Source organism: Scyliorhinus canicula, chromosome 5 (assembly GCF_902713615.1).
Source record: "Scyliorhinus canicula chromosome 5, sScyCan1.1, whole genome shotgun sequence".
Classification (NCBI taxonomy): Eukaryota; Metazoa; Chordata; class Chondrichthyes; order Carcharhiniformes; family Scyliorhinidae; genus Scyliorhinus; species Scyliorhinus canicula.
In genome coordinates, this window is record NC_052150.1 from 217,930,642 (window position 1) to 218,060,481 (window position 129,840).

The following is a 129,840-nucleotide window of genomic DNA, read 5'->3' on the forward strand; positions in this document are numbered from 1 at the left end:
CTGTGGAGTCCTTCAGTGCTCTCTCTGTGGACTATTTCAGTGCTCTCTCTCTGTGGAGCATTTCAGTGCTCTCTCTGTGTGGAGTATTTCAGTGCTCTCTCTGTGGAGTATTTCAGTGCTCTCTCTCTGTGGAGTCCTTCAGTGCTCTCTCTGTGGAGTATTTTATCGCTCTCTCTGTGTGGAGGATTTCTGTGCTCTCTCTGTGGAGTCCTTCAGTGCTCGCTCTGTGTGGAGTCTTTCAGTGCTCGCTCTGTGTGGAGTATTTCAGTGCTCTCTCTGTGTGGAGTATTTCAGTGCTCTCTCTGTGGAGTATTTTATCGCTCTCTCTGTGGACTATTTCAGTGCTCTCTCTCTGTGGAGTCCTTCAGTGCTCTCTCTGTGGAGTCCTTCAGTGCTCTCTCTGTGGAGTCGTTCGGTGCTCTCTCTGTGGAGTATTTTATCGCTCTCTCTGTGGACTATTTCAGTGCTCTCTCTGTGGAGTCCTTCAGTGCTCTCTCTGTGGAGTCGTTCGGTGCTCTCTCTGTGGAGTATTTTATCGCTCTCACTGTGGAGTATTTCAGTGCTCTCTCTGTGTGGAGTATTTTATCGCTCTCTCTGTGGAGTATTTCAGTGCTCTCTCTGTGGAGTCCTTCAGTGCTCTCTCTCTGTGGAGTATTTTATCACTCTCTCTGTGGAGTATTTTATCGCTCTCTCTGTGGGGTATTTCAGTGCTCTCTCTGTGGAGTCCTTCAGTGCTCTCTCTCTGTGGAGTATTTCAGTGCTCTCTCTGTGGAGTATTTTATCGCTCTCTCTGTGGAGTATTTCAGTGCTCTCTCTGTGGAGTATTTTATCACTCTCTCTGTGTGGAGGATTTCCGTGCTCTCTCTGTGGAGTCCTTTAGTGCTCTCTCTGTGTGGAGTATTTCAGTGCTCTCTCTGTGGAGTCTCTTGTGAGGGCCACGAAGAATCCAGCACGAGTTGAAGGATAGAAGAAATAACATTTATTTACAATAACATATATGTGGTGAATGTATTTGCCATAATGCATGCGTGATACCATAACCTGTGACCTATGACCTGGAAGTGGTGATATGAACTGCTTCCAGGTACTGTACTGTAGCCCTGGTATGGCTTCACCTCTGGCTCCGCCCACACCAGGGCCATATGTAGGCCAGCCTCTTGTGGGCAGCATTCATCTGTCCTACTGACTCTGGTTAGACAAGTTCATGACTAATAAAGCCTACTGTTCACTCGCTCTCTCTGCCTCACTGTGAATTGAATGTATATCAATATATATAAAATAGCAGCAGCAACTCCCTTACTGCTCACTCCTGTCTAGCTCGTTCCATACTGGCCAGCTTTAATTATGCAGGGAATCTGCTAATGATTTCTCTGCCCCCCCCCCCCTTCATTGGGGAAGCTCATACTCCCAAAGGATTGTGGGATTGCCATTAGTCCCCAGCCAGTGGTAAGCAGGCAGGTTCTAACATCCATCCCCCCCCTGAAGTCCAAGGAATCCACCGAAGACCCTGGCGAAGGAGGGCGTCGGACTCGTTTTGCCGCAGGCCGGACACCATTTGCACGAGCCGTTGGATCGGCGGCATGTAACGAGACAGAAAACGGCGCTTCCGTGATGAATGGCGTAACAGTTGTACATCCACGGCCCGTGGACCCGAGGATTCCACCTCTGAGGCGTCCTGTGTCTCCATCTCGGAGTCGGAGTCCGCTGCCTCCATCATCTCGGCGTCTCTATTTCCATGTGGTTCTGCAATGACCTGCACAGGCTTTGAGTGCGGCACCAGAGGAAGATTGTGAGGAATACTCTCCACTGTGTCTGTGTGGTGATCTACCACTGTTTATATATGTGCGTGCTTGCATTAGGGGATGTATGGCAGTACCTGTATTACAGGTTTTCCGGTAAGCCCCTGCCGGCTAGCTCCGCCCACAGGGAGCAGTATAAATATTCATAAGTTTCCCTGAGATGCTATTCTACAGCTGCAGCCGAAGGAATAGCATCTCACTGTAATACAGCCTCTCTTGTACCGAATCGAGTCTTTGTGTGCAATAGTTAGCGCCACAGTCTGGTCTCTGTGGCTGTAGAAATGAACTCCGCAGGCGGGGAATCTTTGGAAGGGATGTTCTTCTGGACCGAACGTGGTCTACATGCCTGCGCTGGAGACGACCCTGGGCTTGCATCTGGTAAGAGATAGGGCCCGTTTGGTGAACGATAATGCCAGGGACCCACTGGGCACCACCAGCAAAATTTCGAACAAACACTGGGTCACCGGGCGCAAACTGTCGAATCGGCCGATGTCGAGAAAAACCAGGTCCCTGCCGTTCTTCTGTGTGGCGTACTTTTGCGCCAATGTCTTGGAAAACCATGCTAAGACGGGTGCGAAGTCTCTGGGCGATTAGGAGTTCTGCGGGAGCTACCCCAGTAACTGCATGTGGAGTGGTCCTGTATGAAAACAGAAAACAAGCCAGTCTCGTGTCCATCGACCCGGAAGACTGCTTCTTGAGGCCTCGTTTGAATGTCTGCACTGCGCGCTCTGCCAACCCACTGGAAGCCGGGTGGTAAGGGGCAGTGTGGATGTGGCGTATGCCGTTCATCTTTATGAACCTCGCAAACTCCTCACTTGTGAACGGAGTGCTGTTGTCCGTGACCAACACCTCGGGGAGGCCATGCGTACTGAAAGACAAACGCATTTTCTCGATTGTTGCGCAGGACATTGTGCCTACCATCTTATGCACCTCTAACCATTTAGACTGGACGTCGATTAATAGAAGGAACATGGATCCTTGAAAAGGGCCGGCGAAATCCGCATGCAAGCACGCCCAAGGCTGCCCTGGCCATTCCCAGTGATGTAGGGGCACGGCCAGCGGAAGCTTCTGATGCTCCTGGCAAATGGAGCAGTTTTGGGCCACCTTCTCAATGTCGGTGTCGAGGCCTGGCCACCAGACATAACTCTGGGCCAACATTTTCATTTTGGTCACACCTGGATGCCCATTGTGCAAGTCTCTCAGTATCAGGTCCTGTCCTTTTTCCAGGTCAATCACACGCATCCCCCACAAGAGGATACCGTCTTCCACGCTGAATTCGTACAGCTTGGAGGAAAATGCCCGCAACTCGCCCGGGAGCTGTCTCTGCCCACCATACAGGACTATGTGCCGAACCTTTGACAGGACTGGCTCCGTCTGGGTCCACTCACGGATCTGTGATGCCGAGACAGGCAAGTTTACCATAAAATTTAGGGTTGCAACCACCTCACCGGTCATGGGGGTCGACATGGGACCGGTCGATAAAGGCAATCGGCTCAGTGCATCGGCATTCCCTATCTGGGTTCCTGGTTTATGCTCTAGAGAATACTCATAGGCAGCGAGCAACAAAGCCCAGGGCTGGATCCGTGCGGATGCAATGGGCGGTATTGGCTTGTCCTCTCTGAAAATTCCCAGCAGAGGCCTATGATCAGTCACGATAGTGAAGTGGCGGCCATATACATACCGGTGAAAGCGTTTGACCGCAAAGACCACTGCCAGGCCCTCCTTCTTGATCTGCGCGTACTTCTTTTCCGCTGCAGTCAATGTGCGGCAGGCGAAAGCTATCAGCCGCTCGGCCCCGTTCTCCATCTTGTGGGACAGGACAGCCCCAATACCATACGGGGGTGCATCACACGTGATGAGCAAAGGCTTTCCAGGATCATAGTGGGTTAGTAACCCAGTGTGGTTAATGTAATATATGTTAATATATATGTTAATTCACACCGCTGTTGTAAGCGCTGTAGCGCTGTCCTACCACTAGGGGGAGTAGCGCTGGGAGCACTTAGGAACTTGTACTGGGCTCCACCCTTGGTTCCACCCACGACTCCTCCACCTAGTGCAGCTGTATAAGTACCCGTGTCCAGAGTCAGCCTGGGTCACTACGAGTTCATCGACAGGTAACAGGCTGGCTCTGAAGTAAGTTGATTAAAGCCTAGATTCACATCGGAAACACGTGTCTGGTGAATTGATGGTTCCATCACTCAGACGACGACAATTGCTGTTTTACCCGCCGGAAAGTGGTTTCTTGCGGCTGACCCCAAACCCAGGTGTGATTCTTCTTTAGCAGAAGGTGCAACGGGGCCAGATTGGGGAGGAACTTCCCGTAATAGTTTACGAGGCCGAGAAAAGAACGAAGATGCGAAGTGTCAGTCGGGGCGGGGGCCTGTTGAATTGCGCGCACCTTCTCTGCGACGGGGTGCAAACTTTCGGGGTGCTCCTGATAACCCAGGTAGACTACTTCCTTCGCCTGAAACGGACTCCAGCCTCTGAAAAGCGTCTAAGGACAGCCTCCAAATTTTCCAAATGTTCCTGCTCCGACGTCCCTGTAATCAAAACGTCGTCTAAGTAGACAGTGGCAGGCGGTAAACCTCTCAACATGCCCTCCATGACGCGTTGAAAAATAGCGCAGGCAGAGGATACTCCAAAGGGCAACCGTGTATATTCATACAGGCCCCGGTGTGTATTAATCGTTACATATGGCTGGGAGGCAGGGTCCAGCTCCAACTGCAGGTAGGCGTGACTCATATCTAATTTTGTGAATGAGAGTCCGCCTGCAAGCTTCGTGTAGAGATCCTTTATGCGAGGCATTGGATATCGGTCGAGTCGGGAAGCCGTATTCACTATAAGTTTATAGTCGCCGCACAAGCGAATTGTGGCATCTGGCTTCATTACAGGTACAATTGGTGCTGCCCAGTCAGTGAAACGGACGTGCCTGATAATACCCAAGGTCTCCAAACAAGTGAGCTCCCCTTCTACCTTCTCGAGCAAGGTGTAAGGCACCGGGCGCGCCCGGAAATAGCGCGGCGTGGTTCCTGGTTCGACTTGGATACGGGCTACAGCCCCTTTTATTTTCCCCAAACCGGGCTGGAATACATTTGGGTACCATCCCAGCACCTCAGCCAACCCTCCAGAAACTGTTTGGAGGCTGTGCTGCCACTGTAACCACAAATGGCGCAACCAGTCCCGACCCAACAGGCTGGGCCCATGGCCGCGCACCACGATAAGTGGGACACGCCCCTCCTGGCATCCATAAACAACAGGGGTCATCATAGTTCCTGCAATGTCCAATGGTTCTCCCGTGTAGGTGGCCAACCTGGCCTGTGTGTCGGTTAACGTAAGGGTCTGTATACCCTTACAATGTGGCTAGTGTTACGACCCTAGTTGTTGTTATGACTGGAAAGGAAGATTTCAGAATGAACCCTGGCTCAAAAGACCGAAACACTTTTTGTTTTTGGAAAACATGAAGGAACAGTCACTGGGCCGCTAAATAGCTGTTAACAAGAAAAAAAACATCCATTAAACATGAAAAGTTTAAGTATAATACAATACATAATAATCTTTATTATTGTCACAAGTAGGCGTACATTAACACTGCAATTATCTGATCCTTTGGGAAGTCTGCCCTTTTGCAACCCCTTGTCCTGCACAGCGTTTCTTCTGGCAGAGCTGACAGATGTTCACTCTCTAGCTTGCTATCTTCAACTGCAATATATCCAGCCAAGAAATTATACTCAAAAAGCTTTCCTACCTTAATGGTGCCCCAGTTGCTAAGCAATGTCTTTATACTTCTGCAAGCGTGTTTACTTTTCATGCTGTGACCCTCTCTAAGCACAATAGAAGCACAGGTTGAACTGGGCAAACCCCCACACATACAAAACCTTTCATTGACATAAATCTAACTGTAGGTTTGCCCTTCCTTACACAAAACTAAACCCACTTAGAACTGTACCTATTTCTAATATTTAACAACACAAATGTAAATCTCTTAAAACTACTTTTGTTTCCCCGACAGTAGTCCAGTTGAGTTTCTCGTCAATGGCAACCCCCAGGATGTCGATATTCAGGCAGATTCAGTGATGGTTATACCATTGAACATCAAGAGACAATGGTTGGATTCTTTCTTGTAGGAGATGGTCATTGTTTGGCACATGTGCACCACAAATGCAATGTGTCATCCCAAGCCTGGATATTGTCCTGATCTTGCTGCATTTGGTCATGGACTGCTTCATTATTTGAGGAGTCACGAATAGTGCTGAACATTGTGTAATCATCAACGAATATCTCCACTTCTGGCCTTATGATGGATGGGAGGTTATTGGTGAAGCAGCTGAAGATGGTTGGGCTCAGGACTCTACCGTGAGGAACTAATGGCCGATCTTCAACTGCAACTCCTTTTTCCTTCCTACTCCCCATATCCCCTGATTTCCTGTCTTTGGGGCTTGTCAACCTTTAATGACATTGTGTTTTCTAATGGTGTTTCCTTGCTTACATTAACGTCAGTGTTTGTGCCCTTGAATCATTATTAGATTCCGAGTGGCAAAGCACTGGATTTATTTTGACATGGGTTTGCTGTGTATGAGAACTGTGAGCTGGTGAAACAACGTTGCTAACAGATTCATATCGGAAGGATATCGGTGTCAGATTAACCATTGCGCTTAATTGTGGTTACAGAAAACAAGAAACAGGAACTATAATTAGAGAAAGAACGCAGATGTGACAACATTTGATAAATTGCTTGAGTTCCAGGTAATGTCTCCTTTCCTGGAAACCTCCTGCAAATCAACACCAGAAATTCAGAAGCTATTCCAATTGACTGTTGCCAGCGATTACTCTCTCACTAGCCTGTGAACCTCCCCCTCCATCTACACCTCCCGCCACTCCACTTCACATAGCCACCTGTCCCTTGTTCAGTTTTACAGTGTCAGAGGTGGGCTCGTTCGCAGAGAGGTTAGCATTGTCACTTCACAGATCCAGGGTCCCAGGTTCGATTCCTGGCTTGGGTTACTGTCTGTGTGGAGTCTGCCCGTGTCTGCGTGGGTTTCCTCCGGGTGCTCCGGTTTCCTCCCACAGTCCAAAGATGTGCAGGTTAGGTGGATTGGCCATGCTAAATTGTCCTTAGTATCCAAAAAGGTGAGGTGGGGTTACTGGGTTACAGGGATAGGGCTTAAGTGTGGTGCTCTTTCAAAGGGCCAGTGCAGACTCGATGGGCCAAATGGCCTCCTTCTGCACTGTAAATTCTATGATTTACTCCCATTGAGCACTGACCTTTGATCTCCTATTTACACATTCTGCTCTCTTACTCTTATGCCACTATTAGCTGGATGGGTCCTTTCTGTTTATTCCTGTTTATTGCCTTATGTGCCCTTTCTTTTATATTTGCCGTTATATGTTTGACTCATGGATGATTAATGGACATGTGACTTTAAGGCAAGCGGTCTGGGCCTTTAATTCAAGCAGCAGAAAGCAGAAGCCTGTGCTGGTTTAAGCTGGAGTTGTGTACTGGCCGGCACCAATGCCAGAGATTGGCTGGGTCTGTGCTTGATTTCCTCTGGGTGCTCCGGTTTTCTCCCACAAGTCCCAAAAGACGTGCTGTTAGGTGAATTGGACATTCTGAATTCTCCCTCTGTGTACCTGTGGTGAATTCATAATGTATTGTAATTGACACTATATTGTATTGCATAGTATTATGTCCTTGTGGGCTCTGTCTGTGAGCCGTTGTGCGGCTCTGCCCATAGGGGGAGATGAGGAGCTTGTACAGGGCTACACCCTTGGCTCCGCCCATGGCCCCTCCCACTAACCAGAAGTATAAAGTGCTGCAGCCGTGAGCCTGCTCTCAGTTCTTCTGGTCGGAGTCAGGCTCAGTTGTAAGACTATTAAAACCACAGTTTACTTCCAGTCGTGTTCCGAGTGAATTGTTGGTCACATCAATTTAATAGTCTTAGAAAACTTGAAGACAACTACTATGGAATCAGCCCTCAAACCTGATCGACTAGAACTCGACCCGCAGGCTGCAGAGGCGAAGGAAATCTTCCTACACTGGCTTCGATGTTTCAAGGCCTACCTGGCTGAATCAAGCACATCCGAGACTACAGAGGAGCAGAAACTCAGCCTACTGCACGCACGGGTGAGCCATCGCATCTCTACGCAACTCAATTGTACCACCTCATATACTGAGGCCCTTGCTATGCTCGACCGATTGTATGTGCAGCCGATAAACGAGTTCTACGCGCGGCACATTTTTACTACCCGCTGCAGCGCCCCACAGAGTCACTAGAGGACTTCCTGCACGACTTAAAAGCCCTTGCTCGGGACTGCAACTTTCAGGCTGTAACGGCCACCCAGCATATGGAACTCGCTGTCCGTGATGTATACGTTGCGGGGCTCAGGTCTAACTATGTGCGCCAGCGACTACTTGAGAAAGGGGCCCAGAACTTGGAGGACACGGTAGAACTAGCGACTACTATGGAGGTCGCGTTCCGCAGTCTAAACGCATTCCCCGCGGACCAAGCGACCCCATTGTGGACCCCCGACCAGCGACTGCCCCAGGCCTGCACCGTGCGGCCACCCACTCACTACGGAGCGCCAGTGTGCCATTTTTGTGGGCAGCCCCAATACCCATGGCAGCACTGCCCGGCCCGCAACCCGAACTGCAGCAGCTGCGGTCGCAAAGGACACTATGCCAGAGTATGCCTGGTGAAATCGAAACTCTCTAACTCTAACTCCCCCGCAGTCCAGACCACTTGCCCCCCCAACTCGCAGGCCCGCAGACCCCGTAATGCAGCGTGTCTGCCGACTCCGCCTCCGCCCGACATGTGCGACTCATGGGGGCCGCCATCTTGGCAATCCTCCTCCACGCGGCCGGCCACGTGCGAGTCAGGGGGCCGCCATCTTGGACGCCATCTTCCTCGTCGCCTGCCACGTGCGATCCATGGGGGCGGCCATCTTGGACGTCATCTTCTTCATCACCCACCACGTGCGATCAACGGGGGCCGCCATCCTGGCCATCACCCGATGTTCACCACGACGACTACGACCTCAGCGGACAGTCATCACGGGGCCACTCCAGCACTGCTGATCGAGCCGCCGACTACCCGCAACTCAACGCAGTCACGTTGGACCAGTCGCGTCCGAAGCACTTCCAGAGCTCGATGATGACCGTTAAAATCAACAGATACAGGACACCGTGCCTCTTCGACTCCGGGAGCACCGAGAGCTTCGTACATCCTGACCTGGTAAGACGCTGTTCGCTCCCTATGTTCCCTGCACGGCAAACTATCTCCCTCACCTCGGGCTCGCACTCAGTCCACATACAAGGGCGCACCGTCGCGACCCTAACGATTCAGGGCGCCAGCTACTCTAATTTCCATCTGTACGTACTCCCTGAACTCTGCGCCCCACTCTTACTCGGGCTCGATTTCCAATGTAATCTCAAGAGCCTCACACTCAGCGGACCCTTACCTCCACTCACTATCTGCAGTTTAGCGACTCTAAAAATCGACCCCCCCTCCACTCTTCGCTAACCTAACAGCTAACTGTAAACCAGTAGCCACTCGCACCAGGCGGTACAGCCTGCAGGATAGAGTATTCATCAGAGCCGAAGTCCAGCGGCTCCTACGTGAGGGAGTCATAGAGGCCAGTAACAGCCCCTGGAGAGCTCAGGTGGTGGTCGTCAAGACCGGGGAAAAGTTCCGGATGGTGGTTAATTACAGCCAAACCATTAACCGGTTCACACACCTCGATGTGTACCCCCTCCCCAGAATTGCAGACATGGTCAACCAGATCGCCCAGTACTGCATATTCTCCACGGTGGATCTGAAGCCTGCATACCACCAGCTCCCAATCCGCCCGGAGGACCGCCACTACACGGCGTTCGAGGCAGACGGCCGCCTCTTCCATTTCCTCCGGGTCCCTTTCGGCGTCACTAATGGGGTCTAGGTGTTCCAACGAGCAATGGACCGAATGGTGGACCAGTACGGGCCGCAGGCCACGCTTCCGTATTAGGACAATGTCACCATCTGCGGCCATGATCAGCAGGACCACGACGCCAACCTCCACCGATTTCTCCAAACCGCCCAGAAATTCAATCTCACCTACAATACGGAGAAATGCGTTTTCCGCACTACCAGACTAGCCATCCTCGGCTATGTCGTGGAAAACGGAGTCCTGGGCCCCGATCCGGACCGTATACGCCCCTTCTCACAACTCCCTCTCCCTCATTGTTCCAGGGCCCTCAAGAGGTGCCTGGGATTCTTCTCTTATTACGCCCAGTGGGTCCCCAGTATGCGGACAAAGCCCGCCCACTGTTTAAGACCACACTCTTCCCACTGTCAGCTGAGGCCAGCCAGGCCTTCAACTGCATCAAGGAGGACATCGCCAAAGCCGCCATGCGGGCGGTGGATGAATCCGTCCCCTTTCAGGTGGAGAGCGACGCCTCAGAGATCGCTCTCGCTGCCACTCTGAACCAGGCAAGGAGACCAGTAGCTTTCTTCTCCTGAACCCTCTCCACTTCGGAACTTTGGCACTCCTCAGTCGAAAAGGAAGCTCAAGCCATAGTGGAAGCCATACGGCACTGGAGGCACTACCTCGCAGGTAGGAGGTTTACCCTCATCACCGACCAGAGATAGGTTGCCTTCATGTTCGACAACTCGCAAAGGGGCAAAATAAAAAATGATAAAATCTTGCGGTGGAGGATCGAACTCTCCACCTATAATTACGATATCATATATCGACCGGGGAAGCTCAACGAGCCCCCAGATGCCCTGTCCCGCGGCACATGCGCCAGCGCGCAAGACGACAGCCTGAAGGCTATCCACAATGACCTCTGCCACCCGGGGGTCACCCGGCTCGCCCACTATGTCAAAGCCTGGAATCTGCCTTTCTCCACTGAGGAGGTGAAAGCCATCACCAGGGATTGCCCGATCTGTGTGGAGTGCAAACCACACTTCTATAGACCAGAAAAGGCCCACTTGGTAAAGGCTTCCCGGCCCTTTGAACGCCTGAGCGTCGATTTCAAAGGGCCACTCCCCTCGACCAATCGAAATGTGTACTTTCTTAACGTCATCGATGAATTCTCCCGCTTCCCCTTTGCTATCCCATGCCCCGATATGACCTCCCACAGTCATCAGAGCCCTGCACAGTGTCTTCACCCTGTTTGGTTTCCCCAGCTACGTACACAGCGACCGGGGTTCGTCCTTCATGAGCGACGAGCTGTGTCAGTAGCTGCTCGACAAGGGCATTGCCTCGAGCAGGACTACCAGCTACAACCCCAGGGGGAACGGGCAGGTGGAGAGGGAGCACGCGATGGTCTGGAAGACCGTCCTACTGACCCTCCAGTCCAGGAATCTCCCGACTTCCACTGGCAGGAGGTCCTCCCCGACGCGCTCCATGCAATTAGGTCCCTCCTATGCACCGCCACCAACCAGACCCCTCACGAACGATTATTTGTTTCCCCTAGGGGCACTACCACAAGGGCTTCGCTCCCATCCTGGTTGAGGACACCGGGCCCGGTTCTCCTCCGGAAGCACATCTGGACACACAAAACAGACCCTCTAGTAGAGAGAGTGTTACTGCTTCACTCAAACCCCCACTACGCCTTCATTGAATACCCCGACGGCCGTCAGGACACCGTTTCCCTCCGGGACCTGGCGCCTGCAGGATCCACCACCACCACCACCGCCGCCGAGGTACCCCTCACACTACACCCCACCCGACCCCCCACACCCTGCGACCCCGCGCCTATAGGTTCCCTGCCCACGCTTTGTGCCCCCCGCGCCTATAGGTTTCCTGTGCCCCCCTTCGCCCGTCGCACCGGTCAGGAATGAAGCTCGGACCGAAACACCCCCGGAGTCCACCCTCATACCCACACCGACCGCCACCACCCAGCCACCCGAAGAGGCTGCAACCCTGGTGTTCCACCGATCCCAAAGGACGACTCGGATCCGGACCGGCCTTAATTTGTCAACCCCGCCGGACTTAATTTTTTTACAGGGGGTGAATGTGGTGAATTCATACTGTATTGTAATTGTATTGCATAGTATTATGTCCTTGTGGGCTCTGTCTGTGAACCGTTGCGCGACTCTGCCCATAGGGGGAGATGAGGAGCTTGTACAGGGCTCCACCCTTGGCTCCGCCCATGGCTCTGACCATGGCCCCTCCCATTACCGGAAGTATAAAGTCCTGCAGCCGTGAGCCTGCTCTCAGTTCTTCTGGTCACAGGCAGGCTCAGTTGTAAGACTATTAAAACCACAGTTTACTTCCAATCGTGTTCCGAGTGAATTGATGGTCACATCAGTGCCCGAACAGGCGCCGGGATGTGGTGACTCGGGGCTTTTCACAGTAACTTCATTGCAATGTTAATGTAAGCCTACTTGTGACAATAAAGATTATATTATTACACTGGGGAGTACAGCTGAGGCAGAGCGGCCAAATGGTGAGACAAGTACGTGTAAATATATATTGTAATCTTTGTTTGTTTCTGCTTTCCTTTTCGCTCCTTGGGTTTTTTATTTTTACTTGGTTGTTTTCCCTCCGTTTTGCAATTTAACCTATGAACTGAAATGTGTAACATAAAAGGTGAAAACCAATAAAAACATTTTTGAAAAAGGTATATCTTTTAAATGTGTTAAATTTCTCTCCAAAGTTGGGCGCAGCCACTTCCCGAAAGCTCCCTGTCAATGTTGAGCAACAGGGGTGTGTGAGTGAGTGTGTGGCAATGGATTTCCCAATTGTAAAAATCCCCATTCATTCACACTTCCTTCCCGGCCCAGTCACGGACCGCCCCCCGCGTCACAGACACGCCCCCGCGTCACCGCCAGTCCCGCCTGCCCATTGGCTCGTCCTCCGCGTCAATCACACCAAAGTTCCGTGACGTTGCGTTCCGTCCACTCTATGAATGAAAACCCTCAATTTCCTCGGGTGAGGGTGCCGTTATTATTATTTTTAAAATTTCCCGCTCTCTAATTGCGCCATCGACTGAAATATTCTGACGCTCGTTTATTTGATTGTTTGGTTTTCAAAAACGGTGAAAACTGCCTGCGGCGGAGGGTGGGGAGGGGGCGGGGCTTCCTTTACCATAGCAACAGGCAAGAGTCACTCCGCAATGGTTCAGAATAATCTTAGCAGTGAACTGAATATAAAGCCCGATTAGAGGATCCCTGAATCTGTGATTTAGGATTTATAAATATGTGTAAATTACAGATTTATTTGGGAATATATTAATGAAGGGAGTCACGTGCTGCGAAGTGAATGACGTCACGTCCCACGCCCTCTGACGCACGGTCCGCTGACGTTAGTTTCCTGCCGCACCCCCGCACGGTGGTGTCAGTTCCGGCCCCGCCCCCCGCGGTTGACATTTACCGGCGAGCGAGGGGTTGGGGCCACTCAGTCGGTGCTGGAGTGCAGCGGGGTTTACGGTTTGTCTCTGTCCGGTCAACACTCAGCAATCAGGTGAGGCGGGGTGTTGCTGTCAGCGGTCTTGTTAACATTGACTCCGCTTTATTCCACCCAGCCCCGGGGAGCAGCCCCGGCAGAGTAAATGAAGGGGCACTCTGGAATGGGGGGAGTGGATGAGCGGGGGGGAGGGTGTGGAGGGGATGTCAGGGCTGTGGGGAAGTGGGATGGGAGGGTTGGGTTGGGGGGGGCAGTGGGTTGGGGGGGGCAGTGGGTTGGGGGGGGCAGTGGGTTGGGGGGGGCAGTGGGTTGGGGGGGGCAGTGGGTTTGGGGGGGCAGTGGGATGGGAGGGTTGGGGGGCAGTGGGATGGGAGGGTTGGGGGGGCAGTGGGATGGGAGGGTTGGGGGGGCAGTGGGGTTGGGGGGTGGGCAGTGGGTTGGGGGGGCAGTGGGATGGGGGGGCAGTGGGATGGGAGGGTTGGGGGGGGCAGTGGGATGGGAGTTTTGGGGGGGGCAGTGGGATGGGAGGGTTGGGGGGGCAGTGGGATGGGAGGGTTGGGGGGGCAGTGGGGTTGGGGGGTGGGCAGTGGGGTTGGGGGGTGGGCAGTGGGGTGGGGGGGGCAGTGGGATGGGTTGGGGGGGGCAGTGGGATGGGTTGGGGGGCAGTGGGATGGGAGGGCTGTGGGGGAGGTGGGCAGTGGGATGGGAGGGCTGTGGGGGAGGGGAGCAAGTGGATGGCAGGGCTGTGGGGGAGACGGGGCCTGTGGGGGAGACGGGGCCTGTGGGGGAGACGGGGCCTGTGGGGGAGACGGGGCCTGTGGGGGAGACGGGGCCTGTGGGGGAGACGGGGCCTGTGGGGGAGACGGGGGCTGTGGGGGAGACGGGGGCTGTGGGGGAGACGGGGGCTGTGGGGGAGACGGGGGCTGTGGGGGAGAGGGGGGCTGTGGGGGAGACGGGGGCTGTGGGGGAGACGGGGGCTGTGGGGGAGACGGGGGCTGTGGGGGAGACGGGGGCTGTGGGGGAGACGGGGGCTGTGGGGGAGACGGGGGCTGTGGGGGAGACGGGGGCTGTGGAGGAGACGGGGGCTGTGGGGGAGACGGGGGCTGTGGGGGAGACGGGGGCTGTGGGGGAGACGGGGGCTGTGGGGGAGACGGGGGCTGTGGGGGAGACGGGGGCAGTGGGATGACGGGGCAGTGGGATGACGGGGCAGTGGGGGAGGGGGGCAGTGGGATGACGGGGCTTGGGGGGGGGGGGCAGTGGGATGACGGGGCCTGTGGGGGAGGGGGCGGTGGGATGACGGGGCTGTGGGGGAGGGGGGCAGTGGGATGACGGGGCTGTGGGGGGGGGGGGCAGGGTGGATGACGGGGCTGTGGGGGAGGGGGGCCGTGGGATGACGGGGCTGTGGATGACGGGGCTGTTGGGGGAGGGGGGCAGTGGGATGACGGGGCTGTGGGGGAGGGGGGCAGTGGGATGACGGGGCTGTGGGGGAGGGGGGCAGTGGGATGACGGGGCTGTGGGGGGGGGGGCAGTGGGATGACGGGGCTGTGGGGGAGGGGGGCAGTGGGATGACGGGCTGTGGGGGGGGGGGGGCAGTGGGATGGCGGGGCTGTGGGGGAGGGGGGCAGTGGGATGACGGGGCTGTGGGGAGGGGGGCAGTGGGATGGCGGGGCTGTGGGGAGGGGGGGCAGTGGGATGACGGGGCTGTGGGGGAGGGGGGCAGTGGGATGACGGGGCTTTGGGGAGGGGGGCAGTGGGATGACGGGGCTGTGGGGGAGGGGGGCAGTGGGATGACGGGGCTGTGGGGGAGGGGGGCAGTGGGAGGACGGGCTGTGGGGAGGGGGGCTGTGGGGGAGGGGGGCAGTGGGATGACGGGGCTGTGGGGGAGGGGGGCAGTGGGATGACGGGGCTGTGGGGGAGGGGGGCAGTGGGATGACGGGGCTGTGGGGGAGGGGGGCAGTGGGATGACGGGGCTGTGGGGGAGGGGGGCAGTGGGATGACGGGGCTGTGGGGAGGGGGGCAGTGGGATGACGGGGCTGTGGGGGAGGGGGGCAGTGGGATGACGGGGCTGTGGGGGGAGGGGGGGCAGTGGGATGACGGGGCTGTGGGGGAGGGGGGCAGTGGGATGACGGGGCTGTGGGGGAGGGGGCAGTGGGATGACGGGGCTGTGGGGGAGGGGGGCAGTGGGATGACGGGACTGTGGGGGAGGGGGGCAGTGGGATGACGGGACTGTGGGGGAGGGGGGCAGTGGGATGGCAGGGCTGTGGGGGAGGGTGGGTGAGGGGGTGCAGATGGATGGCAGGGCTGTGGGGGAGGGTGGGTGAGGTGGATGGCAGGACTGTGGGGAGGGGGCAGTGTGATGGGAAGGCTGTGGGGGAGGATGGGTGAGGGGATGGCAGGGCTGTGGGGGAGGGTGGGTAAAGGGGTGCAGGTGGATGGCAGGGCTGTGGGGCAGGTGGCAGTGAGATGGCACGGCTGTGAAAGCTACCTTATTTAGGCTTTTGGTACGCTGCTGTTTTTGATTGGTTGGTAGTCTGGTTGTGTGAGAGCCTGGTTGTGTGTGAGCCGTCGTTCTGTGGATTTGCTTTGAGTCATTCCACTTGAGATTTGGATACTTTGTCTGGGCTGGAACAAGAAGAACTGGATTGTCAATGGTGCCAAAGTAACTGGATTGTCAATGGTGCCAAAGTAACTGGATTGTCAATGGTGCCAAAGTAACTGGATTGTCAATGGTGCCAAAGTTTAAGATGAGATGCACCTTGGGTGATGTAACAGAAACAGTGGCACTATTTCATGGAAGAACAGGGAACTGTGCTCCCACCTTCACCCCCTGCCAGTGCATGCCAGTATATATCTTTCTTTGTAGTATTTTATGTCCTTTAGCTTTGAAAGCCTTTGCTTGCCGGTTTTCTGGCTTATTAGAAAAAAGATTTTGTTTGCATCGTGTGTTTTCTGATTTGTAACCTCTTGTGCTTTCCTGCCAATGTTGTTCTTTTCTGAAGTGTGGTCACTATTTTGTAGAAAGCATGGCAGCTAATCTGTGCACAGCAAGCTCCCATTGACAGCGATGTGACAACGACCAGATAATCTGTTTTTTTTTGTAACGTTGATTGAGTGACAAATATTGGCCAGCACACCAGGGAGAAAATCATGCCCTTGAAATCTTTTATACCTACCCAGGGAGGCAAATTGGGCCTTGATTTGGCTGCTTTTCCGAAAGATGGCACTTTGGATAATGCAGCACTCTCTCTCAGTACTGCACTGAAATGTCACCCTTCATTTTTTTTTTCCTTTGCCTGTGTACTCAAATCGTGGAGTGGGATTTGAACCTGCAACTGAGCCACGACTGACACAATTGCTGTGTTCAGATACAGAGCCTGAACTGCCTGTATTAGAGTGGTCAGAATTGAGATTGTAAACTTCAAACCAAAGGCACTTTGACCTATCCACAAGCAGAACATTCTGCCTGTTCTGCCAACCACTCAATCTTTTCCCCCCAGTACCATTCTTCCTGCACAAGCACATCAGCGTCTTGTTTATCGGCTAGAGATGTGGTTTGAGATGGTGACTGCCACCAATAAAATGGCAAATGATTAAAGTATAGTCCCTGAATGAGGTTGAAGTTTTAATTTAAGCCGTCTGTGATATTTTGGGACTTTTAATGGCTCTCTTAAAAGATTTGGAAAGAAATGATGCTCTAAGAAGCTGCCGGGTTTTGTAGATGTCTTTGAAAAGCGAGAGGATCTACGAGTGACTCGCGGCCAGTTTCAAACAGAATAAGAATAGGTCACTGGGGCTGATTTAGCTCACCAGGCTAAATCGCTGGCTTTTAAAGCAAGCCAGCAGCACGGTTCGATTCCCGTACCAGCCTCCCCAGACAGGCGCTGGAATGTGGCGACTAGGGGCTTTTCACAGTAACTTCATTGAAGCCTACTCGTGGCAATAAGCGATTTTCATTTCATTCAGCCCCAGTGGTTCCTGATTCATTTTGGAATTTGCAATTGAAAAAGTAGAGCAGATGCTGCGTGTTTCACTGATGGGTATTCTAGTAAATCCAGAGAATCACAGACTTTACAGTGCAGAAGGAGGCCATTCAGCCCATCGAGTCTGTACCTGTTCTTGGAAAGAGCACCCCACTTAAGCCCACACCTCCACCCTATCCCTGTAACCCCACCTAACCTTTTGGACACAGCATGGCCAATCCACCTGACCTGCACATCTTTGGACTGTGGGAGGAAACCGGAGCACCTGGAGGAAACCCACGCAGACATGGGGAGGATGTGAAGACTCTGCACAGACAGTCACCCAAGCCGGGAATCGAACCTGGAGCTGTGAAGCAACTGTGCTAACCACTGTGCTACCGTGCTGCACCACGGGAGGACAGGAACAAGCATGATGTTGCTGGAAACATGGCAAAAAGGACAGGGCATATGGGGCCTGTCAGACAGCCAGGTGTGGGGGAGGAAACCTGGCCTTGAGGGATACGCTGTTCATTTTGAGTTGAGAGCCAGTCAGAATCAGCAGGCAGCCTCGGAAAGGTTAAATGCGACTATTGGGGATATTGAAATGAAATGAAAATCGCTTATTGTCACAAGTAGGCTTCAAATGAAGTTACTGTCAAAAGCCCCTAGTCGCCACATTCCGGCGCCTATTCGGGGAGGCTTTTACGGGAATTGAACGGTGCTGCTGGCCTGCCTTGGTCTGCTTTCAAAGCCAGTGATTTAGCCCAGTGTGCTAAACAGCGTTTCTTTTTATTCTCTTCAAGAAAGATTGGGCCATGGTGAAATTCTCTACCTCTATATGGTCACTTACTGTCAATAAAGCAGTCAGTTATTCAAATCTCTTGAGTGTCGGTCCAACTTTGGGGAAGGACATGTGCTGTTAAACCGTAGGATACTGGACAGAGTAGATGGGGAGAAGCCATTCCCACTCGTGAAAGGATCGTGACCGATGGGGCACAGATTTAAAATGCAAAGAAGCAAATAAGGGGCTGGCGGGATGCTCTGTTTTGCCGGCAGCCCAGGAGTTTCCCGATGGCGTGGGGCTGCCCCACAATGGGAAACCCCATTGATTAGCCGGCGTAATGGAGCATCCCGCCGGTGGGGTGAAGCAAAAATGTGGCGGGGTGAAGAATCCAATGTGGAAAAAACACAGCCAAGTGGTTGGGGTCTGGAATGCACTGCCTGGAAATGTGGTGGAGGCAGGTTTAATTAAGGCATTCAAAAGGACATTAGATTGTTTGTTTGTTCAATGTGCAAGGGTACAGGAAAAAGGCAAGGGAATGGCACAATGTCATGATGCTGGTTTGAAGAGCAGGTGTAGGCACAAAGCCATTATGATTCTGTGATGTTGCTGTATGATTAGATGGTGGTTAGTGCAATGTTTTTCAAACTTTGTATCCCAGATCCCACTTTTGCCGACCTTTGTGACCAACGCCAGCCGACCTTCATGACCCACACAATGTTCACTTACCTTTAATGCAAATAGGGAGCCTGCTTGGTCCTCGCATTCTCACTTCACGAGGAAAGGGCAATTCGCAAATCAGGTGCAGACTTCAGACAGTTCCTTTGTGCTGTCTTCATCTTTATGAGAACCTTGTGTATATAGGTTATCGTGAAGGGCAATAGCAACAAAATACTTGTTTTACTCAGCACTGGATTCTCCTGGCAGATGCTACTCCAGAATGCTGACAGTCTCATGGGCTTTTGGTGTGCTTTTAATGTGGTATCATAGGTTAGATACAACAGGTTTAGTCATTTAATTTGGAATTAAGTTTCTTCTTTTGTAAGCTGTTAACCAGAGACCCTGGAGCTCTGTTCAGAGCTAACACGAGCACTGCTCTGTCCTGCCTTGGACTCTTGGTTTAGAGGAGATGTACAAGGTAAGGTTTTTTAAAATTTTACACAGGGTAGTGGGTGCCTGGAACTTGCTGCCAGAGGAGGTGGTGGAAGCAGGGACGATAGTGGCATTTAAGGAGCATCTTGACAAATACATGAATAGTAATCCAGAGACTCCGGTTAATGTCCTGCGGTCCCAGGTTCGAATCCCACCATGGCAGATGGTCAAATTTGAATTCAATAGAAGTCTGGAATAAAAGGTTGATGAACATTGTCGATTGTTGTAAAAACCCATCTGGTTCACTAATGTTATTTAGTAAAGGAAATCTGCCGTCCTTGCCTGGTCTGGCCTACATGTGACTCAATATGCACTACATGGTTAACTCTTAAATATCCTCTGAAATGGCCTAACAAGCCACCACTAAGAAAACAAAAGGGGAACCAGACGAACCACCGAGGCACCGGGAACCACAACAGTAAACCCACTGCTGATGACCCTGCAAAGTCTTCCTTCCTGATGCAAAAGTTGGGAGTGGCTAGCTTCACATTGAGGATACCCTCCCATATTGGGAGGCACTACCACCATGTTAAATGGGATAGATTTCGAACAGATCTCGCATCTCAAGACTGGCTATGGGCCATCAGCAGAATTGTATTCAACCTCATGGCCTGGCAAATCCCCTGCTCTACCATTACCATAAAGCCAGGGGATCAACCGTGGTTCAATGAAGAGTGCAGGAGAGCATGCCAGTAGCAACAAAATGCTTACCTAAAAATGAGGTATCAACTTGTGAAGCTGCAACACAGGACTACTTGTGCCAAATCGGAAAAGCAGCATGTGATAGAACTAGCACAATGGTTAGCTCTGTTGCTTCACAGCGCCAGGATCCCAGTTTGATTCCCGGCTTGGGTCACTGCCCGTGTGGAGTCTGCATGTTCTCCCCGTGTCTGTGTGGGTTTTCTCCGGTGTTAGGTGAATTGGACATTCAGAATTCTCCCTCTGTGTACCCGAACAGGTGCCGGAATGGGGCGACTAGGGGATTTTCACAGTAACTTCATTGCAGTGTTAATGTAAGTCTACTTGTGACAAAGATTAAGCGATCCCATTCATGAATCCTTTGATATTGAAACAGTCCATGTCCAAACTCCCAAATCCTGGACAGTATCCAAGCTTTGGCTGATGTGTGGCACAAATGTTACTTGCCAATTAAGTGCCAGGCAAGGACCATCTCCAACAAGAGGCTCTAACTATCGTCCCATGACATTCAATAGCATTATCATCGCTGAATCCCCCACAACCAACATCCTGAGAGTTACCATTGACTAGAAAACGGAACTGGACTAGCCATATGAAATGAAATGAAAATCGCTTATTGTCACGAGTAGGCTTCAAATGAAGTTACTGTGAAAAGCCCCTAGTCGCCACATTCCGGCGCCTATTCGGGGAGGCTGTTACGGGAATCGAACCGTGCTGCTGGTCTGCTTTCAAAGCCAGCGATTTGAGCCCTGTGCTAAACAGCCCCTTGGTTACCGTGGTTATGAGAACAAGTCGGAGGTTAGGAATCCTGTGACGAGTAACTGGCCTCCTGACTCACCAAAGCCTATCCACCATCTACAAGGCACAAGTCAGGCGTGTAATGGAATATTTCCCTGGATGAGTGCAGCTCCAACAACATGAGAAGCTCAACACTATCCAGGACAAAGCTGGCCGCTTGATTGATAGCCTTTCCACAAACATACCCTCCCTCCATCGCCGGCTCTCAGTGGTGGCCGTGTGTGCCATCTACAAGATGCACTGCAGGAACTCACCAAATTTCTTCAGACAGCACCCTCTAAAAACCCACGATCACTGCCATCTGGAAGGACAAGGGAACACACACCACCACCTGGAAGCTCCCCCCCCCCCCCCCCCCCCCCCCCCCCCTCACTATCCAGACTTGGGTCAAACTCTTGGAAGTCTGCACTAATAGCTCAGTGGATGTACCTGCACCACCACCTTAAGGGCAACTAGGTTTGGGCAATAAATGGTGGCCTAGCCAGCAATGCCCACATCCCTTAAATGAATAAAAATATTTTGTACTAGCGCACTAATATTTGGTAATCTGTGCACTTGGAAACTATCACAGCTCTCCCCTAGCTCCTAATCTCTCTGACTCAGTTCACCTTTAATCAACACTGGCCAACCCCACATTGAACAATCAAACCTTTGCCACCCTTTTGGAACTTGCTGCCCCTCCCACCCCTAACATGGTGTCACCTAGAAACTTGCATCTCTAGCTCTTTATCCCTTCATCTAAGTTATCAGTGTGTATAACCCCCTAATGCTCCGCCAGGAAGTCTAGAAACGGCTGCCACCGCCGGAAGAACCCTTGCACCGACCCCCTTAGTGCAAACTTGACCCTCTTCAGTTTAATGAACCCAGCCATTTCGTTGATCCAGGATTCCGCGCTCGGGGGATTCGCATCCCTCCACTGGAAAAGGATCCTGCGCCGGGCTACCAGGGACGCAAAGGCCAGAATACCGGCCTCTTTCGCCTCTTGCACTCCCGGCTCCGATGCTACCCTGAATATTGCGATCCCCCAGCCCGGCTCCACCCTGGAGGCAACCACCCTTGACAAGGTCCCAGCAACACCCTGCCAATGCAGGACACGCCCAGAACGTCTGTGTGTGGTTTGCTGGGCTCCCCGAACACCTGCCACACCTCTCCTCTTCCCCCAAAGAACCGGCTCAGCCTTGTCCCAGTCATATGTGCCCTGTGCAGCACCTTTTAGTTGGATTAAACTAAGCCATGCGCAAGAGGAGGAGGAATTCACCCTCCCCAAAGCATCCGCCCATGTCCCCTCATCGATCTCCTCTCCCAGCTCCTCCTTCCACTTCGCTTTCAGCTCTTCCACTGAGGCCTCCTCGCCCTCCTGCATCACTTAGTAGATTGCCGAGATCCTCCCCTCACTGACCCATGTTCCCAAGAGCATCCTGTCCTGAACCCCCCTTGGCAGCAACAGTGGAAGCTCCACCACCTACCGCCTAACAAACTCCCTAATCTGCATATACCTGAAGGTATTCCCTGGGGGGAGACCCCACCTCCCCTCCAACTCCTCTAAGGTCACAAACTTCCCATTGAGAAAGAGGTCCCCCATCCGCCTGATACCTGCCCTGTGCCAGCTCAAAAACCCTCCGTCCATCCTCCCTGGTACAAAACCGGTGGTTCCCCCCGTATCGGGGACCAAACTGAAGCCTTCACCTCCCCCTATAACAGCCTCCACTGCCCCCAGATTTTGAGGGTAGCCACCCACTATCGGACCTTAGAATACTAGCTGGGGGGAGCGGTGCCGTCACCAGCGCCGCTATAGCTCGTGCCCACACAGGACGCTGCCTCCAACCTCTTCCATGCCGCCCCCTCCATCACCACCTACGTATCATTGCCACGTTCGCAGCCCAGTAGTACCCACAGGTTGGGCAGCGCCAACCCGCCCATTTCCCTGCCCCGCTCCAAGTAATACCCTCCTCACCCTCGGGGTCTTCTGTGCCCACATAAACCCCGTAAATACTCCTACTGACCCCCATGAAAAAGCCTTCGGGATCATGATGGGTAGACACTGGAAGAGGAACAGAAACCTCAGGAGCACCGTCATTTTGACCGACTGGACCCTGCCCACTAGGGAGAGTGGCAACACATCCCACCTCCTAAACTCCTGCTCCACCAGCTTCGTAAAGTTCAGCCAATGCAGGGCCCCCCAGCTCCTGGCTATCTGGACCCCCAGGTATCTGAAGCTCCTCTCTGCCCTTTTTAGTGGAAGCTCCCCTATCTCTCTCTCCTTGTCCCCCAAATGCACCACGAACAGCTCACTCTTCCCCACGTTGAGCTTATACCCAGAGAAGTCCCCGAACTCCCCAAGAATCCTCATCACCTCCGGCACCCCCCTCGCCGGATCTGCAACGTACAACAATAGATCGTCCACATACAGCGGCAACCGATGCGCCCCCCCCCCCCCCCCCCCCCCCCCCCCCGCACTATCCCCCTCCAGTTCCTCAATTCCCTCAGCGCCATGGCCAGGGGTTCGATCGCCAACGCAAACAGCAGGGGAGACGGGGGCACCCCTGCCTCGTTCCCCCAGTACAACCGAAAGTTCTCCGACCTCCCATTCATCACCACACTTGCCACCGGGGCATCATACAACAGCCTCACCCACCTAATAAATCCCTCACCAAACCTGAACCTCTTCAAAACCTCCCAAACGTATCTCCACTCCACCCTGTCAAAGGCCTCCGCATCCATCGACGCCACTATCTCCGCCTCCCCGTCCACCGCCGGCATCATTATGACATTGAGAAGCCGCCGCACATTAACGTTCAACTGCCTCCCCTTCACAAAACCTGTTTGATCCTCGTGAATAACCTGTGGCACCACATCCTCCACCCTCCTGGCCAATATCTTGGCCAGTAGTTTCGCATCCACATTGAGGAGCAAAATTGGCCTATATGATCCACACTGAAGGGGGTCCTTATCTCGCTTCAGAATCAATTAAATTAACGTCCTGGACATCGTCTGGGGCAAAAGCCCCCCCCCCCCCCCTCCCTTGTCTCATTCGAGGTCCTCAGTAGCAGCAGGCCCAGCAGGTCTGAAAACTACTTATAAAATTCCACCGGGAACCCATTGGGCCCCGGTGCCTTCCCTGACTGCATGCTCCCGATCGCATTGACCAGCTCAACTGGCGCCCCCCAGACCCTCCACCTGCTCCTCCCCGACTCTTGGGAACTCCAGCTTGCCCAAAAAGCGGTCAATTCCTCCCCCCTCTCCAGGGGGCACTGACCGATATAACACCTCATAGAAGGTCCTAAACACTCCGTTAATGCCCCTTGCACTCCGCACCAGACTCCCTCCTCCATCCCTAACTCCCCCTATCTCCCTAGCCACCTCCCGCTTCCGGAGCTGGTGCGCCAGCATCCGACTCGCCTTCGCCCCGTATTCGTATACCGCCCCTTGCGCCCTCCTCCACTGCGCCTCCGCTTTCCTGGTGGTCAATATATCAAACTCCGCCTGGAGACTATGACGCTCCCTCAATAGCCCTTCTTCCGGGACCTCCGTGTACCTCCTGTCCACCCTCACCATCTCTTCCACCAACCTCTCCCCCTCCCTTTTCTCGCCCCTCTCCCTATGTGCCCCAATGGAAATCAGCTCCCCTCTAATCACCGCCTTCAGCGCCTCCCAGACCACCCCCACCTGCACCGCCCCATTATCATTAGTTTCCAAATACCCCTCTATGCACCTCCGGACCTGCCCGCATACCTCCTCATCCGACAGCAGCCCAACCTCCACATCGGGCATTGGTCCCTCCCCTCCCCCAGCTCCAGATCCACCCAATGCGGGGCGTGATCTGAGATGGCTATCGCCGAATATTCTGCGCCTACCACCCTCTGAATCAACGCCCTGCTGAAGACAAAAAAGTCAATCCGGGAGTAAGCCTTGTGGGTGTGGGAGAAGAACGAAAACTTCCTGGCCCCCGGCCTCATAAACCTCCAAGGATCCACCCCTCCCACCTGGACCTCTGCATCATCCCACCTGCTGCTCCTCTCCTTCTTGGCCCACCTCAGCACACATTCTCGGTCGACGAACTGGTGAAACCGCACCAGCACCGCCCTTGGCGGCTCGTTCGGCTTGGGCTTTCTCAGCAACACTTGATGGGCCCCCTCCAGCTCCAAGGGCCCTTGGAAGGACCCCGCTCCCAATAGCGAGTTCAGCATCATGACCACGTAGGCCCCCAAGTCCAATCCCTCCAGCCCCTCCGGGAGGCCCAGGATCCGCAAATTCTTCCGCCGCGAGTGGTTCTCCATTTCCTCCAGCCTCGCCTGCCATTTCTTGTGGAGCGCCTCGTGCGACTCCACCTTCCCTGCCAGGCCTAGGATTTCGTCCTCATTCTCTGAGGCGTTTTGCCGGACCTCGCGGATCTGTTTAGCACAGGGCTAAATCGCTGGCTTTGAAAGCAGACCAAGCCGGCCAGCAGCACGGTTCGATTCCCATAGCAGCCTCCCCGAACAGGTGCCGGAATGTGGCGACTAGGGGCTTTTCACAGTAACTTCACTTGAAGCCTACTCGTGACAAGCGATTTTCATTTCATTTCATCTCTGCCCCTTGGGCCATCTGAGTCGCTGTGAGCTTGTCAAGTGAGGCCTTTAGCGGTTCCAGCAGCAATGGAGCAGGTCCTGCTGCTGCCACGCTGCCGGTTCCCCGCCCGCCGCCATCTTGGTCTTCCTCCCTCGCACCTTTCTCTGCTCCAGAGCCGATTTTTTGACCGCCCCGTTCCTGGTCCAGTCCATCCACCGGCAGAGGGGCACAGCTGATGTCTTCCCACACCGGGAAAAGTCTGACCAACGCCGTTACAGGCCCTCAAAAGAGCCCAAAAGTCCAAAAATAGCGGGAGCCTCCGAACGTGCGGCTTAGCTCCGCATCACCGCAACCGGAAGTCTATCTCTTGCATCTTAACCATGAGATCGTTTTGAGACTTGGGCGGAGAGATGGCAGATGGAGTTTAATCCGGACAAATGCAGGTAGGGAATATACAGTGAATGGTAGAACCCTCGAAGAGCATTGTAAGTCAGAGAGATCTAGGTGTACAGGTCCACAGGTCACTGAAAGGAGCAACACAGGTGGAGAAGGTAGTCAAGAAGGCATATGGCATGCCTGCCTTCATTGGCCGGGGCATTGAGTATAAAAATTGGCAAATCATGTTGCAGCTGTATAGAACCTTAGTTAGGCCACACTTGGAGTATAGTGTTCAATTCTGGTCACCACACTCCCAGAAGGATGTGGAGGCTTTTGAGAGGGTGCAGAAGAGATTTACCAGGATGTTGCCTGGTATGGAGGGCATTAGCTATGAGGAGCGGTTGAATAAACTCTGTTTGTTCTCACTGGAACGACGGAGGTTGAGGGCCGACCTGATAGAGGTCTACAGAATTATGAGGAGCATAGACAGAGTGGATAGTCCGAAGCTTTTCCCCAGGGTACAGGGGTCAATTACTAAGGGGCATAGGTTTAAGGTGCGAGGGGCAAGGTATATGAGTAGATGTACGAGGCAAGTTTTTTTACACCGAGGGTAGTGGGTGCCTGGAACTTGCTACGGAGGAGGTGGTGGAAGCAGGGACGATAGTGACATTTAAGGGGCATCTTGCCAAATACATGAATAGGATGGGAATAGAGGGATACGGACCCAGGAAGTGTAGAAGATTGTAGTTTAGTCGGGCAGCATTGTCGGCACAGGCTTGGAGGGCCGAAGGGCCTGTTCCTGTGCTGTACTTTTCTTTGTTCTTTTTTCATGCATGTGCTACCTGACACTACAGGTTACCAAATCACCAGACCCTTATCAAAATTCTTTGATTGAGACTGAGACTTTATCCACTATGCAAATAAATTTGACTGGATTAGTGAGATGTGGCTTGCCCATAACAATCCTTTTTGTTTACACTTTGACCAGTTGATTCCTGTCCAATTGCTTAGTCACTCTCTGATTCCAGTAACTTCCCCAGCACTGTTGTTAAACTGACAGCGCTGCGGTTATTGAGTTCTTTCCTTCTCAAATAATGGAGAGCGTTTTTGCAATTTTTAATCCAATGGTGTAAATCCTTTTATATTTTGTGGGTATGGGCGTTGTTGCCTCGGCCAGCATTTACTGCTCATTCCTGGTCGAGCCAGTGACGTCCACACCCTGTGAACAAATGTTTTAAAATTGTGTCATAAGACTTAGAAATGTTGCAATTATTCAACGCCAGCAGCATTCAAAGGCAGACTTTGTTGGTGGTAATACACCCCACACGAAATCCACTTCGCCCTATGACTCTAGCCCTCGGGTTACTGTCTCCTGGGATCACTAAAAACTGCATACCATACATTTAATTTCGAAAGTGTCAGGGGTGGGGCAATGGTTAGCACTGCTGCCTCACGGCGCTGAGGATCCGGGTTCGATACCGGTCAGGGAAAAAGAGCTTCCAATTACTTGTAGCGATTTCATGAACAATTCTATAGCCGTATTTATCCCTCCACCAACATCACTAAAACGGAGTTTGTGGGATCTTGCTCTGCACAAATTGACAGTTCCATATCCTCTGTTACAGCCAATAAACAATCACTGCTGTAAAATGCTTTGGGATATCATAATAACAAAGCATTCAAGAAAAAATGATTTTAAACACAAGTTTGTTGTTATCAGCTTTGTTATGCTGATTTTTAGATCCTCCTTTCATTCTCTATTCGGAGAATCCGATTAATTTCTTCTTTCAGAGTAAGAATCTAACTTGACTCGTTTCTGCTTTTGGGTTTAGTGATCGCCTTGGTTCTTATTTTGTCAAATTTAACTGTTAACTCTCCACTTTCTAACTTGCTTTGTCCACAAACAGCTGGAAATTTTGTCATGTCATTGTGACTTGACAATGAATAATTCAGGAATCTCTTCCTTGTAAAGAATAAGGGACGTTTTCCTGTAAATCGAACGCAAGAGCATGAGGCAATCTCCAACCAGTTGCAACGAGCCGGAAATCATGTGGTTTGTGGGAATAGTGTGCGAGTGCTTTTAGCATGCATCAAATTGAAACCAGACTCATTACGATTATCGCACTTGGCTGAAAGGGAGGAGAGTCTTGTCGGGGCTTTGGGTGTAAGATTCAGTGGTACGGTGATTGACTGTAAAGGTGATGCATCTCCTTTCCTGTGATCATTCTATTTGCTAGCTTGAGGGTAAACTTTGTGTGTTGTAGCTATTACTTTGCTGTTGGTAGCATCTCTCTCAGAACTGACTTTGATTAGGTTCGATTGACTCTAACAATTATTTTTCAGCCATCATGACTTCTAGCGATGTGAACCTGTTTCCTGCGCTTGTCCCAGAAGATGACCAATCCTCCAAGCTGCTTAGAAAATCCAAAGAGTCTCCATTTGTCCCTATTGGTAAGTTGCTTTCCATAACCCCTCTTCTAAACCCCATTCTCTCAATTGCTGTCCATCGACCCTTCTGTAGCATGTGACTGACCAAATGTAAGTTTTAAAAATCAGGATGTTTCCCCTTGTGGGAGAGATCAGAACAGTTGAACAATACGGGTTCTCCCATTTAAGAGAGAGTTAAGGAGAAATAGGTGGAGGTGTGAATGGGCTGGACAGGGTAGATATGGAGAAACCGTTCCCACTCGTAAAACAATGTAGAACGAGGGGGCATGGGTTAAAAGTGATGCGCAAAAGAAGCAAATGTGCTTGGGTCATGTTCTCTGCGTGGGTTTCCTCCGGGTGCTCCGGTTTCCTCCCACAGTCCAAAGATGTGCAGGCTAGGTGGATTGGCTGTGTTAAATTGCCCTTGTAGTCCAAAAATGGTTAGGAGGGGTTACGGGGATAGCGTGGAGGTGTGGGAATAGGCTGGATGTGTGGGCTTAGGTAGGGTGCTCTTTCCAAGGGCCGGTGCAGACTTGATGGGCTGAATGGCCTCCTCTGCACTGTAAATTCTATGATGTGATAAAAGTCTTTTTCATATATCGAGTAATTAGGGTCTGGAATGCACTGCCTGGAAGTGCGTTGGAGGTAGGTTCAATCGAGCCATTCGAGAGGGCAATGGATATTGAATTGTGCAGGGGTACAGGAGAGTGGCACTAAGCCGTCTTGATGCTCCTTTAGACATCTGGTGCAGACAGATGGGCCAAATGGCCACCTTTGTACCATAACAATTCTGTGAAGGTCGTGAGTCTGAGGAACCCCCTTCCCCAAAGAGCGGTAGAGGCAAGGCACTTAGATATTTTAAAGTGGAGGTAGATAGACTCTTGATTAATAAGGGAGTCAAATGATTTTGGGAGTAGGCAGGATAGCTAGGAGGGCAGTGGGGGAACACCATGACATAGTGATATTATCACTGGACTAATAATCCAGGATAGTGCTCGGGGCTGTGGGTTCCAATCCCATCACGGCAGGTGGTGAAATTTGAATTCAACGAAGAAAATATGAAATTAAATGTCTCCAATGATGACCTTGAAACCAGCCAGTGACACCCACATCTCATAAATGAATTTTTAAAGTCAGCCACGATATTATTGAATGGTGGAGCAGGCTCAAGGGTCCAATGTTTGTATAGAAACATAGAAAAATAGGAACAGGAGGAGGCCATTCGGCCCTTCAAGCCCGCTCTGCCACTCATTATGATCATCCAACTCGTGCCTAATCCCGCTTTCCCCATATCCTTTGATCAGCTTCACCCTAAGTGTTATATCTAACTGCTTCTTGGAAAACATGCAATATTGTGGCCTCAACTACTTCCTGTAGTAACAGACCGCCTGCTCTCTGGGTGAAGAAATGTCTCTGTGCTAAATGATCTACCAGATATCCTCAGACTGTGACCCCCTGGTTCTGGACACACCCACCATTGGGAACATCCTTCCTGCATCTGCCTTGTCCAGTCCTGTTAGAATTTTATAGGTTCCTATGTGATTTTCCCCCTCATTCTTCTGAACTCCAGCAAATTTAATCCTAACCGATTCAATCTCTCTTCATACTTCAGTCCTGCCATCCCAGAAATCAGTCCGGTAAACCTTCACTGCACTCCCTCTTTAGCTAGAACAGCCTTCCTCAGATAAGGAGGCCAAAACTACACGCAATATTGCAGGTGTGGCCTCACCAAGGCCGTGTATAATTGCAGCAAGACATCCCTGCTCCTGTACTCTAATCCACTCGCTATGAAGACCAACATACCATTTGCCTTCTTTATCGTCTGCTGCACCTGCATGCTTGCCCTCAGTGACTGGTGTACGAGGACACCCAAGTCTCGTTGCACAAAGTGCTCTCCTAATTTGTGGCCATTCAGATAATAGTCTGCCTTCTTGTATTTGCTACCAAAGTGGATCACCTCACATTTCTCCAAATTATTCTGCATCTGCCATTCATTTGCCCACTCATTCAACCGAAGGATCTCTGCATCCTCCGCACAGCTCACCCTCCCATCCAGCTTGGTGTCACCTGCAAAATTTGGAGATGTGTGTAAATGCTGTGAACAGAGGCCAAGTAAATAAATATTTTTCTTCAGCTACTAAAATTCTGTGGCCACTCAGTTAGGCACCAATGTCTTGAAAGGGAACTGCTTTACAGAATGGAACTTTAATCAGGCTGGACCGACACAACAGAATTGTAAGCTGTATCAAAGTGTAAAGTGTTGTGTTATGTACTGTGGGATAACACAGGCTGCAACTCGATGCAGCTTTGACCAAAGATACTCCAGACTTGAAAATGAAAATAGCATATTGTCACCAGTAGGCTTCAATGAAGTTACTGTGAAAAGCCCCTAGTCGCCACATTCCGGCGCCTGTCCGGGGCGTGAAGTAAGTTCAATGTGATTTATTGAACCATTAGCACAGTTCTCTCTGAGGTCGACTCTTGAATTTTGCTATAGTAACTCAGTCTAACTAACCAGTCTGCTCTAAGCCACGTGGTGGGTGTGATGCTTCTGATCTGCCCCTGTCCTACTCTCTAAGTGTCGCCTGTGGAAAGAGATAGCATGTGTGCCCTGTCCTTGTATATGGGTTGTGTAATGCCCCCTTGTGGTAGTGTCACCTCTGGGTGTTTTGACTGCCCATTGGTCGTATCCTATTCTGTGTTCATTAACTGTATGTCTGTGTGTCATGACGTCTCTGGTGCTCCCTCTAGTGTTTACTTAGTTGTAGTGTATTTACATTAACCCCTTGTGTATTTACAGTGATGCATATCACCACATAAAGCATCACCAAAACTAGCGTGATTATTTTTAAAGTAAGGATTTGGCCATTTCATCAGTCTCCAGCAAAACATTTCATTTCACTTTTGTGTTCCAGGGATTGCAGGGTTTGCATCTGTAGTGGCCTATGGACTCTACAGACTGAAGACGAGAGGGAACAGTAAAATGTCTGTGCATCTTATCCACATGCGTGTGGCAGCCCAGAGTTGTGTGGTGGGAGCCATGACTATCGGTAATCTATGACTTCCAATATTTGTGTGATCGCTAGCAATGTTAATGTAAATCTATTTGTGACAAATATTAATATTATGAGCAATGTCATAAGTTCAAGCTCTTTGGCGATATCATGACTCTTTTACTGCATGCACATCCAACACCCAAGTGTGGGAAAATGTAACCCTCCCTCAACCTTTCCAATTTCTGATTGTCCTGCAGATGTAGGGGCAGCACGGTAGCACAAGTGGATAGCACTGTGACTTCACAGTGTCAGGGTCCCAGGTTCGATTTCCCCGCTGGGTCACTGTCAGTGCGGAGTTTGCACGTTCACCCCATGACTGTGTGGGTTTCCTCCGGGTGCTCCAGTTTCCTCCCACAGTCCAAAGACATGCAGGTTAGGTGGATTGGCCATGCTAAATTGCCCTTGGTGTCCAAAAAGGTTAGATGTGGTTATTAGGTTACGGGGATAGGGTGCATGTGAGGGATTAAGTGGGTCGGTGCAGACTCGTAGGGCTGAATGGCCTCCTCCTGCACTGTATGTTCTATGCAGAAATCAGCATAATGACAAAGCTAGGGTTTGGTTCTATTAGCACTGAAGCACGGTAACCGTGGTTAGCACTGTTGCTTCACAGCTCCGGGTCCCAGGTTTGATTCCCGGTTGGGTCACTGTCTGTGCGGAGTCTGCACATTCTCCCAGTGTCTGCATAGCTTTCCTCTGGATGCTCCAGTTTCCTTCTGCAGGACCCGAAAGACATATTGTTAGCTAATTTGGACATTCTGAATTCTCCCTCTGTACCCAAACAGGCGCTGGAATGTGGTGAGTTTTCACAGTAACTTCATTGCAGTGTTAATATATGACAAAGATTATTATTATTATTCCTCTGTGTCGGAGTCTAGACTGTTAAGATTATGCGAGTTAGGGGGGGAAAGTCAGTATTCATGCATGTTCCAACTAGCTCACCCCATATCCATGTCTAGCACCACTCCATCTTGGCTCTGCTAACTCAGTTGCTTTTAAATACAGTTGAGGATCCACATGCTGACTTTATTTCAGCATATTTCTATATTTTCCAATGGGTCTGTGCTGTGACTTAAATTGGGACTGTAGTTGTCATTTAATGTTTGGTGTTATGGTTTTTTGAGTTCCAAATTTTAAAAATTAATTCTACAATTTTTAAAAATTCTATATTGTGTAGAAACTGCAGCACTAGAAACAGGCTGTTAAACCCCATGTCAGCAGTAATCCTAATCCTTTATGTATTGTGGATTAAGGCATTATTTTATGAGGTCATGTTGGGCCTGTACCCATTGGAGTTTAGAGGAATGAGGGATGATCTTATTGAAGCCTACAAGACTCTGAGGAGACTTGGCAGGGTGATTGCTCAAAGGATATTTCTCCCTTATGAGAGAGAATAGAACCAGGTGATACATCTTTAAAAATAAGGGATCTTCCATTTAAGGTAGATCATAGAATCATAGAAAAGTTACAGCACAAAGGAGGCCATTTGGCCCGTCTTATCCATGCCAATCCGAGGTGCGCTTTCTAATCCCAACATCCTGCATGGCCCGTAGCTTGGAGTACTTGAGGTACAGATCCAAGTATTTTTTAAGAGTTTAGGGTCTCTGCCTCCACCACCAACTCGGGCAACAAATTCCAGACTCCCACTACCCTCTGCATTTGTTTTTTTTTAAAGCTGCTCCTCATGTCCCCTCTCCACCTTCTGCCTCTTGCCTTGCATCTGTGTCCCTGGTTCTAGAATTCTCCACCTAGAATTCTCCACCAAGAGAAACAATTTTATCCTGTCTCTTCCCCCTCATAATTTTGTATACCTCAAGTCACCCGTCAGCCTTCTTTGTTCCAAGGAAAATAACCCCAACCTATCCAATCTCTCCTTGTAGCTACACTTTTTCAGCCCTGGCAACATTCTTGTAAACCTCCTCTGCACTTTCTCCAGAGCAATGTCCTCCCTGTAATTACCAGAACTGCACACAATACTCCAGTTGTGGCCTCACCAATGTTTATACAATTCCAAACATTATATCCTTACTTTTATATTCTATACCTCTGCCAATGAAGGAGGGCATTCCATATGCTTTCTTAACAACTTTGTCTACTTGAACTGCTGCCTCTAGGCACCTGTGAACTTGTACGGCGAGATCTCTTGCTTAATCTACTCCGCTTAGTATGGTCCCATTTATTGCGTCCTCCCAATAGCTGTTTGACCTCCCGAAATGCATGATCTCGCACTTGTGTTAAATTCCATCTACCACTTTATCGTCCAATCCATCTATATTGTTCTGGAGATTATAGCTATCCTCGACACTGTCCACCATTCAACTAAACTTTGCGTGATCTGTAAATTTCCCAATCATGCTCCCCACGTTCACCTCCAAATCATTAATATATAAACACAAACAGTAAGGGTCCCAACACTGAGCCCTATGGAACACCACTTAAAACAACTTTCCAATTGCAAGGGCAGCCATCGACCATTACCCTTTGTTTCATGTTACTAAACCAATATTTTATCTATTTTGCCACAATGCCCTATATCCCATGGGCTTTCATTTTCTTGATCAATCTGTCATGTGGGACTTTGTCAAACGCCCGGGTAAAATCCATGTACACCACATCCACTGCACCCCTTCATCAACCCTTCTTTTCACTTCCTCAAAGAAGTCACTGAAATTTTGTGAGGCAAGACCTTCCTTTAACAAATCCATGCTGACTATCCCTGACTAGTCCATGCCTTTCTGTGTGACAATTAATCCTATCTCTCAGGATTGAATCTACTAATTTGCCCACTGACCTATAATTGTTTGGCATTTCCTTCGATCCCTTTTTAAACAATGGTACCACATTTGCATTTCTCCAGTCCTCCGGTACCTCCCCTAGTGAGGATTGGAAAATCATCCTCTGAGCACCTGCTATCTCCTCTCTGACCTCCTTCAGCAGCCTCGGAAACAATCCATCTGGCCCAGGCGACTTATCAGCTTTCAAGGATTTCAATCTTTTGAATATTTCCTCTCTCTTTATCCAATATCTCGGTGTTCCTCCTGGACTACTATATCTGCATCATCCATTTCCTTTGTAAACACGGCGACAAAATATTCATTGAAAACCCTTCTCCCAGCCTCTGCACCTGCACACAAGTTCCCTTCTTCAGCTCTGATAGGCCTCATTATTTCCTTAACTAACCTTGTTAATTTAAAGTACCCAATTCTTTTTTTTTTAATTAAGGGGCAATTTAACATGGCCAGTTCACCTACCCTGCACATCATTTTGGGTTGTGGGGGTGAGACCCTCAGACACTAGGAGGATGTGCAAACTCCACATGGACATGGGGTCAGACCGGGATCGAACCTGGCTCCTCAACGCTGTGAGGCAGCAGTGCTAACAACTGCGCCACCCTGCATCAATCTTAATATTCTCACTCTCACTCTAGCACGTGGAACTGGGAGTAATCCTGAGATTACTACATTTGTGGTCCTGCATTTTAGTTTGTCTCCTAACTTCCTCTACTTGGCTTGCAGGTCCTCATCCCTTAGTTCACCTGTGTCATTGGTACCAATGTGTATCTACTGGCTGTTCACCTTTCCTCTCTAGAATGCCCTGCAGCCGCTCGGTGACATCCCAGACCATGGCACCAGGGGAGCAACATACCATTCTGGATTCATGTTTGTGACCACAGAAGTGTCTGTCTGTGAGCCCCTAACTATTGAATCCCCTCTCACTACAGCCCTAACACTCGTTTTTCCCCACTCAACTGAGCAGCAGAGCCACTCATTTGGCTGCTACTGCTTCCCTTGTTTTTATCTCGAGGGTTGTTAGTCTGTGGAATTTTGTTCCCCGGAGCAGTGGAGGCAGGGTCACTGAATATTTTTAAGGCCGAGTTAGATTCTTGACTGACCAGGGAATCAAAAGGTATAAGGCATAGACAGGGCAATCGGACCAGCCAAGATCTTATCAAATGGCGGTGTAGCCCTGAGGGGCCAAATGGCCTACTCTTGCTCCTAATTCATAAATTTGTGTATTCCATTAGTCCCTCCAATCCTGCCCCTTTTCCATCAAACATGTATCTAATATAATCTTAAATGTTGACATGTTCTTTGCTTCAATTGCTAATCTTGGCTATCTTGTGTTTTACTATTCCAGGAGTTCTCTATTCGATGTATAAAGAGTATATCGTGAAGCCCAGGCAACTTAAGAATGCTGTACTTCACAAATGAATCTGGATCTGTCCAAGGAATTTAAGATTTTAGGTTTTCAATGTACCTCATATATTGAGGTGATCGGGATTTTTCCTTTCACCTTGTACAAGTACTGTTCAAATATTTAAAACATAGGCTTGAATAGTGTTCAGACAGAACTTAATCTTTTACTTCCTACGAATGGTGGTAATATTGCCTCAAAAGGACTTGATTAGTGTTGGACAGTGCAGAATCACATTTTAAATCAAATTTGCCCATTTTTAGAAGTGAAACTTGAATTTATAATGTGATATCTATCATAATTTGCACATTATATTCCTTTTGGTATATTCCTTTTTGTAGCGAAGAATCGCGTTGTTCCAGATTGGGGAGATGTAGAGTGCTTCAAACCTGTTTGTCAGCTTGATGTATTTGGAGGATATTGGCTGCATAGATTTGACTTATTAACATCACCCAACTGACTGGTCGTAATTACATTTCCCTTTTTTTTTCGTTTGTTGCATTTCCCGCTTGTAAAATATAAGCTCCTGCCACAATTCAGATTGTCTTGTGACAAACACACTTTTTACCGGGTGCAAATCACTGAAGGTGCCCAATGCTCAGTTCAGCATTGTCATTTCCAACTAATTTACACGCCAAATTTTTTTTAAAGGTGCTGTTTGCTTCCTGTATTTCTGCTCTCTGTATTTCTGCTCCAATTCCCAGTCGGTTGAGGAGCCATCATCTTTCCACCGTGTATAATTGTTATTCGCTTATTGGAAAGAAATGGTCATTGGATAGGCATATAGACGATAAGGGAATAGTGTAGAGGGACCGTAGAGTGGTTTCACAACATGAAGGGCCTGTACTGCGCTGTAATGTTCTAGTGTTAGTCTCCAGCACATTGGGGATTCTGCTATTTAATAATAATTTTGATTCTAATGTCAAGTTCACTTTAAATTGCACAAATTGGGGTAGTGTTTTGAATTGGCAATGGTACGGCTGGACTTGTTTTTCTCCATTGAAGCAGGGCTTTGATGGGCTTACGGTTGTAACTTTGGTCCTAGTAACTGGTGATGCATTTTAAGTGCAATATAGATAAAAATTGGTGTTCCAAATTGAAAACTGTTAACCTGTGTGAAATTGAGGTATATTGCAGACTAATTTAAATATAGGATGTTTTTCCTGTAAAACACAGTGATTATTCTCACCCTACATGAGAAGCTTGATGAATCAACATGTGATTGTAGTTGCAATCTACTCCCCTTAACAGGTTCCAATGGGACTTGACTGCATCTTTTAACAATGTCATTTAGAGTGTAAAACCCTTTATGGTTGCAATGAACACCACTATTCATTTTTTGAAAGTGCCTGAATTGAAGCTGTATTTTTTAGATGTATTTATTGTCTTGATAACACCCAGTTTCACTGGTGATGTTACTGTATCATGAAATAAAAGTGGCTTTTGCTGTTCTAATTGATTGTTTTTTTTGTTTGAATAAAAAAGACATCAATGCAATGGGAATTGGGAGTGCTGGGGGTGTGCATGAGACTAGGTTTGTATTGGAAAATATAGATGGGGCACCAGTTTGGCACCGGGAGAGGTGGATGAAGTACAAGGTATGAACTGAGGTGAATGTCAGCCATGATGTGGAGATGCTGGCATTGGACTGGGGTGAGCACAGTGAGAAGTCTTACACACCAGGTTAAAGTCCAACAGGTTTGTTTCAAATGAGCTTTCGGAGCACTGCTCCAAAAGCTCGTGTTTTAACTTTTTTAAAGTTAAACTTACTTTTTAAACTAAGTTGCTGCAAACACAGGGAAATGGGTGAATGTCTAGGTGTGGAAAGAAGTGGAGTGCTGGAGCAGGGCTGGAGGAGGAGCTGGAGCTGCAACAGGGCTGGAGCTGGGGAGTGTGGTGATATGCATCACTGTAAATACACATGGGGTTAATGCAAATACAATAAGACTAAGTAAACACTAGAGGGAGCACCAGAGACATCATGACACACAGACATTCAACCAATAGGTCAGTAAGATAGGACACGGCCAATGGGCAGTCAAGACACATCCAGAGGTGACACTACCACAAGGAAGCTACCCATATAAAAGGACAGGGCACACATGCTCTTTCTCTTTCCACAGGTGACACTCAGAGAGACAGGGGCAGATCAGGAAGCATCACACCCACTGCATGGATTAGAGCAGACTGGTTAGTTAGATTGAGTTACTATAGCAAGATCAGCAGGAGAGTCGAACTCAAGTAGGAGAATTGTTAACTGTTCAATAAATGTGTTAAAGCTATCTCCAAATCTGAATCTTCCTTTCTCAGAGTATACATCAAGGAAGCAGCTTATGCTACACGAAGAAGCATAACACATGGTACCAGGGGGAGGGGTAATTGAGCACAACAAACCCTTTGAATACAACAACAGAGGCAACAACAAGAAGTGTACCAAAGGCACCAATGTCAACAACAAGCATAACAAGAACAACGACATGGCACAACTCTGCAAATGCAGGACAAGGACAATGTAACGGCTCAGCTCCTAACACTGGCAAGAGTACAGCCATACCATGGCATAACAGCAAATCTCACCGATTCAAGTTTGCTCCACTACAAACAAGCAGACCAGTTTTCAAGGCAGATGAGTTTGCTCCATTACGAATAAGCAAACACAGCTTTCAAGACAGCTGACATACTGCATCGATATCACAATCACAAGAAACAGTCCAGGCCAGACGACACAGATTACATACTGCATCGCTACCACAAGCATCGAAAAAAGTGATTTGACCACTTCTTGGTTCCTTAAGCACAGGGAAACTGGCGGTGTTCACAAGGACATGCCACCATCAACGTCACCACTTCACCAACAAAACAAGAAAGCCCTCTACTGTATTGATTCATGAACTTTGGACTCAGACATATGATTTGGACTTATTGTGTAATCATCACTCATCATGATTTGTACATGTCATTACTTGTCTACCTATTTTGTTCAATTTTCTTTAATCATGTACAGAAAATATGTAACACGAAAAAGGGGGGATGTGATGATATGCATCACTAAATACACAAGGGGTTAATACAAATACAATAAGACTAAGTAAACACTAGAGGGAGCACCAGAGACATCATGACACACTAACATTCAACCAATAGGTCAGTAAGATAGGACACAACCAATGGGCTACCACAAGGGGGCTAACCATATAAAAGGACATGCTCTTTCTCTTTCCACAGGCGACACTCAGAGAGACAGGGGCAGATCAGGAAGCATCACACCCACCGCATGGATTAGAGAAGACTATTTAGTTAGATTGAGTTACTACAGCAAGATCAGCAGGAGAGTCGAACTCAAGTAGAATTGTTAGCTGTTCAATAAATGTGTAAAACCTATCTCCAAGTCTGAACCTTCCTTTGTCAGAGTATACATCAAGGAAGCAGTTTATGCTACATGAAGAAGCATAACACAACAGGGAGGAGCTGCTGGAGCAGGGGACAAGCTGCTGAGGCAGGAGTGGAGGAGGTGCTGGGGAGCTGTAGCAGCTGCTGGAGGAGAGGAGCTGCTGGAGCAGGGGAAGAGCTGCTGGGGGAGCTGTTGGAGCTGGGGAGGGGGAGCTGGGGAGCAGGGTGGGATGGGGAGCAGGGTGGAAGGGGGAGCAGGGGGGAAGGGGGAGCATTGCTGGAGGAGGAGCATTGCTGGAGGAGGGTTGGAGTGGCTCGAAGAGGAGGAGCTGTAGCAGGGGTTGGAGGAGGAGTGGCTGGAGGAGGAGTGGCTGGAGTAGGGAGGGTTGGAGGAGTGGCTGGAAGAGGGAGGGTTGGTGGAGTGGGTGGAGGAGGGAGGGTTGATGGGGTGGAGGAGGGAGGGTTGATGGGGTGGAGGAGGGAGGGTTGATGGGGTGGCTGGAGGAGGAGTGGCTGGAGGAGGAGTGGCTGGAGGAGGAGTGGCTGGAGGAGGAGTGGCTGGAGGAGGAGTGTTAGAGTGGCTGGAAGAGGAGGGGCTGGAAGAGGACGGGCTGTAGCAGGGGTTGGAGGAGTGGCAGGAGGAGGGTTGGAGTGGCTGGAGGGCTGGAAGAGGAGGGTTAGGAGGTGGATTGGAGGAGGGGGAGTGGCTGGAGGAGGGAGGGTTGGGGGAGTGGTTGGAGGAGTGGCTGGAGGAGGGAGAGTTGGAGGAGTGGCTGGAGGAGGGAGGAGTGGCTGGAGGAGGGAGGGTTGGAGGAGTGGCTGGAGGAGGGAGGGTTGGAGGAGTGGCTGGAGGAGGGAGGGTTGGAGGAGTGGCTGGAGGAGGGAGGGTTGGAGGAGTGGCTGGAGGAGGGAGGGTTGGAGGAGGGAGGGTTGGAGGAGGGAGGGTTGGAGGAGTGGCTGGAGTAGGGAGGGTTGGAGGAGTGGCTGGAAGAGGGAGGGTTGGTGGAGTGGGTGGAGGAGGGAGGGTTGATGGGGTGGAGGAGGGAGGGTTGATGGGGTGGGTGGAGGAGGGAGGGTCGGAGGAGGAGTGGCTGGAGGAGGGAAGGTTGGAGGAGTGGCTGGAGGAGGGAGGGTTGATGGGGTGATGGAGGAGGGAGGGTCGATGGGGTGATGGAGGAGGGAGGGGTGGTCGGAGGAGGGGTGGCTGGAGGGGTGGCTGGAGGAGGGTGGGTCGGAGGAGGACTGGTTGGAGGAGGAGTGGCTGGAGGAGGGAGGGTTGGAGGAGTGGCTGGAGGAGGGAGGGTCGATGGGGTGATGGAGGATGGAGGAGGGAGGGTCGATGGGGTGATGGAGGAGGGAGGGTCGTGGGGTGATGGAGGAGGGAGGGTCGTGGGGTGATGGAGGAGGGAGGGCCGGAGGAGGAGTGGCTGGAGGAGGGAGGGTTGGAGGAGTGGCTGGAGGAGGGAGGGTTGGAGGAGTGGCTGGAGGAGGGAGGGTTGGAGGGGTAGGAGGGAGGGTTGGAGGGGTAGGAGGGAGGGTGGGAGGGGTGGGAGGAGGGAGGGTTGGAGGGGTGGGAGGAGGGAGGGTTGGAGGGGTGGCTGGAGGAGGGAGGGTTGGAGGAGGAGTGGCTGGAGGAGGGAGGGTTGGAGGAGGAGGGAGGGTTGGAGGAGGAGTGGCTGGAGGAGGGAGGGTTGGTGGAGTGGCTGGAGGAGGGAGGCCTGGAGGAGGAGTGGCTGGAGGAGGGAGGGTTAGTGGAGTGGCTGGAGGAGGGAGGGTTGGAGGAGGGAGGGTTGGAGGAGGAGTGGCTGGAGGAGGGAGGGGTGGAGGATGAGTGGCTGGAGGAGGCAGGGGTGGAGGAGGAGTGGCTGGAGGAGGGAGTGGTGGAGGAGGAGGGAGAGGTGGAGGAGGAGGAGTGGCTGGAGGAGGGAGGTGTGGAGAGGAGTGGCTGGAGGAGGGAGGGTTGGAGGAGGAGTGGCTGGAGGAGGGAGGGGTGGGAGGAGGAGTGGCTGGAGGAAGAGTGGCTGGAGGAGGGAGGGGTGGAGGAGGAGGGAGGAGGGGTGGAGGAGGAGGGAGGAGTGGCTGGAGGAGGGAGGGCTGGAGGAGGAGTGGCTGGAGGAGGGAGGGCTGGAGGAGGAGTGGCTGGAGGAGGGAGGGCTGGAGGAGGAGTGGCTGGAGGAGGGAGGGTTGGTGGAGTGGCTGGAGGAGGGAGGGTTGGTGGAGTGGCTGGAGGAGGGAGGGTTGGTGGAGTGGCTGGAGGAGGGAGGGTTGGTGGAGTGGCTGGATGAGGGAGGGGTGGGAGGAGGAGTGGCTGGAGGAGGAGTGGCTGGAGGAGGGAGGAGTGGCTGGAGGAGGGAGGGGTGGAGGAGGAGGGAGGGGTGGAGGAGGAGGGAGGAGTGGCTGGAGGAGGGAGGAGTGGCTGGAGGAGGGAGGGTTGGAGGAGTGGCTGGAGGAATGAGGGTTGGAGGAGTGGCTGGAGGAGGGAGGGTTGGAGGAGTGGCTGGAGGAGGGAGGGTTGGAGGAGTGGCTGGAGGAGGGAGGGTTGGAGGAGTGGCTGGAGGAGGGAGGGTTGGAGGAGGGAGGGTTGGAGGAGGGAGGGTTGGAGGAGTGGCTGGAGTAGGGAGGGTTGGAGGAGTGGCTGGAAGAGGGAGGGTTGGTGGAGTGGGCGGAGGAGGGAGGGTTGATGGGGTGGAGGAGGGAGGGTTGATGGGGTGGAGGAGGGAAGGTTGGAGGAGTGGCTGGAGGAGGGAGGGTTGATGGGGTGATGGAGGAGGGAGGGTCGATGGGGTGATGGAGGAGGGAGGGGTGGTCGGAGGAGGGGTGGCTGGAGGGGTGGCTGGAGGAGGGTGGGTCGGAGGAGGACTGGTTGGAGGAGGAGTGGCTGGAGGAGGGAGGGTTGGAGGAGTGGCTGGAGGAGGGAGGGTCGATGGGGTGATGGAGGAGGGAGGGTCGATGGGGTGATGGAGGAGGGAGGGTCGATGGGGTGATGGAGGAGGGAGGGTCGATGGGGTGATGGAGGAGGGAGGGTCGTGGGGTGATGGAGGAGGGAGGGCCGGAGTGGCTGGAGGAGGGAGGGTTGGAGTGGCTGGAGGAGGGAGGGTTGGAGTGGCTGGAGGAGGGAGGGTTGGAGGGGTGGGAGGAGGGAGGGTTGGAGGGGTGGGAGGAGGGAGGGTTGGAGGGGTGGCTGGAGGAGGGAGGGTTGGAGGGGTGGCTGGAGGAGGGAGGGGTGGCTGGAGGAGGGAGGGTTGGAGGAGGAGTGGCTGGAGGAGGGAGGGCTGGAGGAGGAGTGGCTGGAGGAGGGAGGATTGGTGGAGTGGCTGGAGGAGGGAGGGTTGGAGGAGGAGTGGCTGGAGGAGGGAGGGTTGGTGGAGTGGCTGGAGGAGGGAGGGTTGGTGGAGTGGCTGGATGAGGGAGGGGTGGGAGGAGGAGTGGCTGGAGGAGGAGTGGCTGGAGGAGGGAGGAGTGGCTGGAGGAGGGAGGGGTGGAGGAGGAGGGAGGGGTGGAGGAGGAGGGAGGAGTGGCTGGAGGAGGGAGGAGTGGCTGGAGGAGGGAGGGTTGGAGGAGTGGCTGGAGGAGGGAGGTTTGGAGGAGTGGCTGGAGGAGGGAGGGTTGGAGGAGTGGCTGGAGGAGGGAGGGTTGGAGGAGTGGCTGGAGGAGGGAGGGTTGGAGGAGTGGCTGGAGGAGGGAGGGTTTGGAGGAGGGAGAGTTGGAGGAGGGAGGGTTGGAGGAGTGGCTGGAGTAGGGAGGGTTGGAGGAGTGGCTGGAAGAGGGAGGGTTGGTGGAGTGGGTGGAGGAGGGAGGGTTGATGGGGTGGAGGAGGGAGGGTTGATGGGGTGGAGGAGGGAGGGTTGATGGGGTGGGTGGAGGAGGGAGGGTCGGAGGAGGAGTGGGTGGAGGAGGGAAGGTTGGAGGAGTGGCTGGAGGAGGGAGGGTTGATGGGGGTGATGGAGGAGGGAGGGTCGATGGGGGTGATGGAGGAGGGAGGGGTGGTCGGAGGAGGGGTGGCTGGAGGGGTGGCTGGAGGAGGGTGGGTCGGAGGAGGACTGGTTGGAGGAGGAGTGGCTGGAGGAGGGAGGGTTGGAGGAGTGGCTGGAGGAGGGAGGGTCGATGGGGTGATGGAGGAGGGAGGGTCGATGGGGTGATGGAGGAGGGAGGGTCGATGGGGGTGATGGAGGAGGGAGGGTCGATGGGGTGATGGAGGAGGGAGGGTCGTGGGGTGATGGAGGAGGGAGGGCCGGAGTGGCTGGAGGAGGGAGGGTTGGAGTGGCTGGAGGAGGGAGGGTTGGAGTGGCTGGAGGAGGGAGGGTTGGAGGAGGGAGGGTTGGAGGGGTGGGAGGAGGGAGGGTTGGAGGGGTGGCTGGAGGAGGGAGGGTTGGAGGGGTGGCTGGAGGAGGGAGGGGTGGCTGGAGGAGGGAGGGTTGGAGGAGGAGTGGCTGGAGGAGGGAGGGCTGGAGGAGGAGTGGCTGGAGGAGGGAGGGTGGTGGAGTGGCTGGAGGAGGGAGGGTTGGAGGAGGAGTGGCTGGAGGAGGGAGGGGTGGAGGATGAGTGGCTGGAGGAGGGAGGGGTGGAGGAGGAGTGGCTGGAGGAGGGAGGGGTGGAGGAGGAGTGGCTGGAGGAGGGAGGGTTGGAGGAGGGAGGGTTGGAGGAGGAGTGGCTGGAGGAGGGGAGGGTTGGTGGAGTGGCTGGAGGAGGGAAGGGTGGCTGGAGGAGGGAAGGGTGGCTGGAGGAGGGAAGGGTGGCTGGAGGAGGGAGGGTTGGAGGAGGAGTGGCGGGAGGAGGGAGGGGTGGAGGAGGAGGGAGAGGTGGAGGAGGAGGAGTGGCTGGAGGAGGGAGGTGTGGAGAGGAGTGGCTGGAGGAGGGAGGGTTGGAGGAGGAGTGGCTGGAGGAGGGAGGGTTGGTGGAGTGGCTGGAGGAGGGAGGGGTGGGAGGAGGAGTGGCTGGAGGAAGAGTGGCAGGAGGAGGGAGGAGTGGCTGGAGGAGTGAGGGCTGGAGGAGGAGTGGCTGGAGGAGGGAGGGCTGGAGGAGGAGTGGCTGGAGGAGGGAGGGTTGGTGGAGTGGCTGGAGGAGGGAGGGTTGGTGGAGTGGCTGGAGGAGGGAGGGGTGGGAGGAGGAGTGGCTGGAGGAGGGAGGGGTGGAGGATGAGTGGCTGGAGGAGGGAGGGGTGGAGGAGGTGGCTGGAGGAGGGAGGGTTGGAGGAGGGAGGGTTGGAGGAGGGAGGGTTGGAGGAGGGAGGGTTGGAGGAGGAGTGGCTGGAGGAGGGAGGGTTGGTGGAGTGGCTGGAGGAGGGAAGGGTGGCTGGAGGAGGGAAGGGTGGCTGGAGGAGGGAAGGGTGGCTGGAGGAGGGAGGGTTGGAGGAGGAGTGGCTGGAGGAGGGAGGGGTGGAGGAGGAGGGAGAGGTGGAGGAGGAGGAGTGGCTGGAGGAGGGAGGTGTGGAGAGGAGGGCTGGAGGAGGGAGGGTTGGAGGAGGAGTGGCTGGAGGAGGGAGGGTTGGTGGAGTGGCTGGAGGAGGGAGGGGTGGGAGGAGGAGTGGCTGGAGGAAGAGTGGCAGGAGGAGGGAGGAGTGGCTGGAGGAGTGAGGGCTGGAGGAGGAGTGGCTGGAGGAGTGGCTGGAGGAGGGAGGGTTGGTGGAGTGGCTGGAGGAGGGAGGGTTGGTGGAGTGGGAGGAGGGAGTGGCTGGAGGAGGGAGGGTTGATGGGGTGGAGGAGGGAGGGTTGATGGGGTGGAGGAGGGAAGGTTGGAGGAGTGGCTGGAGGAGGGAGGGTGATGGGGTGATGGAGGAGGGAGGGTCGATGGGGTGATGGAGGAGGGAGGGGTGGTCGGAGGAGGGGTGGCTGGAGGGGTGGCTGGAGGAGGGTGGGTCGGAGGAGGACTGGTTGGAGGAGGAGTGGCTGGAGGAGGGAGGGTTGGAGGAGTGGCTGGAGGAGGGAGGGTCGATGGGGTGATGGAGGAGGGAGGGTCGATGGGGTGATGGAGGAGGGAGGGTCGATGGGGTGATGGAGGAGGGAGGGTCGATGGGGTGATGGAGGAGGGAGGGTCGTGGGGTGATGGAGGAGGGAGGGCCGGAGTGGCTGGAGGAGGGAGGGTTGGAGTTGCTGGAGGAGGGAGGGTTGGAGTGGCTGGAGGAGGGAGGGTTGGAGGGGTGGGAGGAGGGAGGGTTGGAGGGGTGGGAGGAGGGAGGGTTGGAGGGGTGGCTGGAGGAGGGAGGGTTGGAGGGGTGGCTGGAGGAGGGAGGGGTGGCTGGAGGAGGGAGGGTTGGAGGAGGAGTGGCTGGAGGAGGGAGGGCTGGAGGAGGAGTGGCTGGAGGAGGGAGGATTGGTGGAGTGGCTGGAGGAGGGAGGGTTGGAGGAGGAGTGGCTGGAGGAGGGAGGGTTGGTGGAGTGGCTGGAGGAGGGAGGGTTGGTGGAGTGGGAGGAGGGAGTGGCTGGAGGAGGGAGGGTTGATGGGGTGGAGGAGGGAGGGTTGATGGGGTGGAGGAGGGAAGGTTGGAGGAGTGGCTGGAGGAGGGAGGGTTGATGGGGTGATGGAGGAGGGAGGGTCGATGGGGTGATGGAGGAGGGAGGGGTGGTCGGAGGAGGGGTGGCTGGAGGGGTGGCTGGAGGAGGGTGGGTCGGAGGAGGACTGGTTGGAGGAGGAGTGGCTGGAGGAGGGAGGGTTGGAGGAGTGGCTGGAGGAGGGAGGGTCGATGGGGTGATGGAGGAGGGAGGGTCGATGGGGTGATGGAGGAGGGAGGGTCGATGGGGTGATGGAGGAGGGAGGGTCGATGGGGTGATGGAGGAGGGAGGGTCGTGGGGTGATGGAGGAGGGAGGGCCGGAGTGGCTGGAGGAGGGAGGGTTGGAGTGGCTGGAGGAGGGAGGGTTGGAGTGGCTGGAGGAGGGAGGGTTGGAGGAGGGAGGGTTGGAGGGGTGGGAGGAGGGAGGGTTGGAGGGGTGGCTGGAGGAGGGAGGGTTGGAGGGGTGGCTGGAGGAGGGAGGGGTGGCTGGAGGAGGGAGGGTTGGAGGAGGAGTGGCTGGAGGAGGGAGGGCTGGAGGAGGAGTGGCTGGAGGAGGGAGGGTTGGTGGAGTGGCTGGAGGAGGGAGGGTTGGAGGAGGAGTGGCTGGAGGAGGGAGGGGTGGAGGATGAGTGGCTGGAGGAGGGAGGGGTGGAGGAGGAGTGGCTGGAGGAGGGAGGGTTGGAGGAGGGAGGGTTGGAGGAGGAGTGGCTGGAGGAGGGAGGGTTGGTGGAGTGGCTGGAGGAGGGAAGGGTGGCTGGAGGAGGGAAGGGTGGCTGGAGGAGGGAAGGGTGGCTGGAGGAGGGAAGGGTGGCTGGAGGAGGGAGGGTTGGAGGAGGAGTGGCGGAGGAGGGAGGGGTGGAGGAGGAGGGAGAGGTGGAGGAGGAGGAGTGGCTGGAGGAGGGAGGTGTGGAGAGGAGTGGCTGGAGGAGGGAGGGTTGGAGGAGGAGTGGCTGGAGGAGGGAGGGTTGGTGGAGTGGCTGGAGGAGGGAGGGGTGGGAGGAGGAGTGGCTGGAGGAAGAGTGGCAGGAGGAGGGAGGAGTGGCTGGAGGAGTGAGGGCTGGAGGAGGAGTGGCTGGAGGAGGGAGGGCTGGAGGAGGAGTGGCTGGAGGAGGGAGGGTTGGTGGAGTGGCTGGAGGAGGGAGGGTTGGTGGAGTGGCTGGAGGAGGGAGGGGTGGGAGGAGGAGTGGCTGGAGGAGGGAGGGGTGGAGGATGAGTGGCTGGAGGAGGGAGGGGTGGAGGAGGTGGCTGGAGAAGGGAGGGTTGGAGGAGGGAGGGTTGGAGGAGGGAGGGTTGGAGGAGGGAGGGTTGGAGGAGGAGTGGCTGGAGGAGGGAGGGTTGGTGGAGTGGCTGGAGGAGGGAAGGGTGGCTGGAGGAGGGAAGGGTGGCTGGAGGAGGGAAGGGTGGCTGGAGGAGGGAAGGGTGGCTGGAGGAGGGAGGGTTGGAGGAGGAGTGGCTGGAGGAGGGAGGGGTGGAGGAGGAGGGAGAGGTGGAGGAGGAGGAGTGGCTGGAGGAGGGAGGTGTGGAGAGGAGTGGCTGGAGGAGGGAGGGTTGGAGGAGGAGTGGCTGGAGGAGGGAGGGTTGGTGGAGTGGCTGGAGGAGGGAGGGGTGGGAGGAGGAGTGGCTGGAGGAAGAGTGGCAGGAGGAGGGAGGAGTGGCTGGAGGAGTGAGGGCTGGAGGAGGAGTGGCTGGAGGAGTGGCTGGAGGAGGGAGGGTTGGTGGAGTGGCTGGAGGAGGGAGGGTTGGTGGAGTGGGAGGAGGGAGTGGCTGGAGGAGGGAGTGGCTGGAGGAGGGAGTGGCTGGAGGAGGGAGTGGCTGGAGGAGGGAGGGGTGGCTGGAGGAGGGAGGGGTGGCTGGAGGAGGGAGGGAGTGGCTGGAGGAGGGAGTGGCTGGAGGAGGGAGGGGTGGCTGGAGGAGGGAGGGTTGGAGGAGGGAGGGCTGGAGGAGGGAGGGGTGGCTGGAGGAGGGAGGGGTGGCTGGAGGAGGGAGTGGCTGGAGGAGGGAGGGGTGGCTGGAGGAGGGAGGGGTGGCTGGAGGAGTGGAGACGCATCCGCCATGGTTACCGTTGCTACGCGACGCCAGCGGCCTGCGGACAGCGGCCGCCCTCAGAAGCCTGGAGGTAGCAACGCCGAGCAGCCCCGCAGCTGGGAGCGACGCCCTGGGGGGAGGGAGAGTTTCAGTACTGGGCAGCTGTTGGCTGGGCCCAGCCAATGGAGGAGACGGACGAGCTGGTGACCCGCGGCCTGAGGCAGCAGTTCCAGGCCCTGCAGGAGCAGCAGGAGCAGAGGCGGAGGGAGAGGATGGCGCTGGGCGGCTGCAGGAGGGAGCTGGACACCGACACCCCCGGGCAGCTGGAGGAGGACCTCCAGCTGCAGCTGGTGGCTGCCCAGACCAACAGCAGCACCGACATCAGCAAGAGGTAAATACCGGGTGGGGGCTGAGCCTTACCTCAGGGGGGAACACTGCTCACATTTGGGTTTATTGTCACTGGTACCCAGGTGCAGTGGAAAGTATTGTTCTGTGTACAGTCCAGGCAGATCATTCCAGACATTAAAAACAGAGGAGATACCATAAATACAGCACGGTAACATAGTGCTTAGCACTGTTGCTTCACAGCACCAAGGTCCCAGGTTCAATTCCTGGCTTGGGTCATTGTGCGGAGTCTGCACGTTCTCACCGTGTCTTTGTGGGTTTCCTCCGGGTGCTCCGGTTTCCTCCCACAAGTCCCGAAAGACGTGCTGTTAAGTAATTGGGACATTCTGAATTCTCCCTCCGTGTACCCGAACAGGGGCTGGAGTGTGGCGGTTCGGGGTTTTTCACAGTAAGTTCCTTACAGTGTTAATTGTGACATTAATAAAGTTTATTATTATTAATACACAATGTAAATACATGGACACAGACACAGAGCGTAGTGCCACTCAGTAGAGAAGATGTGAGAAGAGATCAGACCAGTTCACAGTGCGTAAGCTGGGTGGGAGGGGTATTTGATTCTGCTGCTTGCTTCCCCAAGGCAGCGGAAGACATAGAGTCAATGGATGGGAGGTGGGTTCGCCTGGTGGACTGGGCTGTCTTCACGACTTTCTAGTTTATTACAAAGCCGGGCAGGCGGCGGTGTCCTGCTATTCTCACTGGACCGGTGATCCATAAACCCAGGATCATGCCTGGGGCAGGTGGTGAGATTTGAATTCTTCCATAGAAACTACAGAGCAGAAGGAGGCTATTTGGCCCATCAGGTCTGCATGACGCTCTACGTAGGCGTACTCTCCTGCCTTATCCCTGTAACCACACCCAACCTGCACATCCCTTGCAACTATGGTGCAATGTAGCATGTCCAATGTAGCATGCTAACCTGTACTACTTTGGACTTTGGGAGGAAACAAGAGCACCCGGACGAAACCCACGCAGAGAAGCGGAGAACTTGCAAACTCCACACTGTCACCCAAGGCTGGAATTAAACTTGGGTCCCTGGCGCTGTGAGGCAGTAGTGCTAGCTACCGTGCTGCCCCTTCAATAAAAATCAAGGATTAAAAATCTAATGATGACATTCACAAATGTCCTTTAGGGAAAATCATCTTGCCATCTTTACCAGGTCAGGTCTACATGTGATTTCGCATCCACGGCCCTCTGAAATGGCCTGGCAAGCCACGCAGTTCAAGGGCAATTAGGGATGGGTAGTAAATGTGGGCCGAGCCCGCGCTACCCACATCCCATGAATGAATTTAGAATAATAAGGTTCTGGGTTGAGTCACAGTCCAGGGATTGAGCACAAAAACCCAACTCCAGTAGAGTGCTGCACTGTCAGAGGAGCTGTCTTTTGGATGAAGTGTTAAACCAAGAGTATGAAACACTGGTCTGGCTTATTGCATCCAAATCTGAGTGCCACACTTAGTAAAGATGTGAAATCACTAAAGAGGGTGCAGGGAAGATTTGTGAGAATGGTTCCAGGGATGAGGGTTTCATAGATTGGAGAAGTTGAGACTGTTTTCCTTGGAGAAGAGAGGGCTGATAGGAGATTGGATGGAGATATTGTCACAAGTAGACTTACATTAACACTGCAATGAAGTTACTGTGAAAAGCCCCTAGTCGCCCACACTCCGGCGCCTGTTCGGGTACACAGCGGGAGAGTTCAGAATGTCCAAATGACCTAACAGCACGTCTTTCGGGACTTGTGGGAGGAAACCAGGGCACCTGGAGGAAACCCACGCAGACACGGGGAGAACGTACAGACTCCACAGACAGTGACACAAGCCGAGAATCGAACCTGGGTCTCAAAGCTGTGAAGCAATAGTGCTACCCACTGTGCTACCGTGCTCAAAATCGTGAGTGCTCTGGACTGAGTAGATCGGAAAACTGTTCCATTTGGTGGAAGGAGCAAGAACCGGAGGGCTCCGATTCAAGGCAGTTGGCAAAAAAAGTGTTGGGGACAAGAGGAAAAACATTTTCACGCAGCAAATGGCTAGGATCTGAAACGCATTGGCTGATATTGTGGTGGAGCAGGATCAGTTGAGACTGTTAAAAAAGGAATTGGATCATTACCTGAAAAGGGAAAATGTGCATGGAAAGGAGAAAATGGCATGGCAGTGGCATTGGGTAAGTTGTTCCTTCATCGGGCCAGCACAGCCACAATGGGCCAAATGGCCACCTTTCTATGATTCTCTGACCTGTCAGTTTGCTCATGTGGATGTCAAAGATCCTATACGATAATTTTGAAGAAGAGTTAAGGGAGTTCACGTGGCCTGGGCAATATTTAGTTCTCAATAACTAAACAGATCATTTGTTGTTTATGGGAGATGGTTGTGTGAAAACCAGCTGCCCCATTTCTTACAATACAATAGTGGCGACACTTCAAAAAGTACTTCATTGGCTGTAAATGGTTCTGAAAGTGTGATATAAATCCAAGTCTTTTGTTCTGCTCCTCTTACTAAAAATGTGCGAGAGGAGCCATATGCCCTCTACTGGCGCTTCATCGGCACTTTGTCAGTTGTTTTTGTCTCTGGGAATTTCACCTGACAAGGCCCCACTTTGAGCTCGTCAACAGGAACAGCTCTTTGCATTTTGAACGGCAACCCCGATCTCTACACGGACCCCGTTTCAGCCCCATCACTTTCTGGACCCCACTTTACCCCCCCCCCAACCTTGCCGAGGCCCCTGGGAACCCTCTACTCCAATGGGCAGGGCAGTTCTGGGCCTGAACCCTGGCAGTGCCAATCTGGATGTCGGCACTGCCAGTATGCCAGGCAGACAGTGCCAAGGTGTCCAGGTGCCATGGGGAGTGCCAGAGTAATACCTTGCCCTATCCTCAACCACCCGGGGTCTCTAATGTTCTGCAAGACTCCCCGAGTTGCCGGCATGCCTGGGCCACGTTTTTGGGGACCCCTATTAAATGGCACGTTGGCGAGGTCTCGCAGACGTGAGCGTTGACTTCCAGGTGCCGATTGGCTCATTTGAATATGCAGACCTGGATCATGTCCAGCCAGGGCGTGATCCAGAGCGCGCCAGGCGGAGCGAATTGGGTGACTCACGTTCAGTCCCGATTTGGGCTCTCACACGACTCGCCCATTGCAGCCAGATCCGGACACAGCGCAGTCGCTCTTGCTCTTTGTTCCAAGGGGCGGGACACTTTCACCAGGCGCGTGCGGTTGGTAGAAGCGCGGCTTGCACTCCGCACAGACCTGGCAGTCTCTGGTGACTGTCCGTACTTCCTCGACGGAGTAGGGCAGGTAGCGGGCTTTGACGAGGTGGTACAACCGAGTGACCCCCGGATGGCAAAGGCTGTCGTGCAGGGCACGGAACTGGTTCACTTGTGCGCTGGCACATGTACCTCGGGAGAGGGCGTCTGGGGGCTCGTTGAGCTTGCCGGGGCGATATAAGATCTCGTAATTATAGGTGGAGAGCTCGATTCTCCACCGCAAGATTTTGTCGTTTTTGATCTTGCCCCGCTGCGTGTTGTTAAACATGAAGGCTACCGACTGTTGGTCAGTGAGGAGAGTGAACCTCCTGCCGGCCAGGTAATGCCTCCAGTGCCGCACCGCCTCAACGAAAGCCTGGGCATCCTTTTCAACAGACGAATGTCGAATTTCGGAGGCATGGAGGGTGCGGGAAAAGAATGCCACGGGTCTGCCTGCCTGGTTTAGAGTGGTGGCAAGGGCGACATCTGAAGCGTCGCTCTCTACTTGGAAGGGCACTGTCTCGTCTACTGCGTGCATCCCGGCCTTGGCTATGTCTGAGCGAATACGGGCGAAGGACTGTTGTGCCTCGGCCGTGAGGGGAAATTGCGTGGACTGGATCAGTGGGCGGGCCTTGTCCGCGTATTGTGAGACCCACTGGGCGTAGTAAGAAAAGAATCCGAGGCATCTTTTGAGAGCCTTGGGGCAGTGGGGGAAGGGAAGCTCCATGAGGGGGCGCATGCGGTCGGGATCGGGCCCCAGTAGTCCGTTTTGGACTACGTAGCCGAGGATGGCTAAGCGGTCTGTGCTGAATACGCACTTCTCCTTGTTATAAGTGAGGTTGAGGAGAGATGCGGTGTGGAGAAATTTGGCAAGGTTGGCGTCATGGTCCTGCTGGTCGTGGCCGCAGATGGTGACATTGTCTAAGTACGGAAACGTGGCCCGCAGTCCGTACCAGTCAACCATTCGGTCCATTTCTCGTTGAAATACCGAGACCCCGTTAGTGACGCCAAAGGGATCCCTAAGAAATTGATAGAGTCGACCGTCCGCCTCGAAGGCAGTGTAGGGACGGTCCGATTTACGGATGGGGAGCTGGTGGTAGGCGGATTTCAGGTCAATTGTTGAGAAGACCCGGCACTGCGCAATCTGGTTGACCATATCAGATATGCGAGGGAGGGGGTACGCGTCAAGCTGCGTGTACCGGTTGATGGTCTGGCTGTAGTCCACGACCATCCTGTGTTTCTCCCCAGTTTTAACCACCACCATTTGGGCTCTCCAGGGGCTATTGCTGGCCTCGATAATACGCTCCCGAAGCAGCCGCTGGACCTCGGACCTGATGAAGGTCTTGTCCTGGGTGCTGTACCGTCTGCTCCTGGTGGCGACGGGCTTGCAATCTGCAGTCAGATTGGCAAAGAGAGAGGGAGGGTCAACCTTGAGGGTCGTGAGGCCTCAAACGGTGAGTGGAGGTAGGGGTCCGCCGAATTTGAGGGTGAGGCTCTGGAGGTTACATTGGAAGTCCAGGCCCAGTAAAAGTGTCGCACAGAGGTTGGGGAGGACGTACAGGCGGAAACGGCTGAATTCAACGCCTTGTATGGTGAGTTTGACCAGACAGAAACCCCGGATCGGGACAGAGTGGGATCCGGAGGCCAGGGAGATCCGCTGTCTGGCGGGATGGACCGCGAGGGAGCAGCGCCTTACCATGTCCGGATGGATGAAGCTATCAGTGCTCCCGGTGTCAAGTAGGCAGTAGGTCGCGTGGCCGTTGATGAGCACCGCCGTTGAAGCGGCAGCCAGGTTGCGAGGACGGGATTGGTCGAGCGTCATGGAGGCGAGTAGCGGGCGATCGTCTGAAGAGCCCGATGAGTAGCGGCAGCGACCCGGGTCCCGTGGTCCAGTCCCGAGGGGAGGACAAAATGGCGGCATCCGAAGTACCTGCGGGGAAGAAGATGGCGGCGCCCATGCAGCGCACGTTGTGGGGGCGGGGCAAGATGGCGGCGACCATGGAGCGTACGTTGCGGGGGCGGCGAAAGATGGCGGCGCCCACTGATCGCATTTGGACCTGGGGGAGGAAGATGGCGGCGCCCATGGTGCGCATATTGCGGAGGCGGCGAAAAATGGCGGCGCCCACGGATCACACGTGGACCTGGGGGGAGAAGATGGCGGCACCCACTGGTCGCACGTGGCCCCGGGAGCAGCGGACGGCGGGGCCCATTGCGCGATCGGCTGAGGAAAGGGGGAGAAGTCGGGCGCGATAGCGGCAACTGCGCGGGCCTGACACACCGCTGCAAAGTGGCCTTTCTTGCCACAGGATTTACCGGTCGCGGCGCGGGCCGGGCAGCGCTGGCGGGGGTGCTTCTGCTGGCCGCAGAAGTTGCAGCGGGAACCCCCAGGGTGCGAGGTGTGGCGAGCAGCGCAGGCATATTGCGCGGAAGCGGCCCCAGTCGGGGGGGGTCGGTTGCGGGGTCCACGAGGGGTAGGATGGGTGGGCCGCGCGGCGGGCGGGGTAGGATTGTACGTTATGTGAAGCGACCGTCATGGAGAGCGCTAAAGTCTTTGTTGCCGCTCGATCGAGCGCGGCCCCTTCCAGCAGTCGTTGCCGGATGGGGTCTGATGCAATCCCCGTCACAAAGGCATCTCGCATGAGGAGATTGGAATGTTCCGTGGCCGTGATGACCTGCCACTCGCAATCCCGTACTAGAGGGATAAGGGCCCGCCAGAAGTCCTCAATCGACTCACCCGGTTGCTGGACGCGAGTGGCGAGTACATGCCTCGCAAACAGAGTGTTCGTCGACTGGACGTAATTTTCTTTGAGAAGTTCCATGGCGCATGCGTAGTTCGGCGCGTCCTGTATCAGCGGGAACATGCTGGAGCTCAACCTTCAGTAGAGTAGCTGAATTTTCTGAGCTTCCGATGGTGTATGGTCCGCTGAGGTGATGTAGGCCTCGAAGCAAGCCAGCCAGTGGTTAAAGTCTTTTCTGGCGTTCGGCGATTGCGGATCCAGCTGCAAGCAGTCGGGTTTACTTCTGATGTCCATGATGCGGAAAATCTCATGGTAATAAATTGATGCGCTAACAATTGCACACAAAGACTCGAATCGGTACAAGAGAGGCTTTATTACCGTGAGATGTTATTCCTTCGACTGCAGCTGTAGAATGGCAGCTCAGGAGAACTCATGAATATTTATGCTGCTCCCTGTGGGCGGAGCTAGCCGGCAGGGGCTTACCGGCAAACCTGTAATAGCAGGTACTGCTGTACATCCCCTAATAGAGGACACACATATATATACAGCGGTGGATCACCACACAGCTCCATCAGTACATGTAGTTCAAATTACTTCTAGTCTCTGTGAACAATGGATAAGAGTAATTCTAGTGATGATTAAATGTGCTGATGGTATTAAGCTGTGAAGTTACTGGAAAGGGACATTTTGAAGCACTGCTAGGTAAACAGATTTTTAACCCAGTGTATTTGGGCAAGTGACCAAAAATTTGGTCAGTGAGATAGATTGTAAGGAGTGGAGTGTAAGGAGAGAGAGAAAGGCAGCAAAGTTCATGGAGGCAATTCCAGAGCTTATGGCCTCAGCAGCTTAATAACATGGCTGTCAGCAGTGGGTGGGGAGGCAATTGGAGATGCTCAAGAGACCATAATTGGAGGAGCACAGAGACCTTGGCGGGTTGGGGGGCTGGAGTAGGAGTAAAACCATGGAGAGAATTGACTACCGTGATCAGAGATTTAAATCCTAGAGCTGCCCTCAAAGCAGGGGCGAAAATCGTTCCTTCTTACGAAAGCGGTACTGAAGATGCTGCAAATCTGAAAGAGAAAATGGTGGAATTACTCAGCAGGTCAGGCAGCAAATGGGGAGAGAGCGAGAGAAACGGGTAATGTTTCAGATGCGGACCCTCGGTCAGAACAAGAGAAAGTATTCATTATGAGGTCATGAGGAAAGGTTCACGTGTGCTTTCCCCACAGCTGCTGCTGGGTGCTTCCAGTACTTTCTGGGGGTTTTCATATACCCAAACGTCTGCGTGTCATTTGTTTTTGTTTCATCTGAATATTCTGACCCCCTTTTGAGTAGAACTAACTGATCAAATAGCTATTTTGAGAAATTGTAATGCTTCAATTTGTCCAGCAGGTGACGCTCCGGGTACATTGTACAGGGCAGCATGCCCAAACCAGCTAGGTCTCTGTGACATCCCTGACAGCACCGTGCAATGTTGTTAACTGGCCGTCAGAGTAAGAGGTTCCCGCAAAGCTGAACATAGAAATGTCTTTATGGAAAGCAGCTTGGTTGTTAACACTGTCCGTTTAAGATTCTGGGATATGGGTGACCCTGCTTTTGTTGTCGGGGTGAATTTTATCAGATTCTCCTAAATAAGCTAATTGGAAAGTTTGTACATAGCGAACGATTTGGGGTATTCGTGTATGAATGGCAGACATGACCATTGTAATTCTCTCTTGGCAGGCCTTCTAACCTGTGTAAACCTGAGTGCATCCTGAGTCCTGCTGCCCCTCTACTAACTCACTGCTTAAAACGTGTGTGTCCAGCCAAGTATTTGGTCACCTGTCCTGATATCTCCCGGGTTTAACTCAGTGTCGGTTTTTGTCTGATAACATTCCTGTGACATGCCTTGGGACACTTTGTTATGCTAAAGTCATAATATAAAGCTAGCTTGGTCAAAGAGGCATCTAAGGGTGGGGGACATCTTCAAGTAGGAGCGTGAGGTAGGGAGAGGAAAAGGTTTAGGGAGGGAATGTTGCTGCTTTGCTAAATTTCATTCAGCGCTATTTTTAACTCGGGCGTTGGTTACTGCATTGAGTAGTGCAGAAGGGGATTTAGTATAAATTCAGTATAAGCAATTGCGCAGGAAAAGCACCGATTGGAAGTTATACCCCTTGGTCTTTGTTCGATACTGATGCACTATCAATTATGAGAAGACGAGAGTAGAATTTAATCGAGGCTTTATTACACTGAGATGTGTGGCCTCCTACAGCAGCTGACGAAATGGCTGCTGTACGGGGAGCACACATATTTATACTACGCCTACTGGGCGGAGCCAGCAGGCAGGGATCTACCCCCGTACCTGTAGTACAGGGGCCTTACCGTAAAACACATATATATATATACAGTATATACATCAGTGGTGACTACCACATTCACCCCCTGTTAAAAATGAGTCCAGCTGGGGTGGTGAACTATATACAGAAAGTTATGTTTAAAATCACAGTGAATATTACAAATTCAGGCAGTCTGGTGCCTTGATCTGTCGTTCAGAGGTGCCGACTCCGGCGGCAGCTTGGTCTTTGGTGACTCCGGGAGCGTGTCGAAATCCTCTTCATGCCCAGGTGGGAGAAAGGGGAGGACAGACTGTCCCAGAGCGGGGGCTGCGGTGGGGTACGCCGGGGAAAGAGAGGGTGGCGCCAGGGCAGAGGGGCGGTGTGTGTGGAACCAGCTGGTGCCAGGTCCCTGAGGGAGACTGTGTCTTGGCGGCCGTCGGGGTACCCTACGTAAGTGTACTGTGGGTTGGCGTGGAGTAGCTGTACCCTCTCAACCAACAGGTCCGCCTTGTGGAGTCGCACATGTCTACGGAGAACGGGTCCTGGAGCTGCCAGCCACGTTGGGAATGGAGTGGAGTGCGTCGGGGAGGACCTCCTGCCAGCGGGAGGCCGGGAGATTTCTGGACCGTAGGGCCAGGTGGACGGCCCTCCAGACCGTCCCATTCTCCCGCTCCACCTGCCTGTTTCCCCTGGGGTTGTAGCTGGTCGTCCTGCTCGATGCAGTGCCCCTGTTGAGCAGGAACTGGCGCAGCTCATTGCTCATGAATGAGGATACCCGGTCGCTGTGGATGTAGGCGGGGAAGCCGAACAGAGCAAAGATGGTGTTGAGGGCTTTGATGATGGTGGCAGACGTCATATCGGGGCATGGGACGGCAAAGGTGAATCGGGAATATTCATCAACCACACTGAGGAAGTACGTGTTTTGGTCGGTGGAGAGGAGGGGCCCTTTGAAGTACATGCTGAGGCGTTCAACGGTGCAGGAGTCCTTCACCAGGCACGCACGGTCTGGCCGGTAGAAGTGCGGTTCACACTCCACGCAGACTTGCCAGTCTCTGGTGATCGCCCTGACTTCCTCGATGGAGTAGGGCAGATTGCGGGCCTTGATGAAATGGTAAAAACGGGTCACCCCTGGATGACAGATTGTCGTGCAGGGTACCGAGTCAGTCCACTTTGCACATGTATCTTGGGATAGGGCATCGGGGGCTCGGTGAGCTTACCGGGGCGATACAATATCGCGTAGTTGTAGGTGGAGAGCTCGATCCTCCACCTCAAGATTTTATCGTTTTTGATCTTACCCCGCTGTGTGTTATTAAACATGAAGGCAACCGACCGTTGGTCAGTGAGGAGAGTGAATCTCCTACCGGCTAGGTAATGCCTCCAATGCCACACAGCTTCAACGATGGCTTGGGCCTCCTTTTCGATAGAGGAGTGCCGAATTTCGGAGGCATGGAGGGTGTGGGAAAAGAATGCCACGGGTCTGCCTGCCTAATTGAGGGTGGCAGCCAGATCGACGTCTGATGCATCGCTCTCGACCTCGAAGCCGAGCGTCTCGTCGACTGCGTGCATCACGGCCTTGGCGATGTCGGCCTTGATACGGTTGAAGGCCTGGTGAGCCTCGGACGTCAGAGGAAAAACTGGATTGAATGAATGGGCGGGCCTTGTCCGCGTAGTTTGGGACCCACTGGGCGTAATACGAAAAGAACCCCAGGCATCGTTTTGAGGGCCTTGGGGCAGTGGGGAGGGGGAGTTCCATGAGGGGGCGCATACGATCGGGGTCGGGCCCCAGAACTCTGTTCTGGACCACAAGCTGAGGATGGCTAAGCGGTTCGTGCTGAACACGCACTTCTCCTTGTTATACGTGAGGTTGAGGAGAGTGGCGGTGTGGAGGAATTTGGAAAGGTTAGCTTTGTGGTCCTGCTGGTCGTGGCCGCAGATGGTGACATTGTCCAGGTACGGGAAAGTGGCCCGTAGTCCGTACCGGTCAACCATTCGGTCCATCTCCCGTTGGAAGACCGAGACCCCGTTGGTGACACTGAAGGGAACCCTAAGAAAGTGGTAAAGGTGGCCGTCTGCTTCGAACGCCGTGTATGGGCGGTCCGCCTTACGGATGGGGAGCTGGTGGTAGGCAGATTTGAAATGAAATGAAAATCGCTTATTGTCACGAGTAGGCTTCAATGAAGTTACTGTGAAAAGCCCCTCGTCGCCACATGCCGGCGCCTGTCCGGGGAGGCTGGTACGGGGATCGAACCGTGCTGCTGGCCTGCCTTGGTCTGCTTTAAAAGCCAGCGATTTAGCTCAGTGAGCTAAACCAGCCCCTAGTGAGCGAAACCAGCCCCTAGCTTCAATGAAGTTACTGTGAAAAGCCCCTAGTCGCCACATTCCGGCGCCTGTCCGAGAAGACCCAGTACTGTGCAATCTGATTGACCATATCAGATATGCATGGGAGGGGTTACGCGTTGAGCTGCGTGTACTGATTGATGGTCTGACTGTAGTCAACGACCATCCAGTTTTTCTCCCCAGTTTTGACCACTACCACTTGGGCTCTCCAGGGGCTGTTGCTGGCCTCGATGATACCTTCCCGGAGCAGCCGCTGGACTTCAGACCTGATGAAGGTCCTGTCCTGGGCGCTGTACCGTCTGCTCCTGGTGGCAACTAGTTTGCAATCCGGGGTTAGGTGTGCAAAAACGGAAGGCGGGTCGACCTTAAGGGTCGCGAGGCTGCAAACGGTAAGGGGTGGTAGGGGCTTGCCAAATTTCAGGGTTCGGCACTGGAGGTTGCACTGCAAGTCCAGCCCGAGTAGCAAGGTAGCGCAGAGGTTGGGGAGGATGTAGAGGCGGAAGCCGCTGAACTCCAAGCCCTGGATGGTGATGCAGTACCCCCAGACCGCCACGGAGTGGGATCCGGAGACCAGGGTGATTCTCTGGTTAGCGTGGTGTGCCTCGAGGGAGCGGCACCTTACCGTATCGGGGTGAATGAAGCTCTCAGTGCTCCCGGAGTCCAGCAGGCAGGAGATCTTGTGCCCGTTGACCTTCACTTTGTTGAAGCGGTCGCGAGGTTGTGTGGTCGAGACTGGTCAATCATGACCAAGGCAAGACGCGGCTGGTCATCGGCGGTTGCAGGTGATGAGCAGCCTGATGAGGTGCCCGACGGGCAGGGGTCCTGAGGCGGGTAAGATGGCGGCACCCACGGGCCGCACGTGTCCTGGGGCAGGCAAGATGGCGGCGCCCATTGGTTCTGAGAGGCAAGATGGCGGCGCCCACGGGCCGCATGTGGTCCGAGGAAGGGACGATGGCGGCGCCCACTAGCCGCACGTGGGGGATGCTGGGACAATAGCGGCGATTGAGCAGGCCTGGCACACTGCAGTGAAATGTCCCTTCTTGCCACAGGCCTTGCAGAGGGCGCTCCGCGCCGGGCAGCGCTGTCGGGGGTGTTTTGACTGCCCACAGAAGTAGCATTTAGACCCCCCTGGGTTGATTGGCTGCTGCGCAGCACAGGCGTGGGGTTGGCTGGGGACAGTCGCTGATGGGGGTCCATGATGGGGTGACCGTTGGAGGGATCCACGATGCACAGGGGGGGTGGGCCACGCGGTCCGGTGCATAGGCCTGAACGTTGCGGGAGGTGACCGTAAGTGAGAGCGCTAGTTTTTTGGTCGCCGCGAGGTCAAGCGTGGCCCTTTCCAGGAGGTGCTGGTGGATGTGGTCAGACCCTAGGCCCATAACGAACGCGTCTCTCATCAGGTTCGAGTGTTCAGTGGCTGAAACGGCCTGGCAGTCACAGTCTCTAACTAAGGCGAGCAGAGCACGACAGAAATCTTCCAAAGACTCACCGGGAAGTTGGCACCGCGTGAAGAGGAGATACCTGGCGTAGATTTTGTTAGTCCGCTGAGCGTAGTTTTCCTTCAGTAGCGCCATGGCTCTGCGTAGGTCGGCATGTCCTGGACGAGGGGAAAGGCGTAGGAGCTCAGCCGCGTGTACAGAATCTGGAGCTTCTGTGCTTCTGGGATTGCATCTGGCGCAGACCCAATGTACACTTCAAAACAGGCTAGCCAAAGGTCTAAGTCCTTTTTGGCGTTGTCTGCTTGAGGATGCAGCTGCAGGCAATCCGACTTGATGCGGAAGTCCACCTCTGAAAAATCTCAGTGTAATAAATTGATAATTATGAGAAGACGAGAGTAGAATGTAATCGAGGCTTTATTACACTGAGATGTTGGCCTCCTACAGCAGCTGGCGAAATGGCTGCTGTACGGGGAGCACACATATTCATACTCTGCCTACTGGGTGGAGCCAGCAGGCAGGGATCTACCCCCGTACCTGTAGTACAGGGGCCTTACCGTAAAACCCATATATACACAGTATAATACATCAGTGGTGACTACCACAGATACTTTACCCAATGTCTAAGTCTATGCATTTGCATTTTGTACTTATCGTATGTCCTATGATTTTCATCTATGGAACGATCTGTCTGGACTGTATGCAGAACAATACTTTCCACTGTACCTGGGTACATGTGACAAATCTAAATCTAATAAATGGGCCTGATAGGCCAAATAGCAGTCTTTTTCCATTATCTGCTTCCCTATGAACTTCAGGTGGCTGCTGTAGGTGCTCAACTCCTGAGAAGCTTGATGTCTTAATAACTGGATAGACCTGCTGGCCCCACTTTCTGTGTTCAGTGAATACAGGAGAGCTACTAGATTAATTTCCAATTTGAAGAACAAGATCAGCTGATAAAGTTGGGACTTCACCGAAATATAGGAATGATATGATTGAGATTTATGAAATGGAGAAGGCTTTAGATGTTTTTGAGTTGACAGGCAATTCCAGTTTAATAGCTTGGGGAGAGCCACAACACAATTTCAAGTTGTTTAATGCCAAAGGTAGGTTAGATGTGAGCTCTGGAACAGGCTGCCAATTCATACAGTGGCTCCCGGATTCCTTCAGGCGCGAGCTGGACCTGTTTCTGGCAGGAGTGAAGATCACCTTGTACAAAGGTAGGGATTGCAACGATCTGTCGGGGCCAGAGTGAGCTGCTGGACTAGTTACAATTCCCTAAGGAGGGTCCGAGAGGAATTTCTCAGATGTTTCTTCCCAAATCAACCTGGGTTTTTAATCTAGTTTTTTTTGCCTGTCCCTGTCGATCTCATGGCTTTGGCTGAGGTGTTATGACGCACAACACCTCCGGGAGGGACAGGCTAGATGGGGCAAAAAGGGTCTTCCCCTGCCCGTCATTGATTATATGTTTATAAGTAAGCCTTCTGTTTGAAACCTTGAACTTTCCAGCCTTCTGGAGAATGAGAACGAGCTGCTACAGGAGCAGATCCAGGAGCTGAGGGATGAGAATGGACGGCTTTACAAACTCCTCAATGAAAGGAATTTCGAAATCAAACACCTGAGGAAGAAAAGGGAAGAAGATCAACTTGCTCTCGCAGGTAAACGGCCACGGGAGGGGTGAGGGACGCGTGTGGTGATGTATTGATACATGTGAGGCTGTTTGAATGACCTTCAAAGGGAATGAAACCCCCAACATGGTGTGTAAGTTGAGATTCTTTTATATTAGCAGTTATCAGTAAAGATAGATTGCTAGAACTAGACAGATGGCATGCATTTCAACCTTGTTAAATTCACAAAATAGACAGAAAGTAACAGATGCCTGGGAGCAATTACAAGACAGCAATCTCAACATGTTCAGCAATCCATACATTTACAAGATAGAAAAAAGGAACTACACTCAAAGATAGACATTAACTATAAATGCAACTTTAATCATATTCCAGAAGCTAAAATGAGAATACGTTTAATTTCTTTTATCTTTATTATTGCTTTGTAAGAATATTTATTCCTGAATTGAAAGGGCAGGTTAGGCTACTTTTTTCTCCATTCTGTATTTTTGAATGATTTAAGGTTATGGGTTTGAAGAATAGTACAGCATGCATGGAAACCATTCAGCAGATTGAAACTGTGCTGACTATTTGGATGAGTAATCCAGCTAGTCTCTACTCCCCCTCCCATTCCACATTATCCCTGCAATATTGTTTCTCCTTCAAGCATTTATCCAAATTATTGTTGAAAACTATGATTGAATGTGTATCCGACACTCTATTCCTCTTTCCCTATCTCAATTTGAATCTGGCGCCAAGTGAAGGACAAAACCACACATCTCGAACAGCAATAATGTCAACAAGATTAAGCAACCACTCACATCAAATCATTATCACAGACAGCAAATCAGGAAGTAAAAGACACTGATTATCCTTCACATTTTAGTTAAACGATATATCTGGCAATAATGTAGAAGCTAAAATATAAACAAAACGTTGTTTAAAAAAATACTATTTTAAAAATGTATGGACGTATTTTGATCATAATGGAGAATTTGACATTCTGTAAATGACCAGAGAGATTTTTCAACAATGTGCCATTGAAAATTCCGGTATTCCTCGCCTAACAAGTTTTAATTTTTAAAGGTTTTTATGCAAAGATGACTAGCGTTAAAGGACACACTCTGGTCAGTTCAGTGATTTCTACTTGATTGCAAACTGTGTGAACTGTTGCGATCTGCTTGACACTCGTTCCTGTCTCCTTTCAAAGTTAGGAATGTTCTTCCTACAATTAAAGGCAACAATGATTGTGTACTAGCTTAGTGGAGCTTGTGTAATTTATGAGAGTGATATGTTCGGTAAATATTTACCCCTAAGCCAGCAGCTAAAAGCAGATGATGTGGTCGTTCCCAAGTTGCTGCCTGTAGGATGTTTCTGTGCACAAATTGGCTGCTCCACTTCCTACAACGCTAATTTGAAAGTGCGTCAGCGACCCTACGCTCTGGAATTCCCTCCCATGACCGCTGGAGCTCTCAACTTCTCTTTCCACTTTAAAGGTGCTCCTTAAAACCTCCCTCTTTGGCGCAGTGGTTAGCACTGCTGCCTCACGGCGCCGAGGTCCCAGGTTCGATCCCAGCTCTGGGTCACTGTCCGTGTGGAGTTTGCACATTTTCCCCGTGTTTGCGTGGGTTCTGCCCCCACAACCCAAAGATGTGCAGGTTAGGTGGATTGGCCACGCTAAATCAATTGGAAAAATGAATTGGGTACTCTAAATTTAAAACATAACCTCTCTCTTTGATCATGCTTTTGATCATCCATCCTGATGTATCCTCTCATGGCTCTATGTTTTTGTTGATAGTGCTCTCGTTGAGCACCTTGGGATGTTTTACAATGTCAAATATGCTAAGTAAATGTAAATTGTTGTAAAACATTTCAGGATATCCTAGTTATTTTTACTGTGGGGTTTTATATTGAAAGCATACAAATAGGAGTAGGCTTTTCAGCCCCGATGAGCCCGTTCTGCCATTCACCGAGGTCATTGGCACTCTATATCTTGACTTCATCCACCCCTTTTAGTTGCGAAACCATTTGCCTAAGAAAAATGTACCCAGGATCTCTTGAAAGCCAAAGTGAAGGGAACAATGCATAGACCGGGGAGGGTTAGTAAACGTGGCCTTCTACCTCCTGTTAATGAAATAGAAACACTCTTTGTCGGCTGTTCTACTGGCTAAAGTGTGTGAATGTGTTGCAGGAACAGCTGGCATAGCAGGCGATGTGGCTGCAACCAAAATCGTGGAGCTGTCAAAGAGAAACCGTGAGCTGAATGTGGAGAATGAGAGCCTGAAATCCAAAGTCAAGCAACTGGGTAACACGTTACAGGAGCTGAAAAAGGAGGTGTGGTTTCAGCCCAGTCGTAGACTCTCAGAGGCACAATGAGGAGTTGGCAACGGTCATATTCAATCTTTCACCCTCGTATCAACGTAGGGGTCTATAAAATAATGAGGAGCATAGATAAGATAGATAGTTGACATCTTTTCCCAAAGGTAGAGGAGTCTAGAACTGGAGGGCATTGGTTTAAGGTGAGAGGGGAGAGATACAAAAGAGACCAGAGGGGAAATTTCTTCACACAGAGGGTGGGGAGCATATGGAATGAGCTGCCAGGGGCAGTGGTAGAGGCGGGTACGATTTCGCCTTTAAAAAAAGTAGTTAGACAGTTACATGGGCAGGGTGGGTACAGAGGGATATGGGCCAAATGCGGGCATGTGGGACTAACTTAGTGATAGAAACTGGGCGGCATGGACAAGTTGGGCTGAAGGGCCTGTTCAATGCTGTAAACATCTATGACTCTACAGGGAGAAAGTGAACCTCTGACCTGACTGAGGTGGCAGATTGGCTGAGAAGTTTTTAGCCATCGTAAATATGTTTTACCTACATAAACAAGTCATTCTACCTCGAGAAGCAATTCTTTATATGTGAATTGACTCTGGCCTGACAAGCAAAAGAGAGCATTGTAAGAATTGTGTGTTATCAGTTTGTGAGCCAGGCAGGTCTATGATACTCCAGGATAGACCTGCCATCCCTAATACGAAAATGTGAGGTCTTGCACTTTGGGAAAAAAGAATCCAAGCATAGACTACTTTCTAAACGGTGAGAAAATTCATAATGCCAAAGTACAAAGGGATCTGGGAGTGCTAGTCGAGGATTCCCTAAAGGTAAACATGCAGGTTGAATCTGTGATTAAGAAAGCGAATGCAATGTTGTCATTTATCTCAAGAGGGTTGGAATATAAAAGCAGCGATGTGCTACTGAGCCTTTATAAGGCTCTGGTTAGGCCCCATTTGGAGTACTGTGTCCAGTTTTGGGCCCCACATCTCAGGAAGGACATACTGGCACTGGAGCGTGTCCAGCGGAGATTCACACGGATGATCCCTGGAATGGCGGGTCTAACATATGATGAACGGCTGAGGATCCTGGGATTGTATTCATTGGAGTTTAGAAGGTTAAGGGGAGATCTAATAGAAACTTACAAGATAATACATGGCTTAGAAAGGGTGGACGCAAAGAAACTGTTTCCGTTAGGCGAGGAGACGAGGACCCGTGGGCACAGCCTTAGAATTAGAGGGGGTAAATTCAGAACAGAAATGCGGAGACATTTCTTCAGCCAGAGAGTGGTGGGCCTGTGGAATTCATTGCCGCGGAGTGCAGTGGAGGCGGGGACGCTAAATGGCTTCAAGGCAGAGATAGATAAATTCTTGATGTCGCGAGGAATTAAGGGCTACGGGGAGAATGCTGGTAGGTGGAGTTGAAATGCCCATCAGCCATGATTGAATGGCGGAGTGGACTCGATGGGCCGAATGGCCTTACTTCCACTCCTATGTCTTATGGTCTTATGGAATGTAGAGGGATTGACCTGTCACTGTGGGTTAGCAATCTATGACTCACCACTGCAAACGCCAAAGCCCTATAGATTTCTCAGTTACTTGAATTTAAAAAATAATTATCAAAGATTATCTGCTGAGTTTCTACTCCTATCGGGCACCCAATTGACCAAGAAAAGAACATTTCTTGCACCCTCGGTAGACCCGGTCATAAACTATGATGTTCAAAGTGCACCAGAAGTATTTCAACCTAAGTCAAATCATTAAATCTCCTGTGGCATTTGGATTTTATTAGTGCAAAGCGTCAGAAAGGGAGTGAGTTCTGTGATATCTCGGAGTCCAAGGCTATTTGGGGTTGGTTTAGCACAGTGGGCTAAATAGCTGGCCTGTAATGCAGAACAAGGCCAGCAGCGTGGGTTCATTCCCGTGCCCCGTTCCAGCCTCCCCGAACAGGCGCCGGAATGTGGCGGCTAGGGGCTTTTCACAGTAACTTCATTGAAGCCTACTCGTGACAATAAGCGATTATTATTATGTGGAATTTATACATTTATATAGTGGGGGTGCATTACAGTACCAAATTTATATTTGCAGTGGCTCTAACCTGAACAGTTGCTTGAAAGGCGCAATTTGAAACTTGGGATTCTGCTGGCCCGGCCTTTGCCAAAGGGCAATGGTGGAGCCATTACACGGTTGCCTATAGAAGCAGACTCACTGTCCGTAGCCACTATAAACACTGCACTCCTGATGCTGAAAATCATGCTGCTTTTGACAAGTGCTGTCAGCAAAATTTGTTACATAAGTGAAAAAATGAGAGCATAATGGCCTACTGTTTCTGTCATCATTTTGATATTTTGATTAATGGTTGTACCGTTTTGATGCTCTCAATAATGTAATGTTTGCTTTTTTAACCTCAGGCTACCCCATCGGGCAACCAACCAGTAAGCGCCAAAGAGGCATCTGGACAAACCAACAAAGAGTTATCACCTGGGATGCAAAACAGCTCACTGGTCAGTGGAAAATAATGAAAGAGTCGTCGTCCCCCCCCCCCCCCCCCCCTTCCACCGCCGCCGCCCTTTCTCTTTCTCACTCTTATCTTTCTCTGTCTGTCACTATCTCTCCTCTATCTTCAGTCATTTCTCTCGAGTTGCGCTTTCTGTTTCCTTCACTGTGCTGTCATCGTCTGTCTCTAGGGGCTGGTTTAGCTCACTGAGCTAAATCGCTGGCTTTTAAAGCAGACCAAGCAGGCCAGCAGCACGGTTCGATTCCCGTACCAGCCTCCCCAGACAGGCGCCGGAATGTGGCGACTAGGGGCTTTTCACAGTAACTTAATTGAAGCCTACTCGTGACAATAAGCGATTTTCATTTCATTTTCATTCCTCTTTCCTGCCTGCCTCAATCTTTCTTGTCAGTTATCTCTTTCTCTTCTGTTTCTTTTTTAAAAAATAATTTTTATTGGAATTTTTTACAGAAAATATAAAACATAACAACAAACAATGAACTGCAACAAAATAACCCATAATAACTGTAACACCCCCCAGACCGTATCGACGCATGTATCACATCCCCAAACCCCCCCCCCAACCCCAATGAACAACAAAAGAACTTAAAAATAAATTAAAATTAAATAAACAAACATAGTCATCGTCTCCCCCCACCTTTTTCCCTCCCCCCCGGGTTGCTGCTGCTACTGTCCCGTACCCTATCGTTGAGCCAGAAAGTCGAGGAAAGGTTGCCACCACCTAAAGAACCCTTGTACCGACCCTCTCAGGGCGAATTTGACCTCCTCTAGCTTAATGAAACCCGCCATGTCATTGATCCAGGTCTCCACGCTTGGGGGCCTCAGATCCTTCCATTGTAGCAAGATCCTTCGCCGGGCTACTAGGGACGCAAAGGCCAGCACACCGGCCTCTTTCGCCTCCTGCACTCCCGGCTCCACCCCAACCCCAAAAATCACGAGTCCCCATACTGGCTTGACCCTGGATCCCACCATCCTCGACACCGTCCTCGCCACCCCCTTCCAGAACTCCTCCAGTGCCGGGCATACCCAGAACATATGGGCATGGTTCGCTGGACTCCCCGAGCACCTGACACACCTGTCTTCAGCCCCAAAGAACCTACTCATCCTCGTCCCAGTCATGTGGGCCCGGTGCAGCACCTTGAATTGGATGAGGCTAAGCCGCGCACAAGAGGAGGAAGAATTAACCCTCTCCAGGGCATCAGCCCATGTCCCGTCTTCGATCTGTTCCCCCAGTTCCCCCTCCCACTTAGCTTTCAGCTCCTCTACTGACGCCTCCTCCGCCTCCTGCATAACCTTATAGATATCAGATATCAGATATCTTCCCCTCTCCGACCCAGACCCCCGAAAGCACCCTGTCACTCAACCCCCTCGCGGGAAGCGAAGGGAATCCCTCCACCTGCCGTGTAGCAAATGCCTTTGCCTGCAGATACCTGAACATGTTTCCCGGGGGGAGCCCAAATTTCTCCTCCAACTCCCCCAGGCTCGCAAACCTCCCATCAATAAACAGGTCCCTCAGCTGTCTGATGCCCGCTCTGTGCCAACCCTGAAATCCCCCATCAATGTTCCCCGGGACGAACCTATGGTTCCCCCTTAACGGAGCCTCCATCGAGCCCCCCACTTCTCCCCTATGTCTATGTCGCCTCCACTGCCCCCAAATCTTGAGGGTAGCCGCCACCACCGGACTCGTGGTATACCTCGTAGGAGGGAGCGGCCACGGCGCCGTTACCAGGGCCCCCAAGCTTGTATCTCCACAGGACGCCCTCTCCATCCGTTTCCATGCTGCCCCCTCCCCCTCCATTACCCACTTGCGCACCATCGACACATTGGCCGCCCAATAATGCCCCGAGAGATTGGGTAACGCCAGCCCCCCCCCCATCTCTACCCCGCTCCTCGGTGAAACAAAGCTCATGATGCTGCTAGTCACCCTTCTAAAAAAGGCCCTAGGGATAAAGATGGGCAAACACTGAAAAAGGAACAAGAACCTTGGGAGAACCGTCATTTTGACGGACTGCACTCTACCCGCCAACGATAGCGGCACCATGTCCCACCTTTTAAATTCCTCCTCCATCTGCTCCACCAGCCTGGTAAAATTAAGCTTATGGAGAGTCCCCCAACTCCTGGCCACCTGCACCCCCAGGTATCTGAAACTCTTCACTGCCCTCTTAAATGGGAGTCTCCCAATTCCCTCCTCCTGATTACCCGGGTGTACTACAAATACCTCGCTCTTGCCTAAATTTAACTTATAGCCCGAGAAGCCCCCAAATTCCGCTAACAGCTCCATCACCCCCGGCATTCCCCCTTCTGGATCCGCCACATACAATAGCAGGTCGTCCACATACAGCGATACCCGATGTTCCTCCCCACCCCGCACCAGACCCCTCCATCTCCCTGACTCCCTCAACGCCATAGCCAAAGGGACAGGGGGCACCCCTGCCTGGTCCCACGGTAGAGTCTAAAGTACTCCGATCTCCTTCCATTGGTAACTTTTCTCTTCTGTTTCATTCCCCTCTGTATCGGCAGCTGCCTTTTTGCTCTATTTCCCCAAGTTATTCCCCTGCCTTCCTCACTTAGTTATCGTGCCCAAGTTATATTTTTTTCTGTGTCCACATTCCCTTTGTCCGTCCTTAAATCTCAAGCTGTATGTCTTTCCCTCTCCACTGCCAGTTGTCTTTCTCTTTGTCAATTTCCACAGTGATACTCTCGCTCTGTTGCTCTACCATCAGCGGAAGCCTCACTCATATTACGTCTAGTGGTCAAGCTGGGAAAACCTCAGTGAAATTCACCCTCCTCCAGCCTATGTTCTCATTTCTCTCACCTTTTTTTGCTCTTCCCGTATAAATTTTCCCAACTGCTTGTCTTAATTTGAACAGCCTTTGGCGTTCACAGAATAATTTTTTAAAACTGCTGTTGCCCACAGTTTGTATTCTGGTACCGTGTAAAACATCACACAGATTTTGATTAGTTTTTTTAAAAATTCTGGTCATTGTTTTCAACAGTCTGACAGCTTTGATGCAAAAGTCCTTCAGGAAAAGCTTTCAGCTGCCAACCTAAAACTGGTTGAGTCTCGAAACCAAATACTGAGTGTCAAGCAAGAGTTGAAAATGGCACACAAGGTACACCATCTAAATAATAGTAAAATTAGTCAAATTTGATTTAAACTGGTTATAATAGAAGCTCACTGGTTGTGCACACTCCATAGGAATTAGCAGACTTGTTGTTTTATGCTAATCTGCCATATGGGAAACACACAGGATCAGGTGGAATTCCAGTTTTACATTCTGCCCAACATTGCTCTCTGTTGTCTTCAACTGAGGGTAAAATGAGGTGGTGTGTAGAACCAGGTTTGCACTTGATCCAATGAGATTTCTGAAGGGAACAGGGGAGCAGTTAGGTTAAAGTTTCTCCCGTTTATAATTTTTCATCTCCAATGTTAATGTTTCCAGTCATAGAATCCCTATAGTGCAGAAGGAGGCCATTCGGCCCATCGTCTTTGCGCGCCCCCCACCCATCCCGCTCTGTCCCCATAACCTAATCTGTACACTGAGGGGAAATTTATCATGGCCAATTCACCCAAGCTGCACATCTTTGGACTGTGGGACGAAACTGGAGCACCCGGAGGAAACCTGCACAGACACTGGGAGAAAGTGCAAACTCCACGTAGTCAGAATTGAACCCGGGTCCCTGGCGCTGTGAGGCAGCAGTGCTAACCACTGTGCCACCGTGTCACCCAGTCGATGACCTTTCATCAGAACAAGAAACGTTTAAATATATACAGGTCTCAAGCAAGTGTACAGAGGGAAAGGATGGGAGGAGAGGAAAGAATAGAAGGGAAGGTCTGTGATAGGGTAAAAGGCACAATAGATTAAATGGCAAAAAAGGATAATTGTGCAAGGCAAAGAGGATGATGATGTGAATAGTAGAGAAACAAAATATGGGTCTAGAGGAGTTGTAAATGGGGATATCAGAATTATAAGCAACAGCTGCTGACTGGAAAAAAATCGGGCCAGATATTATGATATGTGTTAAATCTCGAAGTCTGTTTAAAGAATTGAAAGGTGAGGTGCTGTCCACTAGCTTCAGTGAAACTGTGTAGGAGGCAGAGGACAGAGAAGTGGGAGTGGGGCGGAGAATTAAAATGTCAGGCGACCAGAAACCTGGGGTCACACTGGCAAACTGTACGTAGGGGTTCTGTAGAGTGGCCACCCAGCAAGCTGTAAAGATTTTTCTGTCTTTTCCAGGTATTGGTTAATGAAGTGGGAGAGGATGTGAACGTGCAACATTTGCTGAATAACAAGGGGTCATGGCGTGGCCGATCCCAGCAGATCCTCATCTTGCAGAAGAAGGTAAGGAATCCCGTATGGAAATAGTGGCTCATTTAAATATGCTGATCTGGATCACACCAAGTGAGGGCACGATCCAGATCGCAATGCCTCGCGAGATTTCGATTAATCTCGCGAGATGTTTCATGTATTGCAAATCTCGCGAGAGGCCTCACGAGATTCAACGGCTTCGTCCTGACACCATGTCGTGCCCTTAATTCCAGATTTTATTGGTTTTAATTTCACTACCTGCCATGGTGGGATTTGCATCCGGGCCCCTCGGAATTACTCGTCCAGTGACAATAAGGATAGGCAACAATCAGTAAGGATTGTTTGAATCCTTCAGTAAGGAAAGGCAATAACACCCCCTCCACGATCATCCTCAACACCGGTGCCCCACAAGGCTGTGTCCACAGCTCCCTACTATACTCCTTATACACCTTTGACTGTGTGGCCAAATTCTCCTCCAATTCGATTCTCAAATTTGTTGATGACACCACAGTAGTGGGTCGGATTTCAAGCAATGACGAGACAGTATAGGAATGAAATAGAGAATCTGGTGAACTGGTGCAATGACAATAATCTCTCCCTCAATGTCAACAAAACGAAGGAGATTATCATCGACTTCAGGAAGCGTAGTGGAGAACATGCCCCTGTCTACATCAATGGGAATGAAGTAGAAAGGGTCGAGAGCTTCATGTTTTTAGGTGTCCAGATCACCAACAGCCTGTCCTGGTCCCCCCATGCCGACACTATAGTTAAAAAAAGCCCACCAACGACTCTATTTTCTCAGAAGACTAAGGAAATTTGGCATGTCACCTATGATTCTCACCAACGTCTACAGATGCACCATAGAAAGCATTATTTCTGGTTGTATCACAGCTTGGTATGGATCCTGCTCTGCCCAAGACCGCAGGAAACTACAAAAGGTTGTGAATGTAGCCCAGTCCATCACACAAACCAGCCACTCATCCATTGACTCTGTCTACAATTCCCACTGACTCGAAAAGGCCTCCACACACCCCGGACATACTTTCTTCCACCTCTTTTCGTCAGGAAAAAGATACCAAAGTTTGAGGTCACGTACCAACTGACTCAAGAACAGCTTCATCCCTACTGCCATTAGACTTTTGAATGGACCTTCCTCGTATTAAGTTGATCTTTTCTCTGCACCTTGGTATAACTGTAACATTATGTTCTGCAGTCTCTCCTTCCTTCCCGATGTACGATATGCATTGTTTGTACAGCATGTAAGAAACAATATAGAACATAGAATATAGAACGATACAGCGCAGTACAGGCCCTTCGGCCCTCGATGTTGCACCGACATGGAAAAAAAACTAAAGGCCATCTAACCTACACTATGCCCTTATCATCCATATGCTTATCCAATAAACTTTTAAATGCCCTCAATGTTGGCGAGTTCACTACTGTTGCAGGTAGGGCATTCCACAGCCTCACCACTCTTTGCATAAAAAACCCACCTCTGACCTCTGTCCTATATCTATTACCCCTCAATTTAAGGCTATGTCCCCTCGTGCTAGCCACCTCCATCCGCGGGAGAAGGCTCTCGCTGTCCACCCTATCTAACCCTCTGATCATTTTGTATGCCTCTACAGTAGTCCCCCTTTATAACGCGGGTGTTGGGGTCCAAGACAGCCACCCGCGTTGCATCCGAGCCGCGGATATCCACAATGGGGGTTTTAAAAATCTATGCTAGCGCTTCCCATTGTGAGTCTACGGGGGGACGGGGGGAGAGGTCAGACCCCCATAGACTCACAATGGGAAGCGCTAGCATAGATTTTTAAATAAATTTAAAACCCCCATCGTGGATCTAATTAAAACAGTGTCAATTTCAGCAGCCAGCTCACTTTGATGCGGAGAGGGAAGCTGCTCTCTCACTGAAACAATCAGCCGGCCGCTGAAATTGACACTGCCCGCTGCTCTCTCCCTCCAATCCAACTTTTAAGTTTTAATGTTTCTGATTGGAGGGAGAGAGCGGCCGGCTCACTTTGATGCGGAGAGGGAAGCTGCTCTCTCACTGAAACAATCAGCCGGCCGCTGAAATTGACACTGCCGGCTGCTCTCTCCCTCCAATCAGAAACATTAAAACTTAAAAGTTGGATTGGAGGGAGAGAGCAGCCGGCAGTGTCAATTTCAGCGGCCAGCTGATTGTTTCAGTGAGAGAGCAGCTTCCCTCTCCGGATCAAAGTGAGCCGGCCGCTGAAATTGACACAACTGACAGTTGGGGTCCATAAGCACCCCCGCGGTATATCGCGAACCGCGGTATTGCGGAGCGCGGTATAACGGGGGACTACTGTATTAAGTCACCTCTTAACCTCCTTCTCTCTAACGAAAACAACCTCAAGTCCATCAGCCTTTCCTCATAAGATTTTCCCTCCATACCAGGCAACATCCTGGTAAATCTCCTCTGCACCCGTTCCAAAGCTTCCACGTCCTTCCTATAATGAGGCGACCAGAACTGTACGCAATACTCCAAATGCGGCCGTACTAGAGTTTTGTACAACTGCAACATGACCTCATGGCTCCGGAACTCAATCCCTCTACCAATAAAGGCCAAGACACCATAGGCCTTCTTCACAACCCTATCAACCTGGGTGGCAACTTTCAGGGATCTATGTACATGGACACTGAGATCCCTCTGCTCATCCACACTACCAAGAATTTTACCATTAGCCAAATATTCTGCATTCCTGTTATTCTTTCCAAAGTGAATCACCTCACACTTCTCCACATTAAACTCCATTTGCCACCTCTCAGCCCAGCTCTGCAGCTTATCTATGTCCCTCTGTAACCTGCAACATCCTTCCGCACTGTCTACAACTCCACCAACTTTAGTGTCGTCTTCAAATTTACTCACCCATCCTTCTGCGCCCTCCTCTAGGTCATTTATAAAAATGACAAACAGCAACGGCCCCAGAACAGATCCTTGTGGTACGCCACTCGTAACTGAACCCCATTCTGAACATTTCCCATCAACTACCACTCTCTGTCTTCTTTCAACTAGCCAATTTCTGATCCACATCTCTAAATCACCCTCAATCCCCAGCCTCCGTATTTTCTGCAATAGCCGACCGTGGGGAACCTTATCAAACGCTTTACTGAAATCCATATACACCACATCAACTGCTCTACCCTCGTCTACCTGTTCAGTCACCTTCTCAAAGAACTCGATAAGGTTTGTGAGGCATGACCTACCCTTCACAAAACCATGCTGACTATCCCTAATCATATTATTCCTTTTCACTGCGTACTTTTCACTTTTCACTGCGTACTAATACATGTGACAACAATAAATCAAATCAAATCAAAATACTACTCCGCCACTGCCTCCCCAACTATGTGGACTACCAAACCCAATACTATGAACTAGTCTACTTTGTAGATTGGACAACTGAATAAAACCACACATGTTAGATTTAAAAAGCCGATAATATAATCTGTAAGCAAGTAAAGGTTCCTACACTGCATGAACTCACAAAGGCTCCTGAGGCAGTACCTCCTATAGCCACGACCACTACCATCCAGAAGGACAAGGATAGCAGACACCTAGGAACACCACCACCTGAGCGTTCCCATCCAAGCCACAATTTGGAAATATATCGGCATTCCTTTATTGTCATGGGTCAGAATCCTAGACGGCACTGTGGATGTACCTACACCACATGGACTGCAGCGGTTCAAGAAGGTAGCTCAGCGCCACGTTCTCGAGAGTAATAAGGGGTGGGCACTGAGTGCTGGCCTAGCCAGCGAAGCCCACTTCCCATGGATGAACCAGAAAAGGGTGAGTCCACTATTTCAGACAAGGCTGCAATTTTTAATTCTTTCAGAACAGCTTCTCTTTCTCGATGCAGATTTTCTCACAGTATACCTTGATCACCTCCGCAGCCTCAGTGCTGACAGCCTCCAGTCCTCTCGCTGTGCTCAGTCAGTAGACCTTGATCACCTCCACAGCCTTCACTGGGGGTGTGAAATTCTTGTTCTCTCACCCAGTGTCTTCATGTGTCAGACAAGACAAATTAACAACCTCCAGTACTTAGCTTTGATGGATCATTGCCAATCTGCCTGCATGCTTGGATTCTCTGGGCTAAGTTTCCTGACAATACTGATGCTAAACCATTCATTTTAAATAAGTTACTGCAGGTACTATGGTCAGAGGTTTTGGGCCACCAGTTCTTCTGACCTGTGGGCACAGCTCTTTCCTCACTCCTGAATGGAATATGAGAAAAAGCTTGCCATCTGACAGTGAATCTTCCTCTCGTTCCTGGCCTCCAATCTCTGTCATTTTAATTAGTTTCTTTAAAACTGTAGCGCTTTCTGTCTTTCCTGCAATCTTCACCTTATCAAAGCAGGAGCGTTGTGCTATTTATCTATGTTTCTACACCTATGTGTCAACTGGGATTCAGTGGTAGTAATCTTCCTTCTGATATAAAATGTTATGGAATGGGACCTAAACGTATATTGGAGGCTGGTGCTCCCAATGCAGGACTGAGGGAGATCAGCACTGTTGGAGGTGCTGTTTTTCAGATGAAGCATTGATACCCATCTGCCTTCTCAGGCGGATGTAAAAGAACCCATGACACTACTTTAAAAAAGGATGGGGAAATTCTTCTCTGGTGACCTTGCTAATATTTATTCTTTAATATTATCACATTGCAGTTTGCTGTGCACAAATTGATTGCCACAACCCCTACATTACAACGGTGATCACGCTTTGAAAGTGCAGGTATTCCCTGGTTGAAATTACATTTGAATAGAAGTATTTTGGTTTTAGCATGGTTGGTAGTTTGGGGTCTTCCCTGAATGGTGCTGTCATTTCTGTTTACCTTGGTTGCTGAGCATGCTCAGTCTTCTTCACAAACAAAATGCTGCTCCATCACTTTGGGCGGCACGGTGGCCCAGTGGTTAGCACTGCTGCCTCACAGTACCAAAGGACCCGGGTTCAATTCCGGCCTTGATTAACTGTCTGTGTGGCTATGTGTGCTCTATCGCTACCGACCTATATCGTTTCTAGCCATTCATTTAAGTTCTTACTGACAATGCCCCCTCGGCCCCTCTGCCTGTCCTTTCGATAGGACACATATCCTTGGATATTTCGATCCCAGCCCTGATCCCCTTGTGATGCCCACAACATCGTACCGGCCAATTTCAATGCTTGCTACAAGCTCAGTTGCCTTGTTTCGTATATTGCACGCACGTAGGCACAACATGAAATGAAATGAAAATCGCTTATTGTCACGAGTAGGCTTCAATGAAGTTACTGTGAAAAGCCCCTAGTCGCCACATTCCGGCGCCTGTCCGGGGAGGCTGGTACGGGAATCGAACCGTGCTGCTGGCCTGCTTGGTCTGCTTTAAAAGTCAGCTATTTAGCCTGGTGAGCTAAACCAACCCCTCAGTCCTCAGACCAACATCCTCAGTCCTGTGTTGACTGCCTCCCTTCTCAGAGTTCCCATTATCTGCTGCGCCTGAAGTTAGACTCCTGCCACTTTCTATACTCTCTGTTCTATTACTTTTTCTGGAAACTTTACTAACCTCCTGAGCCCTCGACACCTTTAACTAGTTTTAAATCCTCATCATTATCCTGCACTTCTACCTTCTCCTTTAACTTTGATGTTCTAATTTTCCATACAGCGGAACTATTTAGTATAAAGCCTTTCCTACAGCCCTAGTTATGCAATTCGCTAGGTCTCTGATCTCAGCTTGATTCAGGTGAAGACGATCCCATCGGAACAGCTTCCTCCTTCCCAGCACTGGTGCCAATGTCCCATGAATTCAAACCCATATTTAATATGAAAAAACCATTGTGGAATAGTCTATTCATATCTATCTCAAAATTTTTCATGCTTAAGTAGATCCGTGAGTTGGAAAGCCAAGTGGGACTAAAGAACCAGAAGGGACGATCATCCGAACTCGGTGTGGAAGAGGAGATGCTCGGTAGTTCAGGGTTGCGACGTTTGGCAAATCAGGACAAAAATGTAGCATACATTCGTACATTGGAGAAAGAAAGAAAGGAGACGTTGGATGTAAGTACTTTATAGCCTCTGATAATACAGCATCCCACCTATGAGAAATTTGCCATCAATTTCCATTTGCAAAGCTCACATGATTAAATTCTGGTCATCAAAGTCAGGGCTGTGTTCCCCTCGGCATTACGAGGGGGAGGTATGTGCCTTTGACGCAGAGTTGTTCAGTTCTGATGGTGTTCCACAGGGATCAGTGCAGGGACCACTGTTTGTAATATATATATAAATGATCTGAAAAAGTGAAAGTGAAAATCGCTTATTGTCATAAGTCGGCTTCAAATGAAGTTACTGTGAAAAGCCCCTAGTTGCCATATTCCGGCGCCTGTTCGGGGAGGCTGGTACGGGAATTGAACCGTGCTGCTGGCCTGCCTTGGTCTGCTTTCAAAGCCAGCAATTTAGCCCAGCGTGCTTAACCAGCCCCTAGGTAGATCTGGAGGAAAATGTAGCTGGTCTGATTAGCAAGTTTGCAGATGACACTAAGATAGGTGGAGTTGCAGATAGTGAAGGTGACTGTCAGAGAATACAGCAGAAGATAGATAGATTGGAGAGTTGGGCAGAGAAATGCCAGATGGAGTTCAATCCCGACAAATGTAATGCATTTTGAAAGATCAAATTCAGGTGCGAATTACAAAGTAAATGGCGGAACCGTTAGGAGCATTGGCATGCAGTGGGATCTGGGCATTCAGGTCCATAGTTCCATGAAAGTGGCAATGCTTGGGCGGCACGGTGTCGCAGTGGTTAGCACTGCTGCATCACGGCACCGAGGACACGGGTTCGAACCTGGCCCGGGTCACTGTCCGTTTGGAGATTGCACATTCTCAAACTGATGAACGGCATCAACTGCTCCATCTGCGGGTTTCCAGCATGTGACGGCATGGGTGGGTGGGTTTCACTCCCAAAACCCAAAGATGTGCAGGGTAGGTGGATTGGCCACGCTAAATTGCCCTTTAATTGGAAAAAAAGAATTGGGTACTCTAAATTTATAAATGAAAGAGACAATGCAGGTGGATAAGGTGGTCAAGAAGGCATATGGCATACTTCATCGGCCAGGGTGTTGAGTACAAGACTTGACAGATCATGTTACAGTTGTATAAAACTTTAGTTAAGCCACATTTGGAATGTTGCGTGCAGTTATGGTCGCCACACATGCTTTAGAGCGAGTGCAAAGAAGGTTTACCAGGACTACCGGTGGCAGCCATGGAGTGAATGGTCACACACAGGGCCACTCCAGCTCGAAGGCATTGATTTGAGCTCTTTTTACCCGAAAACGGGGGAATTTTGACGGGAAAGTGTAGCTGAAGGTGTGGAGGAGAATTTCCCCTGGGAGTGGCATGTCTGCTGGTTATCACACCTGGCAGGAGAAGGTTAAAGACCAGGCCAAGAAACTGTGGCTCAGCAACAATTGGAAAGATGGTGGAGGGGGAAGGGTTGTCACATGCTGGAAACCCGCAGATGGAGCAGTTGATGCCGCTCATCAGAGAGGAGTTCCGCCAGCAACGAAAGGAGATGCAGGAAGATCCATTGAAGCAATGGTAACACCCTTGAAAGGCTCGATGGAGAGAGTCGAGAAGTGCTTGGAGGCACACGGGTCACAGATCTGGGAGATGGAGAGGGTGATGTCCGACCACAGTGATCGGGTGGTGGTATTGGAGGTGGAGGTGGGGCTCCTGGGGGACCTTTGCAAGTCACTAAGGGCAAAGGTAGAGGAGCAGGAGAATAGATCTAGAAGGCAGAACCTGCATATCATTGACTTGCCTGAAGGTGTGGAAGGCACGAGTGCTCCGAGACATGTCTTAAGGATGCTGGCAGGACTGGTGGTGGAGGGTGTGCTGGACAAGACCCCAGAGGTGGATAGAGCGCACGGGTCCCTGAGGCAAAAGCTGAGCGCGAGGGAACCGCCACTTGTAGTGATTTTGAGACTGCACAAGTTTGTGGAGAAGGAGAAGATCTTGCGGTGGGCCAGGAGAAGATCTTGCGGTGGGCCAGAGAGAAGATCTTGCGGTGGGCCAGAGAGAAGATCTTGCGGTGGGCCAGAGAGAAGATCTTGCGGTGGGCCAGGAGAAGATCTTGCGGTGGGCCAGAGAGAAGATCTTGCGGTGGGCCAGAGAGAAACGGAACTGCGAATCGGAGGCGAACAGGGACCGAATCTACCAGGACATTGGAGAAGAAGCTGGAGAAATGGCGTGCCGGGTTCAAGAGAGCCAAAGCGGCTCTTTACCAAAGGCAGATCAGGTTTGGGGTGCTGTACCCGGCGAAACTGTGGCTGGCATTTGAAGGCCAGCAATTCTATTTTGAAACCCAGAGGAGGCCAATGACTTCATGAGACCACAAACTGGGGGAGAAGTGAACATTGATGGGAGATGGAGGAGTTGGAACAAAGGGGTTCGGAAGATGTGGTGGGTAGTGCGTGGGCTGGAGGGTATTTTCTTTTTCTTGGGTGAGTGATTTTGTTGTGATTGTTTGCTAAGGGGTAATACTTTCGTAAGGGGGCAATTGCCCCCCTCCCGCCTGGCACCTGTGGTGGTTTTTGTTTTTTGGAGGAGGTGAAATGAAAAATGAAAATGAAAATCGCTTATTGTCACAAGTAGGCTTCAATGAAGTTACTGTGAAAAGCCCCTAGTTGCCATATTCTAGCGCCTGTCCGGGGAGGCTGGTACGGGAGGCTGGTGACCTGTGGTTTTGGATTTGTCTTTGTTTGGTTGGGGGAGGGGCAGGTCCACAGGGAGCCATTTGCACAGACCAGAGAGGAGAAGGTGGGGGTGTAGATAGCTGAAGCTGCCACGCTGGCAGGTAATGCTGATGGACAGAAGTGAGGTGGGGGCGGTGGCTGCCGGGTTAGCCAAGGGATGTGGGGTAAGGGGAGTGGGGATGCGACATGGCAGTGTTGGAGTAGGACTGGGGTAATTGATGGAGAAGGGGGTCATCTTGGATGGACCCAGTTTAGGGTGAAATTAAAGTGGACAGAATTGGAAGAGGAGGATGGTGGACAGTAGAGGGGAATGGAGGTGCAAGCCTTTGGTAATGTTGGTAACATGGAATGCTTGGGGGCTGAACGGGCCGGTGAAGAGGTCTCAGAACTTTACGCACTTGAAGAGCTTGAAGGCGGGGGAGGTCTTTCTGCTGGAGATGCACCTCCAGGTGAATGGTCAGGTTAGGTTGAGAAAGGGAATTGGTTTGATTCAAGTCGCCGGGGGGTTGGCCACCCTGTTGATCAAAAAGACGGTGTTTGTCGGTGCCAAGGAAGTGTGGGACCTGTGGGGGAGATACGTGATAGTGAACGGGGTTTGAATGGGATGCTGGTGGTGCTCACAAACGTTTATCCACTGAATTTGGATGATGTAGCATTCGTGAAGGGGTGGCTGGGAGCGATTCCAGACTGGACTTGCATCAGTTGATCATGGGAGGGGACTTTAATTGCGTACTGGAGCCGAGGGTGCACGGGTCCAGTCAATGGGAAGGTCGAGGATGGCGAAGGAGTTGGTGGGTTTATGGACAGGATGAGAATGGTGGACCTGTAGATGTTTAGGAACCCGGGGGAGAGGGAGCACTCCTTCTTCTCACATGTGTACAAGAAGGTATTCTCCAGAATTGATTTTTTTGTGGTGAGCTGAGAGGTGTTAGTTGGGGTGATGGGGGTGGAGTAAATGGGAATCATGGAGATTTGACTTACCTCGACGCAGGAGTAGAGGCCGTGACTAAGGACTATGTGGAGCTGAACCAGAATGGGGAGTTATCAATAGCCACATTCTGGGAGGCATTGAAGGCGGTGGTTCAGGGGAGATTATCTCGGTCAAGGCACACAGAGATAGGAAGATGTGAGAGGAGTATGGATGGTTAGTGGATGCGATAGTTGAGGTGGACAGGGAATATTCAAGGGCCCCCACCAAGGAGGGAGTGGCGAAGAGAAAGCAGTTACAGAAGCAATTCATTGGGTTGATGACGGGAAAGACTGTTGGGCAGCTACGGAGGGCGAGGGGGTTACAGTACGAATATGAAGAAAAGGCGAGCCGCATGCCAGCCCATCAGCTACGGAGGCAGGCCGTGTCCAGAGAAATCCTGAGAGTGCGGACAGGGAAGGGGGAGGTAGTGTCGGAGTCGGGGAAGATAATGAGGCGTTCATGTTATGCAAAATTGTACAGGGCCGATCCGTTGGTGAGGAAGGGGACATTGGGTGGTTTCTGGATGGGCTGGAATTCCCACACCTCCACCCTATCCCTTTTATCCCCGTGACCCAACCTAACCTTTTCGGACACTAAGGGTAATTTAGAATGGCAAATCCACCTAACCAGCACATCTTTGGACTGTGGGAGGAAACCGGAGCACCCGGAGGAAACCCACGCGCACACAGGGAGAACGTGCAGACTCCGCACAGACAGTGACCCAAGCTGGGAATCGAACCTGGGATCCTGGAGCTGGGAAGCAACTGTGCTAATTTTAAAAAGGTTTACCAGGACATTGCCTGGTCTGGAGGGTATTAGCTATGAGGAGATGTTGAATAAACTTAGATTATTTTCGCTGGGAAGACGGAGGCTGGGCGGAGACCTGATTGAGGTCGACACAATTACGAGACGTATAGACGGTGAATAGTCAAAAACGTTTTCCCAGGATGGAAGACTCAATTACAAGGGCGCACAGGTTCAAGCTGAGAGGGGAAACGTTTACAGAGATGTGTGGGGAAAGTTTTTCACGCAGAGGGTGGTGGGTGCCTGGAACGTGCTGCCAGTGGAGGTGGTGGAGGCAGGCACGATAGCCATGTTTAAGATGCATCTTGATAGACACATGAACGGGCAGGGAATGGAGGGATAGAGATCGTTTGGGCAATAAGCAGTAGGTGGAAATAAGGGATCTGGATCCGCGCAGGCTTGGTGGGCTGTATGAATCCACCCCTTTTCAATTGTGTTTCTGGACCAATCATTTGATCAAATCGGCAAGCAGGGAAAATAGTGGTGTGTGATGATGTGGCCATTAGACTGTGAAAGGAAAGTAGCAGGTTCTGCAGACAGTCTTGAATTAGGAGTAAATGTGATGGGTTGATTTCGACGAGCGAGTCAAGGAAGAGCACAGTAAAGGTGAAAGAATTGGACGCAGAGCTGCGAAACCAAGAGTATAAGGAGAAAGATAAATCTTCGATAAATACCGAACGGTTATTAGAATAAATAACTGGTAAAGCGGAGTTGGGAGGGGAGATCAATTGGGGGGTATGGAGTGAGGCACTGCGTAGGGTAAACGGGACCTCCTTTTGTGCAAGGATGAGCTTGATACAGTTTAAGATGGTGCACAGGGTGCATGTGACTCGGTGTTGTTCGTTTTACTGAGTGTGCTTTGCACTCAATTGGCTCTGTTTTATTCCTTAGCTCTAGAGTCACCAGGTATCTTTATGATACCGCCACGAGGTTCAAGTTCAGATCAATGACTCAATATACCAGTTAGCAAGGTTCAATCAAACACATTTATTATTTACACAGTAAATCGATACTCATGCAACTAATACTAACGGACTAAACTATTCCAACCACTATAAGCCAATACTTATCTTCGATAAGGGAACACACTGGATCAGGGAACAATGGCCTCTTGTTCTGTCCTGAAACTACAGGCTTCCCAGTTGGTACGGGCTAAGGGGTCAGGAGTGTCTACTCTCGTAGCGAGCGTTGGTTGACACTTGGTGGTGCAGCAATTGGCCAGGCCTCTCCTTCTCATGTTCAAGTTCTTAGAGAGCTGCTGCAAAGGTGTTCTGCTGGGAGGGCCGGCTAAGAGAGAGAGCTGGACTTGGGATCTGTCCTTTATAGGTCACAGGGGCTTCGCGCCCATCTGGGCGGACCCTATACTTGCTTGCAATCGATTGGACCTCATACCAATCGATTGGTTTGAATTCCCCAATACTGGGGCTGTTTCCCGATTGCTGGGCGGTTCTTGGGGTTGTTTGTAACTTATTGTCCGGGACTCCTGCTGGCGCCTAAGAGTCTGGCTTGACTGTTGTTATTCGCGATTGTGTCCATTGTGCCCGGGAATCACCGGGAATCGCTCAATTAGTATGCAAACTTGTTAGTTTCAGTGCTGTCTGGTTTCTCTGCAGACAGAATACACAGAGAGATTCTGCAGCATGCTTGTCTTTCTGACATTGTCCAATTTTCCCTGCATGCATTTCAATTCTCTATTTTATGTCAGGAAGTGGCCAGCTTTGGTGGCTACATCGGGTGAGAATGAGTGGGTTCTTTCAGGGGGTAGCAGATGAGTGTGAGTCGTGTGGGCGGGGGCCAGCGAATCACACGCGCATGTTTTGGGTTTGCGGAAAATTGGAAAGATTGTGGGCAGGAGTGTTCACGGTCTTAGCCAGGATAGTGGAGGAGGGAGTGGACCCGGACCCTTTGGTGGCGGTATTTGGGGTTTCAGAGAAGCCGGGGCTCATGGCGAGGAGGAAGGCCGATGTCTTGGCCTTCGCCTCTCTGATTGCACGGAGGCAGATTTTGGTGGAGTGGCAGTCAGCATTGCCACCGGGGGTAGCGGCTTGGTTGGATGACCTGTACAACTTCCTGCCATTAGAGAAGATAAAAGTATGAGTTAAGGGGTTCTTCAGGGGGGGTTGAGGAAAGGTGGGGGATGTTTGTGACCGTGTTTGAGGGGCTGTTCGTCGCAGGGTGAAAATGGGGAAAAATCTCTCCAGACTGTATAGTTGATTATTGGGGTGTTTATTCGCTGTAACCTGTTTTGATACATGTTTGTAATACAATACATTTTTAAAAAAGAATAATTATATACAAGTTGCACGCACTTGTTTGTATGTTTGCTCAGAAAGTGACTGCTGACTATGAGAAGTTGAAGAAAGATCACGAGGAGCTCAAGAGTAAACTTGATGGATCGAAAGCGAGAAACAAAATTTTGTCCAGTGAGCTCAAGATTTTGAAGAGTCAGGTGGTGACCCTTCTCGAGAAAGGGAAGCACGATGATGAGCTGGTTAGCGCATTGCTGGTGAGAAATATTGTTTATTTAAAAATAAAATAGGGGTTGTGTGGAGACATAGTGCTTCAAAGAAATTTCTTGAGGGCAACTCTGATTTGATGAGATTAGTCTGACTAATGTAAATGAAGATGGCATTTTTCCTCATTATCTCACGGTGTCCTGGTCAACATTAAATCAAGTCCACAGCACGGAAACAGGCTATTTGGCCTTTCTATTCCCATACTTTATGCTCCAGACTAGCCAAAATTGTGCATTGGCCAGGAGCGGTCCAAATATGGATCCAAAATGCAATTAAGATTCCCCCCCCCCCCCTAAAAGCAGCTGCCATATGTCCAGTTCCGGAATGGCAGCCAACAACCATCCCATAAACTTGACATTGTCCCAATTCAGGGCATACATGTTCACCATCATCATATCACACACCAACCCCCCCAGGTCTATCACTACCGCGAGCGCCTGAAAACAGACCTTCCCGCCCCCTCCACAGCATGTGCTCTGCTGTCAAACCCTGAGTGAAAAAGCTGTCTGACCCAGGCTTTCCTAGTCCCGCACCCACAGGCGTGGTTCCACATCGGCCCCCAGCCCTTTCAAATGGGAAAAAACCTTTGCTATCTTCACAGGGACCCCCCAAGCCCCACACGTTTCAGGTGAGCAACCTCACTGGGGGTCCCCCCCCCCCCCCCCCCCCCCACCCCCTTGAGTCAGCCATCCCTACCCCAAATTTTTGGGTCCTAAGACCATCTAAGGTGCCCGCCCAGCTCCATTGACAGGATGAGACAAAGAAAAGCACTTAGTCACCATTAGTTCACCCGGGTCCGTAGTGTCCCCCCCCCCCTCAACCCCCACCCCACCCCTCCAGGCCCACAGACTGCCTGGCGCCACATCCTATCCCATCCCCCACCACACAAACACAAAACTAGAGCTAGACATATTGCACCCCTCCATACCTGGCCCAACAGGCCACACCCTCTCTCCCCCCCCACCCCCAGTCCACTCCCGATTGCTTGCCTCCCCTTCTCCCCATCGCTAACAAAGTGGCTCCCAAACGGGGTCCTCTTAACATATGTCCTCAAGCAACAACCAATACATACCTTCTCCCCTCAACCGTACCCAACCCCAACAAGATCAACAATCAAGTTATCAAACATGCCTACCGCTCTATCGCCCGCCCACACTTTGGCAAATCTGACCACAAGGCTGTGCTCCTGCTCCCGGCTTATAACCAAAAACTGAAGCGGGAGAATCCGTCAAAGGAAATCGTGCAATGTTGGTCTGAGGAATCGGATGATCTCCTACGGGACTGCTTAGAGTCAGTGGACTGGTCAGTATTTAAAAACTCTGTGACCAGCCTGAACGAGTACGCCACTATAGTAACTGACTTCATTAGTAAGTGTGTAGAAGACTGTGTGCCAAAGAAGCAAATCCGCGTGTTTCCCAACAGGAAACCCTGGATGCACAGGGATATCCACTGCTTGCTGAAGTCTAGGTCTGAAGTGTTCAAGTCAGGTGACCCTGACCTCTACAAGAAAGCCAGATATGATCTAAAGAAATCTATCAAAGGTGCTAAAAGACAGTACCGGACCAAGCTCGAGTCCCAGGCTAGCCACATGGATCCCCGCCATCTACGGCAAGATCGACAAGACATAACGGCTACAAGATGAAGGCATGTAAAATCGTCGGCTCCAACGCACCCCTCCCTGATGAGCTCAACACATTCTATGCCCGCTTTGAGCAAGAGGTCAGCGAGAGCGAGCCCGCCACCCCAGAAGCTTCGGATGAACTTGTATCTGAGATCACATTGCAGATGTCAGAGCAGCCTTCTCGAAAGTCAACCCACGGAAAGCCACTGGCCCAGATGGGGTACCCGGACGGGCACTCAGGTCTTGCCCAGATCAGCTGGCGGGGGTATGCGCAGACATCTTTAACCTCTCTTTACAACAATCTGAGGTCCCTGTCTGCTTCAAGAAGACGACCATCATCCCTGTACCAAAAAAAAGTCAAGCAGCGTGCCTTAATGACTATCGTCCAGTGGCTCTGACATCCATCGTCATGAAGTGCTTCGAAAGGTTAGTCATGGCACGAATCAACTCCAGCCTCCCAGATTGCCTTCATCCACTACAGTTCGCCTACCGCTGCAACAGGTCCACAGCAGACGCCATCTCCTTGGCCCTGCATTCTACCCTGGAACACCTAGATAACAAAGACACCTATGTCAGACTCCTATTTATCAACTACAGCTCAGTCTTCAACACCTTCATTCCTACGAAACTCATCTCCAAACTTCGTGGACTAGGCCTCGGCTCCTCCCTCTGCAACTGGATCTTGAACTTTCTAACCCACAAGCCACAATCAGTAAGGATAGCCAACAACACCTCCTCCACGATCATCCTCCACACCGGTGCCCCACAAGGCTGTGTCCTCAGCCTCCTACTATACTCCTAGGACTGGATGACCAAATTCCCCTCCAACTCGATTTTTAAATTTGCTGATGACACCACCGTAGTGGGTCGGATTTCAAACAATGACGAGACAGTATAGGAATGAAATAGAGAATCTGGTGAACTGGTGCAATGACAATAATCTCTCCCTCAATGTCAACAAAACGAAGGAGATTATCATCGACTTCAGGAAGCGTAGTGGAGGACATGCCCCTGTCTACATCAATGGGAACGAAGTAGAAAGGGTCGAGAGCTTCAAGTTTTTAGGGATACAGATCACCAACAGCTTGTCCTGGTCCCCCCATGCTGACACTATAGTTAAGAAAGCCCACCAACGACTCTACTTTCTCAGAAGACTAAGGAAATTTGGCATGTCAGCTACGACCCTCACCAACTTCTACAGATGCACCATTGAAAGCATTCTTTCTGGTTGTTTCACAGCTTGGTATGGATCCTGCTCTGCCCATGACCGCAGGAAACTACAAAGGGTCGTGAATGTAGCCCAGTCCACCATGCAAACCAGCCTCCCATCCATTGGTGTTATAGATAGACTCCATTATAGTTAGACTCTATCTATAATTCCATTATAGATAGACTCTGTCTACAATTCCAGCTGCCTCAGAAAGGCAGCCAGCATAATTAAGGACCCCACGCATCCCGGACATACTCTCTTCCACCTTCTTCCGTCAGGAAAAATATACCAAAGTTTGAGGTCACGTACCAACCGACTCAAGAACAGCTTCTTCCCTACTGCCATCAGACTTTTGAATGGACCTACCTCGTATTAAGTTGATCTTTTCTTTACACCTTGCTATAACTGTAACATTATATTCTGCAGTCTCGCCTTCCTTCCCTATATACGATATGCATTGTTTGTACAGCATGAAAGAAACAATACGTTTCACTGTATACTAATACATGTAACACTAATAAATCAAATCAAATCAAAAACCTCTCTCTCCAAGAAACACATCCAATCCTCTTTTTACAACTACCCCCTTCCCCCAACAGAGCAAGAATAAACCATGGTAAAAACAGCAACATGTGGACATCATACAAACACCCCCTTCATACACAGAGCCCAAAATAGACCTCTTCACCGCGGTCCCAACTTCTCTCTGAAGGCCTCCGCTTGCTCCAGCCTGACAATAAAGTGATCACTCGAATCCACTGTGACTTGTAAACGTGCCGGGTACACCACTCCAAACCTTCCGTCTTTATGTTTCTCCAGTTTGGCCAGTGCTGAGATTCTAACAGATCAGTGGGGATGTTGCATATTTGCTCAGGGAGACTTTGAGGACATTCCTGAAACATTTCCTCTGCCCTCCTGGTAAACACTTGTCATGATGAAGCTCGGAATACAGAACTTATTTTGGGAATCTTGTGTCAGGCATGCGGATGATGTGGCCCGCCCAATGTAGCTGATTAACCATAACCAGTGCCTCGATACTGGGAATGTTGGTCTCCGAGAGAACACTGATATTGGAGCTCCAATCCTGCTGCTGATTTTGCTGGATCTTGTGGGGATATCACTGGTGCGATTTCTCCAGAGTTTCAAGGTGTCTGCTGTACGCTGTCCGTGTTTCTGACACATACACTAGGGCAGGCAGCCCTGTAGAGCATGAGCTTGGTACATATATTATTCCCTATTGGCAAGAGGGTAATATCAACCCATTAATGTTTCGTTGTGATGGGTAAAGAGAACAAAATGCTTGCAATCTAACATGAACTCTTCCCTGTACCATGGGTCCTTTATAGAAGCAGCAGAAACAAATGCAGGAGATTATGGGCCGCTTGAGTCAGCATGAGCCAAAGAATAAGGACACCAAGCAAAATGTGAGCCAGCAGCAGAACAGTGAGGCCCAGAAGCAGGGTTTCCTGATTGGAGAACTAAAGCAGATGGTGACTGAGCGGGAAGCTAAAGTAAATGATCTTGAGGAAGAGATCAAACAACTGTTACTCAAGGTACGCAAATAGGACTTGATCGTCACAGTAAGTTGATGCCGTCTCTGTGGCCTAAAGTCTTGCATGGAAACATTCTGTGACTGACTTGAAATAAACCTTCAGTCCTTCCAGCTTTAAAGAGTTTTAAATTCAACATCACTGACTATATTTAGTGTCTGATTAGAACATGGACCAAATAGCCTTTTCATGCCTCAGACTTTAACAACTCCTTTCCATGCATCCAGTCTACAAATGTATTAATAATAGAAACAGAAAATGCTGGAAAAACTCAGCAGGCTTGGCAGCTTCTGTGGACAGTCATATTGGACTCAGAATGTTAACTCTGTTTCTCTCTCCACAGATGCTGCCAGACCTGCTGAGTTTTTCCAGCACTTCCTGTTTTTATTTCAGACTTCCAATGTCCACAGTATTTTGTTTGTATCTATGAAATGAAATGAAATGAAAATCGCTTATTGTCACAAGTAGGCTTCAAATGAAGTTACTGTGAAAAGCCCCTAGTCGCCACATTCCGGCGCCTGTTCGGGGAGGCTGTTACGGTTCATTCTCAGCTTTCAGGCCCTGAATTAGCTCTTTCTCTAGATGCGGCATGTAAATAGTAGTAAGGGGGTAGGGTCAGGGTCTAGATCCCCATTCCCTCAACTTCCCCTTGACCTCCAGTGTAAGACATGAATCTTGCAGCAATCACCACTGCCTCCAGTTAGCCCCAGGCACTTGAGTCAGTGTTGCCACTACAGCACTGCCAGAGAGAGAACTTCAACTTAAAATGCTGGAAGTTACAGAGACACTAGAGTAGAGCGAGGAAGGATAGAGTTTTGGACAATAACCTAATGGGGAAATGTTTACATTTATACAAACTCCTCCAAAATTTGAGAAAAAGGCTATGGAAGCATTCTTTATTTATTTTGAAAAGGTAGCTCAACAGATTAAATGGCCAAGAGAAATTTGGACATTACTTTTACAAAGTAAACTGGTAGGTAGAGCTAGTGTATGCTTCTTTGTCGGAAGAGGTATCTGTTGGTTATGATGTGGTAAAGAAAGCTGTCCTTGCTGCATATGAATTGGTTCCTGAGACGTGCAGGCAGAGATTTCAAAACGCAAGAAAACAGCCTGGACAAATTCTTATTGAATTTGCGAGGGAAAAAAAATAATAATTTTGACAATTGGATTTGGGTGTTCATGGTAGAGAAAACATGCGAAGCCCTTAGAGATGTGATCCTTTCAGAAGAATTTAAAGATTCAATTTCTTTATTTATTTGCACGTTGAGGAACAAAAGGTTAAAACTGCTAGATACGCAGCAGAGGTACCTGATGATTTGAACTGGTCCGTTGAATCAAACTTTTTTCTTGTCATCCTTTTAAATTCGAGACAGATAGAAGATGGGATGGAGAAAGGAAAACAAATAGTCAAGGAAGAAATGGAGCAGTTGGGAATAGTCAGGAAATTTCACCTCCATTCAGAAAGGAAGATGCTGAGGGTGGAAGAGGCATTCGGAGGCCTAAGTGTTTCATTGTAACAAAGTGGAACATATTGGGGCAGATTGTTGGAAGTTAAATGGAAGACCAGTTGCAGTAGTAGGAAAGGAAATATCTGAAAAGGAAATGGCTATTAAAACTGTCGCCCTGATACGGGTGAAACGTGCTCTTTTAGAATCACGAGAAAGTGAGCTGGATCCCAAGATAGTTCAGAGAATTATTTGAGTCCTGGTGAAGGAAGTCAGGCTATTGGAGATTCGGGATGTTCTGTTTTAAAGGGAGAAGCTTTCTGTTGTCAAGCAAAATAAGTAAACCAACTGAAATTTTAAGAGAATTATTGATGACAGTTGATGATACAATGGACGCAAATCTCCGGAACAAATTTTAAGTGCGGTAGCCACGCGCTTCCCGGTCCAGCGAGGCCGGCAACGCAATTCAACATTAATTGGTCCACTTAATAAGGCCTCACGGGCTCCTCGCCTCAAATGAAGGCTCGTCAGCTAATTCACCGGGACCCCGCTTGTCAGCCCGTCGCTAAGAAGGTTGGGCAGCACTTAAGCTGCACTTGCTTTGCCAACCCCAGCTAGCACGCTGGCGCTGAGGAGACCAGCCCCAAGATTTGGGTGAGCTGACTTGGGGAGGCTACTAGACGCAGTGGAGGCCAGGAGGAATGGTCTGTTCCCCTGAGGGTCCCGGAGGGTGAGCCATAGGGCACCCAGTGCTGCCTGGGACGAGGTGGTACAGCTGTGAGCTCGGGGAGTGTGACCAGAGTGAAGGTGTCCAAGGCGTCGGTGACGGTCATGGCTGAGAGTCTCGGCACAATGTCCAACTTGCTGGGTGATTCACCCAGGCTGACCTTGATGAGGTTCTGCGGGACATGTCACACTCTCAGATGGACGTGGCTGAGGAGCAGTAGAGCTCGACCCAGTCGCAGGTGGGCATTGCTGAGGCACTGCAGAGCCTGTGCCAATTACTGAGGAGCATCGCCGAGGGCGTCAACACGATGGTGCAGAGCATGGGGAACCGCCAGGGTTGGCAGAGCCAGATGATGGCCTCCAGTGCCGAAAAAATGTCAATGACCTACACTGGGCAGCATGAATGAGTGCACACCATTGCCCCCCCACAAGAAAGCATCCCCTCCCCATGTGACCCCCCCCCCCCCCCCCCCCCAAAAAACCTCCCTCCACACCTCCTTCCCACCACTGTGAACCATATATGTGGCTAACGCCGCCCTCTCTGTGTCTCCTCAGGAAAAGCTCTCCCATCATCGTCGGGAGAGGACCCAGACTGGCGGAGGGATGCCAGACATAAGAATCCTCACCTCTTTTCAGGATTGTGCCCTGGAGGTGACGGGGGTGGCCGACGACATAGCGGTCACCCACGCAGAGGCTGGCGGACGCCGCAGAGGTGAGGAATCACTAGGCTCCATCCGGGAGACCAGTCAAACGTGATTGTTATTGTCTTACTGACTGACCCGTCCCTTCCACTGATCGCATGTCCATTCTCCCGCAGGTCCTCCAGCCAATGGGGCCGCCCCATCCCAGGCGGCACCCTCTCCTGACTCCCAAGGATGCCACCATTATAATCGCGGCACAGATATCATTCCCACCCTCCACCAGTGCAGAGACACACCCCTTGGTGGGACATGTTAGTGGACCCAGCCTGAGCCTGTGGAACAGTTACCCAGAGATGTTAGAGAGTAGCCGGGATATGTCAGTGTCACTCCAGCAGATCCATAGCCACTTGGAGGAGTCCCAGAGGCTACGGGCACAGGAGATGTCACCGGCAGTGCGTGGCACTGAGGCCAATACTGCTAGGGTGGCCACCGTAGTGGAGAGCCTGGTGCACAACGTCGGCACCATTAGTGAAGGTGTCCAAGGCGTCGGTGACGGTCATGGCTGAGAGTCACGGCACAATGTCCGACTTGCTGGGCGATGTCACCCAGGCTGACCTTGATGAGGTTCTGCGGGACATGTCCCACTCTCAGGTGGAGCAGTAGAGCTTGACCCAGTCGCAGGTGGGCATTACCAAGGCACTGCAGAGCCTGTGCCAATCACTGAGAAGCATCGCCGAGGGCGTCAACACGATGGTGCAGAGCATGGGGAACCGCCAGGGTTGGCAGAGCCAGATGATGCAGGGGCTTCCGGGGCTAGAACCAGCTGCCCCCTCCATCCCAGGGTGAATCCCGGGGCCTTATGGGCACCGAGTGGGAGTGGTGACGGTGGCCACTAGCTCCCCCGAGTTCCACCCCTCTGATTAGGCCACGTCTCGAAGTCAGCACATGGGACAGGGTGGCAGGCTGTGCATGTGCCGTTGACAAGTGAGCCGGGCCCCTCATGTCCCAGAGCCTCCAGAGGACGCCCTCCAAGGTTATCGAAGGCCACGGGATGAGGTAAGCAGCTGGCTGCCTCCGCCTCTGATATGCATCCTGGGGAAACACCTAAACCTAGTGGGAGAGATGGAGGCCAAAACACATCGAGGGCACTGGGGGAGCGGGGTGTGGGATGGTAGGTGGAGGGGTGGGAGTTGGGAGAGCAGGTGCAGCACCATCAGGAGAGTGGGGACTTGTATTACACATTAAACATCCTTGTGCACAACCACTATAATGCCTCTGTCACTTTCTTCCGCAATGTGGGCCAACCTCCGAACCCTTGGCCCCTCTCTCCAGGCATTCCCCCCTGACCCTGGGAACACCACGTGCAGGTGATGGGTCTGAGGGAGCACTCAGCAGACAGGCAGGGGTCAGACTCGGACATAGATTGAAGAGCACTGGTGCTCAGCTCTCTGCGGGTTATCATCATCCCCTAGCCCGCGACAGAAACCCGCTGACAGTGAAACATACCTTGGACGGGTGAGAAATGGGAGTGGAGGGGGTAACGGACCAGGCCACGTCCTAAGTGAATTGGGCGAGTATGAGGGCCTCCCTGGCCCTTGGGGCTTACTGGACCGCCACCACTGCTACCTGTCCTGCAGCATCCTGCTGGTCCTCCGTCTCTCTCCTGGCCTCGTCCTTCTTTGCCGCTGGTCTGGCACCTCCTCATCCTTGTCCTCGTCGTCCTCCTCGGAGGTGGCCACATGTTCCTCATCACCAACATCCAGCTCGTCGCCCCATTGCTGTGTGAGGTTGTGGAGGGCACAGCAGATCACCACAAAGTGGGTGACCCACCGTGCGGTGTACTGGACCACTGGAGCGGTCAAGGCAGCAGAACTGCATCTTGAGGAGTCCGATACACCGCTCGATCACAGCCCGGGTGACCACATGGGCCTCGTTATACCTGGTCTCCGCTTCGGTCTCCAGCTTCCGTACTGGTGTCAATAACCAGGTCCTCAGGGGATACCCCTTAGCCCCCAAGAGCAAGCCGCTCATTCTGGGGTGCTCCTCGAAGAGGCCGGGGATGGCCGGCTGCCCCAGGATGTAGCTGTCGTGCACACTCCCCAGGAAGCACGCGCACATGTGCATTATCTTCATCTGGTGGTCGCGCACTAGATGTTTATGGAGGGAGTGGAACCCTTGCAGTTAACATAGGGCACCCCCAGATGGCCTGGTGAATGCAGGGAACATGCGTGGCATCTATGACCCCCTGGACCTGGGGCATCCCAGCGATATAGGAGAAACCTGCCCGGGCATCTTGTTGGGATTGGTCCATGTCAAAGATAATGTAGTTTTCCGCCCGGGCAAACAGGGCATCTGTTACCTGTCAGATGCACCTGTGAGCTGTGGCCTGTGAAATACCCCGCTTGAGCCCTGAAATGATCCTAAGGCGTAAAGTTTCAGGACTGCGGTGACCTTAATGGCCACAGAGAGCGGGTGTTTGCCTCCTCCATGTGGTGACATGGCGCAGGTATCACACCGTCTCCTTGTTGAGGCGGAGCCTCCTGCGGCACGCGCGATCCATCATCTTTTTGAATGACCAACGACGCCTGTACACCCTGGGCCGTTGTGGGACTCCCCCTCTGGGTCCCTCCCTGCCCTGATGGGCGGCTGTATCCTCTGAGTGTGGGAGGGGGTCCGACACGTGGGCTGCCGCCTCGAGCATCTGCAGGCGCTGCTCTCCTGCCGACATCTGGATGCCCGGCCTAGCAGTAGCACCACAAGGGCAACATCCCTGCCATAGCGTTCGATATCTGTAAGGCAATGGGAGAGGGTGGCTCTCATTAATTGTATGGAAGTGGGCATTAAGTGACGATAATTGGTTTCTCGCCACACTATGGCGGGATCCTGATTTTGCCTACGGGAGCGGGCCGGTTGCAAAGTGTTTGGCACCTGGCACGGTTCTCACTTTTGGCCTCTCCCACTGTTCACCGGCCTCGTTTCACTTGAGCGGGAGTGTAACGTGGCCAGAGAATCACGCCCGATTCGTATTCCAGCAAGTGTTGTGAAGTAAAAGGTATTAATGAAAGGGATGAACCTGCTTCTTTGTGTCAAGTTAATTTAAGAAGTAATTTTGTAAATGCAATTGTTACGGTGGGAATTATTCCAAAATTACTGACCGTAGGAATAGATTTTAACTGAGATAATGATTTGGACTGTGGAGACAGTAATGTGATGACAACTGTATTGCAACAGGCAGTTAGTTGATCATGGTGATCTTAAACTTTTGGAAAGTACTGTGGGGAAAATGAGAAACTTATTGCAGATAACAAGCAATTGAAGGAAAATCTGACACCGAAAATCAACTTTCACTTATGAAAGAGGAGTTTGTGAATGAAAGAATAGAACTGATGAGAACACCATGATTTTCTCACTGCAGTAACTTGCAAAATAAAACGCGTCACAAAATATAAAAGAAATGCAGTACTTATAATGTAGTTTGGCCAGGCTCTATCGACAGGGCAGAGAAGTTGGTAGGTCCAGTTCCCGGCTGAAGTCCCCAAACTATCTGCACTGACCAACCACTGCCACTAGATGGAGCCCAGAACTTCAGTGGGTGTTCAGCATGAGCAAATCCAGGAGCAGAGGCAGCAGGTGGGTAAGCAGCCCAGAAAAGGACAGCAGACCCCAGAGACTAACACTAGAACAGCAGGCAGGATGGAGGCCTTGGGAGCAAGGGGAGGCCCGGGAGCAAGGGTGGATGGCAGGTGGGGTACAGGCACTGAGGGAGATGGAGGAAGCACTGCGGGAAAGGTTTTGTGAGCAGAGGAGTGACAGAAAAGGAGGTCTGTGGCAAACAGCAGTAAAGTGAAACTGACCACGTTTAACAGGTACACAGTTCTACTTTATTAGTTAAGCCAGACAACGTTAAGCGGGGACTTACTGTATTGTATTATACAGCAACATCAAGAGAAGAAACTTTCAGCTGACCAGACGGTGGTAAATCTGCCTGATTGTCGTCCTTCCTCAGCTCAGCTAGACAACTTTAGTGGACATTCAACCCCGAATTCTCTGGCGGCTGACAATGAACTCCCAGAGAGGCCATTTTCTGCTCGGTAAGAATAATAAGAAAGTATGAAATGAGAGACAGTCACCTAGCTCAGACCGTGCAAAAGTTTGGTGTTCTCCACAAAGTAATGACACTGTAATGTTGCTGATTCTTAACTATCCTCAGAGATGTCCTGGGAAGCCACCAATTGTCACCAAGGCACCTCTGCACCACCTTCCCAAGAGATGGGCAATAAATGCTGCCCTTTCCAGCGACACCCAAATAAAAAATGATGGCAGCCTCTGCCCTTCTCCAGTTTGTGAAATTTGCTTCCAAATAATGGGAAGAGCAAAAGAACTCCAGTATGTATGGCCAAGGCTCTATAATAAGTCGACTGGATGTCTTGCAAACCAGCGGGAAGAGAAAGGGGTCCAATTTTAGACAATTGTACAAATTGCACTCTGACATAATTCCTCGCCTGACTATTTGTTCTTTCCTACCCTTCAGCCAGTTTCTTATCCATATCTGGGGCTTGTCTATGAATTCCCAACACTGGGACTTTCATTTGAAACTCTGCAAAAAGATTTTTGGAAGTTCAGGTTCACCAATTAATCTGGCTTGTCGCAATTCACTCGAGTTGTCACTGTCTGATAATCAGTTTCATCATTTTAGACTAGTTTTAGACTAATTTTAGACATTTTAGACAAGTTAGACTAATTTGTCAATTGTCTATTCTGGCACCTTTATTAAATATCAATATCACGTGATCCATGGCATACCCGATGTGGAATGGCTTCCTTGTAATTAATGCCAATGCTTCAGAGACCTCCTCTCCAGCCACTCAGATAAATGCCATCCATTCCTTTTATTTGTTTGGAACCCGTTTTGACCCCCTTGGCCTTCCGTCTGATTTATAAGGTGTCACTGATTTTTTGTTTAGGAGAGTTCTCTCATGAATACAACTGTTGCTTCACAGCTCCAGGGTCCCAGGTTCAATTCCCGGTCAGTTAGGTCACAGTGTGGAGTCTGCACGTTACCCCCGTGTCTGCGTGGGTTTCCTCCGGGTACTCCAGTTTCCTTCCACAAGTCCCGAAAGACTTGCTGTTAGGTAATTTGGACATTCTGAATTCTCCCTCTGTGTTCACGGGATGTCCGCATCGATGGCAAGGGCAGCATTTGTTGCTCCCGCCCTAATTGCCCTTGAACTGAATGGTTGCTCAGCCATTTTAGAGGACTTTAAGAATGAACCACATTGCTTTAGTCACATACAGGCCAGACCCAGTAAGGATGGCAGATTTCCATCCCTATAGAGAATTGATGAACCAGGTGGGTGATGATGGTTGTCACAGTCACCATTACTGAGACCAGCCTTATATTGCAAATGTATTAGTTGATATCAAAGTCCTTGTCGTGGTGGGATTTGAACCCATATCCAGAGAGTATCAACCCGGGCCTCTGGATGACTAGTCCAGTGACATTACCACTACACCACCATTGACCCCCACGTTGGCTTCAGCCAGATTCTGCATTGTTTTATTTTTGGTTTCCACGTTTTCTCTGCCTGCTTCTTTGCTGCTTTCTGGGTTATTGAAAGTTGCGGTGCTTTTCCTGGGCTTGCTTTTCTCGTCGCCTTTTTGCCTTGTGTCTCCCAATTCTATACATCCATCCAGTGAGCCCCTTCTCCCTCCTCCCGTGCAAGGTTTTTATTTTCTGTCTTTCTGCCTTCACCTCAATCCTAATTTGTTGCATTACTTTGGGGGTTGTTTGTTTAGTCTGAGCTCTTTGGTTATGGTAACTTTTCACAGTTGGAATTTAGGGACTACAGGAGGAGGCATTGTCTGTGTAGAAATAAGGCAACACTTTACAATGCAAACCAGCATGCCGGAGTTGCTGACGGACTCGCTGGCTTTTCTCTCCCTGGCATGAGTTAGCGAGTCTCCCTGAGACTGAGAATGTGATGGAGTGCGGGATAGAATACGTCTCGCCACTTGATGGCACGGCTCGGCAAACAAGACTCCAGATGTTGTCATAATATACATCCATGTATATAATGGAGTGCAGACAGGCAGTGATTGACACACAGGATGACCAGTAAGCACACAGAACACAGCAGCCAATCACCAGACAGGACACTATCACTATAAAGCCAGAGGGCACCAGGTTTCCCGCTCTCTCTGGACCCAGCCACTGAGACAGACAGAGCTCGTGAGCTAGACAGTGCAAACACCATGCGATAGCTAGTAAGTCTGGTCAGGCTAGTACATAGGTCTCCAGTCAAGTCAGCATAGTGTCAACCCACAGTTGAACATGTATAATAGTTAAGACGTTAAATAAAATCGTGTTTCATCTTATCAAGTGTTGGAAGTCTGTCTCTCGCTACACTGCATCAAGTGTAGTCCACGTCGACCCAGCCTGCCCAACACATCAGCTGTCATCCCCAATTTAAATGCAACTAGAAGTTGTAAATCCGTGTTTTATTTTGTGAGCAGGTAACCCCCGTCGCGGCCATTGAATGTTGGAGTGCATTCCAGCGCTCCCAGCCGGGTGCCCAGATCAGAGAGCCAAGGTTGCAGCCGCTCCTTTCTTCAACCTGGGTGGTTTCTTGCTCAGAATGCCCTGACGTGGGAGTCAGAATTCCAGTAGGAGTGCAGGAAATAATTGGCCCCTCATTCCGAGGGCCCAGGATGAAATGTCGGCCTTGACTGATGGTCGAACAAATGCTCCATCCTGGGTGGTCAGCTCATGCACCTCAGGGGAGAAAGCATTCCGAAGCAAGGAGGAGAAACCAAATCAATCGGGAGGGAGGCCAGGCCTGATCAGGCAAAAGCAAATGTTGGCCAGCGTGATTGTAGCGGGGTGAAATGAGTACTTCAGCAACCCGCATCCGAAGAAGTGAAGCACTGTGGCAATATGAGTATTTATTTTAAAAGCAAAAGTAAATATGGGAGAAAGGGATGATATGGGTAACATTGAAAACCTAGGAAGTGTCGCAGCTTCTCAGCTTTGTTACAGATTGAGGTGATTATACTTGCTACTTAAAAGGTTGTGCATTTATTTTCTTGATCTCCTCAACAGCTCAGTGTCCAAAATGGGCCACATCCTGATTGAATCTGCAGCACTGCGACCCCATTCAGGGAATGCTGTCGGAAGATGCACCAGGTTTGCTCGTCTTTCATATGCGCCATGTTTTCTGTTTAGGACGCAAGTCTGAATTTTCTTGCTCTGTGAGCAAGTGTAGTGTCAGGGTTCTGGGCCCACACATCTCTGGAGTGGAGTTTGATGCTGCAACTTTCTGATTCAGAGACAAGTGTGCTATTAAAAAACAACCCCGCCTGCAGAGCAGCAAGAATAATAATGTATTCCTGGCAAACAACATTTCTTGCTGCTTTTTCCCTCCATCCCCATCACCCCAGCAAGACTAGTAAAATGAGGAACTAGCACTAACTCAGCCAATTGATATTAACCCTTTTACTTTTTTTTACTTTCCCCTGTGTGAATGCCAGTTTCAGTGGGAACATTACAAGCTGATAGCCCCCCCCCCCCCCCCCCCCCCCGCACTGCTCCTGGATTCCAGTGTTGCCCTGCCAACACACAGGTGTTCAGTTGTTTCAGTATGATAGCACACGCCTATTTCTGAGTTAGACAGTCGTAGGGTTAAGTCACACTCCCAGAGACTTGGATATATAATCAAGGCTGACGTCCCTAATGCAGTACTGGGGGAATCCCACACCATCGGAGGTGTTTTCTTGCAGGTGTGACGTTAAATCAAAGTCCCATCTTCCCTCTTAAGTGGACGTAAAGATCCAATGGTACTATTTCAAAAAATGGGCATGGGTGCTCTTCATGGTGCCCTGGCTAATATTTATTTCTCAACCAAAATCACTCTGGTCATTATCACATTGCTGTCAATGGGATCTTGCTGTGCCCAAATTTGCAGGCATGTTTAAACCAACTACGGTTCAAAAGTGCGCAACTGGTTGTAAAGCTCTTTGGGATCACCTGGAGCTCCTGACCTTGTTACAGTCTTGGTTCAACCATGAACAAAAGAACGGAACTCCAGAGGGTTTGTTTTCGTTTGTGGGATCTGGACATCGCTGCCTAGGCCAGCATTTGTTGGCCATCTCTAACTGCCTTTGAGAAGGTGGTGGCGAGCTGCCTTCTTGAACCGCTGCAATCCATGTGGTGTATGCACACCCACAGTGCTGTTGGTGAGGGAGTTCCAGCAATTTGACCCTGCAACAGTGAAGGAACGGCGATATATTTCCAAATCAGGATGGCGTGTGGCCTGGGGGGGGAACTTCCAAGTGGTCGTGGTTCCCGTATATCTGCTGCCCTTCGAGATGGTAGAGCTCACGGGTTTGGAAGGTGCTGTCGAAGGAGCCTAGATGAGTTGCTGTAGTGCATCGTGTAGATGGTACACACTGCTGCTGCTATGATGGTGGAAGGAGTGACTGGATGAGGTGCCAATCAAGCGGGCTACTTTGTCTTGGATGGTGTCAAGATTCGTGACTGTTGGAGCTGCACTGATCCACGCAAGCGGATGACGGGACAGGCTTTGGAGAGTCAGGAGTTGAGTTACCCATGCGAGTTAGGGGAATCTGCTGAAATTTATTGAAATGTGAAGTTGGGAGACTGGCCAGGAAAGCAATAGAATAGTCGGGTTTATAGGCAGCAAAGGCAAGGACGAAGGTTTCAGCAGCAGATAGGCTGAGACACTGGCAGCATTGGGCAGTGTTACAGGACGGGAAGTAAGTGGCCTTGCTGATGGATAAGCTCATTTTGGGGTCAAATTCACACTATGGCTGTGAGAGTCTGGTTGAGGTTTAGCTAATTGCCAGGGAAGAGGGATGGTGTAAGGGGTTCAGGAAGAGAGTTTGTCACAGACATGGTGGCGCGTGGTTAGCACTGCTTCCTCACGGCACCAAGGACCCAGGTTCGATCCCAGCCTGGGTCACTGTCCGTGTGGAGTTTGCACATTCTCCCCGTTTATGTGCGGGCCTCACCCCCACAACCCAAAAGGATGTGCAGGGTAGGTGGATTGGCCACACTAAATTGCCCCTTAATTGGAAAAAAATGAATTGGGTGCTCTGAATCTTTATAAAAAGGAAGAGAGTTTGTCCTGGGGACCAAGGACTGTGGCTTCAGTCTTCCCAACATGTAGTTGGAGGTGATTTTTGCTCACACTGTGACAAAGCAGAGGTCAAGAGGGATGATGGTAGTGAGGTAGAACTAGGTGTGATCAGTGTACATGTGGAACGTCTATGTTTTGATGATGGCACTGAGGAGCAGCATGTAGATGAGAAGTCACAGGGGGGCAAAGATAGATCCTTGTGGGTCTCCAGCCAGAGCTGAAGAGTAGCCTTTGCAGGGAATTCTTTAGCTAGGTTTGGAATGGTGCATTGAGGAAAGAGCAAGCACAAGGGAGTGTCCTTTTCAGATTGGTGAATTAGAGATGTTTTTTTTTAAATATGGGGCTGGATTCTCCATTCTGGAGACTCGGTCCCCACGCCGGCATGCAAACGGTGTTGTTTCCCGATGGAAACATTGTCATGAAACAGCCATCAATTCCCTGTTCCGGGGTGGGGGAGGGGGTTGCTAGCAGCCAGACAGCACAGAGCTCTCAGCTCTCGCTGTGGATATGGCCTGGAGAATTGCCAGGTCTGTGGCTGGGCATGTGCCTGATGGCGGCCTGCAGCGGCCGCGCGTGCTTCATGGCGGATGCCGTTTGCGTGAGCCGGCCCACAAAATGTCCCCCCTTTCGGCCGGCTCACGCGCCCTGGACCGCACCACCACAGTGCCCCCAGCCCCGAATAAGTCCACCCATGCCCGCGGATCCGACCATCCCCCGACTGTGGCAGCGCTGGACTGAGTCCGCAGCCACAGCGCCGGGTTCCCAACGGGTGAGACCACACGTGTCCCACACTGTCGGGAACTTGGCCGGTTGGGGGCGGAGCATCAGGGGCCGGGCCTCAGCCGGCATACGGAGGCCGTGGAGGGCAAAGCATTGTGAAAGCTGCGCTGTCCCTGATTTCGGCGTCATCAGGAATTCTCCCCCCCCCCTCCCAATCGCCAAATGCGATTTTGGCATCGGGGATCGGACAATCCAGCCCATATTCTTTCATGGGATGTGGTTGTCGCTGGCTAGGCCGGCAATTATTTCCCATCTCTAACTACCCTTGAGAAGGTGGTGGTGCTTTTCCGCGGTTAAAGTTTCGGTATGCTGTCAGGTGAGTATCAAGGGAGCTCTGGTCTGCACCTGATTCCAGTACACTTTATGCCGAAACTGGGTAGCAAAAGCTCTCCGAACACAACATATGGCATATAAATTTAAAACAAATGGAACTGTGGATCCTTTACGGATTTATTTTCTCCACAGCATCATTGGAATTGATGTGAAAGCTCTGCAGTTACAGTGCACCGAGTACAGGGCTTTTTACCAAGCCGCAGAAGTAGAAAGGGACAAACTAATGGAGCTGGTTACCATCCTACAGAAGAGGTAAGATCAAGGCATGATTGACTTTGTCCTCCGGCGTAAGAAGATGTTTTGAAATTTTCAGGCTTGGCTTTGGGGGCAGATAAAACTAATGACCAGACCACTGACTGTGCTTCAGGTTAGAAGGGAGCAATGACAAGGTTTTGGAGGCTGAGCAGAAACTTCTCGAGCAGCGCCGGTGGTCTGTGACTTTGGAGCAGCAACTTGGAAAAGCCAAACTGGATGCCGGAAAGAGCCATGACAGGTCTTCCAGTAAGAACAAAGCAAGTAAGTGCATTGTGACCCAGAGCAGACAACACTTCCTCACACCCCCAGGAGCTCTGACTGTAGCAATTTCTAAATCCCAACCTTGCCACTTGAAGCAGACACCACGGTTTTCTTATTTTGCTTTATAATTTTGCTGTGAAGCACCTTGGGAAGTTTTATGATATTAAATATGCTATAACAATCTAAGTTGTGCTTATCTTACTCCTCTACCTGTTGTTACAACTACAGCGTTTATTATGACCCAGGGTTTAGAAAACTCCAAAGTATACCATGGAGTTCACCTGACCCATGACTTTTAATAGATTTTGGTTGTGGGGGACACAAGGGTCCGTTCTCCAGGTGTTATGCAACAGAGACCTTAAGTATTTCTAAAACTAAAACAATGTTTATTCTATGAACCCAGTTAACATTTTATAAATACAAAGTAAACATCAACTACCAACACACGTAACCCCACAGATACAATACTCTATAGGTAACCTTTAATACCTTCCCAAACAACATCCATAAGTTAAACACTTTTTAAACAAAGACCGCAGGTTTAAATGCTCTACAGAAACAGGTATTACTTTGAAATCATCAAGTGAGCTGAAGACATTCTTTAGCTTGTAGAGAGAAAGATCATGAAAAAATGAAAATAGCTTATTGTCATGAGTAGGCTTCAATGAAGTTACTGTGAAAAGCCCCTAGTCACCACATTCCGGCGCCTGTCCGGAGGGGCTGGTACGGGAATCGAACCGTGCTGCTGGCCTGCTTGGTCTGCTTTAAAAGCCAGCGATTTAGCCCAGTGTGCTAAACCAGCCCCTCACACATCTCTTTGCTTTGAATACAGCTCTCCAACTCTGAAAACAAAACCAAATCAGAGCCACAAAGCAGCTTTTCAGCTCATAACAAAAGTGAAAGACAGAAAGACAGCCCAGCTCCATCCACACACTGACATCATTGCAGCTATTTGATAAACACCCATTTCTTAAAGGTACATCCACCTGACACGGGTGTAAAATTGGAACTGGCAGCTGGCAAAAGGGGAAACGACTGGAGTTTGAACAGTATCTTGTACAACCTCAGTACATCCCAAAGCACTTTACAGCCAATGAAATGTAGGTCTAGATTTTCATCCCCGAGGTGGGTAAGAGGAGTCGGATTAATTCCTGGCTGAGCCCGCCGGCTCAGGAGAAAGTGCTCACAAGGATTGGATTTTGGATTTCTGGGCTCTTGGCCAGGAATACACACTGAGGCTTGGCCAAGGCCCAGAAATCCATTAGCCTGTTTAAGCACCCGCGCCCAAGAGAAAACATTGCCTGATTGACAGCTATGGCTCTCTGATCTATGCTGACAAGTGCATGATATTTATTTACACAAGAATGTAAATAAACATTGGATAAAGGAGTTTCAAATGTTTGCAGTTTCTGCTTTGAAACCTTAAAGGGTCTGGATGATTGACACCTTTATTAGGATGTAGTAAAAGCTATTTGTACGAATGAATGGCTTAAAACAAAATTACACTCGTATCCCACTGTCATTGCGTTTATTGCATCTATACATTGTATTGTGGGTGCAAACGCATGGATGTGATATAGCTTGGAATGAGGGGCCAAAGGGGTTCTTTGGGCAGGCATACGTTGGCACAGGGGAGATGAGGACCTTTTCAAATTCTATTTCAAAAGGTACCTTCATGCCGACAATGCTTTGTGACCCCTCCGAGGTCTTGTGAAGCCTGAATGGCTGAAAAGCTGGCCCGACTGCATGAATATTGCAGAGGACCAAAACATGCCTATCCCCACAATAGAGCCAGCCACGTTGGTCATTCAGGATGCAGGCTTTTGATCTGAATCAGTCGGGCAGCACAGTCGCACAATGGTTAACACGTTCTCCCTGTGTCTGCGGGGTTTCCTCCTGCTGCTCCGGTTTCCTCCCACAGTCCAAAGATGTGCAGGTTAGATGGATTGGCCATTGATAAATTGCCCTTCGTGTCCAAAAAGGTCAGGTGGGGTTACTGGGTTATGGGGATAGGGTGGAGGCGTGGGCTTTGGGTGTTCTTTCTAAGAGCCGATGCAGACTCGATGGGCCGAATGGCTTCCTTCTGCACTGTAAATTCTATGAGTCCCTATCCTCAAAAGGGATTCGGAAACCCAGGGAATGGGGTCGATAATCCTAAGATTTGGGACCCTCGTGTCATTATTAAAGGGCTCCTGAGATATCCCAACTCGGTGACAATCCAGGCCATAGGCACTATTGAAGTGCAGTTTTTACCCATTGAGCAATCGGCAGGTTCCAAAATAGATAGGTGCTTGATGGCCAGCAAAGATGCGATGGGCCAAAGGGCCACTTTCTGTTCTGTAAAACTATATGACTCAATAACCCAACACATGACATCGGGCCCTCAAGGGCCTGGCATCTCAGCCATAAACTTGTACAACACTGAACAAGGCCATTTGTCCATCATGCCTATGCCAGCCCTGTGAAAAAGAGATTAATTTGTCCTCAGCCCCCCTTTGCTCTTTCTCTTTCCCCTGAAAATGTTACTTTTTCAAGGGTATATAATTTCTTTTGAAAGTTACTTTTTAATCTCTTCCACCACTTATCATAGCTCACTCTATATAGACAATTCCCTTCATCTCCACTTTGGTTCTTTTGGCAATCATTTTAAATTTGTGTCCTCTGTGTTATGTTTCTTGTATTGTTCTCCAAGATAGCCAAAGTCGTAGTTTTGACAAAGAATATAAAGCTATATATTTAAATCAAAACTAGTTTATTTTGCACTACTTGAAATCATGTTATGAATTTTCACTACTTGAAATGGTTTGCACACTCTACTGAGTAACAGCTAACAAAATAATAGTATTGAATCTATGATACAGTAATTAATTATCTCTCTAATATATAACCTACACTCTAACACAACTTCTCACTATCCTTCTACATCAACTTCTCCAACAGCTTCTCCCAGAATGCCTAGAGACGCAGCCTTTTATAAGACTACTCAGTGATGCCATCTAGTGTTGATATACACGAACATCATCTTGTTAACCCTTGAAATGAAAAAAATGAAAATCGCTTATTGTCACGAATAGGCTTCAATGAAGTTACTGTGAAAAGCCCCTAGTCGCCACATTCCGGCGCCTGTTCGGGGAGGCTGGTACGGGAATCGAACCGTGCTGCTGGCCTGCTTGGTCTGCTTTAAAAGCCAGCGATTTAGCCTTGTGAGCTAAACCAGCCCCTTTACTCTCCTTAAATTATACATATCATTACACTCTGGTTACTGACCCTCCTGCCAGTGAAAACACTCTTGCTGAGGCATAACCAATGATTTAGAAACCACTACAATAGTTTTTATTACCCTCCAATTTAACATTGTCCCACTTCTGGAAAACAATAAACATCTGTCCCCCGTGTTGATTAAACCCAATAACCATTGCTGTGTAACAGTACTGGTCACATCTGGCTCTCAGCCCAGTTGCACATACATTCACTAGTTTGTTCAGTTCGAAGTCAAGAGTTTGGACATGCTGGGCAGTATTTAATGGAAGTTACGGGGGTCTTGCTCGCCAGTTGGACAGCTACCCACCCTTTGGGCACAACAGGATAGTAAGGGCCCTTCCTTGGGATCAAGAACCCTGGGGGGGGGGGGGGGGGGATAGAAGCCCTCCTTTCAATCAGAGGCCAGAAAATCTGTTGAATGGCATTGCCACCTGGGTGGCGGTGACTGCTCCTGGTATCATACCCACCATAGGCCTGGTATCGTCACTGGATCCCAGGCCACGGATGAGTATTGGCAGAAAGCAGGTCGCAAGGGGAACGTGAGTGGAGTTAGGCCGGCAGAAAGGGCAGGGGTTGGCTCTCCGAAGACCCCTCACTCCCTCTATCAGAAACGGAGTGGCTTTGAATTATGTACGGCCCCACCCACGTGCCTGTTTGCCGTGCTCCTGCAGGGCATTAAATACGCTAACTGCTCATTTATGGGCCTTAATTGGCCACATAATGGGAAAACCATACGCAAGCCACAGACTTAATTGGGGTGGAGGTTGGAAAGTGGCAGGGTCCCCACGTGATTAAATGCCGCCCCACCAACAAACTCACCTGGTCAGGTGACATTAAATTCCATCCATGTTGCCATTAGTGGGTAAATCCTCAAAGCGCCATGTGTTGGGAACAGTAATTTTTGATTTATGGACCTGATTGGAATGTAAATTTAAATATATGTGATATATTTCAAGGTCCCTGAGACAACCCATAATAACACATGCTTGGGTATCCTGGCTTTGAATAATTTCACTACAATGACGCTGGGCTGAAAGGATAGGACAAGTTGCATAGACTGCTGTTCCCTTCAGTTTAGTGTATTAAAGGATGATCTAATTGAGGTGTTTAAAATGATTGAAGGAGTTGATAAGGTAGATCGAGAGAAGCAATTCCTCCAGTGCAGGGGCTCTGGAGAAGAATAACCTTTAATTTAGAACGAGGGGTGAAATCAGGAGCAACTATTTATACAAGCTAATGAAAATCTGGACCTCTCTCCTCCAAAATGCTGATAATTTCAAAACAGCGATTGCTAGATTCGTATTAGGTTATGGATCCGCATCAGGCAGGATCTAATTGAATCGCAGAACAGGCTGAAAGGGCTGAATGGCCGATTTCTGTTCCTCTGTGCCTTTGCAGAACCTTCCTGTAGCTTAAAGAATAGTGACACCTCAGAACAAACACAGTGGTGAGCAGGCGACAGCAAAAGTCCGATTTCATGATTTGCAAATTACAAAAGACATTGATTTAAAAATGAAATAACCATTTTGAAATGCAGGCTAAATTAAAATGCCATCTCATATGAACTGAAGAGGCGGGGAATAAAGATTGTAATTCCTTCACCCCAACGGAGCACTTGGAAAGCACACTGGCATGTTTGCAGATAGTGCCCTCAAGGCAATTGTGGAGAGTTTGCACAGTTGGTTGTCAAGAGCAATTTCTCAAAGAAGAGTCATTGCGATACCTAGCAGGTGTTGGCTGGCAGAGTGATTTCCCTCTGCGCCTCTGGGGCAGCTGGCTGCAGCTGTGGAAGTAGAGGATAGACCTGAGAAAAGGCACCAAGGTAATGCTTATTAGAAGATTCCTATAACAAGGATGCTCCCAAGTATACATACCGGGATAACATGTCCTCAAGACTGTCAGTCTTTCTCTACTTGCTCTTTTAGAACTTTCATGCCACCTTTTGATCCCGCCAGTGCTCAGTGAGCATTGATGCCTATACAAAGGGCTACAGTTCCACCTGACTGAAACTTGTGTAACATCGGTATATTAACAGTGCCTCCCACAGAAAGCTCTCCCAACACAACTTAGGTTCAGGATGCATGTTCAGTAACTGACACACAGGAGGAGCTATAAAAAGGCCGCATGGATGAGATAATTGATGTCCCTTGACATCCGCCCTGTTCTTGTGAGATTGAGTAACCGTATATTGCTGCTGTGACTATCGGTTGGTAAAGAAGGTGAAAGTGCCAGTACCAACTGAACAATGCATCACTTGTGCAATACATCTGTGGGCGGCTAACAGCTGATGCTGCATTTGGTTGCCACACTGGTCCTCAAGGAGGTAGAGGTACAAGAGTTGAGAGACAGAAGGTGACCTCATTTGTTGTTGACGGTTCTTCCCCGAGGAAGAGGTTGATTAAAGGTGCCCTTACGGCAGGTGCATAACATTGTAATGTTCCCACTTCGGGGCATTTAAGAATGCTTTGGTAGGAAATTCTATACTTACTGAAAATTATGAATGGAGAAAAATTGCATTGTACCTTTAAGAGCTCCCTTCCCCAATGTACATAACATCAACTTGCACTTCCCCAACACTGGAAGGGACCTTCCTTTCAAAATAAAAGTATAGGGTGCCTGAAAGTGCATTCCTATTACAACAACAACTTGCATTTTATAGTAAGTTCTAGAACCAGAGGGCTGAATTCCCCCCCCCCCCCCCCCCCCCCCCCCCGGGCAGTTGGGGTTTGGGGGCCGAGTGTAAAATTAGGCAGCATGGCAACTAATGGCCACTTAAGGGATTCTTCCCCTGCCACTAGGATTTTTTCCACAGCAGAGAAGAACCTCGCTAAGTGTCCAGGTCACCAGCTCCCCCCTCCTCCCCCACTAACTCCTCCGTGTCGATCGGGCCACCACTGCACCCCCTCACTCCCCAGCCCCCTTACCAAGGCCTGCCAGACTGACTGTGTTGAATCCCCAAACTTAGCTGGAAGTCCAGGCTCCATCGGTACCTCCTTGTTGCATGCAGTCGCAATGGCAGCCTTTACTACCACCACTGCTGCTGAGGCAGGGAAGCTGCTGGACATTTGTTTGGTGTCTATTCGAGGTGGAACTTCCTCCCTGGTGGGGGAAGAAAGACCCAACAATAAAGATTATTGTTATTATTGTTCTTATTATTATATTAATTACAGCTGTTAAATGGCTGCAGGGTGAGCCAGCCAAGCACAGGCAGGCTTTCCCCCAATTTGATGCTGTACAGAGGGCTTCAGCCCATACAATGGCTTGAGTGTAAAAGGAAACCACTTGGCTGCTGAGAACCATGCCAGCTCTCTGCAGGAGCAATCCAGCTCGTCATAATCCTCCACCCACCCTTCTCCCATAGCCTTGCAAATTGTGTCCATTCATGAGTTTATCTAATTCCCTTTCGAAAGCCACAATCCACCATCACTCCAAATCAATACCGTTCACTGCTTAGAGGGAGGTTTTCCTCATGTCACCTTTTGCCATTCATTTGAAATCAATGTGGGCCTTCCGTCAATGGTGACCGTTTCTTTCTATCTACTCTGCCCATACTCTCTCGTGATTTTGTATACCTCTATCAAATCTCCTCTCAACATTCCCCGTTATAAGGAGAACAACCCAGCTTCTCATCTATCCACATTAGTGAAGACCCTCTCCCCTGGAATAATTCAACTAAATCTTTTCTGGCCCTCTCTAAAGCCTTCACGTCCTTCCTAAAGTGCAATACCCAGCATTGGATACTCCAGTTGTGGCTGAACCAGCTATTATCCTACTGAAGCTTTATCATCCCATACTAGAATTAAGAATGATGGTACTATAATGCTACTTCCAAAGTGGCACAGTGTACGTTACACAAGAGGTGGCCACAGAGAGGTTGGGAAATCCTGATGTCCCAATCCCCAGTTACCCATTTAGTACCAATAAATCCATTCCCATCCGTTGAAAAATTTGTCATGCTTTCTCTCATGGCACACAGTCATACACAAGGCAGTTTAAGCTGATCTGCTCAGGTGGACATTGATGGGACGTAGTGTTGATCTTACACCTCTACTTGGCTTTACTCCCCATGAAGAGTAGTATTTTTCGACTGAGTGTAAGACCGCTGTTCCAGCCAACGTAAAATCTTGCGCCTAGAGAGTTGGGTTAAAATTCCTCCTCAAGAGGGCAGCACGGTGGCCTAGTGGTTAGCACAACCGCCTCACGGCGCTGAGGTCCCAGGTTCGATCCCGGCTCTGGGTCACTGTCCGTGTGGATTTTGCACGTTCTCCCCGTGTCTGCGTGGGTTTCGCCCCCACAACCCAAAGATGTGCAGAGTAGGTGGATTGGCCACGCTAAATTGTCCCTTAATTGGAAAAAATAATTGGGTAATCTAAATTTATAAAAAAAAAAAAAAAAAAAAAATTCCTCCTCAAGCACAGTTCTGGAAAGGACTGGTGAGCGGTGTACAATAGCAGATTCCATGTTTTACACCTGGCATCCTAAAACCAATTTGAACCGTCTCCACCACCTATTTGGCTCAGATGTGGGAATTAGCACAGGCCAGACATGTGACTGATAGTTACAAGGAAGCGAGGAAGGATCTAAAGAGAGAGCTAAGACGAGCAAGGAGGGGACATGAGAAGTCTTTGGCAGGTAGGATCAAGGAAAACCCAAAAGCTTTCTATAGGTATGTCAGGAATAAAAGAATGACTAGGGTAAGAGTAGGGCCAGTCAAGGACAGTGGTGGGAAGTTGTGTGTGGAGGCTGAGGAGATAAGCAAGATACTAAATGAATACTTTTTGTCAGTATTCACTCAGGAAAAAGATAATGTTGTGGAGGAGAATGCTGAGACCCAGGCTATTAGAATAGATGGCATTGAGGTGCGTAGGGAAGAAGTGTTGGCAATTCTGGACAAGGTGAAAATAGATAAGTCCCCGGGGCCTGATGGGATTTATCCTAGGATTCTCTGGGAAGCCAGGGAAGAGATTGCTGAGCCTTTGGCTTTGATTTTTATGTCATCATTGGCTACAGGAATAGTGCCAGAGGACTGGAGGATAGCAAATGTTGGCCCTTTGTTCAAGAAGGGGAGTAGAGATAACCCCGGTAACTATAGGCCGGTGAGCCTCACGTCTGTTGTGGGTAAAGTCTTGGAGAGGATTATAAGAGATACGATTTATAATCATCTAGATAGGAATAATATGATTAGGGATAGTCAGCATGGTTTTGTGAAGGGTAGGTCATGCCTCACAAACCTTATCGAGTTCTTTGAGAAGGTGACTGAACAGGTAGACGAGGGTAGAGCAGTTGATGTGGTGTATATGGATTTCAGTAAAGCGTTTGATAAGGTTCCCCACGGTCAGCTATTGCAGAAAATACGGAGGCTGGGGATTGAGGGTGATTTAGAGATGTGGATCAGAAATTGGCTAGTTGAAAGAAGACAGAGAGTGGTAGTTGATGGGAAATGTTCAGAATGGAGTTCAGTTACGAGTGGCGTACCACAAGGACCTGTTCTGGGGCCGTTGCTGTTTGTCATTTTTATAAATGACCTAGAGGAGGGCACAGAAAGTTGGGTGAGTAAATGTGCAGACGACACTAAAGTCGATGGAGTTGTAGACAGTGTGGAAGGATGTTGCAGGTTACAGAGGGACATAGATAAGCTGCAGAGCTGGGCTGAGAGATGGCAAATGGAGTTTAATGTAGAGAAGTGTGAGGTGATTCACTTTGGAAAGAAAAACAGGAATGCGGAATATTTGGCTAATGGTAAAATTCTTAGCAGTGTGGATGAGCAGAAGGATCTCGGTGTCCATGCACATAGATCCCTGAAAGTTGCCACCCAGGTTGATAGGGTTGTGAAGAAGGCCTATGGTGTGTTGGCCTTTATTGGTAGAGGGATTGAGTTCCGGAGCCATGAGGTCATGTTGCAGTTGTACAAAACTCTGGTACGGCCGCATTTGGAGTATTGCGTACAGTTCTGGTCGCCTCATTATAGGAAGGACGTGGAAGCTTTGGAACGAGTGCAGAGGAGATTTACCAGGATGTTGCCTGGTATGGAGGGAAAATCTTATGAGGAAAGGCTGATGGACTTGAGGTTGTTTTCGTTAGAGAGAAGAAGGTTAAGAGGTGACTTAATAGAGGCATACAAAATGATCAGAGGGTTAGATAGGGTGGACAGTGAGATCCTTCTCCCGCGGATGGAGGTGGCTAGCACGAGGGGACATAGCCTTAAATTGAGGGGTAATAGACATAGGACAGACGTCAGAGGTAGGTTTTTTACGCAAAGAGTGGTGAGGCCGTGGAATGCCCTACCTGCAACAGTAGTGAACTCGCCAACCTTGAGGGCATTTAAAAGTTTATTGGATAAGCATATGGATGATAATGGCATAGTGTAGGTTAGATGGCCTTTAGTTTTTGACTTCCCATGTCGGTGCAACATCGAGGGCCGAAGGGCCTGTACTGCTCTGTATCGTTCTGTGTTCTATGACCTTGCTGCACTTGCTGGACAAAGTGGCTGCACCATCAGTGGATCGAATGCAAGACTATTTTTCCAATAATTTCTGTAATGCGGGAGCATTAATTATTGAGGCTATTAAGCTGCTTGGTGTTTTTTTTATCAATGATTTATGCACGAGAGCATTAGATCAATATTCTGCTCTGACCTTATCTTGCCCCCTGTTTGCGTTTGCCGTTGTCAGCAGGCGTCAACACAAAGCAAGCAATTTGGATGGCACGAAGGTGACTTGCAGAGTGATTGTTCCTATTCTAACGTCGTCATAATAATAATGTGCAGAGGTACGGGGAAAAGGCAGGAGAAACGGCACTAAGTCATAATGTTCATTTGGAGAGCCAGGGCGGAAACGATGGGCTGAAGGGCCTCTTCCTGCACCGTAACAATTCTGTGATTCTGATTCCGTAACTATATTTGCAGTGGGTGGGCTGACCGGATGGTGGGTGATGAAGTGGCAAAGCTTTGCTCGCTTTTACTATTTTCGATGACGAATGTTCACATTCTTGTCGTGGACTTCCGGTTGCGGTGATGCGGAGTGAAGCCGCACGTTTGGCAGCTCCCGCTATTAAAGGACTTTCGGGCCTATTTTAGGGCCCCAAACGGCGCTGTTTCGACGATTCCTGGTGGGGGAAAGTGTTTGGAGGAACATTCCCCGAAATTTATGGTGCGTACCCGGAGTGGGGAAAAGGAAAAGGCTGCAGCAGCTCCCCAGGAAATGCGGGGGAAGAAGGACAAAATGGCGGCCGGTGGAGCACCCGAGGACTGGTGGAAGTGGGCGCAGGAGCAGCAAGCTGCTCTTCTGCGCTGTTTTGCGGAGCTGAAGGCTGAGTTGCTGGACTCCCTGAATGCGACTACCAACAAGCTGCTTGGGACCCAGGCGGCCCAGGAGGTGTCCATTCGGGAGTTGCAGCAGCAGGCCGCTGAGCGGGAGGAGGAAGCCATGGTCCTCGTGGGGAAGGTGGAGTTGCACGAGGCACTTCACAAAAAGTGGCAGGACCGCCTAGAGGATCTGGAGTTTCGCACGAGGCGAAATAATTTGAGGATCCTGGGCCTGGCGGAGGGGCTGGAGGGGTCGGACCTTCCATCGTATGTGACCACGATGCTGAGCTCGTTGATGGGAGCGGGGTCCTTCCATTTGCTCCTGGAGCTTGAGGGAGCCCATAGAGTGCTGGCCAGGAGGCCCAAGACGAATGAACCCCTGCGGGCGGTGCTGGTGCGGTTCCACCGATTCAGTGACCGGGAGTGTGTGCTGCGCTGGGCCAAGAAAGAGAGGAGCAGCAAGTGGGAGAATTCGGTAGTGCGAATCTACCAGGACTGGAGTGCGGAGGTGGCTAAGCGGCGGGCCGGGTTTAACCGGACGAAGGCGGTGCTTCATAACAAGCAGGTTAAATTTGGAATGCTGCAGCCTGCGCGTCTGTGGGTGCATATAAGGACCAGCACCACTATTTCGAGTCCCCGGAGGAGGCGTGGGCCTTTGTACAGGCGGAGAAGCTGGACTTGAACTAGGGTCTGGGGACTGCGGGGTCTGGTACACTATGGTCGTTGCTGTGTTTGTTGTTGCTGTTTTTGTAATTTTGACATGTGTTTTCTATGCTGGCTTTCGCTCTGTTTCCGGGTGGGTCTGTTGGGTATGGTTTTGTGTTATGTGGGGATTGTTGGGGGTTTTTCATTTTCTCTTCTGTACGAGGCTGGGGGATGGGGTAGAGCTGGAATTTGGGGAGCTGCGTCAGAAGGGTGGGGTGGGGCAGTGTGAAAGCGCGGGCTTTCCTCTGGTTTCCCGCGCTGCGGGGCAGGAGCTGGCAGTGGGGGCGTGGCCTCTACTGGTTTTTTTCCCGTGCTGAAGCGGTGCCAAGGAGGAGTGGCAGGAGGGGGGATGGGGGCATGACCCCATGTCGGGAGGGGCCGGGTTTTGGCTGGAGTTGCCGGGGTCAGCAGAAGTCAGCTGACTCACGGAAGTACCATGGAGGGTGCGTCGCGGCTAGGAGGGGTCCTAGCCTGGGGGGGTGGGGGGGGATACCGGGTTGCTGCTGGAATGGCCAGGAAGGAGCTGGTGTGGGCCGGGGGGGGGGGGGTAGAGGAGAGGCGTTATCGCCATGGGGAACGGGTCAGGCGGGGCGAGCTGGCCTGGGGCGAGCAGTCGATAAGCTATGGCTAGTTGGCGGGGGAGGGGGCGGGGTGCCCTCTGATCCGGCTGAGTACCTGGAACGTGAGGGGGCTGAATGGGCCGGTTAAGAGGGCTCGGGTATTTTCTCATCTGAAGGGGCTGAAGGCGGACATGGCTATGCTCCAGGAGACCCATTTGAAGGTGGCGGACCAGGTTCGTCTGAGGAAGGGGTGGGTGGGGCAGGTTTTCCATTCAGGATTAGACCCGAAGAACCGGGGGGGGTGGCGATTCTGATGGGGAAGAGGGTGGCGTTCGAGGCGTCTGAGGTGGTGGCGGACAAGGAGGGCAGATATATTATGGTGAAGGGTAGGCTGCAAGGAGAGAAGGTGGTGCTGGTTAATGTATATGCCCCGAATTGGGATGACGCTGGCTTTATGAGGCGCATGTTGGGCCGCATTCCGGACCTGGAGGCAGGGGGCCTGATCATGGGGGGAGACTTTAACACGGTGCTGGATCCCCCACTGGACCGGTCCAGTTCAAGGACGGGTAGGAGGCCGGCGGCGGCCAAGGTGCTGAGGGGGTTTATGAACCAGATGGGAGGGGTGGATCCCTGGAGGTTTGGGAGGCCAAGGGCGCGGGAGTATTCCTTTTTCTCCCATGTGCATAGGGTTTACTCCCGAATAGATTTTTTCGTCCTGAGCAGGGGATTGATCCCGAAGGTGCAGGATGCTGAGTATTCGGCCATAGCAATTTCAGACCATGCTCTGCACTGGGTCGATCTGGAGATGGGGGAGGCGCGGGACCAGCACCCGCTCTGGCGCCTGGATGTGGGGCTGCTGGCTGATGAGGCGGTGTGTAGGAGGGTCCGGGGAAGTATTGAGTGGTATCTTGAGACCAACGACACGGGGGAGGTCCGGGTGGGGATGGTCTGGGAGGCTCTGAAAGCAGTGATCCGGGGGGATCTGATTTCCATCCGGGCCCATAGGGAAAGGAGGGAGAGGGAGAGACTGGTGGGGGAGGTTCTAGACGTGGATAGGAGGTACGCGGAGGCCCCGGAGGAGGGGTTGCTGGGGGAATGCCGTAGTTTGCAGGCCAAATTTGACTTGTTGACCACCAGAAAGGCGGAGATACAGTGGAGGAGGGCGCAAGGCGCGGTATATGAGTATGGGGAGAAGGCGAGCAGGATGTTGGCGCATCAGCTCCGCAGGCGAGATGCGGCTAGGGAAATTGGTGGAGTGACGGATAAGGGTGGGAATGTGGTGCAGAAGGGGGCAGAGGTGAACGGGGTCTTTAGGGACTTTTACGAGGAACTGTACCGGTCGGAACCACCGGTGGGGGGGGGGGGGGGGGGGGGGGGGGGGGGGGGGGGATGGAGAGCTTTATGAACAGGCTACTTTTCCGAAAGGTGCAGGTGGAGGGGCTGGGAGCGCCGAGTGAGTTGGAGGAGCTAGTCAGGGGGATTGGTCAAATGCAGTCAGGTAAAGCGCCGGGGCCGGATGGGTTCCCGGTGGAATTTTATAAAAAGTATGCGGATCTGGTGGCCCCCCTGTTGGTGCGAGCCTTCAATGAGGCATGGGAGGGGGGGGGGGGGCTTTGCCCCCGACGATGTCACGGGCGCTGATCTCTCTGATCCTGAAGCGGGATAAGGACCCCTTGCAGTGTGGATCAGACAGGCCTATCTCGCTCCTCAATGTTGACGCTAAGTTGCTCCCGAAGATCCTGGCCACCAGGATAGAGGACTGTGTGCCAGGGGTGATACACGAGGATCAGACAGAATTTGGCAAGGGAAGACAGCTTAACACGAATGTGCGGAGTGTTGTTAAATGTTATTATGATGCCGGCAGTGGAGGGGGAGGCGGAGATAGTGGTGGTGCTGGATGCAGAGAAGGCGTTTGATAGAGTTGAGTGGGGGTACCTGTGGGAGGTGCTGGAGCGGTTCGGATTCGGGGAGGGGTTCATCAAATGGGTGAGGCTGCTCTACGAGGCCCCGATGGCGAGTGTGGTTACCAATGGAAGGAGATCAGAGTACTTCGGGCTCTACCGTGGGACCAGGCATGGGTGCCCCCTGTCCACCTTGCTTTTTGCACTGGCGATAAAACCTCTGGCTTTGGCGCTGAGGGAGTCGGGGAGGTGGAGGGGCCTGGTGCGGGGTGGGGAAGAACATAGGGTATTGCTGTATGCGGACAACCTGCTGTTGTATGTGGCGGACCCAGAGGGGGGAATGCCGGGGGTGATGGAGCTGTTGGCTGAGTTTGGGAGCTTCTCGGGCTATCAGTTAAATTTAGGCAAGAGCGAGGTATTTGTAGTACACCCGGGTGATCAGGAGGAGGGAATTGGGAGACTCCCATTTAAGAGGGCAGTGAAGAGTTTCAGATACCTGGGGGTGCAGGTGGCCAGGAGTTGGGGGACTCTCCATAAGCTTAATTTTACCAGGCTTGTGGAGCAGATGGAGGAGGAATTCAAAAGGTGGGATATGGTGCCGCTATCGCTGGCGGGTAGAGTGCAGTCCGTCAAAATGACGGTTCTCCCGAGGTTCTTGTTCCTTTTTCAGTGTCCTTTCGCAGTGACATGACAATGCTGCTCCACACTGGAGTGTAAGCAGGCAGAATCTTGCACCGAGTTGCATAAAGAAACATAGGAACAGCAGGTCAAAGAGAGAGACTTTGGAAAAATGTTGAAGGAGAAGAAGGGAAGGTGGCCGAGGTGGAGAGGTTTATGGAGGGAATCCGAGAGTTTGGGGTGTAGACAGCTGAAAGCGTGGCCGCCAATGGTGAGGTGATGAAGATCAATCAGGAATTCAAAAAAGGCTAGAATTTGAGAGCGCAGAGTTTTCAGTGAGTTGTCAGGCTCGAGTTAGGGAGGGATTTAAACAATTAAATACGAATTTTAAATTCCAGCTGTTACTGCACCTGTAGCCAATATAGATCAGTGAGCACAGGGGTGATTGGGGCTAGTTGCGATACAGGCAACAGGCAATACCTGAAAATACACCAGGATGAGAAATGTTATTCTGCCCAACCTAGCACATCAATTTACACCTACACCCCCATCATCAAGTGTCTCTCAAATGAGTCCAAGGATTTTCCCACCTGACCCTCCCCAGGCGTCCACTCCAAATACTAATGCCTCCTTGGGAAGAAACTCTAACTTTACCTTTCATCGTTTTGAACTTGCTTTTTTTTTTCTTTTATCAAAATGTTCCATGATATTGTACTGCATATTTTACCTTTGTCTATCCGGTTTGATCTACAGTTCCGCAGTGTCCCCTCTCTTAACAGGGAAAACCAGTTTCTCTTTTTTTCTCTGACTGTCGCAGATCTGGATGTTAATTCTGATTTATTTTCAGGTGGCAGAAAGCCAGGTATGATGGGACATAATGTTAAACTAAAATCTTTTATTCTCATGGCTGTTAAAGAGCATGCGGCTGTGCAGATGTGAAATTGAACATTGGCAAGGGTAGCAAAACAGGCGGAATTGCATCTGCTGCCTGTTTTACAACATGCCTGATGTTTTATTCTGTTGAAGACAAAGGGCGGGATGTATAACAGGCAGCTGGTGTCATGTACCCGCCGCCTGTTTTGAGAACCTGTACACGGTCAAATTGTACCCCCACTGTCTCTCTGATCAATGTCAAAGTAAAACTCGTATAGCTGTCCTGTTTTCCTAAATGAAGGTTCGTCCAGCATCAACCGTCAGTGCCAGAACCTATGCGGCAGCGGGGATTTGCCTCTAGGGAGGCCATCGACCATAGATATTCAAGTAGAAGAACTGAATACACGGTAAGATGATGTTTGTATTTTCAAGGGGTTCGTGTCCTTGTGCAGATTTGCTCTGGTGTGCAATGTACTGCTACCTGAATGTGGTAGGATAATTTTATCACAATATGTTCTGAAATGTTTTTTGTCAAGAGGTGGAGATGCCGGCGTTGGACTGGGGTGGGCACAGTAAGAAGTCACTAGCTTCGAATCACTAGCTTTCGGAGCACAGCTCCTTCCTCAGGCGAGTCAGCTAGTGATTCGAAACAAACCTGTTGGACTTTAACCTGGTGTTGTAAGACTTCTTACTGTTTTTTGTCAAAACTACTGGACAAAATATGAAAATAAAAGCTAATTACTACGGATGCTGGAATCTGAAACAAAACCAGAAAATACTGGACAATCTCAGCAGGTCTGACAGCCTCTGTGGAGCGAAAAGGGGGCTAACGTTTCGAGTCTGGATGTCCCTTTGTCAAAGCCATCCCGACTCGAAACGTTAGCTCCCTTTCCTCTCCACGGTTGCTGTCAGGCCTGTTGAGATTGTCCAGTATTCCCTGTTTTTGTTTGGGACAAAATATGAGATTGCAGCTCATGGGGTGTCTCGTGCAGATTGAGCCATTTGAAATGAACCTTGTGCAGATGCAACCTTGCACCTGACGCAAGATGCCAAACTGGTACTGCCTTGCCAGTACCTGATTGGCAGTGACTCAGAAATGCACTACTCTTGGTGTGTACCAGCTCTGACCACCAGTGTTTATTCTGAGGGTACGTTGTGAATGTGGTCAGGGAACGGGGAGTTACAATGGGAGGTTCTGGTCTATGAGTAGTCATGTTGGTTACAGACATTGGCTATCAATTGGATATTTCTTACTGTCCTTTTGGCCCTTTGGCGACTAGGGGATTTTCAAAGCAACTTCATTGCAGTGTTAATGGAAGCCTATTTGTGACACTAATAAAGATTATTATTTTGGACAAGAGGATTGTGCTGGAGCACTTTCTTCGATTAATGTTTTGAATTCGTATGAATAGAACACACAATAAGTCAATGGAGAATGCATTTTTCTTAATTAAGATTCCCTTCATATTGTGGATGATTATGGACTTTCTTTACTCTTGAATTAAAACAAATAACTTTGCATGGTGCAGAAATATTGTACCTAGCTGGAGTTTAGAGAATGGAAATAAATCACTCTCGCATTATAATTCCCTTGTTTGGAGGATAATAAAGCAGACTTTCCTGAGGTCCCAGGTTCGATCCCGGCTCTGGGTCACTGTCCGTGTGGAGTTTGCACATTTTCCCCGTGTCTGCATGGGTTTCACCCCCACAACCCAAAGATGTGCAGGGTAGGTGGATTGGCCACGCTAAATTGGCACTTAATTGGGGGAAAAAATAATTGGGTACCCTAAATTTATAAAAAAAAGGAGGCAAAAGAAGCTGACTTTCTCAGCTGCACAGGCAGCTCAATTCTTTGACTTGTATGAAGCGTCACCTATTTAGCAGTTGTTTTTGTTCTTTGATGGTATGTGGGTGTTGTTAGCAAGACCAGCATTTCAGCCCTAATTGTCCTTGAGAAGTTAGTAATAAACTGCTGGTTGTCTGTCAAATGCTTGAAACAATTCTTTTCATTTCTGTTTTTAAAGTCAGATGAATCGCTTAACGTATAATATTTCAAAACCACACTGTGCAATAACTTTATTCTGATATTATACGGTCGTTCCGAAGTCAAGTCTTACCCAATGAATTGGAAAAGGAGCCTCTGTTTTAATGGAGTACTGCGCAGTACAAGGAACAATCATTTTATTAGCGCCCCAGATCTGAGAAATAAAAGGGAACCAGGGCAGGATTCAATGATCATTATTCATTCTTTCAGTCGCGGCACTCCATGTTCTGGCTTTTTTTTTTGTTTGTTCCATTGTTCAGTCTAAAGTGAAAGTTAAAAATAAGAATACTAAATCTGGGAAGGTAGCTTAAGAGGATGGAAAGATCTCATCCAAAATTGAAAACCTGCGTTTCTCTTTCAGATGCCCTGCTGTGTATTTCCTACGTTTTGTTTTTTAATGTCAGATTTCCAGTCTGTGTGATTTCAGCAACAATCTTGGTTTCTTTCCCAAGAACTCTAGAAAGAAGAATAACTTGCATTTATATAGAATTTTACGCTGATCAAAGTGCTTCGTAGCCAGTGAAGTGCTTTTAAAATCTAAACGTTGTTGTAATGTAGGCAAACGTGACAGCCAATTTGCTCACAGCAAGATTCCAAAAACAACAATGAGATAAATGGCTATTATAAATGGGGCGGCACTGTTTCCTCACAGCGCCAGGGACCTGCCTTGGGTCACTGTCTGTGTGGAGTTTGTACGGTCTGCGTGGATTTCCTCCAGATACTCCAGTTTCCTCCCACAGTCCAAAGATGTGCAGATTAAGTGGCTTGGCCATGCTAAAATTGTCCCTTAGTGTGTGGGATGCTGGAGTTAAGGCCAGGATGAGATCAGCCATGATCAAATGGCGGAGCAGACTCGATGGGCCAAATGGCTTAATTCTGCTCCGGGCAACATGGTGGCACAGTGTTTAGCACATGCTGCCTCACAGCGCCAGGGACCCGGGTTCGTTTCTGGCCTCGGGTGACTGTCTGTGTGGAGTTTGTACTTTCTCCCCGTGTCTGCGTGGGTTTCTTCCCACAGTCCAAAGATGTGCAGGTTAGGTGGATTTGCCATAATAAATTACCCCCTGGTGTCCAGGGATGTGTAGGTTAGGTTAAAGGGTGATAGGAAAAGGCGGGGAAGTGGGTTTGGGTGGAGTACTCTTTCAGAGGGTTGGTGCAGACTTGATGGGCCGAAAGGCCTCCTCCTGCACTGTGGGGATTCTATTCTATTTATATCTCATGAACTTATAAACTTAGGTCCAGCTGAGCGACTGGATGAGGCCTTGGTTTCAACATCTCATCCAAAACATATCACTCTTTCCATACTGTACAAACTTACCAGCCTAAATTACGTGTTTTAGTCTCTGGAATGGGTCTTGAAATCTTGTGATTCTGATTCTGAGGTGACCGTGTGCAACCAAGATATGGCTGACACCTACATCATAGAATTATAGACTGAAATGGCACAGAATAAGACCACTTGGCCCGTCATGCCAATGCCAGCCCTTTGGTAGAGAGAACCAATTCTCCACAGTCTCCTCAAGTTCTCATTTGATGTTGGTGGATTAATCTGAAAGTAATGCTGTGATATCTTTTTGATTTCAGACTTGCCATACAGATGGATGAGAATGAAGCCTTAAAGACGGCTCTGCAAAGCACTTTAAAAGCCAAAGAAGAAGACCTGAAATTATACTATGACACAATGGGTCAAGTGAAGCAGGTCTTCCTCCAGGCTCTCCGACAGCACAAAGAGAAAACTTAAGTCGGCTGCTCCAGCCGAAGATAATGATCTTTGATTTCTTGTTGAGGAGGTATCCAAAACAACTGCTGTGACATTCGGAGAACAGTCAAAGGAGAAAAGAACAAACCCAAGTCAGTGCCACACTATCCCAGATTATTGCAAACTAGACATTGGGCTACTTGGGCAATTATCAGACAATCTTTTGGTTTCACTCATGCTTTTTATAATTGAAAAGACTGAGGCGTCAATCACAAAAGATGATAAATGAAGCAGTCCACTCGGCCCATCTGCGGTTCACTCCCATTACTGTATCCAATCGGGTGTTAAATGACTCGAGATTTTTTGATGCCAGGTGTAAGCCCATTTCAAATATGGATCAATTGCAGTAATGGTACAATAGAGATAAGGGGGGCAGTTGGGAGCGGATACAACTTTTCTTCCGTCTGCATGTCAAGGAAAGGGGCTTAAAATTGCTTTGTAAGCGTTTAACCTTCTGAATAGGCACAGCAAGTATTGCTAAAGTTAACTTCAAATCAAACTCATGTCACTTTATGTGCAGCCAGACATCGAAGATTGCTGCTCTACCCTCGAGGAACGATACAGCTGATACGCCATGTGTCTTATAATGTGTGGTTAATCAAAAGAATGAGTTACTCACCTTGCTGGTACCTTAATGTCGGCTTCCATATTCAGAAAACTCTCTTTTTTGGCGATGCGGGTTTTAAAAAAAAAAAATCAATTCCAATGTTGCAACCATTCCAATGGGAACCCATTTTGTGGAGTAGGGATGAATCCAGAGGTGAGCAGATATTGGTACAAACCTGGTCTGAACAGATTGCCACCAATTCAGCAGTCTTGATCCTCGAAGCTGGTAGATTGAGTGCATAAAATATGGACGTTCCCTTGTCCGTCGGGATTAAGATATATTATCAGAGATGCTCTGAATCGGAGCTGGTCTTTGCTGTGCCTATCCAGTGGTACATGAGTTGTCACTGTCCGCATTGCAGGAAGGAGTCAACCTCCCATCACTTCACCTCAGTGAAAATGTATAAATTCCAAATAGATGCAATGCTGCGTCTTAATGTGTAAATATGTCAGCCTCATCTAAGAATAAATGTACCTACCTGCTCTTAACAGGAAGTGCTTATGCAGCCTGCTTAATTTTTTTACAATTCAAAGTGTCAGTCAAAGGCATGAGAAATAAATCAACGGGAGAATTTGGATTTATTTATTGTTACGTGTACCGAAATACAGTGAAAAGTATTTTTCTGCGAGCAGCTCAACAGATCATTAAGTACATGAAAAGAATAGGAAATAAAAGAAAATACATAATAGGGCAACACAAGGTATACAATGTAACTACATAACACCGGCATCGGGTGAACCATACAGGGGTGTAGGGTTAATCAGGTCAGTCAATAAGAGGGTCATTTAGGAGTCTGTTAACAGCGGGGAAGAAGCTGTTTTTGAGTCTGTTCGTGCGTGTTCTCAGACTTTTGTATCTCCTGCTCGATGGAAGAAGTTGGAAGAGTGAGTAAGCCAGATGGGAGAGGCCTTTGATTATGCTGCCCGCGTTCCCAGGCAGCGGGTGGTGTAGATGGAGTCAATGGATGAGAGGCAGGTTTGTGTGATGGACTGGGCTGTGTTCACGACTCTCTGAAGTTTCTTGCGGTCTTGAGACGAGCAGTTGCCATACCAGGCTGCGATGCAGCCAGATAGGATGCTTTATATGGTGCATCTGTAAAAGTTGGTGAGGGTTAATGTGGACATGCCGAATTTCCTTAGTTTCCTGAGGAAGTAAAGCGCTGTTGTGCTTTCTTGATGGTAGCATCAACGTAGGTGGACCAGGACAGATTTTTGGAGATGTGTACCCTAGGAATTTGAAACTGCACCATCTCCACCTCGGCCCCGTTGATGCTGACAGGGGTGTGTGTACAGTACTTTACTTCCTGAAGTCAATGCAACTCTTTAGTTTTGCTGGCATTGAGGGATAGATTGTTGTCGCTGCACCACTCCACTAGGTTCTCTATCTCCCATGTATATGGAATCTAAGATTCATACAGGTTTTACAAATGGTAAAGGAGAAAATAATGAGACTGAAGATAGACAAATCTCCAGAGTCTGCTGTTTTTCACCCCAGGGCATTAAACAAACTAAGTGAAGAAATGAGAGAGGAAATGCTGGAAAATCTCAGCAAGTCTGGCAGCATCTGTAGGGAGAGAAAAGAGTTAACGTTTCGAGTCACATGACTCTTTGTCAAAGCTAACAGACGGAGAAAGCCAAGTGAAGAAAATAGGCATGGGATCTCCCAAAACTCTCTGGATTCACGTCACGTCAGCTAGACTGGGTAAGAATGGCAAATCTAGTCGTTTGGTAGTACAGAACTTGGGATATTACTGAAAAAAGACACATGCTGTCAAAACTCTTCATCTTGCACACATTAGGACAAGTTGCAAGAATACCAAATTGTATGTTCCAAAGCCTGGCAGATCGTACCAAATAGCACGTTCCTTCAGCTATCTGCAACAGGCAAAATACAGACTGTACCCAACCAGCTCATGCTTACAAACCACGGGATAGAATTCTCCCATTTTGAGGCTAAGTGCGACTGTTGGCAGTTCCAGCAGAGCCTTCCCCGCACGGTAGGATCCAATGCCAGATTCTGCACTTGGAAGCTCATTAATTATGCACCGGCAAGTTCACCCCCGAGTCTCCTGGTGAGCCGGGTGCTAATTCATCCACCTGCCCTCAGGTGACAGGCTCAAAGCTCCAGGCGCCATATTTAAACCAGTCCAGCACACTTGTATCACTCTCCAATCCCCTGTCTCCACCAAACAGTGCAGAATGTAGAGGGAAAAGGATAAGAGCCTCGTGAAGAAGTCTTCCTCAATTCAAGCACCACCTTACCAACCCTAGCCCAGTCCATGCCTCACTGCGACTTCTAAACACCACATCTGGTCTTCATCCATTCCCTTCCAATAAATGATTGTAGTATCCTTTTGATCTCCTTGTTTGTGAGCTTTTCATGAAACCTTGTTGGGGCCCCCTCCCTCAGCCTTCCATTGTTCCTCTTTTTCATCCACCTCCTTTGCACCTCTGCGTGACATTGGGAACCCTCGTCCTTCCTCCACCCTTCTCCATTCACAGGCTTCCTCCTTCCACATTTCCGCCCTCATCTTTGTCAGTCCAAACACCCTCCCCCTGCTCCAGAGTCATATCTCGCACTCCAGTTCCAGTTGAACTTCGGACATTTGCTGCAGTGGCTGCGTGAGTCCAGTAGCACACTGCTGTCCGACGTATGTGATGACTGATGTATGTGGCATCAGGGAGGAAGGAGACCCCTGATGGAACCATCAATTCAGCGAACACGTGTAGTTGGATCTGAACAGAGACTTTAATACACTTACAATAGAGCCAGCCTATTCGTCGTTGAACTTCAGGTGAAATGGCAGGCTGGCTCTAAGGCACTGATCTTTAAGCCCAGTACAAACTCTCGCGTACTCCCAGAGCGACTCCCCCTGGTGGTCGGATAGTGCAACTGCACTTACAATAGGCAGATAATGAACATATATACATGGAATAATATTGGCAACTATATATAGTGAATCACATTCACCACAACCCCTATACTCCCCAATCCCAGACACAGTACTATCCGAGAGGTAACACAGGCGAGTTCAGCAGCACGGTGCTGTCTATGAAGACCAGCTCGGCATTGATATGGAGGTAAGAACCGGTCTACCCTGGAAAAGTGGTGTACAGAGTATCTGGTGGCAGTGCAGCACTGTGCCAGAAAGTTGTTGCACTCGCCTCAAAATCTCTTCCCAACTAAGGACCATCTTGTGCATGCAACGCTTTAGCAATTGGGTTTGAAGCAGACGTGATTTCCCACGGGCGTGATGCAAGACTGGAAGGCCCGAAGGAATGCCAGCGGGTGGCTGTTTTAATGATATGCAAATTGCATTCATGCCACCAGCCAGCGGGAAGCCCTGCCTGCCTTTGGGAGAAGTGCAACATAATTTTATGCTGGCGAGTTTCCGACTGCTAGATTCTCTACTCACGTCCACCGCCAAACCCACTGCCTAGAGAGTCCCGACTGTAAATGTGATTCTGCAATTGAACAACATCAGCCAGACTCACCTATGTGTGCTCGAAGATACATATTAATAAACAGGGTCCTGTCCTTTGCAGATAGAGGGAGCACGTACACACACTGCATCTTTTTTTCAACTAAATATCTACAGCCAATTGCTTGGTCCATTTGCCTTGGCCATGCGTTGACAAAACTTGCCTGGTTTGCATTTAAACAAAGCTCTGCATCAGAAATCGTTGTTCACTTTACAATTTTGTATTCTTTGAATTGTCCTAATAAGTGCAGGGCAAAAAGCTTTGACAGCAAATGTCTTGTCATCAATACCCAGTGACCAATTTTCTTCCATAAAGGACATTAGTGGACCGGATGAGCAACTCAGTGATTATTTGGTCACCAGTATTTAAGTTAATTGATCTTAAATTCCCCAAATGTCACGGTGGGATGTGAACTCATTTCTCCAAATAATTTGTCCAGGCCCCTGGATTACTGGTTCAGTAACATAACAACAATGTACCAAATCCCTACTATCTCTCATCCACTCCCTTGAGGAGGCGCAAAAGTAAAACGGGAAAGGTGGCCAAACCATGGCTGACAAGGGAAATTAGAGATAGTATTAGAATCAAGGGAGAAGCTTACAAATTAGCCCAGAAAAACAGCGACCTGAGGGTTGGGAAAAGTTTAGAATTGAGCAAAGGAGGACCAGGGGATTGATTAAGAAGGGCAATATAGAGTGCGAGAGTGAGCTTGCGGAGAACATAAAAACGGACTGTAAAATTTTCTACGGGTATGTGAAGAGAAAAAGATTAGTGAAACAAATGTAGGGAGAACGGGGGAACGTGAAATTCAGGCCATGAGGATGAAAGGAATAGGAGGTTATGTCGGTCGGCTAAGGTAATGTCATTTTGGGAGAGACTCGTGGGCAGCACAGGTACCAGTTAGACAAAGTGGCCTTGTCGCTGTGTTGGAGATTCTAGGTCACTTTAATCGTGGTAGTGTCTCGGCAACGTGGGCCTCAGCCCTTCTATTTTCAAAGTTCTTTTCGAGATAACATAGGTAAAGCAGGGTTTTGAACAAGTGCAGTTTGAGACAGTCAGTGAGATTTTAGAGCTAATGAAGCAGCCAGCAGGGAAACGAGAGAGTACAAACCCAGAAAGGTCTCACCCAGGATGCCCGTTCCTGACTATGTCGGTGTGCATGGTTGGTGGTGAGGGTAAGATTGTTACTGGTTGTGTTGCTAGGTTCAAACAGCTGCTATTGCTGCTTTAGGATATAGACATATGTGGACTTTGATGCTAATCATGAAACTAGCTCTGTGGGGCGGGGGGGGGGGGGGGGGCGGGATTTGGGGTCGAGATGGTAAGAATTTCAAGAGCAAGTGAAAATAAGACCGATTTAGAAAATGACAAATATTTGCTACACTAAAGTAATGCATTAGTAATGCAAAGCAGCAAAAGTCATGTACTCCGAATATGGATCTACATTGAGAGGCAGATTTCTCGAGTCAGGTTTCTCCCCACGTCATCACCTCTGAAAAGGCTGAGACAGTTGTCCTGCTCTGTCTCAGAATGCACTGGCTTCGTCTATAGAAGCTAAGCAACTGGGTGGGGCGGGGAGGAGTGGGGTTTGAGGCAAAGTAAGGGGAGAATAATCGGTGGAAACCCCTGGCTCAAGTCTGGCTCCTTGTTGCTAAATTAACGGCTGATAACCCGGGGGTTTGGATATAACCGTGGTAACTGCGGGGGGGGGGGGGGGGGGGGGGGGGGGAATGGGGCAGCGAGGACATACCAACTGATTTCTGTCCTGATGTCAGTTTTCCTTCCCTGCCCCCTGCCAACCTCGTAAAGGAATGCACTTGATCAGTGAGGCCAGGCAGGTGAACTGAATCAACTAACTCCACTGTTTCATGAGCACATCATGTTGCAAAGCAACTAAAAATGCTTAACGGATTTTAGAACGGTGAGGAGAATGGAAATGGGTTGTTGAATTCTACGAGTGCAGAGCTTAAGGACGTCAGAATCACACGGACAAGCTCAAGGGGCCTTTGGGAGGAGATGGAATTTCTCTTACTGCAAGTGGATATGTGAAATGGAGCCGGGTGGATTAGTGCTTTTTAAAAAAAGCTGGAGGAATATCAAGTCAGGGCTAGGACTGAGGGATTGGGTAGGTTCCATACTGCATGGACCATTGTGGTTCCTGAGTTGCAGGGACAGTAGTAGCACAGTGGTTAGCACTGTTGCTTTACAGCGCCAGGGACCCAAGTTTGATTCCCGGCTTGGGTCACTGTGCGGAGTCTGCATGTTCTCCCCGTGTCTGCGTGGGTTTCCTCTGGGTGCTCCGGTTTCCTCCCACAAGTCCCGAAAGACGTGCTATTAGGTGAATTGGACATTCTGAACTCTCCCTCTGTGCACCCGAACAGGTGCCGGAATGTGGCGACTAGGGGCTTTTCACAGTAACTTCATTGCACTGTTAATGTAAGCTACTTGTGACACTAAGAAAGATTATTATATGTTTGTCAAAGAGCGGATTAAACTTTGGTCTATGGATTGAATAGGTTGAATGGTCCAATGGCGTTGCCTTGCTGCACTTTCTCACGTTTGGAACAAAGGAGAGGGAAGGGAGAGTGGTAGAGGCGAGTCACCTCACATCCTTTAAAAAGTTCCTGCAGGAGCACTTGGCACATCTTAATATTCAAGGCTATGGGCCAAGTGCTGGCAAATGGGATTAGGTAGGCAGGTCAAGTGTTTTTTCATGTGTCATAGAACACAGAACATAGAATTTACAGTGCAAAAGGAGGCCATTCGGCCCATCGAGTCTGCTCCAGCCCTTGGAAAGAGCACCTCACTTAAGCCCCACACCTCCACCATATCCCCGTAACCCTAGTAACTCCACTTAGCCTTATTGGACACTAAGGGCAATTTATCATGGTCAATCCACCTAACCTGCACATCTTTGGACTGTGGGAGGAAACCGGAGCACCCGGAGGAAACCCACACAGGCACGGGGAGAACGTGCAGACTCCGCACAGACAGCGACCCAAGCCGGGAATCGAACATGGAACCCTGGCACTGTGAAGCAACCATGCGAACCACTGTGCTACCGTGCTGCCCTTGGACTACCATGCTGCCCTGTCGGTGCAGACTGAATGGGCCGAAGGGCCTCTTCTGCACTGCATTCTGAGAAATTTGATAATACAAGCTTATGGCAAATCTAGATGAAATAGACAAACAAAAGTTTCCCCATTAGCCGATGGTATAAGGAACACAGATTGTAGGGTTGAAACGAGCTGCAGTGGGGATATGAGGAAGAACTCTGACACAGCCAGTGTCAATGACTGTGAACTCTCTGCCCACAAAGCGGGACCATCAATGGTTTCGAGCGATCTGATTGAAACATAAAATACTAACAGGGCTTGACAGACTCGATGCAGGGAGGATGTTTTCCCTGGTTGGGGAATCCAGAACCATGGGGGACAGTCTCAGGTCATGGGGTGGACCATTTAGGTGGTCTGAGATGTGGTAAACCTTCACTCAGAGGGTAATGAACATGTGGAACTCTCTACCACAGAAGGCTGTGGAGGCCAAGTCACTGAACGCATTCAAGAAAGAGATAGATAATTTTGTGATTTTAATGACATCAGGATGTGGCACTGAAAACAGGTGGAGAAGATACACATCGGCCAGGAACAGAAACTGCCTCATGGGACCCCGGCTGGAATCGATACTGACTATCTGCAAGAGCACTCGAGTCAATGCATAAACATGTTATCGCTATTATCGCTATATGGACTTTGTGATTACCCACTCCAAGTCTATGAATATGTAACAAACTTCCAGACAGGTGATCAACTTTGCAGCAGGACGAAGAACAGACAAAAGAAGCCATCAGACTCCTTAATGAGTTGATGGCTGGTCAAACAAGGGGAGTTTCAGAGGACAGTGGCCAGTGGGGGGTATATACCTACGTTTCAATCCTAGCTTCCCAGCATAAAGAAAGGAACATCAAATGGATCCTCAGTGATAACCTGGGAGTCCGCCAGGCACAACCATCGCAAGAAGAAAGGACCCTGGGTTTCGAACCCAGAGAAGATGTCCACATCGAGTGATCGTAGCCTGACCAGCCTCCTTCACAAAGTGCGGGCAAAGCCCAAAGCTCAGCTGTTAGACTTAGTCATACTTTGTTGATGTGGTGACTGTGTAACCACTATAAATTCACACTGTACATTACTGTGTCCCTGTGGGCTCCATCTGTGAGCCATTGCCCACAGGGGGAGATGTGGAGCATCTACAGGGCTCCGCCTCCAGCAGTAAGTATAAGTGCTGCGGTCCTGCGAGTCCATCCTCAGTTAAGCATAGTCGCAGGCAGGCTCAGTTGTAAGCCGATTAAAGCCAGTTTACTTCAACTGAATTGATGGTCGCATCAGTTGAGTAATAGAATTGTGAATAAAATTGCGTTAAACTGGGAACCTGTTCAGTCCTCTGTTCATCTCGTAAATAAGAGCACCTGGGTAAAACTTTTGAGTAAGTAAACTGGTCGAACGTATCAGAGGTTTTAAAAGTGCAGCAAAGGGGTATGGGGAATATGGCACCGAGGTCGAAGATCAGCCATGATCGTATTGAATGGTGTAGCAGGCTCGAAGGGCCGAATAGCCTCCTCCTGCTCCTAGTTTCTATGTTTCAGAGGAAAATTAGATGGGAAATAAATTTACAAGACAATGTAGAGGAATTGGACAGGCCTCCTCTACAGCAAACCACACAGACTCGAATGAATGGTCTCCTTCTTTGCTGGAATGTCTACGTTCCACATTCACGTTCTACATTCAGATTCCAAATGATGGAACACAATCTAAAATACAGCTAGGATTCTGGAATTTCTTAAAGCTCCACATTTTCAACATATTTCAACCCCACCCCATTACATGATGAAGTTACTTCCCACCTTACTTTTCGGACTCGACCTTTATTCACCCACAAGTTACACCTCTCCAGAAATAGCTCCGACTCACATAGAGCACCGGCCGGATAACCTAGAGGGGTTTGCAGCTGACATTCTGATTCTGAGCATTGGAGACATTACTGGAGTGAGTGCCTGCCCTGAGGAAACTGTAATAAGTCCACGGAGGCCGAAGTCCCGTCACCAGAATTTCTTTTATTTACAAATCCAACAGCTGAACAACCACGACCATTCAGTCTGCTGTCTACACTGGGAGTGCAGAGGATCTGACACTCCCTGTTATATACACAGAAAGGGGTTCCCTGATTGGGTCACTAATCAGTGCACTCGTATTCTAATTGACCAATCACAAAGGCCTGGCCTAAATCATTACAGAAACTTACGCAGGCAAAATGTCAGGATGTCAAGAGAAGACCAGGGGCGGGACTCTCCCATCGGGCGGCTAAGTGTTGACGCTGGCGTAAAAACGGGAGTGTTTTACTCTGACGCGGCACCCGCAGTTGGGTTT

The 129,840-nt window shown here is 50.4% G+C and overlaps 2 protein-coding genes across 4 annotated transcripts; both read left to right on the forward strand.

Annotated features, from left to right (window-relative positions):
* Nucleotides 1-12,687: 12,687 nt before the first annotated feature.
* On the forward strand, nucleotides 12,688-36,628 carry LOC119966582 (HIG1 domain family member 1A, mitochondrial-like). 3 transcript variants are annotated; one of them, XM_038798518.1, is made up of 4 exons: nucleotides 12,688-12,710; nucleotides 27,843-27,950; nucleotides 30,842-30,976; nucleotides 35,117-36,628. In XM_038798518.1, the coding sequence occupies exons 2-4, from the start codon at nucleotides 27,848-27,850 to the stop codon at nucleotides 35,188-35,190; spliced, it is 312 nt and encodes a 103-aa protein (XP_038654446.1). In that variant the 5' UTR covers nucleotides 12,688-12,710; nucleotides 27,843-27,847; the 3' UTR covers nucleotides 35,191-36,628. The 3 variants fall into 3 exon arrangements, with proteins under 3 accessions (XP_038654446.1, XP_038654444.1, XP_038654445.1); XM_038798516.1 differs by lacking the exon at nucleotides 12,688-12,710 and adding an exon at nucleotides 13,086-13,241; XM_038798517.1 differs by lacking the exon at nucleotides 12,688-12,710 and adding an exon at nucleotides 27,486-27,697.
* Nucleotides 36,629-47,094: 10,466 nt separating this feature from the next.
* ccdc13 (coiled-coil domain containing 13) lies at nucleotides 47,095-121,436 on the forward strand. Its single transcript, XM_038798519.1, has 15 exons — nucleotides 47,095-47,467; nucleotides 61,052-61,200; nucleotides 63,341-63,483; nucleotides 65,882-65,974; nucleotides 68,982-69,098; nucleotides 70,224-70,328; nucleotides 76,178-76,348; nucleotides 83,141-83,317; nucleotides 87,505-87,711; nucleotides 94,457-94,611; nucleotides 97,620-97,703; nucleotides 100,921-101,040; nucleotides 101,156-101,304; nucleotides 116,827-116,932; nucleotides 120,154-121,436. Exons 1-15 carry the CDS (start codon nucleotides 47,259-47,261, stop codon nucleotides 120,308-120,310), a joined length of 2,142 nt encoding a protein of 713 aa, XP_038654447.1. The 5' UTR covers nucleotides 47,095-47,258; the 3' UTR covers nucleotides 120,311-121,436.
* The last annotated feature ends 8,404 nt before the right edge of the window (nucleotides 121,437-129,840 follow it).

Coding starts and splice junctions, on each gene's coding strand:
- ccdc13 (XM_038798519.1), top strand. CDS start 47,259: ATGGAGGAGACGGACGAGCTGGTGACCCGCGGCCTGAGGCAGCAGTTC. Junction 76,349..83,140: donor AAAGAAAGGAGACGTTGGAT/GTAAGTACTTTA, acceptor ATGTTTGCTCAG/AAAGTGACTGCTGACTATGA. Junction 101,041..101,155: donor GTTACCATCCTACAGAAGAG/GTAAGATCAAGG, acceptor ACTGTGCTTCAG/GTTAGAAGGGAGCAATGACA.
- LOC119966582 (XM_038798518.1), top strand. CDS start 27,848: ATGACTTCTAGCGATGTGAACCTGTTTCCTGCGCTTGTCCCAGAAGAT. Junction 27,951..30,841: donor GTCTCCATTTGTCCCTATTG/GTAAGTTGCTTT, acceptor TTTGTGTTCCAG/GGATTGCAGGGTTTGCATCT. Junction 30,977..35,116: donor GGTGGGAGCCATGACTATCG/GTAATCTATGAC, acceptor TTACTATTCCAG/GAGTTCTCTATTCGATGTAT.